The sequence below is a fragment of the Patella vulgata genome, chromosome 2 (genome assembly GCF_932274485.2).
Source record: "Patella vulgata chromosome 2, xgPatVulg1.2, whole genome shotgun sequence".
NCBI classification, from domain to species: Eukaryota; Metazoa; Mollusca; class Gastropoda; family Patellidae; genus Patella; species Patella vulgata.
In genome coordinates this window covers 30,023,210-30,145,105 of record NC_065880.2, presented here as the reverse complement: position 1 = coordinate 30,145,105, position 121,896 = coordinate 30,023,210, and the positions used below count along the sequence as shown (strand labels likewise).

General features: G+C 33.6%; 6 protein-coding genes and 3 long non-coding RNA genes across 11 annotated transcripts in view; 2 read left to right on the top strand and 7 right to left on the bottom strand.

Moving 5' to 3' along the window:
- Positions 1 to 302: 302 nt before the first annotated feature.
- On the bottom strand, positions 303 to 9,039 carry LOC126811448 (growth factor receptor-bound protein 2). The gene is made up of 5 exons (XM_050537086.2): positions 8,913 to 9,039; positions 4,956 to 5,053; positions 4,506 to 4,631; positions 3,623 to 3,791; positions 303 to 2,622 (listed from the first exon to the last, which is right to left on the bottom strand). The coding sequence occupies exons 1-5, from the start codon at positions 8,988 to 8,990 to the stop codon at positions 2,443 to 2,445; spliced, it is 651 nt and encodes a 216-aa protein (XP_050393043.1). The 5' UTR covers positions 8,991 to 9,039; the 3' UTR covers positions 303 to 2,442.
- A 6,516-nt stretch (positions 9,040 to 15,555) lies between these two features.
- LOC126811453 (uncharacterized) lies at positions 15,556 to 21,292 on the bottom strand. The gene is made up of 5 exons (XR_007675601.2): positions 21,132 to 21,292; positions 18,482 to 18,576; positions 16,627 to 16,770; positions 16,067 to 16,247; positions 15,556 to 15,696 (listed from the first exon to the last, which is right to left on the bottom strand). It is a non-coding gene; the product is annotated as an uncharacterized LOC126811453 (long non-coding RNA).
- Positions 21,293 to 22,166: 874 nt separating this feature from the next.
- LOC126811455 (uncharacterized) lies at positions 22,167 to 25,477 on the bottom strand. The gene is made up of 3 exons (XR_007675603.2): positions 24,911 to 25,477; positions 24,095 to 24,167; positions 22,167 to 23,857 (listed from the first exon to the last, which is right to left on the bottom strand). It is a non-coding gene; the product is annotated as an uncharacterized LOC126811455 (long non-coding RNA).
- A 64-nt stretch (positions 25,478 to 25,541) lies between these two features.
- Positions 25,542 to 40,696, bottom strand: LOC126811454 (uncharacterized). Its single transcript, XR_007675602.2, has 5 exons — positions 40,552 to 40,696; positions 35,483 to 35,577; positions 33,950 to 34,093; positions 32,860 to 33,043; positions 25,542 to 32,551 (listed from the first exon to the last, which is right to left on the bottom strand). It is a non-coding gene; the product is annotated as an uncharacterized LOC126811454 (long non-coding RNA).
- Positions 40,697 to 40,911: 215 nt separating this feature from the next.
- Positions 40,912 to 52,379, top strand: LOC126811447 (mitochondrial uncoupling protein 4). Its single transcript, XM_050537085.2, has 10 exons — positions 40,912 to 41,169; positions 41,517 to 41,642; positions 43,099 to 43,161; positions 43,811 to 43,895; positions 44,407 to 44,529; positions 46,416 to 46,528; positions 47,038 to 47,122; positions 48,257 to 48,346; positions 49,007 to 49,109; positions 49,461 to 52,379. The coding sequence occupies exons 1-10, from the start codon at positions 41,085 to 41,087 to the stop codon at positions 49,530 to 49,532; spliced, it is 945 nt and encodes a 314-aa protein (XP_050393042.2). The 5' UTR covers positions 40,912 to 41,084; the 3' UTR covers positions 49,533 to 52,379.
- A 424-nt stretch (positions 52,380 to 52,803) lies between these two features.
- Positions 52,804 to 61,726, top strand: LOC126811451 (protein chibby homolog 1). The gene is made up of 4 exons (XM_050537089.2): positions 52,804 to 52,869; positions 59,649 to 59,851; positions 60,318 to 60,436; positions 61,250 to 61,726. Exons 2-4 carry the CDS (start codon positions 59,665 to 59,667, stop codon positions 61,322 to 61,324), a joined length of 381 nt encoding a protein of 126 aa, XP_050393046.1. The 5' UTR covers positions 52,804 to 52,869; positions 59,649 to 59,664; the 3' UTR covers positions 61,325 to 61,726.
- A 71-nt stretch (positions 61,727 to 61,797) lies between these two features.
- Positions 61,798 to 90,567, bottom strand: LOC126811439 (DNA topoisomerase 3-alpha). Of its 2 annotated transcripts, none has more exons than XM_050537045.2 (30): positions 90,332 to 90,567; positions 87,926 to 88,059; positions 86,000 to 86,075; positions 84,719 to 84,827; positions 83,990 to 84,041; positions 83,365 to 83,456; positions 83,005 to 83,175; positions 82,679 to 82,724; positions 81,247 to 81,301; positions 80,601 to 80,675; positions 80,147 to 80,327; positions 79,930 to 80,036; positions 79,454 to 79,564; positions 78,877 to 78,951; positions 78,461 to 78,511; positions 77,991 to 78,069; positions 77,180 to 77,293; positions 76,424 to 76,493; positions 71,937 to 71,965; positions 71,109 to 71,167; positions 70,654 to 70,720; positions 70,052 to 70,239; positions 69,767 to 69,831; positions 67,849 to 67,928; positions 67,046 to 67,417; positions 66,144 to 66,264; positions 64,674 to 64,769; positions 63,920 to 64,038; positions 62,999 to 63,130; positions 61,798 to 62,720 (listed from the first exon to the last, which is right to left on the bottom strand). In XM_050537045.2, the coding sequence occupies exons 1-30, from the start codon at positions 90,497 to 90,499 to the stop codon at positions 62,689 to 62,691; spliced, it is 3,126 nt and encodes a 1,041-aa protein (XP_050393002.2). In that variant the 5' UTR covers positions 90,500 to 90,567; the 3' UTR covers positions 61,798 to 62,688. The 2 variants fall into 2 exon arrangements, with proteins under 2 accessions (XP_050393002.2, XP_050393003.2); XM_050537046.2 differs by having other exon boundaries at positions 90,374 to 90,567.
- Positions 90,568 to 93,895: 3,328 nt separating this feature from the next.
- Positions 93,896 to 96,521, bottom strand: LOC126811450 (histone H3.3A). The gene is made up of 3 exons (XM_050537088.1): positions 96,377 to 96,521; positions 95,174 to 95,463; positions 93,896 to 94,615 (listed from the first exon to the last, which is right to left on the bottom strand). The coding sequence occupies exons 2-3, from the start codon at positions 95,453 to 95,455 to the stop codon at positions 94,487 to 94,489; spliced, it is 411 nt and encodes a 136-aa protein (XP_050393045.1). The 5' UTR covers positions 95,456 to 95,463; positions 96,377 to 96,521; the 3' UTR covers positions 93,896 to 94,486.
- A 4,827-nt stretch (positions 96,522 to 101,348) lies between these two features.
- The window catches only part of LOC126811442 (RING finger protein unkempt), a 21,077-nt gene continuing 529 nt past the window's right edge, over positions 101,349 to 121,896 (bottom strand). Inside the window, exons 3-15 of one of the 2 annotated variants that reach the window (XM_050537048.2) lie at positions 119,013 to 119,299; positions 115,953 to 116,088; positions 115,222 to 115,339; positions 114,809 to 114,893; positions 114,119 to 114,246; positions 113,363 to 113,455; positions 112,308 to 112,481; positions 111,420 to 111,663; positions 109,914 to 110,170; positions 109,311 to 109,505; positions 106,679 to 106,774; positions 105,937 to 106,101; positions 101,349 to 105,008 (exon numbers count right to left, since the gene is read on the bottom strand). In XM_050537048.2, the coding sequence (XP_050393005.1) occupies positions 104,835 to 105,008; positions 105,937 to 106,101; positions 106,679 to 106,774; positions 109,311 to 109,505; positions 109,914 to 110,170; positions 111,420 to 111,663; positions 112,308 to 112,481; positions 113,363 to 113,455; positions 114,119 to 114,246; positions 114,809 to 114,893; positions 115,222 to 115,339; positions 115,953 to 116,088; positions 119,013 to 119,299 (2,152 nt within the window). In that variant the 3' untranslated portion in view covers positions 101,349 to 104,834. Of the gene's footprint in view, positions 105,009 to 105,936; positions 106,102 to 106,678; positions 106,775 to 109,310; positions 109,506 to 109,913; positions 110,171 to 111,419; positions 111,664 to 112,307; positions 112,482 to 113,362; positions 113,456 to 114,118; positions 114,247 to 114,808; positions 114,894 to 115,221; positions 115,340 to 115,952; positions 116,107 to 119,012; positions 119,300 to 121,896 lie in introns of both variants that reach the window. The other variant, XM_050537047.2, reaches the window with a different exon arrangement.

The window sequence follows — 121,896 nt, the reverse complement described above, 5'->3', positions numbered from 1 at the left end:
TCGTTTCACTAATTTAAATAATGCATATAAATTTCAGAAAGATCGGATGATAACTTTTGGCATTAGAGCGTTCACAAGGTTCAACAAAGTGAAACAAGTGCCATAACTCTAGACGTAATACACAGAAATTAAATAGGTGTCTTCATCTCACTAATTTAAACAACATATATCAATTTTAAAACAACTGGATGATAACTTTTGGTGGACGATGGACGGGGTCCACGGCAATATACGTCCAAATTTCAATGTGGGCTTCAATGTGGGCGTATAATAATGGAAGTATAATCAGTGATATATTTGAATTGATTTTACTATTTATTGGTAAGCAAAAGCTAAATATACATGTTGTAAAGCAACAGTGCCATACATAATAACTACAGTGAATAATATACAGTTGGAGTTTATTACTACATCACTACAAGTTAAGCAGATTTAAATATGATGGTAGGTTGCTTTAATATACCTAAATCATCATAATTTAATCTGATCCACCTACAGGCACTTTAAGTCATAAATATTACATAACATGGCTTCACAATAAGATGGCCGCTATATAGTAGCAATCAGGCAGTAGATGGTGTATATAATAATACTGATATCATATGTTATAATATATAATTTATACAACAAGATACATGTTAGGGCTGTTCCAATTAACAAGGAATGGGTAGAACAGATCTTGAAATGTAAGTCAACACCAATTGTGGGTGTATAAAAACTTCATTCTGTTAGTGTTGGATAAAGGGTTTTCAAAACATGTTTTGGATACAAATTTTGGGAAGAAAATGAATTGGTGGTATGGTTGTAAGTACATAAATCACATTGGTGCAAGGTTAAAAAAAAAATGGTGTACCCTTACATATTTTAAATGAAATAGCCCTAATGATAACACAACATTATTTACGACATACATGTAACATATTATTATGATAACTTTATCCTAATAAGACACCCAAGAGGGTGTTCATCTTGACGGAGTACATACATGTACAACATAAAATTCAACAACACAAAACTTAAATCAGTGAAGACATTAATCAACACAATACTTATAAAGATGAGGGATTTAATCCTGTGCTGATGAATTCTACGATTATTTACTCCAGCTCATCGAGTGACGTTGTAATTCTCCTACTATATAATAAGCCACTGTACAATTAAAGTGCCTGCAAGTTTAAAATGATCAAATGAGGTTATGTGTAGATTGTATTATTAAAAGGTATACAGAGGGAGAGTAATTAATTACAAAAGAGCTTTCACCACAACAAATATTGATCTAAGGACCTGCCGAATATATATAAGTTTATCTGTATTCTTATTATAATATACATATATATAGAGATAGGTAGAAAACAATGACTATACAAAAGAAATCAGTTCACTACAATACAAAAAACATCTCTTCAAATAAAAAATATACACGTTCATTAATTAAACTTAAAACTAAGTCAGGACATCCATGATTTAATCAAACTAAAATTAAGTTTCATTTTTTTTTTTATAAAATACTAAAAAAAAAGGGAGGGACTGGCTCACAGTCAACATGTAAAATAGAAACCTACCCTTTATCGAAGAAAATCACAATGACTGTTAAAAATGAAAAATTACATAAAATGTATTCAAGACTGTTCCATGTCAATTATTGAATTAATCAAAATGTCTTCACATTAAAAAAAAAAACAATTTAATTTGTATCTATTTTGATCTGTTATTGCTAGTTACAGTCATTTATTATGATTGCTTGATACTGAGTATTGTTATATCAACCCTGTCCAATGATCTATTTCTATAATTATGACATGATTTACTAAACTGGATTCGACCTGCGTTCGTTCATTGAGACCTACACCTATTGCAGCATCAACAGGAATTACCTCCCTTTAAGAGAGAATATAAATAATATACATGAGGTCACCTACGAGTTTTTTTGAGTTCAAACAGCTTCAACAAATATCTATTTGATTTATGGAACAATTCATTTGATATATACATTACAACACATTCATAATTCAAGTTATTCATATTGATACGATACTATCAGCTTAACGCATTCACACAACAGAGGAGGTTTACCATTTTTTTTACCATTTTTCTTTAGACTGGAAGATACAGAAAAGGAAGGATTGGGGTTTTTCTTTACAAGTATTGTCATGACAAGAAGATATATTTACCATTTTCGAGATAAGAATCACAGATTTTGTTACACAAATCATTGCTTGCTGCTCACATGTAATAAACAAATTAAACTAGAATTGTAACACATCAACAGCATAACTACTTGTAGCATTTCTTTTAAAATGCAGGGAAATTGGAAAAAAAAAACCAGAATCATTTCATCCACATGATGCAGTCAGTCGCACAAACAAAGGGAGATCATCCCTTCATCCTTGTTTCAATGACAAGTCCAATGAGTCTTTTATCAATCACAAGTAACAACCAAATTCAGGGTTCATAACCTTGTTTCACTTCAACATATGTTATAGGGAAGACACCAACTTGGGCATTGAGCTCTCCTTTCCACCAATTTTCATCGACCTTTTCTATCACTCGAATTATGTCACGTCTTTTAAAAGCTAATTCATCTTGACTCTGTGGCTCAAAATCAAACTTGGCCTCCACATACTGCAAAAAAAATAAATTGATAGATTTTAAACCCATTAAGAGGAAATTCCCTCATGACAACTTCTGGGAAATCGATCTACAGTTCCATGCAACACACTGCCCCATGAACTATGACGTCTGCTAAAAAGCTTAAACATAAAGTTTCATTTTATAAAACGAAAAAAAATGGAATTCACTGTGTTGAAAACAGAATTTCTCATTTTGGGAAATCATCACTATTACATAACGTCTACACATTTTTGTTTGTTGGTTGGTGCAGAAAACAGTCATTTAACCCCATTCTACATATCGTCAGTGAAGTGTCAAAAGGGTGTATCTCGGGGAAATTAGTCAAATACACTTTTTTGCATTTTTAAAATCTCCCAATTAATATGCACATTTCTTTCTAAGCTGTGTATCTCTATGTAAATTAGAACTATTCTGGGTATCATGTGTCCAAATGTTGTATCTTGATTTGTTGAAATTTTGAAATGCAAATGTTTTATTTCTTAATCTATAGAAATTCTTAGATACACCCTTTTTGACACTTTACCGACGATATACCATTAAAAGACCTGACTATTTCAGATTTGACATAAAGGTTTAATGAGAGATAAATATTAGTACAATCAAAATAAAAGTCATTATCATCCATAGTCTACAAAGTTACTCTACATATGTATGAAGTTAATAATGCAAAAAGAAAGGGAGAGAAATGGGGTTGAAAATAACATCTACCTAACAAATGCTTAATTCACGACTAGTAACATGGTGCAATTTTATTTCAATAATGAACTTGCAAGTAGGCGTCTTTAGTAGTGTTAGGAAACCTGAGAAAATCCACTAGGTTGAACAAACGACACTAGTCATCCTATCCCCTGCAGAGTACAGGCTGGGAATCAAAACAACGCTGCTCGACTGAATGAAAGATATTATGATCTAAAGTGTACACCATTCAGCCACACAAACTCCCTTATGGGGGAAGAAACCAAGGCACGAATGGAAATGTGCTTGTACTTACTGTAGGTTGTTGTACCATATCCGTAAGCGTTATATTTTGAGTTCTGCTAACAGATGATAATCTGTGATAATCAACCAATTCATTAATTGAATTAAATTTTACCACCCACAAAAAATAGTGACCATTGCCATCTCGTAAGACTTTAAAATGTTGCACACCATTATCAAATCTATCAAAAAGAAAATATAAACATTGATTAATCTTCCCAATGCATAAAATTCAGAAAGTAAATATGTCACCCTTTGGCTAAAGGAGACACATGGGTAAAAAAAAACCTTTTCCATCAATTTAAATACTGCATGTAAGGACCTTTAAATTGGTACATGCATGTGACCTTGTAAAATTGCTAAGATATTTAGCTTTGAAGTCAGAAGACAATAATATTTTCAGAAAATTAAATCTCAAATAGGGACTGTCAACACTTGCAAACTAAGACAGACACTTTTTTCAAAACCCACCGTCAAAAGAATTAGCTATGATGACCTACTGAATAATTTTTGTGAAAACAAATGTGATGATTCTCATCTAGAAATAAATATATCATTCATTATACCCTATATATACTATCTACACGTAACCACTTAGTTTAATGAATATATGTAAACTGAAAGCAAATATATATATGCTACTTTTTTCAAATTACAAGTCTGGTAGCAAACCAAATGTTATAGTCATCTCTATTTAAAGTAGTATATAAGATCTCCCTCTACAATTCTTTCTTTTCAGGCTTACCTCTTTTTGTAGACTGATTGAAAATATGGAAGCACAGAATATTGAATGAAAAGAAAATCCCCAAATTAATTAAAAAAGAAAATTTTGTGAAGTCTGTTTTTTATCTTACATATATTCAACAGTTTCAAAATTTAAAAAAAAAGCTACTTACTTAACAGATATAGAGAATTCTCCAGGAGCACTTTCACTGTCCCGAACTAAAAATGCCCCATCATGCTGGTCTGGTCCCATTAAAATTTCTTCAGCTTTCGCTCTGGAAATCTTTCCGTAAAACCATCTGTAAAAAATAAATAGTGTACATATCTCGAATGGGTTCCTTTTGACTACCAGCCAAAACAATGCCAGCCATTTGAGAAAATAAAAACTCATGAACTCTTGACTGATGAGTGTTTCAAAGTTTTGGGGACAACAAAATCTCTGTGTAAATCAAAAGTGAAACTACCGTACTTGAAACAATACCAACAAGTTTGGGAAAAAAAACCATCCCCAAAACTCTGACTTCCATTATGGAAGATCTGACAAAAAGGTTTGATTCAATATCTCATACTAATGTGCATAAAACTGTTTGAATTCGGTGAACTATAGCGTACAATGTACTTACGGCCTATTTGTAAACTGAATGTAATTATGGGGGATGTATCCTTCTTTTCCATTTATTTCCGCCTTAAACCAATTTTTATCATCTTTGGTACTGAGGATCTAAAAATAAATAATAATCATCAACAATTTAACTAAATATTAGCTTACATGTATGTACATGTAACACGTTATAAACAAATTTAAGCCAGCCTTATGACTTATAGACTAAAAGTAAATACTTTGCCGACTTTATTTAGGAACTGCTGCTACATTGTAGGCTACCTTTTACATGTTACCGGTACTTACTTGTTTTGCAGCTACCTACCTTCTTGTAAGTTTGTTTACATTATATCACTGCAGGTAGTGGGATGTACAAGTACAGTAATGTGGATCCATTCAACTGATTGAGCACTTTTATCTTGGTTTTGTGTGTAAGGCTGTTCTCCTGCACTTTCTATTTGAGAAGAACTTAAGCATGCCATGTTTTTCAATTATATGTATTATGTGTGACTGAATGCAATGCAAAGGGGATAGTTTTGTCCAGACTGCGATGTTTTAAATTCCAACTATCAAGGATCTTGTATGTTCAAATTGTTTGTCATCCCATCCAAAAACTAGACACACTATCCTCATCATCCTCACCGATACGATCCCCAACAAGTGGGAACCATGCTTGAATTATCTTGATGGTTCTTCCCCCCATTATTAGTATTACATTATAATATAAAAGTAATATGTGTTCGGACTGAGACTATATAGTTACAAGTAGTTGTTACATGTATGTTTGGTGTGGAGTATCAAAATGCATCATACATCATATTTTGGATACATACAGCTGTAGTTCAAATATTTCAATATCAGTCAGTTGACATCTCAAAGAACTTTTATCAAATCATAAAATTTGCACTAGGGATGGTTATGGTCTGAGAGAAATCTTTTTGTGTTTTTTTTATAGGAAAATAACCAATCAGAAACATTACTTTACCACAGCAACTGTAGCATTGGTAAATGAACTGGTAATGCTCATAAACATCACTGCAGGAATATTGGCATACAAGTTAGTAAAGTGTTTTTAATTTATTAAAGTACACGTGTGATGACGTAGTTTTAGCTTAAAGGTTAAATCTTCTAATCATTCATATTAAGTTGACAGGTACGGGAAGCTTATCATTTGAAAATATTTAAACATATGTAACTCAACAAAAATTAAATAAACTCATCATGTGATCACATCAAGAGTTTTAACTTTGTGACTCAGCTTATTATCTTAAGAAAGACAGACAAGCATATTTAATAATATTCTATTTTTACAGTTGTGAGCAACTTAAATTGATATTTTCTTCACAAAGGTTTGACTGTTAAACATTATGTGACAAGTTGATTGACTTCTTTATAAACAAGTAATAATCAGCTGTTTACAAATAAAACAAAATGTACCTGGTACTTTGATTTACGATACCATAGTGTTAGGTTGGGTTCATTGTTTATCAGTCAGCTTTTACAAACATTGAACAGATACAATCAATCTATTAAGATCCGTGCTTCAAAAGTCAATCAATCCATACACAAAAAGTATTGAAAAATTTTGTTTAGTTTTGGATCCATCATTTACATGTAGGTGTGTCATCCATCCACTCCACAAGAGTCATTGAGTCATGTGACGAGGAGAAAGGTCGCCTGTCCAACCTTGTGGGTTTTCTATGGGTCCACCGGTTTCCTCCACTGCTAAAGACCCCTACGCGCAAGTGAATTATTTAAATGTGGTATGCTAGTCACGAAATAACCTAATTAGTGTTGAGTGGACATTTCAACCCATCTCTCTCTCTACTAACAGATATAAATAATATACATGTATTCAGAATTCAATTTGGAAACTGTTGTAAGTAGTACACAATATCTATTACAGTTATTTTAACCTAAGTTGCCCTTGTATTGTGACAATCTAGTTCCATCCTTCATTTACCTATGTGGGCCCTATATTGTATTATGTGTAGGATGTCAGAATATATTTGATTTAAGTCCAATAGAAAAAAATATCCTTTATCATTTATGTTATTTATGACTCATTTCCTATTGTTATTTATGTAGGGCATGGCAGTTGTAATTTTTTTTTATCATCTTCATTTTAGTATAATTGAATAATAGAAGGAAAGATAGTCATTTTTAGTCAGTAGATACATGTATATGTTAACTTAATCTAACTAACTATTTCATCTGTGAATATAATATTACTACCACATGAATTACCCTGGCAAAAACTAAACTGTATTACAGTGTCTTTCAGTAGTAAGACTACTCTTTATTAATAAGAGAACACTGAAATGAAATTATGTTTAACGTCCTATTTTTCTGCACCAACTGAGATAATGAAGACAAACATATGTCACAAAGTGTTCTAAGAAATGGGAAATTTGCCAGGACAGTGGTTTTTTAAACCTATTCTTCACAGAACACAGAATAATCTTATATCATTTAGAATTACATGAAGATACCACAATTATGATATAATTCACGTTTTATTGTTGTTGAGCACATTTTTCACCCCTTGAATAGGTTGCAACTGCATGGCTGTGTTGCGCAGAGTCCGCTCTGTCCACGCAGATATGAAACTGGAGCACAGATTGTCAACTTTGCACTGATTAATCCTCAATGTTTCTAAAAATGAAAGAAGGGTGTCAGACTTTGTACAGTAATTGTAATGATTTTCAAATAATTTTCAAAATCGCTGAAAAATGAGTGTGTGTGCTAAGAATAACATTTAAATTCGAGTCCGCAGACAATCCTTGCTACATCAACTGATCATGTGACTGAATATCCAAAAATATTTGTTGTAATTACCGTAAATTTCAGTGTTATTTTTGTATAGTTGAAATAAATACATTTATAACAACCAGTTGACCGATTTTTAAATATTTGATCAAACTCACAGTTCAGGTCTAAGTGTTTCTGAATTCCGGTTAAGTGGACATAAATCCACACAGATACGTGTATACATGCGTATGTGCGATCCCAATTTTTTCAAAGGGCTGTTGGGCTGTGACGAAGCAACAATTTGGTCAGTTCCCACTAAAATATATTATTGTAAGCAACTCCACATAAATATAGCCTACTCTTAACAGATTTTGATTAAATCGATGGTTGTTTCAGAAAAAGTTTGAAACATTTAAAAAAAAAGCTAGGAGTAGGGATGAACCATTTTGAATCCTTGCTTCCTTTAATTTAAGTAAGGTAATCAATTGTGCGATCATACTTTTCTATCAGTATCACCATGCTCGTACTTGTACTGATGGTCGCAAAATTCATTAAAACGAATAAAACTAACGCAATGATCCATGGTGAATACCGAATAGGATTAGACAGATTATCATCGAAATACCATAGGCAGAGTTAACTCTGTATGCACAGATTAATTAGTAACATATATTATTAGACAGAGATTCATGCATGTACAGGCCGGGTTAATATGTCTGTGATTGTGAAGTGAAATCTGTGTTCAACATTTACATAAAACCCATCTTTTTGTCATTGATTTGTCTAAATTGAGACCTTATATAACATTATCTACTGGGCCTCTAGTAATGGATCCTTAAAGACCAAAATACATACATGTATTTAAGTTGAGATATTAAATACATGTAATATAAGGTCATAGAAATAGCTACGGATAAGCTTTAACCAGGAAGTAGACTTCATAATATTGTATAGATATTATACTTCTCATTATGCGCCGTTTCTATTACAAGGTAATAAAAAATAACAAATAATATACATCTATAAGCACACCTGAGTTTGTTGTCCAAGCCTGACAGTGGATAGACTAAAAAAGACTCAAGTTTGTTGTCATTTTTCGAAGGATTGACGGGTAGGCCTACGCTGTGGAAGGGCTTCATATATGGCTGTTTTACACAACAGGGTAACTAATTTGATGCACAATGATGGCCAAGACATAGATGATACAATATTCTAACTCAAAACTAACCTTCAGTACACTATTTTTCTTAAAACTTAGTTCATCTTCAGCAGTTGCATTAAAGTCGTGTTTACTAATGGCCTCCATCTTGAAAACTCTGGGGCATGCTGGGTAATGTTATCTCTCCGCGTCAGACAGTAAATATCTTTCCTAAAAATAAATGTTTGTCACGTTTAGTCGTTTTCAATTCAATATCGAAGTATTGATAGTGGTGTATATTAACACCATTGGTCCCAGGGGCTCGTTGGGCCCCACCTTAATATTTATTATTCTTTACTGGGTAATTATGTCGACAGACTGATAACTTAATTTAATAATTACTAGATAAACCAGTGGAGGCGGCCTAACTAAATATTTTAATTTATACTCATCATGATCATAGCTAGCTTTTTTTGGTCATATTGTTTTTCAATTTTATATGGTTCGTTCCCCTAGGAGTCGCCTGCCAAACTTCGAACTTCGTGGGTTTTCCCCGCCCCCGCCCCCACTAATATAAAAATAAACCCATATGACCAGGGCCCCACCTTAATTAAATATTTATTATTCTGTATACCTAAGTGGAGGCGGCCCAAACTCATTCATACTCATCAAAGCTATAGCTAATTTTGTTTTTTGGGTTTTTTTATTTTTTTATTTTATATGTTTCGTTCCCCTATAGAGTCGCCGGCCAAACTTCGAACTTCGCGTGGGTTTTCTCCGAACCTCCCCCCACTTATAAAAATAAACCCTTAGGACGCACTATCGAATTATCGAAATAGAAATGAACCAAATTCCCGAAATTCGCGTTTTTATATATGTTAAAAAAAAAACGAAAATAGAAGGTTCAAATTAAGTGTGTTATCATGATAAAAGGGGTAATTTAAATTTGGATTTTAATGTGCGTTAAATTTAGGGCCCATGAGGGCGAGGGGGCAGCTGGGACACTTGTCCATGATCCCACCCAGCAGTGCTGGACTGGGCCTAAGCCTATAAAGAAGAAAGAAAAAAGAAGAAAAAGAAAAGAGAAAAAAAGGTGAGGGGGGGGGGGAGAAAAGAAAGAAGGAAGGAAAGGACATGAGAAAGAAAAGATAGGAAAAAAATGACTGACAAACAACACAAAAAAAAGAAGTGTACTACAATGAAAGAACTGAGAACCATCACTTCCGGGTTTGGATTTCACTTTCAGTTTCAGTTTCGATTTCTGCCTGGAGACCAGGCAAAATAGTGTCATGGTAGACGTATTATATTATAATTTGCTTTATTTACATTGCGGAGAATAAAAGGTTTTTAAATTGTTTTCGACACTGAAAAGAATTCTCAGATTCATCTAATGATAGTGCTCTTAGGTCATTCTGTATCAGGAAATCAAAAATTTGCCTTCTTGCCCCCCCTTGGACGCTCGCGCGCCTTCGGCGCTTACTTGCGTGGGCCTTGGTCAATAACCTGACAGGTGGGCCTTTGGCCCATCAGTCCGGCACTGCCACCCAGTAAGCACCACAACATCTAGGACCTGTTTTTTCCACCTCCGCTCTATCAGAAACATTCGTCATTTCATATCGAAGGACGCAGCTCATATACGCTGGTTCTATCACTCGTTTTGTCAAGCTTAGACTTTTTTTTTTTTTTTTGACATGGCAATTATAGCTTGTTATCTGGAATATCCCACAAACTGCATGGTATCAAAACTCCAAACAGTTCGAAATACTGCAGCTCGAATCATCAGTCGCTTTACCCAGGAACTCGCATTATTACACCAGCACTCACAGAACTTCATTGGCTGCAAATTAATTTAAGTAATAGATTTTAAGATCTTGTGCCTTGCATGCATGGAGACGGACCTTCCTATCACCATATTGCCCTGGAGGTAATTAACCTACACTCCGTTCTCAACAGAGAGAGTGAGAGAAATGGGGTCTAACGTCCACTCGACACAAACTGTGCCTTGCATATATACTGAGCGCCATGGAAAACGCATCACTTAGTTTTTCGTATAACAAAATGATCCTGTAAACATATCTTATTTATTTTGCTTCTTATTGTGAACAATATTCAAATGGGAACACATCAATAACAACACATTTGTACACTTATGGATGTTTAGTCTGTAATCAAGGGTACGTAGCGCCTACAAAGTCAGAGGGGTCAAAACCAAAAGTACGACACAGATGTCAGTAGTGCGTGTGTCCTCCACGGGCCATCATCAAATGTGTAGGGCGGTCCGGTGATGAAATGTGAAGCCTCCCCACACCATTACATTCCCCCACCCCATCGATTCGTTTCGAAGACGCAGCAGTCTGCAAGCCGTTCCCCAAGACGTCTCCACACACGTTGACGGCCATCAGCGTGATAAAGATGAAAGCGACTCTCATCACTGAAGAGCACACTTTGCCAGTCTACTCTTCTCCATGTCTGGTGTCCTTGAGCCCATATCAAACGCCGCTGACGGTGATGATCCCTGAGGATAGCTCCAACATAAGGTCGTCGTGCACGGAGTCCTACTTCCCTTAGACGACGTCTTACGGTGTTGGCACTTACTGGTCCTTGTCTTCCGACGGAATCTGTCACGCAGATGAGTGACCCGGATGTAGCGGTCTTGAGCCTGGGTTGTAACGCGTTGTGGACCAGGACGTTGACGGTCACGTGTTGATCCAGTAACTCGAACACGTTCCACCAACCTTACAATAGTGGACTGATGACAATTGAAGTGTCTGGCAATAGCACGTGTAGACATGCCAGCCCTGGACATTCCCATGGCTTCATTCCGTTGATTTTCAGTAAGTCTCGGCATCTCTAGCTCGATTCCTTCACACGTCGAACAACAAATTACGACAGATTGACGTTTCACAGTTCATGTACTGCACATTAAGTTGAAAACATGCTTTTAAAGGGCTCACACACAATGCTGCACGTGAATATTGGGTTTTTCATGTGCATCTCGTGCAATTTCTTTTTGTACACACGGGCCGATATTTTTTGCATTTGGGAGCATTGTGTGAAACAATAGTTCATAGTATTGCATAATATTATACATACAAAACCACCTAGTAATAAAATATTTGGGAAAAAAAAGTGTTGCGTTTTCCATGGCGCTCAGTACAAGTGCTTACTTGGAAACGGACCTTCCTATCAGCATATTGTCCTGGGGCCTCTGTTTCAAGAAATTTTAACTAAGATGAAATCCAAATTTTAGTTATTTAATTGGATAATATTAGGTTGATTTTAGTGCTTAGCCAATCAAAATTGAAGTATTGGCGTCAGTCATTATCACATATATGATAGAACTGGTTAAATACATTCCAAATATAATTTTAACACCGAGAGCATTGCTACGATAGTCTATGCGTAGTGAAGGTTTTAAGAATCGGATGTGGCTAATAAAAGGAAAGACACGAGTTATCCTTCTATATAACTGAATGAAGTGACGAGTGATAGATAACAGATACACGGGCGAATTTCTGCTCACTAATAATTCCTTCGAAGACCAAAAGTTGTTATATGAGACTGTAAGGGGATATCTGACGATTCAATAAAGTAATTGAATGTCATTAGATAAGAGAACACGGGAAAAATAGAAATACATACGCTCACACCAGGGATCGAAACCACAACCGCAAGCCAGAAGTGACCGGCTACTTATATATATGAAAACCCTTAGATTAGATTTGAGCCTAAATTTCTAACAAATATTTGAATTGAAACAAAGCATCTATAAATATGTAATTTTCTCACTATAACAGTTATATGGCAAAATAAAATAGTTCGGTAAGGGAGTGGCAATTGTGATGAAGAGAACAACAAATCAAATGTAGTTTAATGCCTAAATGTTCGGTATCGACCGGGATAATGAAGATGTGCATACGCCATACATTATGCTATAACAGCGATGTTAGGGTTTGCTTTTTTTATTTCTAATTCGAGCCCTTAAGAGTTCTTTTACGTGCACGCCAACGTGTGCACGGGACCTCAGTTCTATGTCCCATGCGAATAACTAGACGCTGCCCATCACAGTACCCCTTCCTGCACTATTGACAAGGGAAAACAACACTGGGAAGTTTGGGAACCTGACTAGGTCAACAAGGGGATCAAACCCCGGACCTCCTGATTAGTGAGTCATGGACCAGGATCAAACCCCGGAACGCCCGGTAAGTGAGCCAGCCCCTTACTGAGACACCACGACTCCCTTGCACTGATGACACTTGCATGGAAAGCAAGAATACTGGCTGTGTACGCGCGCTACGGCCTACTCTTAAATCGAAATTCCAACTGTCAACGGTTCTTTTACATGCACACCAACGTGTACACATGACCTCGATTTCCTGTCCCATCTCAACGACTAGACGCTATCCTTGCCTTCCGAGAACTTTCTCGGCTAATACCGGGATCTAACATCGGACATCCTGGTTAGCGAGTCAGCGCCTTACTCACATAACCACTGCGGCTCCCCAGATCTGTTGATAACAACATAAAACAAAATAACTTGATAGATATTTGAATTAGTTTAAAATTACAGACGAGATTTATTTTACAAAATTACAGTAAATAGCAAATAGGTCCTACGACATTTCACACCAAATGGTATAAAAGTGGGTTAAAGGAGGCAAGTCGCTAACTCGATATCATCCACAGTCTTCGATAATGCAAACACGACTTATTGGTCAATTTAAAATCATCATTGGTGCTATTATCTTACCGTGAAAGATGTGCTTCTGGTATCCAATATTTAAGACAAAATGAACATTTTAAGATTGGCACAGGAATCGCGTGCCAGAATACTACCGGTGTAGACTGGAATAACCAGATGCCAAAGACTGCCATTCAATTTGGACTCTTGGCGTATTTCGCCGAAATAACGGTAAAAACAGTTTATATACATTCATAATAGATTATTATATTATTATGCTTTACGACAATTTAGATCCTTTAAGTATGTAAATCAAACCCCAACATATTACGATATACCCTATTTATCATACGCCTCGCAGTGTTTAGTTTGATTAGATCTAATCCCACTCAGACACTGCTGTAACGAAAGCAAATTTGTTTTCCAAATTATGACTGGTCAATAGTCCGATTAACAATCAATACCTAACTGCGTAACAATATCATTCGGATTTAAACAGAGCTCCAGATATGTTTACAATACGTTACGTCATGACTCACGAAATTTGTTACGTCCAATTAACCGGTGCATAAAAGAATATTGCAGAAAAAACTATTTGCGTGACAAACGAGCCTATCAAAACGGTTACAATTTAAACAATACTGCTTGGAGACGAATAATACTTTCGCCGTTTTTTATACGTTAAATCACTATCCATAGTTTTAAGGAAGACCCCAGAATAAAGGAAGGGCTGTCGTGTTGCTGTACTTAGGAGAGATTTGATTGAACAGGAAGAATAGACACACTCCCTCAAAAGCTCAAGAATCAGACGTCAATCCAGCAATGGCCAGAGATGGATTTCTTGGTCCATTGCTTCGGGAATATGCCTATTTATCTAATTTGAAAGTAGTCTACCGTTAGATTTGTTTAATAGTAATTGCATAAGTGCCTTGATAATCGCGGCAAGTAAATAGATTATTGAGACACATAAACAGAGGGGATTTTGGGGACTGCTGGCCAAACCCACATAGGAACTGGAAGTTTGAAATTCTTCGAAACAGTATCACTGCAGAGCTAGTGATGCTGTTCGTGTTAAGGGAAGAAGCTTAGATCTTTATACCGTTATTCGATTCGCAACTATAAGCACGCGGAAAGGAAGAACCAATTGTGAAACCCCATTGCCAAAGCAATTCTGTCAAATGGCAAGATCGACATTATGCTTACATTGCCAGGACTTGATAGATGTGATCTGGGAATACATAGTGGAATATGAACAATAATTAAAGCTCAAAAGTAACATATAGTTGAAAATTAAACAAAATAATTACAAATATTATTGATTTATAAATAAAATAAAAATAAGGGTATAAACTATTTTTTACATGTAGTAAAAGAAATACAAAAGTTAAAAAAAGAAACACAAACGTTTCAATATGCTAAGTCAAAATTTTTAAAGGAATATGTTAAAACAAATGTTTTAAGGGAATATTATGTTAGAACACATGGTTCAAAGAAATATTTTCAGTAAAATATTTTAAATGGAATATATTAAGTCAAATGTTTTAAAGGAATAATTTCGAATTTTAATACCTGGCATTATTATTTGTTATAATGTTAAAAGGAATATGTCATGTCAAATGTTTTAAAGGAATATTTTTGATTTTTAATGCGTAGCATTATTATTTATTTATTCATTTTTATTCATTCATTCATTTGACAACAGCATAATATATCTACTATAAAAATGTTATAAAATTATACATATAGATATTAAAGATGATAGTTCAATGCAAGTTTACAGACAAAATACATACACGCATCATAATTATAGGATATAAATAACATTCTAGCTAATAGTTAGGTCACAGGAACTATTTAACTATTAAACCTGATATATAATAAAGTTGTAAGTATATATTATTAGGCCAGAATAAAGTCAAAGATCACTGTTAATTTATTAGCACCAACACATCTTCTTTTCTCTAATTGATATCAATAGTTCAGTTTCCAAAAGTGTTCTTTGTTTTATTAATTGAAGCAAAATTATTGTTGGATTTTCACGTAATTTGATGGCACTACTCCAGTTCTGCCTTTGGAATCTTCTGCTCCAAGCCAATCAGGATCAGACTGGTCTGTTATAACCAACATGTCATGCGCTTTAAATGACAGTTCTTCGGGCTGAGTTGACTGAAAATTATACAGTGCTTTTGCCATCTGAAAAGAAATATTATTTTTTAATCTTTCAGTCTGGTTTACGTCCATGTTCGTAAGCGAGATTATTAAATAATAGCTCGCTCTCTAAACATTCATTAATATATTTTTATAAACACTTTAAATATCAGGACTCGTCTTTTTAAATCACCGGCGCTCGTGATACGTATTGAATTATATAGATAATAATAGGAAAATAACAACCTGTACACTACAAATTTCGGTATAATTATTAGCAGCTTTCTTGGCTAATGAACTTTCCCTTTTATTCCACTGACTAGTGGAAATCTCGATGAATGGAGAAATTACTCAGCCAGTGACCCAAAGCCTTACTCACTGAGCCACCGACTGCTTTTACTTTACTTTTACTTACAACTTGAGAGCTTTTGGATCCCATTTCTCTTAGAAACAACTCAGTGCTGGGTGATCTGGTTATTGTTTCGTGCTTGTGATTTTCAATTAGTTGGTTTATGGAACGAAAATGTTTTGACCACAGATAATATGACCCCGAAGAATCGTTTAATATTCTAAAATGCTGTACACAGCTTCCATTTCTGAAAAAGAAAAAAAACAAAAAAACATTTCTTATGCTGGACAATCGCCTTTCTCAACTCATGAAATAAATAGACTCCTCATGAAAATTGTCGGAAACTAGGCTTTTATTGACACATTAATTAGGATATAAGCTAAACACGATGCTGGTGATAATGTTGTTGATTAACAAATTCGTCAAAATGAAGGAATTTGAATCTATTGCTGGCCATTATAATATTGTGAAACGGAATCCCTTTATAAATCAGTCCGATAATGGTACATTTCCCTTCAGACGATAGAAAGCGAGCACATCCATTCAGTTTTGGAGAAACGTCGATTTTTCTATGGTTTGTGTTAGCCCCTCCCCCTCTCTCTCTCTGGATACTATAATAAACTTACTTGACTGACAGAGAGAAGCTTGTTGGATCATTTTCACTTTTTCTCACCAAGAAAGTACCATCAGTATGTTTCAATCTTCCAGAACTATCTTTTTCATTTAATATTTTTTCGGCATCACCTCGGCCTTTCTTCCCCACGAACCACCTTAAATAAAGAATCAATAACGCGTGTAATATGAAAACGTGATGGGGGGTACAATAAATTTGGGTGTAATTAAAAACTGTAAGTAGTGCTAATTAAGGGTAGCGTTTTTTTAAAAAAATGTAATAATATTTCCAAGGGTAACAAACTAAAAGAACTACACCTAACAAGTGTAACCGATATTCATGACTACTGAACACCTGAATAGATGTAATTGTGAGGTGTTTTTGATAAGCTACACCACTACCAGTGTTATACTTCATTTACACCAAAGGGTGTAACTATTATTGGGGGATAAATCCTAGAACAAAATCAATTTTACAGCGTTTATTGGGTTGCAAAAGTTTTATCGATATTCATGAATACTGAACTGAACACCAGGAAAGGTGTAATTGTAGCCGCTAAAAGGTGTTTGGGATGAGCTACCCTTCTACAAGCGTTTTATTACATTTACACCAACAGGTGTAATTATTTTAGGGAAACATTCCTCCGAATGACGTGTCAATTTTACACAGTATCTTGAGTAACGAATGTATTTATTTTGTGTACTCCAATTTGAGTGTTTTTTGTAAAATATGGTGTTAATTGCATTTTAGAGTGTTTACTCGTAACGAATATAAGTCTTTCAGAATATTATCATGTATAATAATCTCAATAATATTTCATAACGCCTCAAGTATAGATTATTTTAGCTTGTATACACTTAAAAGTGTAAATGTTCCAAAATATTACCATGTACAATATCTTAATTAGTTATTCTTCATTCAGGTGAGGGGCATAAATGAATAAACCACATTATTCAGCTAAGTTGTAAGGATGTCTAATTGCCCAATCTCACACAACAACTTTTGGTCTTCGAAGGAATTATTAGTGAGCAGATATTCGCCCGTATATCCGTTATCACTCGTCACATCAGTCAGTTATATAGAGAGATGACTCGTGTTTTCCTTTGGCGTTCGACACTTCCGATTCAGGAAAACTGTATTACTTAGCTATCGTAGCAATGATCTCTGTTAAAATTATATTTGGAATGTGTTTAACCAGCTTCATCACATATGTGATAATGACTGGCACCAATATTGTCCTTTAATGTCTTTGTAAAAAGAAGCGAAGTAGCCGACGGTCAATATGTAAACTTGGTTGGGCGAAACGCACTATTCTAATTATCACAGAGACCTATAGCCAATTTCAAGTTTTCTGATCTTAAAAGTCGTTGGCTTGAAATAAATATCCAACAAAACAAATTACACCCGCGTTGATGTAATAATTAAATGGAAGTGTAATTTACAAAACATCCTTGAGGGATAATGCTTCATCTACACCCACGGGTGTAAACTATTTAAGTGTAACATCAGGCAGGTTACACTACTGGAAGTGGCCACTATATTATATAGTTTCCACCTGAATTGGTGTAATGTTTTACACTAGTTGGGTGTTATCGGTTTACATCACTAAAGGCTAGGAGTTACCCCTATTTGGGTGGCAACTAGTTTCCACACGAATTGGTGTAAACAACCTTATTATTTTTAACAGTGTAGTATATACATCTTAACGACCGATCAGATAATTCAGATAGTACTTCAGAAAACTAAACAATTTCAAACGATTAAAGATTCAAGAAGGCAGTGACGTAAAATCAAAAGAAACTGATGCGTTTTTTGCTGCTGAGGGAGTAAAATGCAAAATTGAAAATGTGTGCGTGATTAATACGTACGGATGTGGGGCCATAGTTAAATATGATGCCGGAACTAAGCCTTCATGTCCGCCCTTTTCTGCTTTATACCAGTCAGGATCATCGGTATCTAATATCTGAAATGAATGAAATGAAATGGGGATTAACGTCCTACTTTTCCGCATCTACCGGACCATCAAGACGGACATACGCCATGCATGTGCTATCAGGTATATTTTGGTCCGGACTGCCATGTATGGTAAGGATACAGGACATATTTTTTATTTGCGTTCATCGGATATTTAATATCAGTTTTTGTTACAATACAATCTGATTATTTCGAAAACCAGCGTTTGCCAGGCAAGATACGCCCACATTTTGCAAGAGATGGATAGGGAACAAGCACAAAAAAAATGAAGCTATTTTTCGTACAATCAGGGGCCATATAATCCAGGAAGTTACGATCCTACATGCGCGAATATCGAAAGGAACCAAGATCTTTAGGTTATAAGCATGCATTTCAAGTTTCCTCAATGAGCGCATAAAAATGAAATACCAGATGTGATTTTAAAAATAAAATATGATTTATAAATGTGACGACATTTGAACTTGCGTCACGTTTTCCATCCATAAATTAACAATGCGTGACGCGGGGCTTTGCGTCTGACACATTTGACCAAGTACAGGTTGTTTCTTAGACTTACTGGTCTGCGTCAACATAAACATTCAGCAGATTACGGTTACTGTTCATGGGGTGCTTGTGAGGTCTTGTTTTCAATTCATAGAGTTCTTGATCAAGACCTCGTGCGTTCAACTAATTTGGTTTAGTTTTGTTCAGTAATCCATCAAATAGATCTTCTAAAGATCTTTATATCACTGACTTTGAAGAATGATATAGTTTTATCACAATGTATTAATGATATATACAGTGTATGTAGTGACACTTTAGATTTGCATATACAAATAAACGATTATCTCAGCTACAAGTCTACTAAAGTGTTTATATAATCCTATCATGGTAAGATTAAGTTGTATCATTTATACACAAACTATTTCATTTCGGCACGAAATAGTTCAATTATATTTTAATAACTCGCTTGCGAGTAGGGATCTTTAGCAGTGGGGGGAAACCGGGGGACAGGCGACAAGACTGAGTAATTGAACTGGAATATACAGGTCACAATTTTATGGAATACAATTACTGCTTATACTGGGCGATCAAGCAATCACGTGATTTCATGTCACGCGAAAATACAGGAAATCTGTTCGGTAATATAACATAAGATGTCAGTGTTCCACTCTTCACTATTTGTAACATAATTACTTATTTCCATGCAAACTGTGATGATATGTGTTGAAAGTTTTGCAATTGAACCTTATTTTACTTGCGCAAAGCCTCGAACAGTGTATCAAGAATGATCACGGTCTCAAATATTGCAGCTAAGTAGGGAAAAGACGAGGTCCGGGAGGTTGCCTCCCCCTGAACGTGAGAAAAGTTTTAAGTTTCGGTAAACCTTAATGGACTTTTGGGATGTGAACGCCTTGTTTTTTTTATCTTTTACAAAGTAGTGAGTAATTCTTTTCTGCATTTCTCCCACTATAGTGAAACGTTAAAAATGAACATGATCACGAACAACGATGGATATATAATTTTGTAACAAAAGAGTAATTACAAATAAATAAGCATATTATGCCTTAGAATTGATCATTTTATGGTTTTCTAGCGCATGGGTAAATGTTTTTAGCGTTTTTAGATTGTCAGTATTACTTGTTTGTTTCCGCAATCGTGTATGTATACACAGGTGGTTGTGAATGAACTATAATTATTACAAGATACCTATACAATATATAAAGGAATGATGCATCCCCTGTGATTTTACTAAATAAACATACTTATTTCACAAAACCTCGTAGTAAAAATAATTGTGATTATAACAAATGTAAGCTCAGACTTGTGCTTAAAACAGCGTATTTTTCTTTTCACGAAACGTTACACCACCACCCTGTGAAAAAATTGTCGACCATAAAAAACAAAAAACCTAGATACATGCAGTGTCCGTCAATTTTACAGCACCCCTGAAAACACTTCCTGCCCCCGTTGCTCTGAGCTAGTTATGGCCCTGTTCGGAAATTTTATAATAAATCTTTGTTAAACTGGTATTAGATCAGTTATTGTATTGGGTATGAGGACAATAGAGATAGTAGCCTACTTCATTATAGATTGTAGAAAAAGAGACAATCTACAGGCCCATTTAATCTTTAGCAAAGAGGGTGGGTAATTCGGTATGTGCCCCCACCCGCCCACCATCTCCCAGATCCTACAGCTATCGTTTTAAATGGGTGTATGTATTACACAGCGTATAGAAAATATACTCTGTTGAATCATAAACGGAAATGTGTCAACATTTTCTTACTCCGTAGGTTCGGATGTTAGAAGATCGATCCGCGGGGCTATTCGTATGGACTGATGGGTTTGTTTTGAGAAACACAGGGTCGAGAGATTAAGTTTCTTATCCAGGTCCCTATAATCTACGTATATAACATAATATATAACAAAATTAACTGTACGAAGTTTAAACAAGGAAGTTTATTAGACTGAGGAGGAACTTAAATATTTTGTTTGTATCTCCTTGAATATTCATATGTCCAATAAAATTTCCACATCAAATAAACACATTATAATCTTACAAACCTTTACTAGATCGCCCTTTTTACAGCTTAATTCATCACTGTTTGTCGGTTCAAACAAATATTTCATTGTTGCTTCCATGATGATCGTATGTGTCAAGAACTTGTGGATCTCCGATAAGTGCGTACACGCCGATTGGTTTACTAGTTATTAAAAGCTATAAATAGCAATGAATCTTATCCGGAGTTCCCGTTGTGTGGGTTGAATAGTACTGTTCAATGTTTAACAGATAACCGGGTACTTTAACTTACTTCTTGGTTTTAATTAAATTCCAATGTAATAATATGGTATAATAGTTATATAGTTGCACTGTTTACACAACGTAAACATTTCAGTAACAGGCTATAGTTTTAGCTTATGTTGTGTACTCCATACAAAGCTTAATACATGTACTTAGAAGTGCATATCAAATTTATTCTGCAATTTTTATTTATTCATACAGTGCTGCTTAATTTTGGGGCATTAACATCCTACTAATATATTTTCTATGAGTATATGGCCAATATGGACTAAAAAGAATGTAGCCCTTGCTATCGATCTGTATGCACAAACATATTTTTTAAAATATCTAACTCTCATTGCTCTTTTCTACATCCTTTTTTACAAAAAATATTTAATTTGGGCTGATACAAAAAGGAAGCTTTTGAAAACTGGTTGTGGGGTACAGATCTATATGTTGTGAAAAGATGCAGGACCATTAATTGTTGTTAAACCAAAAGGCAACAGTAAAATTTGAGGACTAACTTCTTGTAAGACATTACTTAAGGCATATATCATCTTATATAATTTGATGTATGTATTGTTCACATATATTTATTTATTTGGTGCATTCAGTGGTTCAGTACATCACAAATTTTGTGATCTTGCAGTCATTTATCTTATTGTGTGGGCTACTTTTAAAAAAAGAAAAAAGTGAACACAATGGGGCAAGAATAGGGCTTGTTCAACAAGGGGAGACAACCATCTCATTGTTCTAGGAGGCATGCATATAATTTTGTAACCCAGGTGGACTCAGACTAGCAATTACTTGCCCATTGACTTCAATGTTAAATGACTGTAACATCACAGGCTGTAGCTTTTTGCTCAACATTCCGTTGGTTCCAATCTTTATAGGCACAATGGGGACAACATTTGGCAATCTCCTCATCATAATTTTGTAGGGGGTTGACCATTTAGATTTTTTGCTACACGGATTTGAAGTTGACAGGGGTGAAAATCTCACTTCCGACACAATGATTGCTCTGCAGAAAGACACTTTACACCCCCTATCCCTCCGCTGTAATATCATCAGTATTACCCAAAACTGCTATGAAATTGCAAATTTGATCCCTTTTCTCCAATTCTAGACCAAAAAGTCAACCCAAAAATGCAGGAAGAGGGGAGAAAAAAATTAAGGGAAAAATTGTCTATTAATAACTCGCACTACATTCGTCCATCATGAAATAAGGGGAAATAATTACTAGTCTTAGTCCTATATACCTCACATGTTTCTGCAGTTTAAACAAATCTGTTGTTATCTAATAAACAAACATATATGCAATTCCCTGGCCAAAGAATATGAAAATCTATGCATTTTCAGATGAGCTGTGCGGCATTCTGCAAACACTATAATACATCAGAAAACTGCGGAATTTCAGACAGAAATTTAAAAGCACATGAATTTTGAATTAAACAGAACATTTTTATTTTTGAACATAAATGCATTCTGTAAAAAGATGAGATAAATTCAATATAAATCAAACACGAAAATACTTTAAAACAGTAATCATGATGCAATATTAGACTTTTTAACACTTTCATCGAAAACCACACAGTTTTTCTCTGTTAACGTAGTTTCAAGTGCCAAATTGTGGTCAAATCTAAAATGTTGAAACATGCAGTGCCTATCAATTTTAAAATATCTCCTATATAGCTGTATTTCCATAGGATAAGTAAGTTGAAATAATCTGATTATGTAACACTACAACAGCTTTTTCATCCCCACCCCCCAGTTTGGAATCTGATAATTTAAAAGCACATGAATTTTGAATTCCACAGAACATTTTTATTTTTGAACATAAATGCATTCTTCAAAAAGATGAGATGAATTCAATATAAATCAAACACGAAAATACTTTAAAACAGTAATCATGATGCAATATTAGACTTTTAACACTTTCATCGAAAACCACACAGTTTTTCTCTGTTAACATAGTTTCAAGTGCCAAATTGTGGTCAAATCTAAAATGTTGAAACATGCAGTGCCTATGAATTTCAAAATATCTCCTATCTAGCTGTATTTCCACAGGATAAGTAAGTTGAAATAATCTGATTATGTAACACTACAACAGTTTTTTCATCCCCACCCCCCATTATGGAATCCGATACATTGCTGACCAATCATAGGTCGCCCTGTTCACTCGGGCCTGTCAAATGATTTACAATGGCGATGGTGCCTACAACTTTCCTGACCAAGAGATATGCACAACCGTCGATCAACACACAAGCCATTAATGTTATCTTCCAATATGAGAGGCCATGATAAACACACGGGCGTCCTTTTCAAGCTCGGAAATTAAGTCATCACCAAAAAGCAAAGTTTACAGAGGTCCTCGGGGCTGGAACCCAAACTGATTACGATTTGCCCTCCACTTCCACCACAGGTGTCATAGAGATCAGGGATGAAATTGATATGCATCATCGTTCTCCTAAAGCCAGTCCAGGAAGACATCAGGTTTTGAGATGTAGACCTGAAATGTTAAATTTGGATGAGAATGAGAATTCTGGGGCGAATACTATCCAGGGAAACGGTCATTGACATCCAGAAAATGGTCAAAATGTGGAATTCTGTCATTCAGTTAAATGTCAAGGGGAGAAGACAGGCCTGTGCAGTACCAAATTTCCAGCCCATTACTATTAGTGAGCAGAAGTGTGGGGATCAGGTTGGATGTACTTCTTAAAGTGTATGAAATGCACATTTATCTCACCTGTTTTGCTTCTTTTTTTTTAATACTTGTGTTGAGGTCAATCATTCCACTCTATGAAACATTACCCTGGCACCTGAAATGATAGGAGGCTGGGGATAAATATGCAATAAAAAAACAGTGAGAAAATAAGAAAAAAATATGGTTTCAACTGGAAATAGAAATAAACCTCTTTATTTCTAGCGAACAGCCTGTCACTGGCCCTCCAAAAAGAAACCAGTTAACAGGCAGTAAAAAAGTAAACCTTGAGTGTCACATAAGTCTAAGCCAATCTCAAAGATAGATGCCATGTTTTGAGGTTTGGTCTAAATATTAAGGCCAACTGCATGTTTGGTCAAAAGTCACACAGGTGTGAATTTTGGAGTGTACATGTTAACATTTCATTGTATGATGTCAAAAACATGTTAGGTCTAAATGTTAAGGCCAACGGCAGACTTGGTTCAAGGTCGCAACATGTAAATAGGGTTAGGGCACATGATTTTTTGACACAATTGTGGGTTTGGGCTAGGGTCAGGACTAGGTCTTGGCTTAGGCCTAGGGTACATGCTTTTTGACAAGATTGTGGGTTAGGGTTAGGGTAAGGACTGGGTCTTGGGTTAGGGTCAGTCTTGTTTACATCTAGTGACTTTAGACCAAATCTGCAGTTGAGTTGGCCTTAATATTTAGACCTAACCATGTTTTGATATCATTGTGAACAAAATGTTACACATTTACAACCCAAAATTCACACTCAACCAACGGATACCCCCAATCATGGCTATTTTGATACCAAATAGTCAAAAAACTTACTGCTGGGCAATAAAAAAGCAGTATTCTTACCATTTCTGACACTTTCCATTCAAAACTTCAGGAAATAAGCCGTTGAAAAAATATCAACATCCCGAGTCGGCCATGCTTCTTTATATCATCAGGACTCAGACTAGCAATTACTTGCCCATTGACTTCAATGTTAAATGACTGTAACATCACAGGCTGTAGCTTTTTGCTCAACATTCCGTTGGTTCCAATCTTTATAGGCACAATGGGGACAACATTTGGCAATCTCCTCATCATAATTTTGTAGGGGGTTGACCATTTAGATTTTTTGCTACACGGATTTGAAGTTGACAGGGGTGAAAATCTCACTTCCGACACAATGATTGCTCTGCAGAAAGACACTTTACACCCCCTATCCCTCCGCTGTAATATCATCAGTATTACCCAAAACTGCTATGAAATTGCAAATTTGATCCCTTTTCTCCAATTCTAGACCAAAAAGTCAACCCAAAAATGCAGGAAGAGGGGAGAAAAAAATTAAGGGAAAAATTGTCTATTTATAACTCGCACTACATTCGTCCATCATGAAATAAGGGGAAATAATTACTAGTCTTAGTCCAGGTATGTATAATTTGCAACACTTTCTAAACAAATAAAATAAACAGATGGGCTTACAGTCAATAAAACAATTCAATATTTTTTTCCATAAAATATTTTATTTTTTGATGAAGCTATTAGCTAATTGTCTTGAGCTCTTAACATGCAATATCAGGCTTAAATGAACATACAATTTTTTTGTCATTAAATATGCTATGTCAATGTTCTCCTCTGAACAGTGGGCTCCTTCACACCTTTCGGAATTTTAAATTCCTGTTTATTTTCAACACAATACAACATACCGTTTAAATCTTAATATAGTATATGATAGAAAGACATGGAACAAATCATAATAATTCACTTGTTATATACTCTTCTAAAAAAGTAGGGGATATTCAGAAACAATACAAAAAATGCACTGCTGTTTTTATTAGAGGTAACCAGTGTATGTTAATAACAGGCCAATTACCTACACATGAACATAAACAGTTCATATTGGTGGCTAACCTGACGGCCCCATTTCACTCGCAAAGAGATACACTATCAAAAGTGAAAATGGACGTTTTTGATTTTTGTCTTAATAACGAGTAATTGATCCACCAATCCTCAGACATTCAGCAATTCGTCGTGGTATGCTCCTAATCAACCGTCCAATCATGATTTGGGGCAATCTGACCCACTCCTCTTGCAGTGCAACAGCCAATTCTTGCAGTGTTGTCGATTGACATTGACGAACATGTCTCCCGATCAAATTAAACGTAACACACTAAAGCAAAAATACGCTGAACAGTAAATCTTATGCAGGAACCGATAGGAAAGCAAACATGGATAGATAAACCAGCACCTGGCAGTTTTCATCAACCCTTCCATGAAGTGTCAAATTTGACAATGAACCCCTCCCACGTGTATGGCGCTATTGCTTGTCGCATGTGCAGCTCAGTGGTTCTGTTGGGGCGATGAGTTCTCCATCTGTGAACATACACTCAAAGCATGTCAAATGTCCATGACTATTTATCATATCGCAACCTGCATAAGTATTTGCATTTCAATATCCCCTACTTTTTTTGAAGAGTATATAATAAACAATACATTAATCATTCTTCACCAACAGAACATTGTTAAAAATAATTAAATATAACTATTTAACATTTAGTAGTTTCAAAGCAAAACCCCCAGTTTTCCCAGAAATGTTTCCATTATGTGTAGCCCATTTAGAATAACAACTGATCATATTATGAATAACAATAATATTGAATGTTTCATGATGCATGTAGATCTGTATTGAACAAATAAAGGCATATATACCTTTAGATGCCAAAAAGCTATTAAGGACTAAGTTAGCAGAATTAACTGCTACATGCAAGTAAATCATCACTTTTACTTATAAAACTGAGTATGTTACGCTACAATTTTCTTTACTAGGACTAATTGGTAACAAATACTGTCAAATTAAAATATAATATAAAACTTTATCAATTTATCTAACATTGTGAATTTCATCTTAAAGGTAAAGAAAAATAAAGGTCAACTGGGACTGTCTATGTGAAGAAGTAAAATAAAAAGAAAGAAATTGCCGTTCACCATCTTCACATTCAACTGATATCTCTTTAGCCATGGTGAAGTTATCTGAATGCAGGGTATTAGTAATAGGCAAAGCACACAAATGCCACCAATCACAATGTTACAAATTGAAGCATCAGGGTAACTAAAGCAATGAAGTTATGAACCCAACCTACTTTGATGTTATTTTAATTGGGATATTGGCTCAAATAGTACAAGAAAGTAAGCTAACACAGTGAATTTTTCTGATGTATGCAGGGTTGATATTATGAAACCATTTTAATGCATGCAACATAATAAATATTTAGCTTTTAAATTGCTTCCCACTAACAGTTTAGGTATTTAAAACTAAATCCTATTTCTAAAAATGATACAATCTATACTATTTGATATGACTCAACTAAAATATACTTAATCCACAAGGATTTGAATTAAGTAATATATTGACAAACAAACATAAATTCATCTATCTAAATCAAAAGTCTATTTTCTTAAAAAGAAAGAATCTAGAAGACACTACTAACAAAACTTTGATAGTGTAGTGAGCTGCAAAAAGAGAAAAACATTTAATTTTGAGCAATATAATTATTGAGATAGAAAATGATAAAATTATGTCAGAGGATTGAACTTAGGTGAAAAGACAAACATTGAATAAATGACATCGATACATGCATTTAAAAAATTCAGAATATTTATACCTTATTGAACATTCAAAAAAATATCTTAATACAACAGCACAGAAAAACCGTGTTAGCTGTGTGACACGAAACCCAGGTAGGGTTGCAAAGGTATCTGAATCTGTGATATGATATGCATTAAGATTCACAGTACCATGTAATAAGAGCTTGATTATCAAACTCAACTGAGCAACAGGAAAGTTAATTTTACATTTCTATCTCATTCTAAGGCAATACAAAAAAATATTCTGGTTCTCAGAAAATCCTTCCAAACAATTCTGATTCGGGAGGAGTCTTTGTATTTTTGTGTTTTAATTTTGCCAAAGGATCACTACTGGGCTAAATGACTTCTAATAAACATCACATTTCATGACACTAAATTTATCTCATCATGTTATTAATAACAAGTATCACTTCATTTTTAGATTCATTCAAATTTTGTATGATTTTTACTTCCTGTGACCCGAGCCATAATTAAATAGACTGTTTTTATGTTTTATTGTTTGAAATAAAAACGGGTGCTGGTTAATTTGAGAAGCAGAATTTTTTTTTTATATGGCCTTAATGTAAGATTTTATTTTATACATTATGCCATGGAACATAGTTGGTATTGTATGTGAGTTTATATTCAGCTATATGTATCAGGATGCATGATTATCCAAGAATCACTGCAACCTAGTATCAGGTGTTCCACAAAGAGTGAGCACATACTGCCACATACACAACATCACTTAAAATGAATTTTTGACATAGTATTAACAACTTTTTTTTTTATCAAAATACATGGTAAATAAAACTTGTATAATTATAAGTTTCTTCATAATAAATAGTACTCTTTTTATAAATCCTGTAGAAAGATTTATTATAAAATGTAAACTCTTTGGGTTGTATGCACCTCTCTTACTTTTGTGGATAAAGTATAATGTATGTTCAGCTACACCTAACAATACCGGTATACATATTCAAAACTTTACAAAGTTAAACTTTAGTCAAAGTAAAAGGTGTATACAACACAAAACATATACTCTACAATATTCTATTGTGTAAAAAATATCATTTTTACAAGCTACCTTTTCAAAATTTGTTTTATTTGTTATGATATACTAATACATTTTAAATGAACTATACAACAAGAGTCTTATTTACGAAAACCTGAACTAAGATATTCTAAGTGACCGGCTTTTACATTGGCTAAGAGTTCAAATTTGTACTTGGATTTTAACCCTCAACCTATGAAAAGAATGCATCCTTAAAGTAATGATTTTAGTTATGTTTTCAGGAACAAGGACCCAGATTTGAAAATATATATATGCACATGATTAGGAAATTACAAATTAAAACAAATATCTAATTAAGGGAGAATAAAATAACTTTATAGAGTCTAAAACCATACCTAATCCAGAGTACATGTAGTCTTAAATTGAATGGCCAAAAAGATATTAAAACCGTTGATACATAGGTTATGACCATTTTTAGCTTTAAATCAGTTTCTGTGAATGTCAACAACATCTGAAGTAGTATTTAAGCTGATAGATAGTAATTCTGAAAACTTTCCAAATAAACCAGAACATACAGGTTTTGAATTGGTTGATTGGATTGCAATAATTTGATCTTAAAAATATTTTTGACCATTAATCTAATTTGATACCAACTCATGGCAAATTTGACCATGTGGTTTACTGTCCTTCTAAAAAAAATAACATGATAAATTAATCCAATTTGATACCATGGCAAATTTGAATCAATGGACTAATTATACATGCATATATATATATAAACCTATATAACTAGATAACATATCCATTGCAAAGTGAAATGTGAAATGTCAAATGCAATAATATACATATCTGTTCTAAATTACGGTAAGTACATGTGAGCTTCCAGGATTTAAATGACAATCAACTCAAAGTCATTATTCAATCAGGATAAAATTCAGAGTGCAACAGATCTAGATATGGGACAAACAATTAGAACTGAGTAATAAAGTTGAATATAATGGATCAACCATGCAGTAATACATGCATTTGTGAAGTCTGTGCTACAATTAGTCCACAATATGTGATGTATAAATCACTTTATTTACAAAAACACCACAAAACGTCCAACAATGTATTATATTTACATAGAAATGGCTTCAAATGAAATTGTTAGAACTTTATCCATACACTGAAATTGGAAAACCAAAAGATTTGATACTTTGAGACCATCAATCTTTAGTTACGTATGTAAACAAACACAGCTGGAAAAACAGTTGTACAGTGTATTAAAAATTAAATGTCTCCTCCTCTCAATATGATTAAAATACAGATTTTAATTTCACATTTTTGTTTCTGTAGCACTATGTGCATGTCATAATTTGTTATAACATTGTGTCCATCTATTACAATTGATGAAATCAATCAAATTAATAATGTTTTATTTAGTTATCCTAAAATACAAAATTTATCTCTTAAGACCTCTATCCAGCGGCTAACTTCTAGAAGTGGTAGAACTAAAGGCATGTGGTTTTTATTGGTATCCATCAATAGGATTTACTCTAAATATACGAGCTCAAAATGTAACAACTCTGTTTGAGCCAGTTTGAGGGGTAGTGCAGTGGACATATCTCCTTATCTCCACCTCGTCTGGACCGCCATTAAACAAGACCAAACACACTTGCTACACAGTAGTAGACATATATATAGAAATGGTGATAACTATCACCTTATAAGTCAACTATTTATTTTTTTTCATCGAAAATAACACTAAATCATCTTTCTGATAATCAACATATTAGCGTAATACAATTTTCTAAGCAAACAAGCAATTAATGAGCTCTTTTCCAAACTCAATAAACACCATCCAAACCTTTTATTTTTGCAAACAATTCTCACATCGTGATGCCCTTGGCATTGTCGAAGGAAAATGTTATTTTCTGAACTTAATATGGCATGGTTATTATCTTGTTTTGTAAGAAAGCCCAACAAGTAGCCAACAAACAAACAACTATATACAAGTGAAATAAGATAAACAATCTATTTTTGTCTGAACATGAATGAATGAAGCTGTATTGCCACTTAATAGTTGCTATTTATAGTATTACTGTTAAGTTTCTGAAATATCGGTAGTACTAAATTTTCCTGTTCCTTTCTCCCATTACAGTGCCTGTATCCATTCACATAATCAGTACCTGACTTCAAAACATTTGGTCCCTTTTGGATGATAGACAGTTTATAACCAAGATATTTAAAGTCTTAGCGCATCATTTTTAGTGCTATAGGAATCACTTGCAAATTACAATATTGTAAAATATGTATCTCTAATAGGAATATCAGTCCAAAAATGGTTCAATTTCATTTAATATTTACAAAGTTATGATCAATTAAAATTTCATTGATCTATGGTGCTCGATGGTGCTATTGGTAGCAGAGAAACCTGATGGGCCTAGTTTAAATCTGACGGAATCCAAGCTAGAAGATTATCTAGCATTGATATTTTTATTTCTTAAGTTAAATAATCAACCTGAGTACATATTTATCGTGTATTAAGCCATGAGAAATTTGATAATTTAGCAAAAATGCAAATGACACATCAAGCCTTTAAATAGCATAATACTGCAACATAAATTCTAATCAGCAGTTGGGATTTTAGAAAAAGCCAATAATAATATGAAATCCTAATCAATTTTCATGTAATAATCAAATTAAATACATACCTTACATTTCATCAAAAACAATAAAACACTACTCAAGCCCATATCCTATTGGCGAGATTTTTTGTTCTTAAATAAAAGCAATCAATTAATCTCAATGATAAACTAACAAGCTACTAAAGTCACACTTCTAAAAATAATTTCAAATATCATTATCTAATATCATAAGCTAAAGTTTGTTAAACTTATAGAAAAAGCAAATTTCCATTTAACAACATAATTTACTATGTGATGGTGATTTCCTTATGCTAACCAATGTTCAAATACAAACAGATTTCTTTTTTGTTTAGTTAAAGGCAAAATCACAACAATGAGTAGAAAATTTCTCAAATGGGGATAGGTTTTCATAATACAAATCTAATCGTTGGTTGCTTAATTGTCCTTATATACATAACCTTGAGTAGAAAAGCACTTAAATTTTTCGTAATACAAATCTAAACGTTAGTAGCTCGCCCTTATAAATGAAACATTTGAAAGAATCAAACTGACACATTACTCTTACAAAAACGATGTTAATGATGCTTTACTTAAAATTTCAAAACTTCTAACTAAAAGCTTTTGAGAAGTGCAACTAGTTTTTGCTAAATTTAGTTATTTTCCCAAAGAAATAGAAAGCAAAATATTTTTGAAATAGATGTTCACGAAGAACTTAAATTTAAATTTGTATGGTCTAATTACTGAATGTTAATATTTAAATCCCAAAAATATTATTATTTGTAAGCATTTCTGATGTGTTTCAACTGATAAATTCAAAATTACTTGAATAAAACTTTAGCTTTAGATATGATCAATGCATACAGCCTCCAGAATAAGAAAAGAATTCAAAAACAAGTTTTCATGATTAGTTTACATTCAGTGCATATTAACTTAACAAGTAAAGAAACTGCGAACCAGCACAGATTACACTCATTAAACAAAGTTGATTAAAACTTGTTAATAATTCTACTTAAACTAATAGAATAGCCGTTTAAAGACAAATGTGGCAGACTGATGTCTATCTCCATTACATTATGTCAATTCAATCTTTACATAATTTGATGGTATGAATCCGGTCTTTCCATTTAACTCAGCTTTAAACCAATCCTGATCAGACTGATCTTGTATGACTAAAACATCACCTCTATTGAAAGAAAGTTCTTCAGGTCCACTGGCTGAAAATTCAAATAGTGCTTTCGCATGCTGAAACACAAGACAAAAAAAACTATTTTTAACATAGGCACATTTTGTCTGGAAAGCAGCGTTTTCACCTACTCTTCTTCAAATTCCATCTACATATATTATGGGTACTTTGTCCCTTTCAACAATTAGATAGCTCTTTCCTCGTCAGATTTGCTCTTCAAATATGGAAACCCCGCTTACAGAATATCCAACACATTGTTCTCAGTCAAACCCCATGCCAATATGCCAGGATTAAGCCTCAGATATTCTATTTCAGATTCTCATGGACTGCAAGAAGACGGATAAATGTTGAAATGTAGTGTACTTACCACTATTCGAGGAACTCCTGTATTCATATCTTTTAAAAGTAAATTCGTATGAGCGTTTCGAGAAACAGACTCTTTTTTATGATTCTGAACAAGTTCTGTCACAGAACGGAAAAGTTTTGTCCACAAATAATATGATCCCGAAGAGTTATTCAAAATTTTAAAATGTTGAACACTATTTCCTTGCCTGAAAAATATAAAAAATATATGGTTTTACATAGCTGAAAAGTTATGTGTTTCTGGTTACAATAAATCTTTAGCAAATATTAACATCTACATGTAGATAACAACATCAGTAACAGAGCTTCACTATAAAAAGTTGCCAGTCTGACAACTTTAGAAGTTTTTTGTTTTTTAAAAATACATTTGAACTGTTTTAACAGTTCAAAACAGTTAACTTAGCTGCATTTATTGTGTTCTATTGTTATATGTTTTTCACTCTCAAGACTGGCAAAACCTAAAATACCTCACTGCACAGCATTCAAAGTTCATCCATTATTCAGAAAATTCATCTTAAAGTCAGTACTGATATTATTTAGTTTTTGAAAATTTAGAGGCTCTACATCCTTTTCTATAAATGGATAAAGAGAGGGACCATGTTTGATTTAAATAAACCAGAAGTAATATAAATTAACTGTCCTTTATTAGACACATCAAACTTTAAATGTCCAAAATAAATCATTTAACACTTTTTCTTCTTGTGAAAATACAGGGGGGTTGGATGGCTGAATGGTTAGCGTATGCGCACTGTATCATAAAGTCTGTCATTGAGTCAACTGGCGTGGTTTCGAATCCCCGGTTGTACGTGACAAGGAGTAGGGTGACCTGTCCAACCTCGTGGGTTTTCTCCGGATACTCCGGTTTCCTCCCACTGCTAAAAACCCCTATGCGCAAGCGAATTATTGAAATAAAATTAACCCATATGTTAGTCCCGAAATGACCTGGTTTGTGTCGAGTGGACATTAAACCCCATTTGTCTCTCTCTGTGTACATACATTTTTTAAAAACAAATTTTAGATATGTGAGTCATAGGGGAGAGAGAGTTATTATGTGTAAATCAATAGTCTAGGTTTACAAAGTAGACTTTACTTACTTGACAGATAGGGAAAACCCTGAAGCATCTGATTCACTATTACGAACTAAAAATGCACCATCATCATGTTTATGTCGACCAGATTGATCTGTCTCTGATAATATTTGTTCAGCTTCACCTCTTGTAATTTTACCCAAATACCATCTGAAAAATGTGATAAAATATTACTACAAAAACCACCTACAAATCATTACATAAATATTATTAAATATCAGATACAACCTAAAACATGACAAGTATTAAATTATTAAATACCACCTAAAACTTTATGGATTTACAATATTTCGACAATTACACCACAATATTTATATATATTTTTATATATATACCAATTCCTTAAATCAGTTTCGCAAATTTATAGTCACTAAATAAGCGGTCATGTTGTACTTAATAAGCTATGACCATTTAACCATCAATAAATAATAGACTGCAAAATGGTTACGAATGTCGGCCATAACATCCAGGCACTTTTGAGTAAAAAATAGGTTTTGTTTTAGTTCGCTTAACCAGTCTAACAACCATTCTCCATCTGATTGACAGGCCGGCATAATCGAGACTACTTTTTTACGAAACATAAGAGAAAGCTGGAACAAGAAATTGAATTTAGAAACATGCACATTAGGTAACTCAAGAATTGTTTTAAGGACCTTGTAAAAATAAAATGAAACTACTGCTAGTATCATGTTCTTGCCTAACCTGAATGAAATGAAATGAAATGAAATAGGGTTTAACGTTATACTGTTCTGCACCTATAATGGGCTAATGAAGACGGGCATATGCCATACAGTGCGCTATGAGGGGAATTTTGCCCGGGCAGCGGCACTATCGCCTACTCTTATATCGAATTCCAACTGCCAAGGGATCTTTTATGTGCATTCCAATGTATACACGGGACCTCAGTTTTTCGTCTCATCCGAACTAACCTGAATGTTTCAGAGATATTATTTGTACTAAACCAAAAGTTGCCGCTCCTAATGGTATAGTTAATGAAAAAGTAATTTAAAAAATAAAACAAGTAATTTCTAAAGCTGCTGTAATAACCAAAAGCTAAATATTACTGCTATTCAGAACGTCAACAATTGATTTTTTACGGCTTTAAGAGTTGATAGATGTGTAGAGAATTTCACATGCGATAGCTATTTATACTCTTGCCACTAAAGTGTGCACATTCGCCGTGTCAAGCGCACTTTTCAGTAGGGAAAATTTTTGCTGCACGGGGCACTTAAGTATTTATATTACTACAATAAGTGAAAATATTATTATTAAATGAATCTACCAAGTCAAAAATCATGGCAATACGTAACACATGCTATTATCAAATACCACCAAGAAAAAAGATTTTAGTGACGATCATAGATGGTGTTTGTTTGTTTTGAACATATCCTGTCAGCAGTGGATTCCGAATATTAACAAATTCATCTTACTAAACTAATTGAACCATTTTAGAGATTCAACAATCACAATATTTAGTTAAGAAGGGAAGAAAATTTGATAAATGACCATGCAAGGCTAAAAGTGCAAAAAAATACATACTGGTGTGGTAACATAGTCAAATATGTAGATGGAACCATTCCTACTCTTCCATTTTTCTCTGCTTTAAACCAATCAGCATCATCCATATCTAGTACCTAAAATTACAAATAATGTTATTTAATAAATTAAAATAAAATGTCTATTACATCTGGAATCATTTCTAATTTGGTGAGTTTATAAATATGAATAACAGTTTTTGTTACACCTTTTGCATACCCTACTGTATCAAGCTTGTGTATACGATGACAGATTTAAAGGACAATATTGGTGCCAGTCATTATCACATATGTGATAGAACTGGTTAAACACGTTCCAAATATTATTTTTTCACAGAGATCATTGCAACGATAGATGAGTAATCAATGTTTCAACAATAGGAAGTGACGAACGCAAAAGGAAAACACGAGTTATTCCTCTATAAAACTGGCTGAAGTGACGCGTGATAACAGATACATGGGCGAATTTCTGCTCACTAAAAATTCGTTCGAAGATCAAAAGTTGTTATATGAGACTGTAAGAGTATATCTGACAATTCAAAAAAATAATTGAATGTCATTAGATAAGAGAACACGAGAAAAATAGAAACAGTCCGTACATTCACAGGTGTTTATTCATTGTATACTTATAAAAACATGGTAATGGTAATGCACAGACTTTTCTATTTTTCTTTCATGTTCTCTTATCTAGTGACAGTCAATTTTGTTTATGAATTGTCAGATATCCTTTCACAGTCCCATACAACAACTTTTGGTCTTCGAAGAAATTATTAACACCAGTCACTTCAGCCAGTTTTATAGAGGGATAACTCGTGTTTTCCTTTTGCGTTCGTCACTTCCTATTGTTGAAACATTGATTACTCATCTATCGTAGCAATGATCTCTGTGAAAAAATAATATTTGGAACGTGTTTAACCAGTTCCATCACATATGTGATAATGACTGGCACCAATATTGTCCTTTAAGAAATGTGTTTGACTCCTTCTCTGGCCTTATTAAACATCAGGGGGTGAATGGTTGTCACAGACTGTATTATCAGTTTTTTATCTTTCCAATTTTAACTGACCTAATGAACAATCTTAGAACAAAGCTATGGAAATGTCCGAATGAACAATCTGTATGGAAGGGTATCGCTGCCAATATTAGATGCTCTGCTAAAATGTCCTTTCAATTGATTTTATGTAAAAAGTACAATGTACAAAATCCTAATACTGGTAATGATAAAGTCAAAATACCTCTAAGGCCCAACTTAACCCTTGTCAGTGCATGTGTGGTCTCCGTGGACCCCATGCACATGTTTTATAATAACTACTGGGCACTGCTTTCTGAAATTTAGTGACTTTGTCTCCTAGTCCTATGCATTTTTACACGTAGCGAAGAGTTCGGTATTCATCTGCTTCCCAAGTGCAGAGTTCTGTTACATGCAAATCAGGCCCAACGCTTGAAGGGAACAAGGGGTCCAATCGGACCTCAAACTTACAACTCACAGTAGGGATTTTGCTAATGTGTTTGCTGCCTGATACCATATTGCGTATGCCAGAGTATTCTTTCTTTTAACATCTGCATGTTACAAATACCAAAAATTAAATGATGAATTCCAAATATTCAATGTTTTTTGTATCAAGCGTGAATTGCCATTTAACCTCTTTATCACATAGTACACAAAGTAGTAATTTTGTGAGAATTATTAAATCTTTTCCAAATGTCACTAAAATGTTTTTGTATAATAATTTAGTTGTTTTTCAGTTGTCAAATATGAATGCAAATAAAAACTAAACCGCTGCTTTTAATTCAAATATATCTGTACGTAAAAACTTTGAATTATAACTGGGGTCCATATGGACCCCTTGATACCTGTTATGTGATTCTCACAATGTGCACCGACAGGGGTTAAATGTTAAACGTCAAAGTAATGTGTCAAATGACAAATGTCTTATTGGAAAATGCTGATTTTTGAGGTGTCAACATTGAACATTTCTCCCATTACATTTTACATTTGTGCTCTGCTGCATCTCATTTGTCCTTCAAGCTTTCTGATAGCATCTTACCGGTTACAGCTGTATCTTTGATATTATGCAAATGTAGGATATCCTGTGACTTATTAACATAAACGACACCGAGATCAACCTGGCACACTATATAAGCCAGCGCTCACACAATAAGATAAATTGAAAGTATAGTCTATTTTTGATAGCGACACATTTTTTTTAAAGATAACGTGGATCTTTCTTTCTTTTATAAAACATGTAATCATGAATGTGCCAGGAAATAACTGATCGATTCAAAGAAACATAATTTCCAGTTATGTATCTATACTAATATTTGTGACTGTCATTTGTCTGTCTGTCTGTTTGTCTGTCTGTTCGGGGTTGGCGGCTACACTAGGTCTGCCCCGAGTCTGAAATTTGGGGTATAGGGGTAGCTCGGACAGGGGAGTAACAAAGTCCAGGTGGCGTTAGTCTACCACTTCCGATTTCGGGGTTATGACCCCCAAGCGAAGCCGGGCATTCTTCTAGTATAACATAAAACGATAACTGGAATTTCATATTAAGACCTGTATTTTGATATTTTAAAAACTTGCATCCTCCCCAAACACCGCAACCTCTCTTTGTTCATCTTAAAGAAAGGAATGACTATACATTTAATACTAATAGTATAGATATACAGATTTCTGGGTTAAGCGCTACACCTTTAGTTCACACTACCCTTGCAACTTTTTTTTTATGAAACTATGATATCTGGAATATTTTTACTTTAAATACACCTACCCCTCATCATTTAATAGAGATTCTTTCAACCCAACGTTTTTCAAGGTATGCAAATATGAATGTGCCAGAAAATTATTTACATATTTGAACATGCTTTTCAGTTATAGGTAACATGATATTTGGAATTTCGTATTAAGACCCGTATTTTAACATTGAATACCTCCCCTCCCCCCACTCACTCAGTCACTTAATACAGGTTAGTACCATCCAAATGATCTTTTCTCAAGTCATGATCGTAAATACGAATGTGCCAGACAATTATTTACAAAAAGAAATGAACGCTACTTTCAACGATATGTAACATGTAATTTGGAATTTCGTATCAGGACAAGTATTTTGATATTGCATCCCCAATCCCCCCCTCCCCATTACATTTCACGTTTTTCATTTAACTTTGCCCTTGGAGGTATTTTGACTTCATCATTACCGGTATTAGGACTTTGTATATTGTACTTTTTACATATAATCAATCGAAAAGACATTTTATAAGAGCATTTAATATTGGCAGCGATACCCTTCCATAAATCTGATCCAATACCTCTAAAATTTCACTTTGTCTCAATGAAAAGTACAATTTTGACTGACAATTTAGCCCAAACAATTGATCTTTAAAATTATTTTCATCATACATACATGTAGCTATATATCATGACCAACGGCAATGAACTATTGGTCATTTGCTCACTTTTCAATGATATATGTATGTATGTCATTCTTAGCCTTTGGGCAAAATTTGTTAAATACTCTTTACGAAAAATGAAAATGACCTTGTTAACTTTGTGCCTATCATACCTGTCAAATGATCAGTGAACTGTTGCTAATCCTAAGCCATTTTTCTAGTCTAATGCTTAGTTGTTTGGTTGGTATAAATGTGTTACAGCGATGGGGTCTATTTTGTTAATGAAATTGCGTATCACATAATTGTTTTCAATGTCAAACAATAAAGTACGGTTTTATTAGTTTTAATTCAGATAGCAAGAATATAATATAATTCATTATTTTATACAGTAATACAGCTTAAATCAGATAGCAAGAATATAATATAATTCATTATTTTATAACCCTCATAAAGATAACATATAGTCATTTGATTTAGTCAAAGTTTAAAACATGTTACTCTCCATAGGCATGGGGCAATACACAGAAAGAAAGCAACTAGGTTTAATGTTAACATTTACATAGCACAAACTAGATAATTCTGGGACTAACTCCTCATATAAGCATGGGATCAAAACCATGTTACTGGTATTTGTTAATTATTTCTGCCACATCCAACCTCGTGTAAAATCCTGCCCGACATTTTAAAACGGAATAGGTTTGATGCCTCAACTTCATGAAGGCGGGCTAAATATACTGTACAACAGCTGATCAAAACATGTGACTTAAAATTAAAGGTAGAGACCCTTTATGGTTCGCGCATGACTAATGCACTTTTCTTAAGTATTTCAACGTAGCTAAAAAAACGTTGAGATCTGTCAAACTTAATTACTTTAATAATGCATGTAACACCTTAAAAATAATTTAATTTTAAACTATTAGGACTAATTAAACAAACCCAAACCAATGTAGTGAAACAACTTTCGGTCATCTACGAATATTGTCAGTAAAGTTAATCAAGCTGTGTTTTTATCAAACATGGATATTTCATAATTCTGTACTTCTCACGTATTTTGATTGGCTTTTGTACAAGACATATACTTAGCCCTGCCTTCATGACATAAAGAAGTCAAACCTTTCCATTTTAAAATGTCGGGAAACACCAGCTATATCGCTTTCTATATAAAAGTTCAAAGAGGATTACAGTATAAATAAATGGTAGTTGAATTTCGCAGAAATGTAATAAATAACAATAATCAATCGTTGTTTTGAAGAAAAAAATTGAAATTTTTTCTGATTGTAGTACTATCTGATTAGCACCCTACTTTGCCAGGTGGAACTATCTAATAAATTGAGTCAATGAGTGTGTTAATTACTGTCACTCACTGTGTAGCCTACATTGTTGTTAGTCATGTAGGTAAGAGGACCAGGACGTTTGTGTGTAGAATATTTCCAATTGTGAGCATGTAGTAATGGGAAGTGGCATCAAAGAACTGCATCATTATCACCACAACTGAGTATTGGGCCTAGAATTGAGTAAAATTATAGGGCCTAGTCAAAACTGACAGATTTAATTACCCGTCCAGGTCATTAATCAGGAAGTTTGACATATTTGTTCCTAATCTTACAGCTGTTTCACCACTACTTTTACAATATCATATAAAAACATTATGTCGACTGTTTACAGAACTTTATAATATAAACAAACCTTTATGACATCATCTCTTTCCATGTCTAATTCATCACTTTGTGAGCCTTTAAAACTATACTTCGCCCTAGCCTCCATGATGGCTGTCTGTCGGTATCAATGCGCCCTCTGGTGGCATAAAATGACAGTTCACCATTATTATCAATGGACTACACAATATTAATCATTTCGTGAGGTACAACATATTAAATTCTATCAAAAAGCATAAATCAGCCCCATTTTCGTTAATATACCATGTCCAAATCGTACACTTTTTAGATGAAATTAACATAAACGTGGTCAGGTGTTTGAAAATGAATTACTCGGGCTTAACATGAATGCCAACAGAAACCGAACGCGAGTGTTTCACATCTAAATTATAGGAAGAAACCAATTGATAATGACCACGTGTTCGGTTCAAAGGGCTTTAATTCAGCTGATTCCCTTTGCAACTACATATATGATTTAGGGTTTACAACTGAACAAACATAAATGGCCCCGTTATATTGTACAACTGTATCTCATTACACTTTGACTGTAGCAGTAACGTGAAAATGGCAGTGACGGCAACGAAAAGACAAGATACTTTCTTGTTTAAATATACTTTATCGGCCACATCAGCAATTATTGCAGAAAGTGGTAAGTTATTGGTTACTAAGTTTGACCGGACGGTAGGATTAGTTTGTATTGGACAGTGACTCCCCCTGAAAAGTAATAAAAGTCTGTGTCAGGTTTGGTCTACATATTACCAATAATTGGTCTACATTTTATAAATGGGTCAATGAGAAAAAAACCTTAGCCCAGTCATACTCATAATGATAATCATCTTAGTTAAGACTAAGAGCCCATGCATCGAATAACTAAAGCAGTTAAAGTCCTTCCTAATGATGAGTGATATATTTGATATAGTAGCCTACCTGTACGGTAATTAACACAGACATAATAACCACATTTAATTCAAAATGTTTTATTTTTTTTTACTTCAGTAACATATCCATTAGACTTGACTAAGACACGACTACAGATACAGGGAGAGGCTGCACAACATAAAAGTCATGGTAAACCTACTAGTCAACCCTACAGGGGTATGATAAAAACAGCATTTGGAATAGGTAGGTTGTCTACACGTACAGCACCTATCTATCATATTATTGTGTGAGTCAACAGTGGCGCGGGATCACAGTCCTTCACGTTTAAGGCGCTTTCGCTCCTTCTCCTCTCGACGCATCTCGACTTTCATTTGTGGGAGTCATTAAAGACTCCTGCAAATTACCTAATTCGCTCTACTAAATAGTGAGATTAATTATAAACTACTTTCAGTTTCAAGCTATCGCTATCCATGATGATAATTCTGACGTTATCATATTCACCAAACATATTCACCAAATATTAAACAAGACTAAAGCATAAATACATTTTGGCTCTCCTTAATTCAAGAAAATGCATTTACGTGAGCTGTTTTCTCATTTTTGAAATTGGCAGGCGCTTTTTATGGCTCCCACATAATTTTATAAACGCGAAGGACTGGGATAAACCCAGTCGGCTTAGTTGGCGTTTATCGCATGGTTTGCCAACCCACATTTTTCTAACGATCTTTTTGATGTATAGGCTACTCATCTCATTTCATCACTGGTCAGTTGATACCTTGAGATTCACCACCTCACAATTGAATGTTTAAAATGGCAGGAATTACTTCCCATGCCATGATAATTGTCAACATGCTTCCTCACTACCCAAAAGGTTTCTGGTAGGTATATTCCAGCAGAAATACTAGAAAATGACTCTAGAATACAGCAATTTCCAAATGGTTTTGCCTAGCTACCTTAACCTAGAATTAAAAGTCTGCCAACCCACTTAAAATATAGGTCCTGCGCTACTTTGTGCAGAAAAAGTAGGATGTGTAATCAGGGTCACACGGCAAACACTTGTCTATGGTATGGAATTAACTAGATAACGTCGCCAATCCTGAGAAGGGAGTTTTTTTGAATATCTAAATTTGAGCGCCTGAATCCACGCTAAAATATATTTACATTGATTATTTACTGATTAATTAAGAAAACAACCAAACCATCAACAATAGATAATATCCCATCTTGAATTTGATTGGATTAATGAATAGACCTGTTCCTTGCCAGATTTAAAGAAAGCAAATGAAAATGAGGATTAATGTCCTACTGTTCTGTACAAACAGGATTAATGAAGATGGGCATATGCCTTACACTGTGTTATGAGGGAAATTCTGCCTGGACATCGATGCTATAATCTACTCTTATTTCGAATTCCAACTGTCAAGGGTTCTTTTACGTGCTTGTAAATGTGTACACAGGATTTTAGTTTTGCATTCCATCCAAACAACTAGGCCTGTTCCTTTGCGGGGAAACCACACATGATTAACTTTCTTTGCCAACATCTGAGACATCTTGATTAGCGACCAGCGTCTTATTCATTGAACCACTACAGCTCCCAAATAGACTTGAAGGAAGTATGATGCATGTATTTTGTTGTTTGATTATTTAAGTTTAACAGTTAAAGACAAATTACTTGATAACACATTTAATCTATTTTCAGCAAGTGAAGAAGGCTTCTTTAAGTTATGGCAGGGAGTTTCCCCAGCTCTGTATAGACATGTCTGTAAGATATACGTTAAGTTTTCTTTATGTTTTATAGTTACACATTTTATAGTTACAAACAGTTTCAAGTTTTGTGTAAAATTTTATTTTTTTGGTGGGGTGGGGTGGGTCAGGTGCAACTCCCACACTGTCGATTGCCAGTTGGAATTGTCACTCTATTGGGTTGTCAATAATAGGGCTATCTATTGTCTATTAATCAAGTAGTTGGACTTGACTAGGACATAAAATAGCCTGGCACCATTCCCACTTTCAATGCCTGTACAGACATTTTCATGCCCCTATCTATTTGTATAACATTTAATGGGGCAATGTCTGTACATAGATACATAGAAAGCAGTTCACTTAGAAAATTGATTATAATTTTTTTGATGTGTTAAGGGAGATAACTCTTTAAATAATTTTTAAACTGTGGTGGGGGGGGGGGGGTTGCTTTTGGGTTACCATAGACAAGTCACCCAGCCCTGCACTGTTATTGTGATGTCCTTAATGGATAAATATATATCTTCATGTGAATAATTGTTTCAGCAAAAAAACCCAAACAAAACAAACATATAATGAATTCATGAAGTGTTTTGATCAATTTGGATTTTTTCATCTATTTATTTATTTTTAAAAATCTGGTATTTGTCACCCTTGACTTCTACTTTCAGTTTATTCTGGGTGTCGTATGACATTTTATGAACTTCTCAGGGATAATGTTCTTGGCAAAAATAAGGATGGAACATTTCCATTGTGGTGAGTAAACATCCACCAGCACAAAAGTTTTTTGGCCCTTACCTCTTTGACATGACTCTTCAGTCTTCAGTCTACCCAAATCTCACATTCTGTTCGCTTTTATTAACAAGAACTAGTGTACTAGGGACCAGGAACTAAGTATACCATCATTGCATCCATCTTTGAATTGAGTCAATTCCCTGGCATTTAAGGTCATTGCTGGGAGCAAATTCTTTTGAACAAGATGGTCAGAAATAAGCTGTTGTACAGTCTGTTGCTCCATGCACTGGTACAGTGGAACTATTAACTGGGCAGTTCACTAACACTGTGAACATGATAGTGATGAATTAGTATAAGACCACAGTGGAATGGAAGAATGATGACATAGTGGAATTGAGCACCTGCGGCATGAATTGTTTTAGGTAATAACGCATAATATGTAATATACTAAGCTTTTAATTCGGGGCTTGATTTAAACTGGACTTTGTGCATAATCTTTCATTTTTGTTTACGTGCTGTGTCTATGCTTTAGGAAAGCCACCATAGCCAGTACAGTAGCCGGAGCAGGCGGTCAATTTGTTGCAAGTCCAACTGACCTTATAAAAGTTCAAATGCAAATGGAGGGTAAAAGAAGGTTGGAAGGAAAACCACCCAGGTATTAAATAAATTACTTAGTATAGGTTTTAAAATCACAGATTACTAAAATTTCATTTGATCAAAATTTTGTGTTAGGACATACCTATGATTCCATTTACTTGGCGCCCAAAATAGGGTCGATTGAAAAATTGGTCTTCCGGACCTGGGAAATGAGAAAAAAGGTTTAGGGTCAGCAATTTTGGCTTAAACAAAATAGGGGCAGTTGGGTAACTGTTAGAACGGGCATTTTTCTTTTGGGTCCTATTAGGTGGAAAAGGATTATTTTCTAAAATTCAAAATTTTGATACGCCCATATTTTCATGTGGACGTATATTGTCGTCGCCCCTGTCCTTCCGTCCCCAATTGTTCGTGGACACTCTACAGGTCACAATTCTTATCTGATTTTGATGAAACTTGAAATATAGGTTTATTTCCAAAAGATCTTGGTTGCTTTCGATATTGGCATGTATTGGATGGAAACTTCATGGATTATGGCCCCTGATTGTACGAAAATCACGTTTTTAGCTTGTGGACCCTAGAGAGGTCACAATTTTAATCCTATTTTGATGAAACTTGAAATGTAAGTTTATAACCCAAAGATCTTGGTTCCTGTCTATATTCATGTATATCAGACCGTAACTTCCTGAATTATTGCCCCTGATTGTACGAAAAATTGCGTTTTTAGCTTGTGGACCCTATAGAGGTCATAATTTTTATCCGATTTAAAAAAACGTTTTAATTATCACCATTACACCCTAAGGGTGGTTGAGTTCGAATTTTGTGAAAATCATCCCAAAACTGACAGACAAAATGGCCGCCCCTTGTTCTCAAATAGCGTAAAAATATGGTATATCAAGGTTGTGGACCCTCTAAGAGGTCACAATTTTCTTCTGATTTTGATGAAACTTAAAATGTAAGTTTATAACCCAAGATCTCGGTTCGTTTCGATATTCGTGCATTTCGGACCGTAACTTCCTGAATTATGGCTCCTGGTTGTACGAAAAATCGCGTTTTTATCTTGTGGACCCTATAGCGGTCATAATTTATATCATATTTAAAAAAACGTTTGAATATATCAGCGTTACACCCTAAGGATGGTTGAGTTCAAATTTCGTAAAAATCGGACCAAAACTGACAGACAAAATGGCTGCCCCTCGTACTCAATTAGCATAAAAATATGGTATATCAATGTTGTGGATCGTAACTTCCTGAATTATGGCCCTTGATTGAACAAAAAATCACGTTTTTAGCTTGTGGTCCCTGTAGAGGTCACAAATTTTATCTGATTTTAAAAAAATGTGTGAATATATCAACATTACACGCTAAGATCTTGGATCCTTTTGATAATCGCGGATACCCGAACATCCTGGATTATGGTCCCTGATTGTTCGAAAAATGGCATTTTTAGCTTGCAGATTCTCTAGAGGTCACAATTTTTTTTTTCTGATTTTAAAAATCGTTTAAATATTTCACCATGCCACCATTTTGAAGGTTGAATTCGAATTTCGGGAAAATCGAAATTATTGCCCAACAAAATGGCCGCTCTTTGTACGCAAATTGTGTAAAAGTATGCAATATGAAGGTTGTCGACAATCTAGAGGTCACAAATTTATCCAATTCTGATGAAACTTAAAACAGATCTTTATATCCCAAAGACGTCAGTCCCCTATGATATTTGTGCATTTCAGACCATAACTTTCTGGATTATTGCCCCTGATTGTACAAAAAATCCTGTTTGTTTTTAGCTTGTTCTCTATCCATCTCTTGCAAAATGTGGGCGTATCCTGCCTGGCAGCTGCTGGTTATGTCTAGAAAAAGTATACAATGTAATATCACTCTGTATTTTCATAGAGTTAAAAGCTTCTTAGATTTTATTCTATTTAATATTACTCTTTATTTTCATAGAGTTAAAAGTTCTCTGCATGCCTTAACAAGAATAGTAGCAGAAGGGGGAGTGAGGGGTTTATGGAGTGGCTGGGTACCAAATTGTCAGAGGGCTGCATTAGTTAATATGGGAGGTGTGTTAATTACTGTTACTCCCTCTTATAGTCCCCAAAATGGACAGAATTCACGTTATATATCACTGGATTCTTATTAAATAACAAATATTTATTCGATCGGTTGTAATTAATTTTAATGGTCATTAAGACCAATCATGTGGTTTTGACTAAAAGTATTGTCCAATTTGAAATTTTTTTTTAAGGGGTTTTAGTTTCAGGCCATTGAAAGTCTTTTAAACAAGCTGCACTATCTTTCGCGAATTCTTTTGATGGACTTTTTTAAAATCTGATTGAATCCATGTCAGGAAACTGATTTTCCATAAAATGCAATTGATGCAATTAGGCTTTAATTGTGACCAATATGTTCTAGTCTTGTCTTTGTTATTCACCTGAAATTCTAGTACCATTGCCTAGATCGGTATTGGGAGCCAGCATGGCTCAGTAAGTAGGACGTTAATCCCCATTTGATTTCATTTTGATCAATATTATAAATGTTATTCAAATTAAATTGTAATGTTATATTTCAGATTTAGTGACATATGATACTGTCAAGCATCAGTTGTTGGCACATACAAGTCTTAAAGATAATTATGTCACACATATGATATCAAGGTATTATTGATATTTTATTATTGGGTCAAACCATTTCTTCAGGATCTTGATAAATAAATACTCACTTGAATCACATGAAAGATGTTTAGTTTAAAATTTCAAAACTTAACCTGTTAAGCGTGACGTTTTTAAAACGTTAACTACCCCCTATTGTGTAATTGTGACGAAGAACTATGCACTATTGTCTAAGAATAGATTGGGCAAAATACCTCCAAGGCGTTATATTACGCCCTACACACAGTGAGTGGCAGTTGTCCAGGACGTAATATAATGTCCTACACATGCTGCGATCGTGGCAAATTATATTCTAAGAATAGGTTGGGAAAAATACCTCCAAGACATTAAATAACGTCCTACACACAGTGAGTGGCAGTTGTCCAGGACGTTATATAACGACCTACGCACTTAACGGGTTAAACTTTGGTAATAAAAGCCTTTGAACACCGTAACAAAGTATTTTTTCCGGATGAAATAAGAAAAAATATTTTAACAGATGTTTCCGAAGAACAGAAAATCAAATTGGTGTAGCTCAACTTTAATATTTTATAATAATAGTACTAGTAGTTGTCTTGGCTGTAATTTGGCATTGTAGTATGCTTATTGAGCATACCATTGGCTCATAAACTGGGATGTTTTGGCTTCTATTCTGATGTTGTCCAAAAAATTTCCTTGGAATTTTCCAGTCTGGTTTCTCCTTGGTCAGTGGTGCAGGATAGGGGGACTGGCAAGATAAGTGTGTAGTCATTCGAATGGAACCAAAAAATCCAGGAGTCCCATGTATAACATTGCCAGCTGGTTAAAGATCCATTAACAGTTGGAAATTAAAATAAGAGTAGGCTGTAGTGTCACTATTGGGCCAAAATATCCCTTATAGAGTGAATGCACTTTACTGCATGGTAGTTTCACAGTTGGTAGAGAAAGACATTAAAACCCATTTCATTTCAATTTGTTTAAGATCATAAAACAAAAATTGATGTGTTTCTTTACAACCATATGTAAGACAATGGCTATACCAACGATTATTTCCTTATATTTCTTTTGTCTTTTATCCTTTTTGCTCAGTTACAAGAATTATGAAATCTTACAAATTAACACAGGCTAAAAAAAATCCATTTTTCTGTCTCTTTTTTTCAGTGGTTGTTCTGGAATAATGGCAGCCCTTCTAGGTACACCAGCGGATGTGATTAAAACTAGAATAATGAATCAACCAACAAAAGATGGCAAGTAAGTTTCCTTTCGACAATCAGTTTGTGTCTTTTACACTAGAACATGGTCACCTGCGTCCATCAATGATAAATAAATTTGATGACAGGAAATTTGGTATGGAAAGATCCGTGGAGGAGCGAGAAATTTACAAAGGATAGAGCTTTGTTAACAAATGTAATCTCTCATAATTCTGCATTCTTCGTGAGAAGTCTTTCATTAGTTTCAATTGGAAACACTATCCTCAATCTCAAAAACCTACCCATAATTAACACATTTCATAAGTTGTTATGCTTGAACTGAAACACTTAATTTTGCGACATGACTTACAAAACCATCGCATATATTTTGGGGGTTACACTATGTGTTTTGGTAAATTTCCGGAGCATAACTTTTCAGAGGTTCTCAGCGGTCAATTGCAGCCGAAATTTCAAGAACATGACTTCAGAAATCAATCAATTGCTGCTGGAATTTCAAAAACATGATTTCTCAGATGTTCTAAGTAATCAATTGTAGCTGGAATTGCTGTAACATGACTTTTTGGATGTTCTAAGCAATCAATTGCCACTGGTGTTTCAGCTTGACTTCTCAGATGCTCTAAGCAATAAATTGCAGTTGACTTATGATTTATTTTCTATTTTTAATTGTGATGTAATTTTATAATATAATGATTTGTTTCAGGGGTTTATTATATCATGGGTCTGTAGATTGTCTCATCAAAACTATAAAACAAGAAGGATTTTTTGCTCTTTATAAAGGACTAATACCCATTTGGATACGAATGGTAATTATAATTCATACGTTTAACAGTTTGCATCTGCTCCAAAGGACTGCTTAAAGCTCTTGAATTTTATTTTGCTGGTTCTTGGGCATAATTTTAACTCTCAGATTTTCAGTCGAAATGACTTTTTGTGATGGCTCGCACCCCCCTTGAGATTAGAGATAGAGATATGTTAAAACTTTGTATCATTCCAAAGGACTGCTTATTTTATAAAGCCCCATAGTTTACTTTGTGGGTTCTTGGGAATAATTTGAAAGGGCATGCCTCTCCTTGATATTAAAGATGGAGATATATTAAAACGAAAAACTTTATTTTGGGATTTTTTTTTCACTTTTCGTAATATTTATATTGCAGGCTCCATGGTCATGTACTTTCTGGTTGTGTTATGAAAAGATACGGAAATATGCTGGGACGACCTCATTCTAAATAATCAGGCATGGTTAATATGGAAATATTATTTCCTATTCATAGAGGATATAATAAATATTTACATTTAATTAGTTCCAATAAATCTGATATTATGATTAATTGTAAGCACCCAGAATAATATTTGTATTGTTGTCATTGATTTCTACAGTGAACCGACATATTTAAAACATGATTAGGAGCCTGGAATCAACCAGAATGTCCCAAGTGGACCAAGGTGCATCTTCAGGACTTTTCAAGTCACATTTGTCAGGGCAGACCTGAAAATAATTAGTATCTGATAATTTGAATGTAATAAAGTTATCGATGAAGACACAGAAATAAGACAAGTCTTTGCCCGACAAATTGGCAGGCAGTAGGGTGGTAGTGCCTGTCAAAACCCAGATCTGTGCTATGTTTGTGACAAGTGCCTTATTTCCAGGATTGTAGAGGAGGCAGAGCTTGAAAAGCGAACAAGACAAGGAAAGTAAACTAACCCTTTTGTCACTGTCTAGGCAAAATTCTCCTCCTTAGCCTTGTACAACATATGACCATAGAAATAAAAACTGTATTAAAGTTACAATTTCATATTTTTAAGTTATATTTTTAAAATTTATTAAAATAAAGCCCTTAAATAGTTGGTATCTATAAACAGTCTACCTTCTTAAAGAATAATCCTATTAATCCTATAATTCACTATTGCCAGTGGAGAAATTGACAAAAATATCATTTTCAACTTCAAATTCAAACATTTGAAGATAGCTATTCCATGGTGGGGAATAGGAAAACAAAGGAGGTAATTGTGTTATTATTTCCGGTGTGAAGATTTTTAAGTGTGAGAAAGATAACCTATGATCGTATAATAGTGAGTTGACAACCTATTGAGCAAAAGACATAGAAATAGTTATGTTTTGACTTTCTTAGAAAATATGAAATTGTAACTTTAATCTCATAATGACCACTGTTCCTTTTCTTGTCAAATTCTCAAAACTAGAAGTGTTTAAATGAGTTGGATTAAACTGGTTTAGGCCAGCTTTCCATATATGCATTTCCATGTAAAGAGACAAATTTCTGAAACATTTGGGGAATCCTGACATCATAAGTGAGGATTTCTCTTTACAGCATGGAACCCAACATTGTTTACGTTCAGTCACCGCCTTTTTATAATTACACCATGTCCAAAAAAAACCTGCCATTTGCAAGCTGAGCGATTGATTGACTTAGTGGAAGAGAACCCATGTTTATATGTCAGAACATAGACACTGGTTTGGGCATGCATACTTCATCACATTTGTACATTTGCATTAGACCAACTTTTTGCCAGCTGAAACGTGTACATGGAAAGTGGGCCTAAGAATGATAGGGAAGTAATGATGATTTCATACAATATAAAATTTGATGATTGATTTCATTTAATCTGACTTTGAAATTTATTCATCATTTTTAGTTTATATATTATTTTGTTTGTAGACACAACTTAAAGAGTTGTAAATGTTTGAATTATATTAATTCATGGACTATGTGCTGTATTACCTCACTGAAATGTAAATATTGAAAAGAAAATACCTCAGTAAAGCCATTATCCAGGTTTTTTTTTGTGATAATGGTGAGTTTGTTACTGAAATGATTTTTATTGCATGTATTTAAAACATATACCAGTGAATAAAATGTACAAAATAGCTATAAATATTTTTTCTGTACAGACTTTACTAAATTATCATTTTAAATGTCCAATCTATAATGTTGAGAGTAGTGATATGTATGATTTGGCTAACCTTAATTCAAAATTTTTGTGTGGCTTCTGACAAACTACAGTAGAATTTGTACACAAAGGCATACCAGCAGGATATGCTTGGTACATCAAGGCAAGGATTCTGATGCATATTGGGTTATCAGTAGATCTCAGGTTTCCCTGTTCATCTGTGTCTTTGATTACCAGTTGCCAAAAAGTGGGATGTATGAGATTTCCTGGATATAAATTATTTTCCGCCTAGTGTTTTACATTATTTCATAAAATGCAACTACCAGACTTTTACTAACAAAAAGAGATAAATATTTGTCAATACAACTGTAAGATGAGCCTCAGGTGAGATATAAATCATTCTATCATTACCATTTACCGGTACACAGATTTTATACTGGTGACTTGTTAAACTTATTGATGTTATTGTTACAAATATAAGGTAAATTTATAATGTAAAATAAATATCTATGACTTCAGGGTAATATATGAATATAATTTGCTATATTAAGATGTTAATTGTTTGTTTAATGAATGAAATTACATATGGAAATGATTCTTAACCCTTTAGCACTTAGACCTCTCCACACCACTAGTCACGTGGCACAGCTTTTTGCACGCACAAACTAACGAATACAGAAACCTATTCGTATTTTTTAGGCAGTCTGAGGCAGTCTAAGAAACAGCAATTTTAGTGTGTCCATAACCTGTATTAGTTCATCACTTTTTAAAATATTCTTCAAGGAACCAGGGCATTCATTATATACATGTACCAGGTGATAAAGGGTTATATTGTATATATACCAGTGATTGTTAAATATAGTATATGTATGTTGGTCAGAGTTAAATATAGTATATGTATGTTGGTCAGTGTATGTCGATCATGACCCAATCATCCAAATAATTTGAAATTAGGGCCAATACAAAAGCTTTAATTGGATTCCTGCCCAAAAAATTTATGATACAATATTTTCCTAGCGTTTACTTTAGAAATATATTTTTAGCTATCTTACTTACATATTTTAATATTTATCATGATGTCATAAATTTTTTGTAGTGAACTGATTCACAGAGGAGATTAACTCATATTCTTGTTGATTAATATTTTGTTTATGAATTGTTGCTAATCTATGGGAAATTTTGATAATAATTGTATCTTGAAATAAATTTTCCTTTATATTGAAAAGTCTTTGATTCAAGTTTTTTTATGTTCTGTTTATGAATAATAATAATAATATGGTTATCAATGACAGTGGGTTAGGCCCTACATTTTTATTACAAAATATAAACTGTATTTCTCTCCCTTGGAGTAGAAAGAAGACTCTTTTTTTTTCTCTCTCAAATCCTAGTCTATACCGAGCCTGCTCAAATCATCGTATTTATACTTTTTTTAGTTGAAAACTGGACATATTATGCTTAATAAAATTTGTTACAAAGTTAAATTATATTCATTGATTTCATATGTAGGCCTAGTCAAGAAAGGCACTCGCTAAAACAGAATGAAATGAAAAGACATGATCGTAGTAGTCTCAATCAAATGACGGTTTCCAGAGTTATCTACCAGAGGGCGCTAATTGCGAGGTAAACAAGAAAATTGGAAAATTGTACAAGCCGCAGGTAAAAGTGTTATGTTTTTACTTATTCAGTTGCATAACATAATGTGATTGAAATCAATCTCAGAAAAGTAAATTGAAATTTAGAATGTTGAGAAATATATAGTTTCCGCAACTGTATCTTTTGTATACATAGATTTTATCTGTTGTAAACATAATGTGTGTTAGACATTTGAACGTGTTTGTTCCTGTTTTCAAAGTAAACTATTAGCCTATATCAAACAGAAGTAACCACAATCCATCAACTGGACACCAGTTTTCTTCACTTAAATTGAACAGCGTATTTTACATTGAATTTGAAAATTAAACAAAAAAATCCCTTAGTTTAGAGAAGAGAAGCCTCTTAAATTTAAAAAAAGAAAGGCACGGCATGATAGATAGGCCTAACTTTTCTTCTTTTTTTTTTTTCTTTTTTTTTTAAATTCCTAACTGAAGTGAGGGTTCGAGACACAATTACAATACTCTTGTTTTCTTTCTTCAAATTTACCTGTAAATTATACATAAACTCAGAGCCACGGTGTCTAAAAGACGCTGGCTCGCTAGCCTGGAGGTTGCGTGTTCGATCCCTGCATTGACCTGTGATTTTCCGGCGTGTTTTCCCCTTGTCAGTGGTGCAGGATGGAGGACCTGACAAGGACAGCTGTCTAGTTGATTGGATAGGATGAAAAACCGAGGACCTGTGTTGTGTATATTTTGCGTGCACGTAAAAGATTCCTTGGCAGTTGAAATTTGATATAAGAGTAGGCCATAGGACACTGCATGGCGTATGCCCATCTTCATTAGCCCAGTCGGAGCAGAACAGCAGGACGTTAAACCCCATTTCAATTTATTTCATGTTTTGTATACATTAACTTTATTTTTTGGATCATATTTATAGCTAGATAATTATGCTTCAGATCGAAGTAATTAATTTTATTTGTTACATAACATTATACTGACTTCCTATTTATGTGAAAATACAACTCGACTCTCATATAAATAATGTTTTTATTATTAATCCAAAACAATTATATGTTTATTTAACAATAAATAATTAATTACATGTTTATTTAACAATACCATAAGTAAGTGTCTAACAGTTTAATTGGCCTTAACTTCGATGTAGGGGCCTACAACTCAGATAATTAACTGCTATTACAATAACAAAGGAGGTGATCGAAACAGCCCGACCAGAAAATAGATTGGGATGAAACAGCCCGAGGTGAAATGGTGTTGTGAAAAAGATCAAATTTCAATTAGATTGCTGTGAGAATTGTATATCAGACGACTAAAAATGATAGTTTTGATTTATAAACCCATAGTAAGCTACAGTGCCATAGCAGTGTTGACAAACAATTAAACTGAAAGGGCACAAGACCATAATTCATAGAAAATGGAAGTTCCATCTGTTGGTAAAATATTAAAATTGCAATACTTGTACCAGTCCATAAATTTCTAATGAAGAGAAAACTTCGTAGTATTTTGGTGTTTGTAAGACATATTTTTTAGTAGGCCTAATTCACAATTAAGAGCTTATTGAAATTATGAAAGTGTGCTGCTCTCCCTTTTTTCGCGAGGTCGTCAAATGGTTGTGTTTCAACACTAATTAATTTTAAAATCTGAAATTCAAATTGTCACCTTAAATTTTAAATTGAAAATTACAAAGGTAGAGATTGTACCATTCAATAAACCATACAGCATTTATTTAGTGATGGATGCCATCTCTGCGGGTTAAAAATCATTATTAAGCTTTCATATTACATATGAAAGCTTATTGTTTCTGTTAAGATTATTATTGTTATTTTTTTTTTGTGTTTTGTCCACAAATCGGATTTCTCAGAATCTAACCATAGGATCGTTCTGAAACTTTTACCTATCCCCCCAAAAATTGGTGGTGGCTGTTGATTAAATATATTTTCAAAACGTTTTACGAATCCGAAATCACCGAATTTTACGAAGGAATGCATTTGACCTACAATGCTGTAACTCTGTGACTATTTGACCTATTTTACTAATTCTTTTTTCTTTGAGTATCTTGAAACATTTACTTCAAATCTGCAATTTCGGATTTTGGCATTTCGAAAATTCGTCGCTGTCATTTCGAACCGGAAGTTATTACCAATTTGACAACTTCTTTAATAGTTGTGCGATTTTCGTGAAATTTAGAATGTGAGTAGATCTTGCCAATGCGACTTCAATGATGTCCTTGGAAATTTTCTAAATTATCTCCCCTTGGTGAAATTAAGGATCAAAGTTTTCAAAAAAATCGTCGAAATATAGGTCAGAATGACCTAAAAAAAATATTTGATACTAGACAAGTAATTACTGATTCGTACACAAAATATGGAGTTTGTCGATCGAACCGGAAGTGCCACCATCTTTAAACGTGAAAAATCAAAAAGGCTTTTTTGCTATTTTACTTACAGACTCGGGCGTCATATTTTCGGAATCCTGGAAGGAATGTCTAAAAATCTATCGGATCAGAATTTTGATTTCGGTCACGTGATGGTCACCATTTTGAATTGAAAATGAAAAATAGAAGCAATTTGAAGGGCCGGGACTTTGGAACACAAGAACTCTCCTTCTAATTAAGCTAGAATGTTCAAACTTGGTGTAGGCGTTCACTAGGTCAATGTCATGATTGAGTTCAAAGATGAGCATTTTTTGCCTAGGGTAAGCAGAGATAAGCAAGCTGATTTGTTGATTCTTTAGGGCACGATGACATTGGTTATAATGAATGGAGGGCGATGAAACTCTTGTCAATCGAGAGGCTAATAGCTGGCCTGTTGTGTGAATCATTGTATCATTTTTTGAAAATGTCCGGGGTAGCCGAAAAAAGGAGATCGAAATCCAAAAAGTCGTATTTTTACGATTTGGGGCATTTTTAGAGGTCGTGTAAAGTAAAATAAAGCATGCATATACATATATTATTGATATTAAATATATCATATAAAAAACTAAACAATGAATCAGCTGTCATTGACAGATTTTATATTATAAGCATGGTCAGTGGAAGGTCAGCGTATTGTCTAACTTGAACTCACTGACTCCGTAACATTATTGTGGGTATGGTATAAGCTGAATTTGATGAGATGCACATATCTCGTATGACTATTTGGTACTTACAGTGTTAGACTTTGTCGTAACGTAAATCAAATTTACGCTGTATTATTCATTACCAAGGATTTAGAAAGGAACGAGAACAATTACTTACAAAATCTCGCTGGGATAAATTCCGTGAATGTGCCCATGAATGGCTAAAACTTGATGGGCGAGCGAAATGGATAGCTGAACAGGCGACTTCGGGTGATATAATCAAACAAGGAATTTATCGACGCGCCAAAAGATACTGGATTTCACCCAACATGCTACAGGCCTTTTACAGACAAATTCCGAATTGGGTCTGCCCGTAATCGTATAGATAAAGAAAAATTAAAATCCCCGGCTACAATCCAACCAGGGAATAGCGGGAGTGTAGACGATCTGGGACCTAGCTCTCCAAACAAATTACGCTCCTGAAGCAAAAAGAAAGAGTAAATCGGTGCTGCCTGTTGTGTGTATTATATGTAAAAAACGTGACAGATTTGTCACTGTTGGAGAAAATAGGAAGAAGGATGTATTAACACAGACTCAGACCCAAACAGGCTCAGGTAGGCCTAATGTTAATATTATGTTACTTACTAAATTTATAATTATTACTAATAAATATTAAATATATTCATCCTACAGTTTTTAATTATTGTGTTGTTGTTTTTGTTGTAAATGGAATCAGAAGTGCTACTGCAATCACTGTAAAATTGTTATGAAGCTAGCCATTAAAGCCCTTTACCCCATTTGTTGATTTGGCACAGTCATTGGTTAAAGTGTTGCACATTTGCTTGCACAAGGGATGAAACATAGAGAAGTTAACTTGTTTTTTATTTTCTTGGCCCACTTGTAGGTGCCTTGCTAAGACGATCTGTCTCTAGACCATTTCCGCTCACACAAAGGATCTGAACTAAACCGCATGCCAGAGTTGACCAGCCAGGTACATGTACATGTAGGCCTCAAAGTGACATTCCCTCCCCCTCCTTGAGCACAAACAACATTCAACGCTATATGGTGTATAATTTGTTTGCAAATTTGTTTGTAGGCCAACTGTTGAAAGCTGCTGAATTGAAAGAGGATGAAGATATTTTAAGGCATATCAGAGGGCAAGATTGTGTGGCCATTGAGGTCAGATATCACCAAAAATGTTATAGGCAATATACATGTACTGAATTTCTTAGACAGTTATCAGAAAGGTAAATATTTGTGATGTTTTTTTTATTTGTATTCTCCGCCTTCTTGCCACTGGTATTATTCAAATAAAACTGAACCATGGGTGAGTCCTGAAATTACTATGTTTTTGTCCAGTGGACGTTAAACCGCAATTCTCCTCTCTATCTCTCCTTGTACTGCTAATGCCTTCCTGTCTTCATTAGCTGGTTTCTGCATGAAAATAAGATGTTAACCCCTGTGTAAGTGTCTTTTTCCTCTGTTGTACGAAATTAATGAGAGTAAACCAAGCTCCAGAATTTTGTTTTAATTGTGTACATGTATATGTTTATTTATATTTTTCAGCAAAGATGACTAGCCCTCCGTCGAATATTAAACCACATACAATATATTCTGTGAAGATGTCATAAGAGAAATAATCATAAATGGCCAGCAAAGTTGTCTTGTACAGAGAGAGAGAGAGAGAAATGGGGTTTAACGTCCACTCAATACAAACTAGGTCATTTTGGGACTAACATACGGTTTCAATTTTATTTCAATAATTCGCTTGCGCGTATGGGCCTTTAGCAGTGAGAGGAAACCGGAGTGCCCGGAGGAAACCCGCGAGGTTGAGAAGACGCCTCTATCTCCATGCCACATACGCTCACACCTGGGATCAAAGCCACAGCCACAAGCCAGAGGTGACCGACCAGCTAGAGGTCGAAGCGCGGCACTCTAGGCCATCCCAACCCCCCTTTCTTGTACAGACCTGTGCATGTGTAGTCAATGTGAAAATGAAAAAAAAACTGTTAAAGAGACCGAATTTGATGTTAATACATTTAGTGACAGTGATGATGATAATGAAGATTAACTTTGATGACATTTGATGTGCAGAGTAACTGTTTAATTTTGATTTTCAATGATTGTTTCACTTTAATAAATAATTTCACAACTGTTCATCCTGTTTTCTAACCTTTCCCTTCATTCCAGCCCAGATACACAATTATTTTTTTTAACTTATATCTACATGTATGTTTGTAATTTGACCATTAATCATATCCGAAATAGTAGTTCACAGCTACATGTACAGTTGTAAAAATACTGTAGTGGCTAATTGAAAGGGAACATGTATGTGGGTTTAGAATGTTTATCTTAGTGGAAAAAAATCATGTGGTTCAATGCTTATAAAGTGCTACTGATCTCCATTATTTCAAAAGCATATCACTCAACTACTGTCAAACATATCCCCTGGCTAGAATATGCTACAAATCGACTCTAGCATGTTCCATACAAGCGATAATTTCTGAGCAAACATCCAACAACCAACCCTAACAGGCCCTTGAGATCCAACAAACAAAATAATTATTGGGCTTGTTTGCCCACACCTGGTCTTATGATTCATACAAGACCTGATAGTCTATCAATTACAGGCATTTGACAGAAAGGGAGATAATTCTTTTTTACCGTTAATGGATTTCCACAATTCTTTATTCACCCATGACATTTGTGTTTTGAGCATTTTTATTTACATCAAAATCTGTCCAATAAACTGTTCATTGCCAAGGATGAAGGCATGAGGTGTTTTACCAACTATTTAATTTTATGTCAACTTCAGAATTGTTAGTACACAAATAGCATTTATTTGACAATTTTGACGAATTTCATCTGGCCCTAAATCAATAAATTGCAAACATTTTGCTTGGAACTCCCAGATTTTGTCTTCCTGGCATCATAAGCTTTCCAAAAATGTATAGCTTTTCTTTTATGGAAGACCGTGTAGCGGAGTTGTGTTTCTAAGCTAGCTAGAAATTTTGGCTGCAGGCCTACACCTCCCAAGCTAAATTTCCCTCATGTCATCCTGTATAGCAAAGGCATATGCCTGTCTTAATTAACCCAGTACTAAACACAATTTACTTGTTTAATTTTTCCAGCATTTTTCAGGATAGCTGATGGGATGCGGGTCAAGTTATGCCACTTGTCTATTTAATTATTTACCAGTGAAAAATCGAATTAACTTCACCAAATTTTTACTCATTATAATGATTTTTTTTTTCTGTTCATATTATTTCTATGACATGTGACAGTGACTGTGAATATGAAAGCTTTAATATCTGCTTAGCAGATCTAGTTTAAATTATTTTTTTTATACGCCCACATGTGGTCGTATATTGTCGTCGCTCCTGTCCATCTGTCTGGCGATCCACAATTGCTTGTTCAGGTTCTAGAGGCTAAAGTTAATATCCGATTGACTTGAAATTTATACACAGTGTATAAGGTCATGAGACAGAGAATTCTATTCATTTTCAGATTTCCAATAATTACTGCCAGAGTTAAGGCCCTTGATCACTTGTGGACACTCTAGAGGGTAAAGATATAATTGTTTAAGGTCATGAGACAAACAATCAAAACAAATTCTAATGTTTTCAGATAATTACTTCATGTGTTATTACTTGTAATCAGATTTTCATGTGTTGTAAATATTCTCATTACTGACACTCATGGTTGACTTAGCTGCTGTGGGCATATGTTTCGTTGTCTGGCAACCAATCTTTTTGTTTTTCATTTTAGACACAAAGACTTAAAGATGCCTTTAAATCTATTTGGTAACAAATTTAGCCCAAAGAAAACTCCACCAAGAAGAGCACAATCATTATCAAATCTTCACTTAGATTCCACTGCATCCCAAGCTGAATTTGGACTAGACTGTAATAATGTGAAACTAAATCTTGGTGGTAATGAGGTTATGTTTGAAGATGGCATGTGGATACAAGGTAGCCCTCCATGTTATAATATATATTGCATTCTATAAAACAAGGAATTAATGTGAACAAAAAATTATTGTATAAAATGCAACCTACTTAAAGTCATTTTGATTGTCACCCCATCTTTCGAAGAAGGTTGAAGTATTGTGTTGATGAGACCATAACTTCATTTGGTTCCTTCGCCAACCATTGTGGTTGATATAATGGTGTAACTTTCAGATATTTTAACCAGACTGTAACTACTTAGCTTGGCTTAATAGAATGTTAAAATTAGAATACACCAGGTCACATTAATCTTACCATTCATTTCTAGCTATACTTTATCAATCTTACCATTCAGTTCTAACTTTACAGTATCAATCTTATCATTCATTTCTAGCTATACAGTACTTTATCAATCTTTTTCGTCCTTAGAAAGCTGTGTAATTTTATGATTATTGGTAATATATTCACATGTATTCATTTTCTTTACTAGAGAACACAAAAGGAGGAGGTGCTAGTCATTATGAAGTTACAAGATTACGCAAACAAAACCAGCAATTACTAGAAGAAAATAATTTACTTAAATTAAAAATGGATATACTTTTAGATATGGTAAGACAATATATTTCATTTCTTATGTTCCTTTGAACATTAATTGTATTTATAATAAACTCATTAAACAAATTAATAATTTGGAAATGCTTATTCCGAACCACAGTATTTGGGGTTAGGGGCTAGAACAACTTATTATTGGGAGACTGAATAATAAAAAGGTTTAGAGTTAGCTCAGTTATTGTCATACTTTACAATGCTTCAAAAACTATACAAGGGAAGTGTAATTCATACTGTAAATACATGATTTACGAGTACAAGGTAATCGTTATTTGTAAGCACTGTGATTATGAATAGAATTATCCCTAAATATTAAACAACATCCGGCACTATGCCTTCCATTGCTATTTCTTCAGCTTTTATTTTCTGGCATGTTGTGGCTGTGACACCTCTCTGGCTAGTAATAGGGGTGACCTTTAAATTTGTGTAGTCTAAGCTTATCTTGAAATTTCTCCTTAGATACGTTTTTGACAATAAATATTGTTTTGCTCTAGTTTGCATGTAGGTTATTTATTTTGGAAATATATCTCACTCAGAACTGCAGAGATTAGTGAGTAGTGGTTGTAAAATGTCTTAGACATACCAGACTGTGAGAGACGAAGTTCCAGGGTTAGATACATTTAAGACAATCAAATCTCTAAATGATCATATCAAGTGGTCTGTAGAGTGGGTGTGCATGCACACAATAACAGAAACAGAGAAGGAAACAACTACAGTAACAGATTATTTAATGTCTGATATTGATATCATTTCATTAATTTATCACCATTCAGAGATATTTTATTCAATTTTCCTGTACTTTTGTTTTTTCAGTTGGCAGAAACATCAGCAGTTTCTAATTTACATGATAATGAACTTAAGCAGCTTAGAAATAGACCAAATCGATAAAATAATAAATATCTAAATACTCCAGATTTTGTATTTAATAATGTCATGCCGTCCTGTAAACATAAGTCAGTAGTAAAAGTCCAGATGGTTATTTCCCTTGCTTGCTGTTTCAGCGATTCAAATCTTATTGTCAGGTGCCTACAGAATCAATTCTATTACGAAATTTGAAGAAAATAGTTAAACAAGACATCTAGGAAACTTTAACGATTTATTTTTAAATAAACATTTTAATTATTAACCATTTAATGTATCTTATATTCTCAGCATGAGTCTGTGACAGTACAAATCTTTTTTAATTATAAATTTGTTTTGTCTCTTTATTTATCATATGGTACAGTACCATATAGTTGTATATTTATGTAATGTTGAATATTTTTGTAAATAAATCATTTCACTTTTTAATATGCTTGTATGTTAAGGATTTTATAAATTTATGTGAACGGATATTGTCGTCGCCCCTGTCTGTCGGGTCCACATTTTGTTTGTGGACACTCTACAGGTCACAATTTTTATCCTATTTTGACGAAACTTGAAATATAATGTAGGTTTATATCAAATAGATCTTGGTTCCTATCGATATTGGCATGTATTGGATGGTAACTTCATGAATAATAGCCCCCAATTGTACGAACAATCGCGTTTTATATATACATGTATATAAGGCGCATGGTGTTTGTTGATTAATTTTGGTAAATGCAGAAAATTTATTACCAATAAATATACTGAAGCAAACAAAAATACTTTAAATTACACTTTTGTTTAATTATTGCTGTTTCACATGGCATGGTTTCAATTCTCAGCTTGTATGTGATGAGGGGTAGGGTTGTCCATCCAACCTTGTGGGTTTTCTCTTGGTCCTTGGGTTTACCTCCACTGTTAAAGACCCTTATGCACAGGCGAATAAATGAAACAATATGTTAGTTTCTGTCGAGTGGATGTTAAACCCCATTTCACTCACTATTTATCACCAATTATTTTACATGCCAATTCATTCATGAAACTTCCCTCCAAATTAGAAAAGTAGCCTACTATATTATCTTGCTATGAAATGAGTGTTCTACAGGTATTTTCCCTTATTTATTTAATACTGGACACCGGTTTCTTGGGGGTGAACCTTTGCAGTATGAAATGCAGGTTTCTTAGCAAATGATTTAATTCATATAAATTTTAACATTTATGACAAATTGAGTATATCTCAATTGAATTTTAGTGAAATAAACAAAGAAATCAACAGGTTTGTGTCCTTTGAAAAATAAAAAACAATATTTGATTTTAAATATTCTATTATTTCATAGAACACAAACACAACTCCATGTTATAAATAGATATAGCATTCACTCTAAAAACAACCATACATTCAACAATCATCTCTGTGGGCATGTCTTCCTTGTATGACCTGAAATTATAAATAATAATACACACAATAATATTTTACACTAATTACCAAATTTTACTTAAAGTCGCTGACCATCATCTATATTTTTGGACATACCTAATTTTTCATGGCTCAAATTGATTTGTCAACATTTCTGCTTAACCTAAACACAAAATTCTCATTATCAAACTTAAACATCCAGGTAGCGTTGTAATGAAGCTCCTAGTCTGAGGCCTGAACAAAATTATATATTAGCTCAGATATAGGATAAACAAGTTTCCATTTTTAAGAGAACATACCTTCAACATGACATATTCCACATTTTCTTTTCTTGACACCACCACCACCATCTGTTTGAGGACCAGCCCCACCTTGTCTTTTATAACCCATCTGATTATTCCCAGCTCCACCACCATTTCCTCTTCCCATTCCTGTAAAATAATACATCTTATATTTCACAAGAATAGAACACTGGGAAGAAAATGTGGGACCTCAAGTCAAGTCTCAAGTAATTGCACATCAAGTCTGAGTTGAGTCATAAGTTGCTGACTTTAGTACTAAGGCGAGTCCAATCCCATGTCCTGTTCAAGTTGCCAGTTCATAAAATAAATCAGCAATTCATGGCAGTAAGGCGACTCTAGTCTTGGCTCTTTCAAGTGGTAAGTCGTCACAACTGCCGACCCAAGTTCCCACACATCTCCATAGCGATTGTTAAAATATATCAACAACAAATAAATATGTTTGTAGTTGTAGTTTGTTTAATATCATACAGTAAATTAATTGGGTTGTGAGTGTATCTACAAGGTGGTGATTGCGTCAGTCAATTGGTAAAGGCACTATACTGTCCTGAGTCTGAATTCTAGAGTAGGATGAGAAGAATATTTTTCAAAGCCAGGCTCCCACCTGCCATGTAGTGCCTACTGGGCTAACAAGTAAAGTTTTGGCTAGTTGTTGGGATGGTATGAAAAACCAAGATACACCCATGTACACATTGGCCGCAGATACGTAAAAGAGCCCTTGACAGTTGAAATTTGATGAAGAGTAGGTGGAATTGCCGCTGTGTTAGTCTCATAAGGGCTGATGTGTTGATGTGACATTAAAACTCCATTCAATTCCATCTACAGGAAACAGGACAAGGGAAAGATTTGGGCCATTCGAGCATCTAAAGAAAAACAGAGTACGGGGCAGGGCATAATAAGATGATATTCTATAGAAATTACCTCCCCCTGCATCAGAAGGTTGATCTCCCCACTGAAAAAATCCACAGGATTCAACTCTAGGTTTTGAACAACCATAAAATGGCCGCCCCTTGTTAGGACCATCTTTTTGTACTGTTAAACTACAATAAAATCAATTAAATATTATAAAGAAGAATTCTACTATGTATAGTAAAAGTCAAATAAATTACAGTATTAATATCTGGTTCTCAGACAATCCTTTAAAAACAATCTGATGGGTGAGGAAGGTTTTATTTATTGTATTTGATCTATACGTTTGTTGTTTATTGCTTGCAGTGTCTGTGTGGTTTGTGTGTCCCATTGTCCACAGAATAGTCCAATGGGTTTTGTTTTCGTTAGTGTGGTCAAAGGGTTGTGTGGCTCGATGACTTATCACAAACATCCCATTTCAATCATTTACATTTCCACGGATGAAATCACAGATTTGTAATTCAAATGCCCATGTTGCTCCTTTCATCTTTTTCTATGGAGTATTATCAGAACTAGAGATGCAGGGAACAATGAACTTGAAAGATCTTAAAAATTAAACAGATGAAACGATGAGCCAATTTAAGCCTACTTGATACTTTCAGATTCAACCGAAACGTTTAATAGAGTTACCCACCCTTTAACAAAGGAAAAAAGAAATTACTTTTCTCATTTTTAAAAAAAATAATAAAAACATATCATGTGGCCCTAAGCACCAGAATTGTGTTTCTATGACTTAATCAATGAACTATTGGCAAACAAATAATACCTTTTAGCTGGTAAACCACATGGACATTGAATATTATCACCCAATGAATTATTCCACTGATTGGCTTGTGGTGGTCTGTTATTATAGTTATCTTGTCTATAAATATAAACAAACAATTATATATTTATATGTAATACAACTACATGCACATATATAATGAAATATACTAAGACCCAATGAAAGGAAGTGTTGGAGAGATATAATAAGTCTGAAATGTGATTTTTGGCTTCACAAGATAATCAACAACAACCCACTGAGGTCAGAACAACTTACAGTAAAGTGTTAACAAAAGGGGTGAAAATCAATAGTCAGTATCTTGTGTGTCCACTACTGTCCTCCCTTAGCAGCTACACACGTCATGCAATGTTGCTGTAATGATTATTTAACAATTAAACATACATTATGCAAGAGCTAAATCTGTCTATTGCAGGTCTTTCTTTAGGCCTGAAATGTTATCTAAATTATTAATTAGACATTAATTAACTTATTCAGAAAATAATCAACTCTAGATGGCATCGCTAGCCTGCGATCTTAAGTGGATTGTGAGCCGATTTACTGCATAACTTTCCTTCTCGATTAAACGATTAAATAGATAATCGAGACTATGCTGTTTATCGTACTGACTTTAGTAATGATGACCGAGACTAGGCAGAAATTTCATTCACTTAGTTTTCGGTTCATAGTGGTTCAATTTGAATGAAATTTTCAGCAAATTGCCTTTACGTTATCTAGTTTTTAACTATTATAGTGAGAACTGCCAACTCGTTATTGAATCTCCCATAATGTATCTTTAAGTAAGAAAATTAAATTAAAATATCTATGGTAAATAATCTCCAGACTGGTCAGATTAAAAATAGGTCCATCAAAGATTTTATCAAAGATGATAGTGGCACTGGTTTGATATATTGTTTGCAGGGCATGCCAAATTTTGCAAAGTTTTCTATTCATACTGAACGAAATTGGACAATTTTGGATCGAAATTCTTTTAATGGATTCAACTTTCACAATATTCTGTTTAAAAGGTATTTAGTAATTAAACACATTAAAATAAACACAACAGTTCTATATATATAAAACAATTAGTACTGTATTTTTATACTGTTTAAACAGCATTTGAGTAATGGTTAAAATACACACAACAGTTCTATGGAAAACAATAATTGGCCTCTTGTCATTTTTAAGCACAATACTGATACAGTCAGAAATAATGAAAACATACAGTATATATAAAGTCGTTATTTCTGACTGTATCAGTATTACTATTGTGCTTGAGAATCATTGTAGAAACCTAGCTCCAATTAAAATACAGTAATTGTTGTCCATCAAACTGATGTGCACTATGCACAATATCGTTTGCAAGGTATTCCACATCCAAGGAAATATACCAATATTCATAGTTAAGTGTATAGCATAAATATGTTCAATGTACATATATTGCCTTACTGACTGTACAGTGAACAGTAATCTCACCTGTTAACTGTATAATTGTTATTATTAGTTGTATTACTGACTGTTGTTGTGTTTTCATCTGCCCACAGAAAGAAATTACAACCAGTACCAGTTGGTTTACTACATTTATAGAACTGACGACCTGTTCAAACATTTCAACATTACATATAACATTGGTAATGGATAGCATATTCATACACACTTTTTGTAACAAGAGTAATAAGGAAAACATTTTGTGCATACCTTTTAGGCCACATAAAACCACAACGCTACACACAACTTTAAATATAATCTGTTCAAAACTGTAGTCTCTATCATGTTCAAAAGCCAACTTTTGATAGAGGGACATGGCTGACAGTATAATATTGTCACACTAAAATCTGGGCGTATAAAAATGTCCCCATAAGCTGTTTTATTTGACAATACAGTTTTATCTTGAATCAATTTTAAGTTTACATTTGTACAAATATCTTGGGCACATACCATTATCACAGCAACAAAGTTTGCATATTAAATATTATAAGATTTTTCTGCACTCTGATAACTAAAAACTATAGAGAACATGGTAAATCATATCATTCCTCAACTTCTCAAGCAATGGTTACCAGATTTTATTAACTCTTTTAACCAAATAGAAATTATGGTTAAATGTTTTTCATTGGTGTACCAATCAAACATTCAAATTATTTTTGCAGATGTTTGATGTGTCCAATTAAAACAATCATAGAAATAATTATGACTATGAGCTAGTATTGCTAGTATGTTGATATAGGAAATTGTTATTTTGGGTATGTTCCTGTAAAAAAAAAGATTGCTTGCAAAAGACAAAGTTGTCACTTAAAGGCCCTTTATAGGCCACTTTTACAAATGAAAAAGATTTGTAAGAATCTTGTGCAGTAGATTATAAGTATTAAAATAAATACCTTGATTTGGTCCATCTTTTCTAACAGTAAGTAAAATACCATCATCACCACAATTACACACAATAGCTGAACCATGTCCACCATCACTATTACCACTATTCATATTATTCTGTTGTGATAAATGCAATGCAGGACGTGAATTACCTCCCCTATTCGCAACTGCTTGAGTTGTGTAGTTTTTATTGCCATTATTGCTATTTGATCTATTGAATGTGGTATTTCTGGTAATAGAGTTATTTTGTGATTGTGAATTATTAGTTCGTGTGCTGTTAAAACTAGAATTATTACTTCTTGTACTATTAAAACTATTATAACCACTATCTGGTATACCATTCTGACTTCGTATTGATGTATTCACATTCACTGGATTAGCTAAAAAGAAACAAAATTCACCATAGAAATATTCTGTTAGCAAAGAGTTATTTTAAAATTATTTAGTATCATTGTTACAGACAATTTAAAACTGTAGTGGATGATACTTGGATTGAACTGTTTGTTTGGTTACAATCTAATTAATATTAGATTACAATTTTGAGCATCCCTGTTTTCTGACAGTTGATGCTCTATTTATACCCACCAATCATACTTCATATTGGTAAAACCAATCAGAATCATTCTAAAATTCTCTTTATTCTCTCCATACAGCAACCCTGTATCCAGAAGTTGCTTTCAATAAATGAACCCTGGTTTCAAAGAAAACATGTAAGATGAAAATTCAGCAGCCGTAGATCCAAAATAAACGAAAACTTAACTAACATCTGTCTTTTAATTAGACTGACTCGGCCTATATATATATATTATACCTTGAGTTGGTGCTCTTGTTCTTTGTATATTTAAAACTTCTGATATCATCTCATCACAACCACCAATACATATTAAACTACTAAAAATAGAACAATTGATGAAGTTAATAAAACAGTGATTTAATTATACAAAATAAACTATATAGATCTTTACCTGGTTATCATGTCTGACAGAAAAACTATACCAGTGAAGGGAACGGTACAAAATTCTTTAAAAAAATTTATAAGTAAACAAGCCAACAAACTCTTCTTATCTTTTGTCTTATAGAACCAGCGGCTGCCAGGCAGGATACGCCCACATTTTCGAGAGATGGATAGAGAACAAGCTAAAAAGAAAGTGATTTTTCCTACAATCAAGGGCCATAATTCAGGAAATTACAATTCGATATGTGCAAATATCGAAAGGAACCGAGATCTTTGGGTTATAAACTTACATTTCAAGTTTCAACAAAATCGGATAAAAATTGTGACCTCTATAGGGTCCACAACCTTGATATACCATATTTTTACACTATTTGAGAGCGAGGGGTGGCCATTTTGTCTGTCAGTTTTGGGCCGATTTTCACGAAATTCAAACTCAGCCGTCCTTAGGGTGTAACGGTGATATAATAATACGGTTTTTTAAATTGGATAAAAATTATGACCTCTATAGGGGCTTAGGGTGTAACAGTGATATAATAATACGTTTTTTTAAATCAGATAAAAATTATGACCTCTATAGGGTCCATAAGCTAAAAATTTGATTTTTCGTACAATCAGGGGCCATAATTCAGGAAGTTACGGTCCGATATGCGCGAATATCGGCAGGAACCACGATCTTTGGGTTATAAACTTACATTTCAAGTTTCAACAAAATCGGATAAAAATTGTGACCTCTATAGGGTCCACAACCTTGATATACCATATTTTTACACTATTTGAAAACGAGGGGCGGACATTTTGTCTGTCAGTTTTGGGCCAATTTTCACGAAATTCAAACTCCTTAGGGTGTAACGGTGATATAATAATACGGTTTTTTAAATTGGATAAAAATTATGACCTCTATAGGGGCTACAAGCTAAAAACAAAATTTTTTGTACAATCAGGGGCCATAATTCAAGAAGTTACGTTCCGATATGCGCGAATATCGAAAGGAACCGAGATCTTTGGGTTATAAGCATACATTTCAAGTTTAAACCAAATCGGATAAAAATTGTGACCTCTACAGTGTTCCCAAGCTAAAAACATGATTTTTCGTACAATCAGGGGCCATAATCCATGAAGTTACAGTCCGATACATGCCAATATCGAAAGGAACCAAGATCTTAGGGTGATAAACCTATATTTCAAGTTTCATTGAAATTGGTTAAAAATTGTGACCTGTAGACTGTTCACAAACAATTGTGGATGGACGGACGTCCAGACGCACGGACAGGGGCGACGACAATATACTAAATGCCATTGAAACAAGGTATTCAGACTACACATTAAAATGATATAGCAGGTATTTTATATTGGTTAGCAAAAGAATTAATGAGTGTAAAATTGACACTAACTCTGCCAGCCAAGTTTGAAAATAAATTGAATCTGTTGTTACGCTTGTCATATGGTGGAATTACCTCCACACCCACAAATTGCTGAGGAACATGGGCTTCAACTGGGATACAGACAAAAACATATTATTTTGATGAGCTGTACTTGGTGGCTCAGTGAGTAAGGTGCTGGATCACCAACCGAGAGGTCACAGCTTCATTCCCGGTGTTGGCAGAGAAAATTCCTCTGGATTTTTCCGGCATGGTTTCCCTAGTCAGGGGTGCAGGACAAAGGGCACGGTAAGGAAAAATCCTAGTTTTTCCAAACATCAGAAGTGGGATTTATAGTGAATGTATAATATTTCTTATGGTATAGAGTGTTATATGAATTCATTAATATTACTTACTCTGGTTCTATCATGGGTGGAACTGATCCTCGTTTAAATTTAAATTTCATCTTGTTGATTTGACACTGAAAACATACACAAATACTGACATTGTCTATATATATGTGCGTAAAAATAAATTACAAAGAAATCTGCCACTTTCGGCTTCTGTATACTAAAGCCTTGATTTTTTTTCTCCTAATATAAGCTATAAGGCTCAATGTAAAAAAAAATGCTTACATGTACTAAGTGTAAAAGGGTTATAAAGGAAAATTAACCTAAGTGAAAACTTTATTTATCACCCACCCTGTCACATATTTCATCAACAACATTTGCTTCTAGCACAAAATCTGGCAGCCATATTGCATTTCTACAGTCTGGATATCCCATACATCCAATATAAAAACCTTTTCCATCTTTCTTGGTTTTAAGTACCATATCTTGGTTACAATTAGGACATGTTTTTACTCTTGGTTGTATTTCAGGCATTGGAGCTGAAAGAATGAGTATTTCTTATCAATGTAAATAGAAGAAAATAATACACATAAAAATATGTACAACACGTGAAAGTAACATCAAAAAGATCTTGAGTATAAATGAATCTGTATGAATAGATCATGTTTATGAATTTAATAATGAAATGAAATGGGGTTTAACGTCCTACTGTTTTGCTCCTAAACTTGGCTAATGAAGACGGGCATATGCTATACAGTGTGCTATGAGGGAAATTTTGCCCGGGCAGCGGTGCTACGGCCTACTCTTATATCGAATTCCAACTGTCAAGGGATCTTTTACGTGCACGCCATATGTACACGGGACCTCGGTTTTTCGTCCCATCCGAATGACTAGACAGCTGTCCTTGTCAGGCCCTCCAATTTAATTATGAGGAATTAAAATTTAAATAATACCTTGTGCTGCAGTAAAAGGTCTTGCTTCTCCTAAATACTGAGCAAGGGCTTCATCTAGTCTTGCTGCCTTTAAAATAATATAATGCACACATATAATGGATACCTCTTAAATTTTTCTAAACAAAATTTGAATCTTCGGCAATACAAACACATACTTTGCGTGAAGTCTAAAATCCTCTCACTCACTTAACAGTGTTTTCATCAAACCGCACCAAGTTATCTATCGGAACTAGTTTCAAAATGTCACCCTAGTCGAACACTACGATACACGAATCAAAACTTAGTTTGTGTCTATTAAAAACACATGTGTTTAGAGAAATTATGATACATAAAAACTGCCATAGCACATAAACCATAACGTTATTGGACTTTTTGTAGTACTATGAACATACTTATGGAGTTTAGAATGTTAAGTTATTATTATTATATTATTATAATTCTCTGGTTTTACTTACCTGCTCACATGCCTGAATAAAAACCTGTTTATATTTCTGTATTTGTTCTTGTAAGGCAACTGAAACAAATGAAGAGAAGAGAAATTAATTATTTAACGTCTACACACTTAAACTATGATCACAAAGGAACTACATATCATCCAATCTTATTTCAATTGTGCGTTAGGGTCTTTAGCAGTGGGAGGAAACTGAAGGACCTGGAAGAAATCCCCGAGGTTGGACAGGCAACCCTACTCCTTGTCATGTACAAGCTGAGAAAATGAAACCATGCAACTTGACTCCACAGCAGACCTTATGATCTAAAGAGCATGCGTTAAACATTCGGCCATCACATCCCTCCAACAAATCACGAACAAATCGCAATATGAAAGAGATGAATTCCAACTTATTAGTGATCTACCAGAAAATAATTAATCAATTTCAAAATGACTCTATGATTTTTTGAAAAAACAAATGAAATGGGATTTACTGTTTCATCAAACACAATTCTTCTATCATTTAGAGACAAACATAGAATGGTAATTTTTTCTTTCTATCGTTACATGAGTAATGCAAGGTAGGAGAATATCATAGCACAGCAATTAACGCTTCCCCATACTCTTGTTCAATTTCCAACTGTCTAGGATTATTTTACATGAACAAACAATTTGTCTCATCCAAATGACTCGGCAAACTTTCCTTGTTAGTGAAGGCTGGGCTACAAAAATCTTGAAGGTTCTACTTGGCTGAATCCAAGTCAAAAGGACAGTGTCCTGATCGCTTGACTACCACAAGCCTTTTGTCTTAAAAATAAAGATAAACAAAGAAACTAATAAAAACATCCCTTACTATTTTTGTCTTTTCTACCATCACAAATCCTGGAATGAATTGATATTTGATTTACAAGATATAAGATGTATCTATGTATTATTTTTACTTACGAAACAAAATTAGCATTTGCTTTATTTTGTGACTAAAGATAGAAATGAAATTAAATGGGTTTAACGTCCTACTGTTGACTAAAGATAGCTCAAACAATCTGATTAAAATGCAGATCTATATTGTAGCACTATTGTCGTTGCGACATTGTTTTTAAATTTAATATTTTTGGCAAGTTAGTAATTTCAAACATATTCACATATATAGTGTGCACTAAATCAACTTAGTCTGTAATTGACATATTATTACATAAAAAGAGCTCTTAAACCAAAACAGGTGTCACAATTTACCACCAGAATTACACTTGAGTGGAATTATTCTAATTGCATCATTTGACTTAAAGTAACCAATCATATTGTTAATTGCACAGGTTCAGGGTCATGAACAGGCTTCCTGTGCATGATAAACATGGTTGCTATATAAGATATCTATTTGAACCTTTCAAGACAGGCTTCTATTAGGTTCCAGAGAGCTTACATCTGAGTTCCTAGACAGTCGCGAGGCTGGCTAGGGTAGAGAAATGGTTTTAGCTAGTATTGCTATCTATTATGCTTGTATACCTGTATTCAGCTATATATATATATAAAATATGTAGAAGCAAGAAACTGTAAGAAGTAAATACACAACGTGAAGCAGAAGTAAAGACAGCTAGAGACAAATTCTAGACGATCACAAGGCTACAGAAATATGTAGTAAGAAAAGATGCATGGGTTCTACGTAGGATGTGGCGACCGGTTCCCTTAATCTGCTACAAAAGACCTATGGTGCTACATATTCGATTTGGTGCCGTAACGCAGTTTCGAACTTTAGGGTAAGCAGCAAATTTGGAAGAATACATATTCGATTTGGTGCACGTGACTACGAGATCGAGTAACCTGGAAGAAGATTAGAAGAAAATAGAGTATGCATCACACGTTGGATGTGGGAAGTTCTCCCGACATATTTTCTACATCTAATCAGTGACTGCATAGCACTGCATAGTCTTACATATTCGATTTGGTGCCGTGCTAAAGTTTCGACCTTTGGGGTAAGAAGTCACTTTAGAAGACAAATACATATTTGAAGACGTTAAGAAGAAAACCTGTACAATCCAGCAACAGAAAAAGTCTGGTGGAAAAAATCTGGTGGAGATATTCGAAAAATTGGGTAAATACATTTTGTTTGGAAAATTAAATGTGTTAAATTTGTTTAAAGACCAAATAATATTAATTTAAAGTTAAAATCTGATAAGAAACTAAATATTTAAAATTTAACTGTATAGAGATAAAATTACAGTCATTCATAAGTTTTGATTGATAGGTATATTAAACAATATAATATCACTGGTTAGGTGTGTATATTGCCAGGTTAACATGACCTGTAGTAAATTTGAGTAAAATTTAAGTTAAAGTGAGGGTCTTTAGGGAGTAGGTTTTAAAAATAATAATGATAAGGAAACGGAATAGGGAATAAAGTAAGGAACTAATGTTGTCTTCGGATCGCAGTTAGAACGACGGCAGAGCTAAGGATGAAATTTGTGAGTGATTAACTCTAGTTTCCTAGTTGGCCGTGGTTTCTACTGAGATTCGTTAATTTGTGTTTTTTCGTATATGTGTGGTTAATTAGCTATATAATTTTGAGGCCCTTAGTCCAGGCCTAAGAGTTGTTGTAATTTAACTTTTGATTAAAAAGTTAGGTTATGTTAAAAATCCCATATGGTTCATCTAGGGATGTTGGTTATAGTTTTCCTGGGGAAAAACTAAAATTATTGGCTCGTTAAATTGTGAGATTATCGCAAAGTCATTAATACGAGTTTTATAGGAGGTTAAAGTTAAGAATTCGACACGGTAGATTTTGTCCGTATATAATTTTATGTAATTAAATTTTTGCTTAGAAACGTAATATTAACGTTTAATATATACTGCTAATTGCTTTAAGCTGTCTACATGTACACGAGATGATTAGAATGTGTAATTTGACATTAGGTCAGATTATTATAAACAATAGGTTCTAACATTGTGTTAAATTTGACGTGTGTGAAAGTCACAATATATAGGATATAGTAAACTGTATGTGTATAGACTAATAATCCTGCGGATGAAAGTGCACTCATTCACTTGGGGCATGGTTATAAATTAAATGAAATGGGCTTTCACGTCATACTGTAGGATAAAATGGAATGTCATTCATATACTGGCCATATTTGATTGACATTCTCGATAGTGTTATGTCATACTAATGTTGGAATAAGCTAAAGATCCGGTTTGTTTTAGACATTCAGTGGTGTACGATAACAATATAGTTGTTTTGGTTGGCATGTAAAAAAAGGAAATAGTAGTCAAAACAGAAATTAGAATTGTATAGTGATTAGGTCGAAAGGTCACATTACTGACGGTGAAATATAAAATAACAATGTAGGAATTCTAAAACAGAAACGGAAATTATAAAACATAAACGTAAATTATAAAACATAAACGTAATTATAAAATTGTCCATTACCGGTACTTATCGAGTTAGGTCATGAGGTCAAAGTTAGTTTGAAATTTATAATTAAAGGGACACATCAAAGTTTATTAATAATTAAATAAAGTTTAATTTTAATTAAAAGTAAGATTTACTAATAATTTTTCGAAATAATAATGTTAGACTAATAAATAGCAAAATAAAGTTTTACTAATTTAGGAATAGTTAGTTCTTGGTCTGATGGCAATGACATGTTTGATTGACGGATAAAATTGTACAACCCAATCATACTTAGAAGAAAAAAAAGAAAGTTTCAACTTGATACCATGGTAGCTGAAACAGACCAATACAAATCCAAGAAGAAGAAATGGTTTACCAGTTTACCAAATTGACATTTCCCGAGACAGAATTTAAAGCGAAACCTGAACTTTATAAATATTTCGTGTTGTGTTATAGTGTTTTGAAATTAGGACACTTGAAGATTTTAAAAAGACAATTTGTGTTTTCTGTATTTAGGCTTAGTGAATTTTCATAGGATTTTACAGTGATGAACTTTTTAGAGAACTTTTGCATGCAACTTTTGACTTTTGATTTTTGATTGTTTGTGTTTTTCTTTCATAGCTTGGTTTTATAGTATAGTAATCATTTATATTTGCCTGATGCGTGAATAATTAGTTAGAATATCTATATTTTATATATATTCTTAAAGGGGGAAGAATTGTAGCACTATCGTCATTGCGACATTGTTTTTAAATTTATAGACAAGGAATAGAGAAATAAGATGCCTTTATATTTCATTAATTAATATCTTTGGCAAGTTAGTAATTTCAAACATATTCACATATATAGTGTGCACTAAATCAACTTAGTCTGTAATTGACATATTGTTACATAAAAAGAGCTCTTAAACCAAAACAGGTGTCACAATTTACCACCAGAATTACACGTGAGTGGAATTATTCTAATTGCATCATTTGACTTAAAGTAACCAATCATATCGTTAATTGCACAGGTTCAAGGCCATGAACAGGCTTCCTGTGCATGATAAACGTGGTTGCTATATAAGATATCTATTTGAACCTTTCAAGACAGGCTTCTATTAGGTTCCAGAGAGCTTACATCTGAGTTCCTAGACAGCCGCGAGGCTGGCTAGGGTAGAGAAATGGTTTTAGCTAGTATTGTTATCTATTATGCTTGTAATTGTATACCTGTATTCAGCTATATATATATATAAAATATGTAGAAGCAAACTGTCGCATTGTTATTCCTGGTAAGACAAACGTCTTAAGAAACTGTAAGAAGTAAATACACAACGTGAAGCAGAAGTAAAGACAGCTAGAGACAAATTCTAGACGATCACAAGGCTACAGAAATATGTAGTAAGAAAAGATGCATGGGTTCTACGTAGGATGTGGCGACCGGTTCCCTTAATCCGCTCTCCACGTCAGACAAAAGACCTATGGTGCTACAATATTTCATTGTGATGGCCTCAACTACATGAAGATCAGACCGGTTGTAGTGGGAGGTCACATCAGGGGGTTATAGGAATGGTTTTTCACACTATGACATCCGACATTTGATTAACCAATCAGTGTTGATGTTTCCCGTGGGTATTTGGAAATACAACTTTTGCTTTGACTTCACAGCAAATGTCTACCCACAGTTCTGTGCACTGCACGACAAGAATTCGCAGCAACAGAATGTTTCATTGGCTACTCCCTGACATCAACCAAAACACGGGTTATATAACAGAAATTTAGAACTATAAAAAGCAAAACAAAAGAGGATTTGCGTTTTAATCAGATTGATAGCTCAAATTAGTTATTTAGAGTTTTGCTATCAAACCAAGAAATACATTACATATTCACCCCAAAAGACTATCTTATTCTTACAGAATAAATAGCACCTAATATAATGTTCAAGATATTCTACATAAAATATGTTCTGGTACTTACAGTTTGAGATCATTCTCTAAGTTTGCACGTAGATTAGGTTTAGACATTTCATACCCCATCGAATCATAACCTGTATAAAGACAATAAAATACAGATTACAGGATAGGATCCAATACGTTTAATTCTAACACAATGAAATGGGGTTTAATGTCCTATTTTCTGCACCGACAGGTCTAATGAAGACAGGCAAACAACATGCAGTGTGCAAGGAGGTGCTGGGGCTACAGCCTACTCTTATTTCGAATTCCAACTGTCAAGGGTTCTTTTACTTGCAAGCCAATGTGTACATAGGGCCTCAGTTTTTTGTTCCATCCGAATGACTATACACTGTTCCTTGTCAGGATCTAAACGACCAATAAAATAATAATATAAGTAAAAAAAAACTAGTGACAGTGTAATCAATTTCTTGTTACTTCATTCTTTTTCTAATAGGGTTGGCTAATGTAGCACATATTTTCAAGTGGAGAGTGAGGGGTGGAGAAAGGAAGGGCAGCAGAGAGAGGGTCAGTTGCTAATATACATACATATATCTCAATATAATCTTAATAAAGTATTTCATACAGTAATGGGCATGACTCAATTGTGATAGGGTTTTGCTCACAAAGATTTAAGTGTCCATATTGATGACAGATGATATTGTTTTTTCAAAATTTATATCATATAATTGAGGATTAGGTATTTCTAAAATAAAATAGCAGTACATGCTTTTCCTGTTGCTGATACACTTGTAATATCTGACTGCTAGACAAGAATTACCTTCAACAAGTCCCATGCCTAAATGTCCTGGCACAAATTTACCATCTGGCCTTAAACCAACATAAGATCGACTTTTAATAGTTTCTATATGTTCAGCATGTGTAGCATCAGTACCTATAAAAAGACATTTTCTTAAGTGTTTAAGGTATCAACATTGATCTTAATATCCTTCAATAAATTTTCACAAAAGTATGCAGGTCAATAAAAATTAATGTGCTTCAACGCCACAAACTGGTTAATGAAGATAGTCATAAATCATGCAGTGCACTAATAGTATACGGTAAATTTTTGCCTGTAGAGCAGTGTTTACGGTCAGGCCAACGTGCCCACGGGTGGACCTTGATTATTCATCCCATCTAAGATAGTTATCTACGCCAGGTCCTATGTCCTTTACCACTGACAATGGGAAACCAATTTGGAAGATTCCACTGAACTTTCTTGACCAACACCAGAATCGAACCTGGCTCCTTCATGACAACAGAATTTATAATGATCTTATTTATCAATATGTGACTCGCTACAGCAAAATGAGTCAGAAGTTGTAAGTCATTGTTTTTTTAAGATATGAACAGAAATGTTGAAATATGCTAAACATATCAATGTTAATGATATAACATTAAAGATAAAACTTTAAAAAGCAAATTCAAAAAAAAATTATGTTTATAATATATTTTTATTTGTATTGTAAAACAATGACTTTCAACTTCCATTTCATTTTGCTGTCACAGGTCACATACAATCAAAATATCTTTCTGACATGAGTAAATTATTACTGAAGAAGTAAATCAGTACCAAAATTATTTAAACTTACCAATGCCATGTTTATCCATTAAAGCTATAAGGTCAGCTTCAGTAAGTAATGGTGGTGCTGCAGTTTCACCACTGATCAACTAAAACAGAACAAAATATCAACAATATTACTCATTTCAATCACAATTGGTCATCTTTTTACAGATTGAAAGACATAAATAATATTCAAATTTTAAACAATGTAAATATTGAATATTTCAGTTCCTGGAAGAAAATTGAGGAAAGTGATATATCAATACCAGTACATCCCTGAACTAACCGAACCTACGTTTCCTTGGATCGCCTCAAACCTGCGAGATGACAGTGATATGGTGGTTTGAATGGATGAAGGAGCTAACTGAGGTCATAAATCAATCGGTTAAAGAAATCTCCTCTAAATTCTGTAGTTCTTGGGGAAATTCAATTTAAAGACCTAGAAAAAATATCAGAAGTAACATTCTCATAATTATTTTCTAATAAAGTTTAAATTACCTCAATTGATGATGGTTCAAATTTATCACCAATATTATATACTGGAATTTCCTATAAAATAAACATTTAAACTGAGAGAGAGAAATCGGGTTTAATGGTCACTCAAAACAAATCACTGGTATGTCATTTCAGGACTAACATTTCAATAATTCGCTTACATACAGGGGTCTTTGGCAATGGGAAGAGACTGGAGGACCTAGAGAAAACCCCACAAGGAAATCCTACTCCTTGTCACATACAAGCTGGGAATCGAAATTACACCAGTTACTCAATAACAGACCTTATGATCTAAAGCGTACATGTTAGACCACTCAGCCACCCCAATTACAAAAGGCCATTGAAACAGAGGACAATAAACCTTGATTACCATCATTGATTGATGATCTTATATGTAAGTATCTTAAATATTTAATTACCTTTGCATTCCATTTTTCATATGGATAAACTTCTAAATAATTCTTAGCTATTATCATGAGTCCCGATGCAGTAAACTAAAATTAGATAATATATAATTAATTTTTATATGGTAAAATTTGAAACCAAGATACATCTGGCCAAAATCTTTGAGAATTGCATTCATCTTTACAAATGTTCTTGAAAAAGACAATTTTTGCCACTCAGTTGGCAATATAAATGCTTGGCTGAAATAACGATATTTAATTTATTAAAACATAATGAATATTATTTTTAAATACTTTTAAAAAGAGAGAGAATGAAATGGGTTTTTTAAAAAAGAGAGAAAGAAATGGGGTTTCACGTTAACTCGACATAATCTAGGTTACTAACAGGCGATCCTCTTCTTTGTCACATCCAAGTAGAGATCAAAAACAATGCTAAGGGCAGATTTTATGATCTAAAGTTCATGCATTAAACCATTCAGCTAACAAACCCCAAATGCTTTAAGGAAAAAACACCTAAAAATAATAGTATATTTGTATGTGTAATATACTGTGAACAAACATCAATATCATTTACTTCTTCCTATCCATTTACCTTTTCGTCTGCTATTTCAATATCAACCGTTGTTTCAAAGCCTTGCGCATCTTGAGAAACACAAGCCAGAAAATGACGCACTATGAATTCATACACTTTCTGTTCATTTCCCTGAAAAAATTATTACATTGTAAAATTATATTATGATAGTTATCCTGGAGTACAGTTACATGTACCAGTAAAAATATATTTTACCTGTAAAGAAGCTGTATATCTAATGTTTTATCTATATTATTATTATTATTATTATTGAATGTTATCTGTAAAGTAGCTGTATATTGAATGTTTTACCTGTAAAGTAGCTGCCTATTAAATGTTATAACTGTAAAATAGCTGTATATTGAATGTTTTACCTGTCAAATAGCTGTATATTAAATTTATACCTGTAAAATAGCTGTATATTGGATGTTTTACCTGTCAGGTAGTTGTATATTGAATGTTTTACCTGTAAAGTAGATGTATATTGAATGTTTTACCTGTAATGTAGCTGTATATTTTATGGGGTGTATCGGTGGATGAGCATTATCTGTTTTTTTACCATTTCTAGGATTTGGTCCATTCTGTAATATCCCCTCAGCAAATGCTACAAAGATGATAATCTAAATGTCAAACTAACACAGAATAAATTATGTTGAGTCATGTTCAATGAAGAGTATATAAAATTCAATATATAGTAGTATATAGTTCACCTACCTCCCCAATTAGGATCTCTAGTTTGATCTTCAACAAGAGCTGTCAAATTCAGTTCTTTAGGAAATATATTAGTTTCTGTACGTGGATAGCTAATAAAACCATTAGTGTACAGTTTCTCGGCTATCTTCATTGTCTCTTTGGCATTTATTCGCAATTTTCTTGAAGCAAGCTTTTCCATTTCCTGTAAGAAACACATAATATAAGCTTATGGTGATAATAAATTGAGCAGAAAGTTGTGGCTATAGAAATTATATATAATTACAATACTGATCCATCAAAGGAATCATGATTCATTTAATGCCAGATAAAATGAAAAGGTCAAGAAGTATATAGGCCATTAATTGTATCAAAACTAAGTAACAAACAAATAATCACTATAATAAACATGAAGAGGTTCAAGTTTTTAATTAATTTTTGCACCATGATAAAAAAAAAAAAAGACTTGGCTACTTACGACTGTATCTAAAGCTTGTGGTCTCCATTTACTTTTACTTTTACTTCTGACATCAACAACAGTTGCTATAGGTAACTACAATAATAGTCAAAAATACCTATTTAGGTGAGGAAATTAATAAGTTTATGAGTAACATATTCATTTCTTTCTATTCAATGCAGAGAAGGAAAGTTTTAAAAGACTTCAACATAAACTTTTAAAAAATCAGCCCAATGAATAGTTTTTGTGCCTGACAACAAGTGGAAATTGGGAGGTTTTTCATAGGCCGGGGGTGACAGTGTAGGCTGTAGGTCTAGAATGTCATACATTGGCCGAGAAGAACAAGAGGGGACTGAAAAGGAAAGTGTGTCTAGTCGATCAGATGGTATGGGGTTTAACATTTCATATACATAATACCGCATTCATTTTGAGACTAACAAATGGTAATTTTATCTAAGCAATGCAAGTGCGAGAAGTTTGCCATGGCAGCAGCATTTCTGTCTACTAATCTTTTAATCAAACACTATGCTAATGTGTACTCTGGTGGACCTTGGTTTTTAATCCCCATTCTATCTTTTCAGCCCACACCAGGATTTGCATCCTGGACATGCTGCAAAATCAATCATGTGATATCTCTTATTTATCAAAGATAAAAAGATTATTTTACCTCTGTGCATTGTTCATATAGGACTAGACATGCTAAATGATTGAAGAGACGATTTCTGAAATTTAGATAAGAATAATTTAAACTTGCAATGTTTACTATACTAGACATGTTTCATTAATTAACCAATTCTACTGTAAGCTTACATCACTATATAATTGACAGATCTGATCATCATGAAATTAAAGCCACCAATTGTCATTGGAGAAATTTTGAATCCCTCGCAAACTATGTTATTGTAAAACAAATATAAATCCAGAAATGGTTCAATTTCGTTCAGTATTTACAAAGATATGATGATGTGAAAATTTCTCAACATTCAGCTTTCTCTGGATTAGATATACACATCTCTTCATAAAATTTTAAATAGTCTTCTTTAAAAAATATTTTTATTCAGGATATCTGAATCGGATTGGGAAAAAGACTTAGCATACATAAAACACCTCTCCCTAAATAATATATATATAAGCTTACATAATATTAATACAAATGAACAAAGGGGTGTATATACATGGTTAATTTTAAATAGTCAATCTAGGTACATTTTAGCGAAGACAGAGCAGTGCCAAAATTAGCTATTGTCCAAAAACTTCAAATGACAGTTAGCAACTTTAATTCTTGGTGCCAGCAACCATATCAAATAATTTGAGATCACATTAAATTAAAAGCACAATATCATTTCAATATCATAATATCGAATAATAACTTCTATGTACTGAACTCTAAAATATGAGCACTTAATAATTTGTTAATTAGTGCATTGTTACCCGTTTGTATATATAGCGGCTATATATACAAACGGGTAACAATGCACTAATTAACAAATTAGTAAGTGCTCATAGAAGTTATTATTATAGCCTTCTGTAACATGTTTGATTGTATCATTTCTTGATAAAGATGAGGGTATCCTCATTCAAATGTTGCAGAATAAACCTAGTAATCTTATCCATAAAGCTGTCTATTCTTATATATTGTTTTTACTAAATGCCCTTTAAAGATACATTATGGGAGATAAGATAATGTGATGGCAGTTCTCGCTATAATAGTTAAAAACTAAATAGTGTAAAGGTAATTTGCTGAAAATTTCAGTCAAATTGATCCACTATGAGCCGAGAAAGAAGCGGGTGAAATTTTGGCATAGTCTCGGTCATCATTACTAAAATCATTAATATAAACAGCTTAGTCTCGATTATCCACTTTTTTTTATTTAATTATCAACGGTCGTTAGCGGCATAAAGGAATCTAATCCAGCCAACATCGAAGGCTAGCCTTGACATCGAGAGTTTATTATGGTCTGGATAAGTTGATTAATGTCTAATTGATAATTTAGATAACATTTCAGGCCTAAAGAAAGACTTGTAATAAGCAGATTTTGCTCTTGCATAATGCATGTTTAAAGATATTTAAGACAAGTAAACTACGTATACAACCTCACCTTTTCCAACTAAAATCAGCTTTTATTTCATCATTCAAATGAGTAACTATAAAAAATTGAACCAGTAGAATAAGTAACACATAAGTCTAAAATTCATATTACTCTGAACACAATGTTTGTTAAGGCTCAGATAAACATAACTTATCATATAAGATATCATGGGTCAAACTTTCAAAGAGATACATTATATTTTATCAATGGTTATAATATAGGTGTCATGGAAAATGCCATGGTGTACATACTATTATAAAACTATATACTGTTTATTTTTAAAATATACACAGCCAACAATTTTGGGGTTCTTTTGTTTTATTAGTGGTTCATACCTTTTATTTTCCAAAATGGTTCTGGAATAAAGGCCTCTACTTGTTTATATCTTTCTACAACAAAACCTAATGTAGGAAACTGACAACTTCCATAACTTATCAACTGATCACTTAATACATCTGGAAAAACTTTCTGTAATCGAAGTGTCTGAAATCTAGTGAATGCAGCTCCTTTAAAAAAAAAAAAAAAAAAAAAAAAGCAGCTATATTTTTTGATGAAGACCTGGCTAATAGAGACAGGCATAAACCATGCAGAGGGAAATCTCTAAATATGAAACAGCACTTGAATAAGACATTTGAAAGTAAAAGTACCTTACATTGTTGTTGAATTAAACAGAAAATAAAGGCTAACATATCTACCTATTCTAAGATCAAGCTCTGAACGAACATCAACAGCGTCGCTAACATTTTTATCTGGTGGCCCTAGATTCTGAATGGCACGATTAATAGCACTAAAAAATAAAGCACAAAACTTGAACATCAAAATTAAGTTAAGCAACAAAGCATCTATTTAAACATTGAATAATTATGTGATCATGATAGATATCAATGTTTCGAAATACGTGTGCCTACTATTTTTAAAGAGTTGTAATAAATCGCTATCGAGTTGGTACCAGTCTCTAAAAGTTAATCGATCTGTCTGAAACACACACATAGACATGAGTATAGTTAGTGCCACTCTAAATGAATATTTAGATAAGTAAATTGATATTTGAAGTTTCTGTCAAGCAACATTTTTCATAATCAATGTTTCTGGTCATATAGCATGACATCTAAGGACTCAATAACAACACTATATAGATAATTACACAGTGAAATGTCCTTAAAACATTTCAAAACAAGTTCCAAGCTTCTATCTTGGATACTATTATAGCATGATTCTTTTTAAGCTTAAACTTAAATTCTCCATTTCCAAGATAACCAACAAAACAAATTCCCCCAAACCGCTGAAACTCAGTGTAAGTCATATTCTTGTATTACTTACTGTGGAGTTATTTCAGAAAATCTTGCCCTGTACACTTGAATAGAAGGTTTAGCTACAAAATAAACATACAGCAGTAAATTGTTGTGAATTTTATATGTAACTGAGGTATATCACATACAGCAATAAATTTTGTATTAATTTTACATATGATATACAGGTAAATATCAACCCTATAGTCAATTAATAAAATTTCAAATAAATTACCTATAATTCCTACAAATTAATAAAAAAAATCTGTCATGAATTCTTACATTCAGAGTGGTCACCAGAAATTATAGTTGATCGCCACAGCTTCCAACAGCGTCAAACAGAGGCATTTGTGGCTATTACGTATATATAAATGTAATGATCTAGTGTCAGTGCTCAAGTGAAATCCCGCCCTTACATTAGGTAATAAAAGAAATGAAATTAAATGGGGTTTAATGTCCTACTATTCTGCTCCGAACTGGGCTAATGAAGAGGGACATACGCCATACAGTGTGCTATGAGGGAAATTTTGCCCGGACAGCGGCACTACAGCCTACTCTTATATCGAATTCGTCCCATCCGAACGACTAGACAGCTGTACTTGTCAGACCCTCCGTCCTGTCGCACTGACAAGGGGGAACCACGCCGGAAAATCTGGATGAACTTTCTCAGCCAATGCAGGGATCGAAACTCCGACCTCCATGCTAGGGAGCCAGCGTCTTACCCACTTAGCCACCGTGACCCCCTAGTTAATAAACAAACCTTCTTTACAGACTTGTATAACTTCATATCCAATATTTTCTCCTTCTCTATCACAATCTGTCCATATAATCAAATATTTACAACCTTTTACTTCTCTTTCCAACGTACGCTACAAAATATAATATATACGCTACAAAGTATAATACACACCTGATTAGTCCTACTTTCTAATATACGCTACAAAGTATAATGCACCTCATTATCCAACTTTTTTTAATACCGCTGAACATAACCATCTTCTATGCATATCACTTCTAACAAGAAAATAAACTATTTTTATGCAATGCCATGTTCAAAAAAGGGGGTAAAATTGAGCTTGTGCCAGTGTCTTACAGATTGTCAGTATATTCATGTATTTTCTTGCTGTTTTTTAACGCTTGTATCTAAACTAATCTTACTATATATAATATTCCATTTGCAAAGCATGGATCACTTTTTTCTATAAATATCTGAAATTATTATTCTTTTGTTTTTAGCAAATCTATATAAAATGCCTTGGCTGGTGGCAACCCTCGTCAGCTTTATCATCAAGAATGCAATAACGCTGTTGGCATGCAGTTTCCAATCTGGATTATCAAGATTTCCAAAATGTTAGTCTGATTAAAATCTATATTTCGTTTCATCTTTTTATACTTTCGATTAAGTTCTGACTGGTCATACAAGCGTCTTTTGACCCTAAGATGTTAGTTATTTTATTAATCAATCAGTGTTTGTGTTTTAAGTGTGTATTTGTAGATACTACTTTTGCTTTGATTTGTTGTCTATCACGGTGAATGGCTACCCATAATTCCTCATGCTAGACAACAAAAACTTGACTCAACACATAATTGATTGGCACATCAACCAGAATAAAGTTTATTTAATAAATGATCCTAGTATAGTTAAGACAAGTAAAACAGAATTATGAACTATAAAAAAAAAAAAAACTAAATAGGATCTGTATTTTAATCAGATTTCCAAAATGTCAGTGAAAGTTATATTTTTAAGAAATGAGACAAGTAGAATGTAAATTAAATTAACCCAAGGCTCACCTAATCATCAAAATCTAAGCACTGGCCTAATTAGTACAAAGCATTTTTTTTACAAACCTCTGCTGCATTTCGAGAAAACCACTATACAGATTTAGTGCTCATAACTTGAAATGAATTTTATCCCAGTGTTCGATTGCAATAAGTGTCTGATATTTTGCATAAAATCAAATTTGAAAATTATTTTTGTACTGATGTATTGTACTCTCTCCTGGCTTGAGACTTTGATAAAATAAATCTGATCTTATTTTACCTTTATATCAATGAAATTATCTGGACAGTGTTTTGTAACTGGAATATCAAATAATTGAACAGGATTACATGAATACCTGAAAAAATAATCAAAAAAACAAACTAAATGTAGTTGATTTTGAACATATCAATATCAATAATAATTTAATTATTAAATTCTAAGCACAGATTTCATAATCCTTAGACTGGAGTAAGGTATGGTAAACTTCTCAAAGTCTTGATGGATCATTTTAGCGCTATACTATAAAAAAACCTCTTGCAATCTACAATGTTGTGAAAGTTTAATCTGTAATCATGTTAATTGAAATTTCATTGGATTTATGCTGCTTGCGATTAACAAGATGAAGCCATCTTTTATTTGAAGCGGAGAAACATGATGGGTGCTGGGAGATAATCTAGTATTGTTATTTTTGATTTCTTAATTTAATGTTAAATCTGAGTACATATTTCGATTGGATAAGCCATCAGAAATTTGAATTTTTAGCGGTAATTCAAATGACACATCAAGCCTCTTTAAAATTTCTAAAAAATATGTGGTTCAACTCATAAATTGGAAGTTAAAGGACTATCTCGATTTGAACAGAGTCTCAAAAATAAAAGTCTGAGTACGTATGAAATTTAAGGGAAAAAATATAGAGGAATGGTGTATTTACCTTGTCTCAAAATTTCAACTCAAAATATTGAGTAGTTTGGACGAGAACGACAAAAATATTTATCCGGACACGTAACCCTTTTAAGATTATTGTAAACAGTTTTTACAAATTTTTAAACAAAGATTGGATATTAAACGAATGTGAAAGAAATTAGTGCTAGATACACAACATTAAATGATACCTGGGTTACAGTGTTATTTAATTACGTATTTGATATTCATGTCCATGAATCGCATGCATTTTTCATGCCAAAATCTAACCTTAGTTACTACGCTTGTAGTTGGCATGGAACCGTACATGGTATTAAGATTCCTAGCGTTGATTGGCTGAGAAATGAGGGCGATCTATTGTTATGCAAAGTCATCGGAAAATTCCATATTCGCTGTGAATTTCAAAAGGAGTTACGATAATAGTTGTTCTTTGTGTATAGAAATGGTTATTATTATTATAGCTAATAATGAATATATAGACTGACACCATTTGGGCATTTGTATTTCTGTACTTATAGAGAATAGTTTGGGATATCAAGTATTATGGGGTTATCCAAATTACAGGTAAATGCGCTAATTGCTTGGATCGTCTTCATTTGCCACGTGGCCCATTTAAACAAAGGCAGCTTAAATGGATCTTTGGTGGAAGTGGACGTAAAACCTCATAAACGAACGAACCAATTCACTCTAAAAATATTCCAATCACAAATGTCTAATCTATAACAATGCAAGACGATAATTCGGTGATTATGATTAGGCCAGTCATACATGTATGTTAATTGGACCATGAATAAACACTTGTCAACTGGTGGTATGTATAGGCAATCTGACCTATATTTTGTTGATTTTTTTTAAAACTTTGATCCTTAATTTCTCCTAGGGGAGATAATTTATAAAATTTCTAATGACATCTTTCAAGTCGCATTAGGAAGATCTACTTATTCCAAATTTCATGAGTATCGTGCAAATATTAAAGAAGATCACAAGTTGGTATCAACTTAACTTCCGGGACGAAATCACAGCGATGAATTTTCGAAATTTGAAAATCTGAAATTGCAGGTAAAAATGAATTCGTCAAGGTACTCAAAATTTCAGAAAGATTCCATGGTTAGATTCTGAGATATAAGGTTTGTGGGAAAATAAACAAAAAAAAAAATAATTATAATAATATCCTTAACAAAAATAATAAGCTTTCAAATGAAATATGAAACCTTAATTAACATTTTGGGCAAATGTTTTGTGAGGTTTCGTTTATGTGAGAATATGTATGATACCGTAACTTACCATTTTTTATATTGTCCTACAAAATCAAGGCCTAATAAATGACCAGAAACAGATGTCATACTCATCTGGCAATTCTGACGGAACACATTATAGTCAAATTCATAGATTTTGTTGAACTTTGAAAAACCTTCTCTCTGTAAATATAAAAAAACCATAAGACTTAATAGATGTATGGTAGTCGTACTGAGGTTACTGGATACGTGAAGGTGCTATATCCCATCTCTACCAGTTCCTGTGACTTCATGTGACTTCTTGATATGAGTGGATCATGAGTGGTGATTGGCTAATGAATTCTACATTCGGGCGTATGCTTCGGAACGGTGAAGCGGACACACTAGGCGAATATATCAAACATTGTTTGATTTCGGGTGAATCATTCGGACGTATATATCAAACATTGTTTAATCATTCGGCCAAAAAGTTCAGCTAGTCCCTAGTGTGTCCACAGCATTAAGACTCAGGGATGATAAGCTGTCCTAATTATTGAATTACTGAAATAAGATCGTACCATATAAAATGAATTAGTTGTGTTGAGTGGATGTAAACTATCTCTCCCCCCCACACCCCTACACACAAACACATATCACCCTTTGAAAACATTTCAAAAGGCATGCACCACAAATCCCATTCTCTTGACACCATTTTTTAATGGAACTCCCCACTACAAGGATGGATCGAAGATTCTGTGCCCCCTCGTCTCAGGTATATATATAAGACCTGAGAAATGTAAGTTAGTGAACAGGTGTAGTCAATGAATCACTAAGTAAGTGAGACCTAGGTCCAGTAGGTAGCACGTCATTTCGGTCCCGCAGCATTTTTCGGACTTAACACAAATGTGTTTCGGACTTACTTGGCAACTTTTCGGACTCGGTCTGGCGATGTTTCGGACTCAGTGAAAGTTGAAAGACTGTGTGTATATATTAGTAATAGCTGTTTTTTCTTTCGTTTTAGGTGATGCTGAAGACAGATCATTCACAATAATAAAGAAATAAAGCTGTTGTTTTGTTGTTATTACAGATTTAAACCTCCAAGACATTAAATATGATATTATGGAAAGGTTGTTTTAATTTAATTATTTACACTTAAAGGGTTGAAAATTGGTAAAAACACAAAATAAAAAAGTCCTTGTGTATCAAAAATTCACCTTAAAACACACCTATAAAATCGGTGTCATGAGAAGAGAGGGCGGATCATCTTCTCCCTTTGTCATAATTAAAAACAAGTCAAAACAAGAGGTCCAGCTGACTGATGTTTCGTGCCATCAGTGCGGATAGAAAAAAAAACTGTGGAGAAAAAGAATCTGTTTGCTTTATGTGGAAAAGCTGAGATGATGTAAGTCCAAAATGACGCAGCGGACCGAAATGACAGAATCAACCAGTAAGGGTCACGACAGGAGTGATGGCCAGTCAGTCACAAGTGTTTTAGTGGATCTGACACATATATATGGCCATATCATATATGGAATAATTTTAATTGAATCAGATTCATGTAGCCTACAATTGGCTATTGCATAGGCTATGCTTAAAGTATATTCCATTTTCAAATACATGGTCATTTTATGTGCTCTCCGTCTTTTAAAGTCTGTAACACATCCATCCATAATTCATAATATCATGTATAATGAGACTAGAAGATAAACAAAAGCAACAATAATAACAGCATAGATAGGTGATGAAACAGCCCAAGACTTAAATATGCATTATGCAAGAGCCAAATCTGCCTATTACAGGTCTTTCTTTAGGCCTGAAATGTTTTCTAAAGTATTAATTAGACATTAATTAACTGATCCGGGCCTTAATCAACTCTCGATGGCATCAGATTTCTCCGATATTAAATAGATTAAAATGGTTCAACGATGGTTCATCTACTTTCGAACTATTATAGCAAGAATGGCTAGTTCTTTATCTAAATCTTACATAATGTATCTTTAAAGTTACATTATAGGAGATTAGATAACATGTTGGCAGTTCTCACTATAATAGTTAAAAACTAGATAATGATAATGTAAGGGCAATTTGCTGAAAATTTCATTCAATTTGATCCACTATGAACCGAGAACTAAGCGGTTGAAATTTCTGCCAAGCCTCGATCATCATTAAAGTCAGTACGATAAACAGCATAGTCTCGATTATCCATTTAATTGTTAAATCGTGAAGGAAAGTTATGCAGGAAAATCGGCTCATAATCCACTAAAAATCGCAGGCTAGCATAATCATCTAGAGTTGATTATGGTCTGGTATAGGTTAATTAATGTCTAATAATTAATAATTTAGATAACATTTTAGTCCTAAAGAAAGACCTGCAAGAGACAGATTTAGCTCTTGCATAATGTATGTTTAACTAGACTTTTCGTGTGGACGAGTTTGCTTGAGGATGAGTTAAGTGGCATTCGGTAAAACGACCCACCACCACTGCTATCTTGCCGGAAAAAATGTGAAGTAAAAATACTTTTCGATAGCCTCCTCTGGACATAACTTCAGCAATACATTTAGCAGCATCATTCTTTTCCGCTACATTCAGTACTCGAACCATTGTTGGAATATTGCTGTAGAATCTGACACAAATTTTAAGCATGACATGTGATAAATAAGTACATTATTATTTTATTGACTTTCGACATCTTTTACTTTCATTTAGCGCCATTTTAGGGTGAAGGTCATTAGCCAACTTCCACTTCCGCTTATATAATAACAAACCAACATGTAAAGTTGAAACCAGCCAGAGGTCGTTCATATATTTCGGCGTAGTTTAACCACAGTATCCTACACACTGCGTTGATTATGACCAGTTTAAACCAAATAATCTTGAAAATTCCCCATAGATGTACTGCAGTTAGAGGATTTTTTTTTCGTGACAGAAGCTGTTTGAACCAGATTCAGAGGTTGGTGTTGTGGGCGATTTATTTTATATTCCTAATAGTAATAATAAATATATTCTGCTTCTTGCCATATTTTGAGTCAAGTTTTTTTAACACAAAATATAACGTTATCAGTTACTATGGTTTATAACAAGACAAGGTCAATATTTACTAAGAATTGAGAAAACAACAGGATAAATCATGAATTGGACCTTCTAATCTATTATATGACTATTGTCCATGGAATGAATTATTGATATTTTTTAGTCCTGCGACTTGTGGAATATGTCCAGCCTTGTTCTTCGAGTCCCTTGTTACAAATGGCGCTGAAACACATTATGATACATTCCAGTTTTATAACTATATAACAAAGATAGTTTCCAATAAGACAAATGTTTCACGTCAGATTTTTAACCAAAACTGTGCTTGTTTTAGACCTTGGATGCCATGGCAAAACAGGAAATGTTGTTTAATCTTACTGTAATGAATTTGGATTGATAATTCGTCGCAAACATTAAAATAGCTAAATGTCTTTGATTAAGAAATTCAAAAGTAATGTTTTCAATTTAATTGGATTTTATGTGTTGAATTTGTTTTATTTCTTGGATTTTTTGTATGTCTGTAGTAATAGTAATATAGTAGTATAGATAAAAGCTAATAATTTGATAATGTGTTCCAGAGATTGTCAAAAGAAACCTTTCGAAAAACATAAATATGATGACTAATGGTGTTTGCATGGGCGTAGGGGCTGGATGACTGTTAGGGGGGCAGAAGTCGAAATGCCCCCCAAAATTTGGGTTAGCCCCCAAACAAAATGGGAAAATTTGATGAACGCAAACGCCTGTGAATACAGTGACTTCAATGTGGTCTAAATAAGCCTAATTTTAGGTAGCTGACTCGAATTCCAATCAACCAATCAATCATTTACAGTTCACATAAATGGGTCTGTCGGGGAAAAATGCGTTTTCCTGCTATTCCAACCCTTGAATACAGCAACTTCAATGTGGTCCAATATAGCTAACATTAGGTGGCTAACCTGAATCCCAAACAAACAACCAATCGTCGCAGGGTATTGGGTCAACTCCAAAGTTGTCCTATGGTTTTGTAACACGTCACTCAATGCCGACCTGAATTCCAACCATTCAATCAGAGTGTTGCAGCTGCATTCTCAAATAATAATCGCTGCCCGAAAATGTCGCACAAAGTAGAGTGACTCCAGACAAAATGTTTTAATCCATAGTCAATTCAGTACAAATTTGTGGTATTCAAATTAAAAGAAAAGTAAAAATTGTGTTTTATGAGATTTGGGACACTTTCAACTTGGGCTTTATCTTAATAGACATGAAAATTTTCAACAATGTGTCACCACATCACACAAAACCAATCAGCATATACATCCAATGAAATTGACAGTTTTATTAATCAATTTTTAAAGTCTAAATGTTGTTCTTTATTGGAAGTAGACGCAAATCATTGACTTCTATCTAGTAATTACATTATAAACGATTTTGTAATGAAATGTATTGATCTCTCCTTTTTATATTATTTTTTTAGGGTAAGGTGGCATGTAAATAACAGACTATATTCTGCAAACCAAACAGCTAAAGATCCAATTAAATTTACCTCAAGTAAAGCTGCTACATGGTCTTCAGCTGATAGTTTTGGACCTCCTCCAAAACAAATTCCTGATATACAGGCCTATTCTGTAATTTTTAGTGTGGTTTCTCTCTTAATATACTTTGCTTTTCTTCGAGAAGAAAATGATTTGGACATTGAATTGGAATCAACTTTACTGGAAAGATTTCCAGGTTATGAGGAAGATGAATTACAGAAAGCTATTTCAGTTGGTGAAGGAAGCAAACAAGATGTATCAAAATTAAAAGCAAGATTAGCTGAAATAGAGCGGACAAGGAAATCTTAGATTGGATTCATCTCCTTGACCTATTATTGATTGGATGGATAGATTTTGAAAGTGGATGTGGAAAGAACAGCTTTATGGTCCATATTATATTAAAACACATTGTCCCACCCACACTTGTGTCAGATTTGTTCCTACATGTGTAAACATTGGAAAAGTAGTGAGAATCAAGACTTGATGTATATTAGAGCAGGTTATCCAGTTACCTGTAACTAATCTAGTACAGACTATCAAGAATTATTAACCCAGTCAGTGCAGGAAATGAAATGAGGTTTAACATCCTACTGTTGTGCTCCAACTGAGCAGTAAAGTAGGACTAAGCCCCATTTTGTTTCGAATGGAATTGAAGTGAAAAAATTTATGAAAAAAGGAAAACATTTTGGACCAAAGAATTTGATCATTTAGTTCTTCAGCAAAACTGATGTACATTATTATCAATTCAATTTATAAGATACCCAACATTGAGATACTATTTCGATCCTGCCAGGGTGAAGTGTACATGCACTGGTTCAGCATTGTATTTTACTGTAAAAATTATCACTGTCCAATGTTAGAACAATAAAAATAATTAAATATGGTTGCTTACGAAATCCCATGTGATTTGATAATTTGGTCTGTGACTTTGATAATGTGACTTTTCAGGGAATCCAGTATCTTTTCTAACAAGGTTGTGTATCACTACTTCACATCTATACTCTGACATAATGACTCATGAAATACCCTGACCCCATTGTAGTGCCGATATTCTGCCCCCAAAATATAAGACCCCTAAACCAAGATAACCACGTTTTCTTAATTTGTTTTACTTGGTACTTTTAACAAAAACTTAGTCTGTTATTGATCTGTATAAAATGGTCCACTTGGAAAAGTTTGTCGGTGCACATTATTGGGGGTACTAAGATGGCTGAAAAATCTATATTTTAATGAATTAACAGCCACCAAGCCCATTGAATTTATAAAATATCCAGTCACTAAACAATTGTGCATTTCAATGGTCACGAATTTTCAGAGGTGTGTTGAAATTCACACGTTGCCAGAATGTCAGTAATCATTCAAAATTTCACTGTCACGGAAAGTGATGCAACTTCAACTGAAATGTTCTATTACCCATGTGCCATCTGTAGGTTGATCATCCAGACACTTTTTTTATGATGTGGACAACTGACCAAGACCCACGAAGAAAATAAAATACAAATGGGTTAGCATTCATTTTATTAATTCTAAGCCAAATCAATATTCACTGATATGTGATCTTTCCAAAAAGTATAAACTCCACATACAAATTTATTAAAAAAATTCTTCAAGGATTATCTACCAAAATAAATGTATGGATGATGGCTGCCAATAGTAAATGTGCTAAAGTTGATGATGGGAGAAAACAGAATTTTATGTTGTTTCAAATGTTCACAACTACAGGCATAGGAGATCAAGTCAACAACAATACAAATGCTAATTTGAATATTATATGTATTTGACAAATGAGATGATATATTTACAGATGAGCTAAAATGATTACACAAGGACAATAACATAATACCTAAATATTTATTACTGATAGATGGTACAAATAAAAATATGACATGTTCTAATCTGTTAAAAGAGCTTGAATTGAGAGATAAGAATTGAAGGAAATAACTTAGGCTTGTTCAGTTCACGGACATATCACAAACTCTACATGTTCTGTGATGAAATAAAAAAAATGTTCACACCATCTATTATGAAATTTGTAAAATCACATTCAAAAACGATGTTTTTTGATGTTAAATGAAATATGAAATAGTCATTTTTATGCACGTTCTCCTCGAATACGTCTGGCCAACTGAATATCCTTGGGCATAATAGTAACTCTCTTGGCGTGGATAGCACACAAGTTGGTATCTTCAAAAAGTCCAACTAGGTAAGCTTCACTGGCTTCCTAAAAATACAGAAATAATAAATACATTAGTTTTTCAAACACTACATCAAATCACTTGAATTCTATTTCAATAATTTGCCTGCGCGTAGGGGTCTTTAGCAGTGGGAGGAAAACCGGATGACCCGGAGAAAACCCATGAGGTTGGAAAATCACTTGAAAGTTCAAATATTACAAATTCTATGGTCATCAACCAATAAATGACCCAAATACAATGCCATTAATTGATTCATACATTAGATTAGGAAAATACAAACCAATTAATGTATTGGCCAAAATGCACAAACAAAATCAAAATACAGTAAACTACGCACAAGTCTGATTCAATCAAAGGCACATTTCATTGTCATGTACATGCAGATAACTTCTGTTTTGTCACCATCTTTGAAAAATGTCAAATTTTCCAAGAAAAATGCCGGAATTAGATCAAATGGACCTATTCAGGAAATCTAACTTGCTCGCAGAAATTATAACATGCAGGGTCAAAACAATTTAATCAGAGTTGAACAAAGATCCGACTTGTGCGAGGTTTACTGTATGTAATATCAATTAATCATTTACCTGTAAAGCACCAATAGCTGCACTCTGAAAACGCAAGTCTGTCTTAAAATCCTGAGCAATTTCTCTAACTAAACGTTGGAAGGGTAATTTTCTGATCAGTAACTCAGTTGATTTTTGGTATCTTCGGATTTCTCTCAGAGCAACAGTACCTGGTCTGTATCTGTGAGGTTTCTTTACACCACCGGTTGATGGGGCACTTTTTCTGGCAGCTTTGGTAGCCAGCTGTTTTCTTGGAGCCTTACCTCCAGTGGATTTACGGGCGGTCTGTTTTGTACGGGCCATTGTTTTACCTAAAAAAATAATAAAAAGACTGGGATAAAATATTTAATCATTTATTAGATCTACTTTGATTAATCAATTATGAGAGACACCACTATTTTGACTATTATTTACAAGCAGATATGAAGACAACTGAGGAGTGAGGACTATTAATTATATTTATAGGGTGACTAGTTTAATTTCAGCAGATATTCAACAAAATAATTAGGCTACGACTGCATCCATTTCCTTATCCCAATGCGTACATAAGCTTACTTCATGTTATATGTAAACAATCTTTGTTCTAACCACCTAATCTGCCATTAATTTTCCGAAAAAAAAATAAACCGGATGAACTACAACTACTATAAATAATTAATCTTAACTTGATTTGGCCTAACACGTGACCTATTTGTTAGGAGAGAATGGATTTGTTTATGTTAGATCAACAAGACTATAATACTTTAAATACTTATATAACTATTAGTCCCACATCAAGAGATTTCGTAAAAATCTTGATCTTATTCTTTTATCTGAGCATCCATGTGTGACCGGGGCATAACCTGTGGTCGATCTAAAAATAGTAACATGAATAACGGTCCTTTCCATCACAATACGTGGGTTTTTACCCCATAATACTAGGAAATTATTAATCTAGGGCAACAAAATTGACAAAGAGAATTATCGAACATTGTGACCAAGACGTATTAGATCTATAATCATAAAATTGTTGTCCAATGGAAGAAGAAAACCGCGCCAACACTTTATTTTCTGATGACAAAGTGCCGTCTTAAAAACATTCAGCCGCCATTATTGATAAAACACGGCTAGAAATCGGGCATAAAAACAGCAGAGAAGGGGTAAACCATCCCGATAAGGATTTTATTTTATATTAACTAATTCATTTTATGGTTTATATCAACATAATATAAAACAAACACTCACTCTAAGTCGATCTTCTATAGTTTCTGTCAGTCTGAGGTAGAACTATTTGCAATTTGCCGCACAATTCGCAACGAACTCTGGTAATGACATGAATTTTGACTGTCTGAGGTAGTCATTGGTTGTAAGAGCCACAAAGATCAAGGCAGCGATTGGTTATTCAAGGTATGATTTTATTGGTCAGACAAATCACTGGTTGAGTAATCCGATTGGTTGAGATATTAGGCTTTTCATTGGCTTATTCTCGATCCTATTTTTCCCGAATTTGTACAGTGACTAGAGAATTGACTTGGTTGAGAAAGATTCGAATGATCACACAATGGTACATTCACTTCACTCACACTGTGTTGATTAAAAATGCAAAATCAAGATATAGGTAATTAGATCTGCAGGTATAAAAATAAAATACTTGGAAAATGGTCAAAATATAATAACACACATCGAAGGGGGAGCTGGAGGTGCCCATAGCCATATAATTATATGATAAGGTGAAAGGGATAGGTCGTAGCGGTGGAAATTGGATCAAAATGAAGACTATACTATAGTGGGGGGGGGGGGGATAGTTCCTCCCGATGCATGATCAGCTGTAATTAGTCTATTCAGTTGATTAGATTCTCATCATTTGTGGAAATGTTTAGAAAACATGCTCAGCTAGATTCAGTCGATGAGATTCTCGAGATCCTCGTTTAATAGTAATACATACTATATAGGCCTAATAATATTGTGGGAATGTTTTGACGTTATAATTATAGGCTACTTACTTGGTGGGGTGGGGCGGGGGCTCAAGCTACTAAAATTCTGTGGGTGAAATAGCTTTATTTTACGTCCGCTTCCACCGAGTGATATCGCAGACAAGCCACGTAGGCCTACTGCTGGTTAGAGCTAAATGGCAAGGTCAGCTCAATTTTTCGTCACCGGTCACGAGATGTAATTCACAGGGCTATGGCGCTAATGACCTAACCCTGGACCTAGCCCCAATGCTTCCTTAACCTATAATCTCGCCAACAATCACATGCCCTTCTTACCTTATTTTCATCTCAGCAACCTTGACAAAAATTAAGTTAGCCTTAACAAATAGATTTAGTCAGCCAACCCACCCTTCCTGGAAATACTTTAAATGCAAAATGGGATCCCTGTAACAGTAGGCTAACCTAGATCGGTAAAATGTAGCCCAACACACATCCGAAAATGTAAATAAGCCTATAACTTCTACGATTAAAACACACCATAATGCATGCAGACAAGGCAATATATGTTGTTTTTTTTGTTTTTTTTGAAATTACACTACAGGCTATAGGCCTACTAGGTCTCATCTTAATAGAATTTGTAATTTCCAGTAATGAAAAGCAGAATCAATGTTAAGTGGCGATATTAAGAAAAATCAAATCAGCTGAAACTGATATTCTAGTCTATACAAAATGTAGTTTAAAATCGATATGAATTTATATAGCGCGCGCTCTAAATTTAATCGTAAGTATTGCACAATACATATGAAATTCCAAAAATATTGTTTATATGGCATTTTTCTAGTTCGACCAGGAGCCGAACTGGACAAACATCGGACTATCATGTTACTAAAAATAATGCTTATGGAATAAGGGTGTGTTTGTTGAAGCAAATCGAAATTTTAAAAAAAAAGCGACGCGCGACGCAAAATTCGAGTAGCCCGTCGCTTTATTAATGTTCAGCTATGGAGAAAAAAAGCGACGTCGTCTTTTTAACACGACGTCGCCCTATTTATAAAGCGACGCGTCACCCTTTGCGTAAATACTGATATTCTAGCCTATACAAAATGTAGTTTAAAATCGATATGAATTTATATAGCGCGCGCTCTAAATTTAATCGTAAGTATTGCACAATACATATGAAATTCCAAAAATATTTTTTATGTGGCATATTTCTAGTTACTATCATGTTACTAAAAATAATGCTTATGGAATAAGGGTGTGTTTGTTGAAGCAAATCGAAATTTTTTTTTAAAAAAAAGCGACGCAAAATTCGTGTAGCCCGTCGCTATATTAATGTTAATAAAGAAAAAAGGCGACGTCGACTTTTTAACACGACCTCGCCCTCTTTATAAAGCGACGCGTCGACCTTTGCGTCGCGCGTTGTTTTTCAAAATTATTAATAGATTGACTTCGCTTAGGGAGACTTCGTTATTTTACATTTTTAATTTAATGTAAATACAATAATTGAAACTTTTGCCCTTGGGTGTTACATAGGCTTGTGAGAACCCTGCTCGTAGCTGACTATCGTTCCCTATATTTCATTCAATGATATATACTCTAGGTTAAAAGGGTTGCTAATATATTTCTGTAGGATATCCCCACAAATATATATTCTCGTATTAATTCTGTCTGTAAAAATGTCAAGGAATGCTCTTCCTCCGACATAGTCAATAGCCAAATATAATAGAGTTTGATGGGGTGGGGTCGGGGACTAAAATGCGCGTATTCATGTTTGTTATGTAAATGCCGTTATAAATATCATTACGACTTTATGAAAGTACAAAATATTTTAGGCCGTACAAAGTATAATAATATTTTGTGATAATATAAAATTGAAGGGTGGGTTTGTTGGAGCGAGATTGTTAAGGCAAGCAGATTCGGATACAGTACAGTCAACCACGCCCATGATGTTTATATCAATTATCCTATTTTTAGATATTTTTTTCAGTCCTGTATCAAAATATGTGAGACAAGGCATAAATTAACAAAGAAATTTAATGTTTCTAAAAATAAAGGTTATTTAACAAACAAAAAAATAAAAATAAAAATTACTGTCAATAGCTTTATTTCGATGAACGGACGGCTCGATGAACTATACTGATTTTATTGAGCGCTTTAAGCTCAATATTCTTGGTAAATAGGGAATAACTTCTGTTAATAAATGTGAATGTACATGACCAAAGGACACTTGCATACAAATATACTATCAATTTTAATATGGACAGGATAATGTAGGCCTGTATATCCGAGTAATATCAAAATATAATGGAGATTATTTGAGGTGACTTTATTCCATTCATGTTGGTAATTACGTCGTAGACTATAATGTCGTTATGTTATATAGGCTGTCTTCGGATGTTAAACCTCATTTCATTTAATTTCTTTAATGTTGCATTATATATATTTGCGATTTCTTGCTCCGCACATTGGGTAAAAATATTGCTCGAGTAATAAATGACTACGGGATACATTTGGGTGCAAAATTCGGGATTCACCATAATTGATTAAATTACGTTTCCATTGTGCAATGCCTGGGTCCAAATTTACAGCACACGTCATGGTCAATACATTCAAATCGATACGATTTCGGTTGACTGTGTTCAGTTCGCCTTATTTTAACTAAAATATAACCCTTTATAAAACTGTTGTTGTTATAATGTATTAAATACACCAATAAGAAACTATGTGCATGTTTTTGTGTTTATGGATCAAAGATGGTTCTCATAAACAATGATTGAAAGTTGAGTAAATTCTTAACTTAAAGATGGATCCGAACTGGACAAACATGCCTCACGTCATTGTGTTACTAAAAATAATGCTTATGGAATACGGGCGTGTTTGTTTGAGCGAATGGGAATTCCGTGAATATTTTAAAATAAGTGCGGCTACAAATTTTATTTCTAATTTAATTCTTCAATGAAAACTCTCCAACTTTAAAGATTGTTAAGGCAAGCAGATTCGGATACAACACAATCAACCACGTCAATGTTGTTTTACTTTACCCGCGCAAATTTCGCGGTTCATCATAAATACCATGACCTTGTAATCAGATTATCCATTCCAGACTTCGCAACTGTAAAAGTGCTCTAAATTTCCATAGATTTTTAATGCATATTTCTGATAATCCGACATGTAAATGTGGTCATATCCAAGAAGACAGCGATCACTATTTTCTCCATTGCCCCAACTATATGCAACTCAGTGTAACACAACATTAAAATACCCGCCCACTTAAATCCAAACACTCAAAAGCTTTCCTTTATGGGGATCCCAACGAAAGTATCTCGTTCAACGAAGTCATTTTTAGTCAAGTTTACAAGTATTTTAAACTAACTAAACGCTTTGAATAAATAAGAATTAGTAGGCGATGGTGAGTAATGATAAATGACGGTGATGCTGATGACTTATTTATTTATTTGTGTATGTAAATATGCAATATATACTTGTACATTATGTACATTTTAGTAATTGTATTGATATGTATAATTTACATGGAGAGGAATTTATATAAGCTTTGGCTTGTTTTCTAATCCATTACAAGAGTGATGTAAATATTCGTTATGTACTTGAATAAAAAATATTGTTTAAACCAAATGTTCCCAACCTGTTGTGCAATAGGCCTACCAGTAACTGGGTCCAAATTGTTCTGATTTTCGATTCTTTAAGATTTTTGTAAAAATGATAAAATATGAAAATAAAGATATTTGATTTTTTGGGGGTGAAAGTATATCTAATTATTATATAGCTTTAAAATTATCGATCCCAAACTTTATGGGTAAAAATTTCAAAATTGTTTTCTCATTAGTTCTGAGCAGAAATTCTTTTATCTGTGGGACTGACAATAATTAGATTTTGAAAGTGCAATAAACTGTTTACAGTAATTTGCCTCACTTTTGGGTGTCAAATGTAAGTCTATGTGAGCCTACAAAGGAAATGAAATGAGGTTTAACGTCCCATTTTTCTGCACAATGAAGACAGGTTGCCCAGACTGCGCGGCTATGGCCTACTCTTTTACGCGCATGCCAAATTGTACACTGGACTTCATTTTTTTTGTACCATTCCAATGACTAGACACTGTCCTTGGGCCTAAATAGGCATATAGGTAATAACTTTCTGGACAGATGTCTTTCTCCTACCTATATATTTTCCAACAATTTCTGGAATCAAGTGTTTGTTGCTTGTCCAAATATTGCATGGAGTACTTCACTCCTTGAGAACACATTATTCAAATAAAAACAAACACAGAATGTAATGATGATCTTTTTTTTTGTCAAGGTTTTTTGTATTTTAAAAGAGTGTAGGAATTGACAAAACCCAGTTTAGTCATCCAATTTGTACATTTTTACTTTTATGTTTTTATTTTATCACAAATAGTAAGTAAGACTGTACTACACTACAATACAGTACACAGTAATTCACTTTACGTATATACATTTAAATACATCCCATAACAACACCTTGTTATCTACTATCCATTGTATTGTTCTTTAACAAAGTCCCCCAAAATTAAGAAAAAAACTATTGTCTTAACTACACCCAGAAAAAACACCCAATTTGAAATCTTTTAATTACATGTATAAAACTAGATTATATAATAATAACCTAAGGGGTTTTCAAAGAACAAAGGGTGTACTGTTTTAATGTCTACTTCAGGGGTGATGAAATGTACATTGTATATTAATCTTACTTCTAAAGAACTTTTAGAAAATGACTAGCACTTAATACTGATGACAAATCTGATTGGTTAAATGGCTAAAGCTTTTGTTTGTTGGACATCCTTGGTTCATTTCATTTAGTAATGTTTAAAGAACTAGGAAGAACTTTTTAAATATTGGAAAATGAAAAACAAAATTCTACAAAACATCCTATTTAAGCTGTAACCAAAATAAATTAGATTTGAACTCTATTTTAATGTATACACAAATACAGATCTCACAAAATGTAGAGGCAGACGAAATAGCAAAAGGTTAAAATAGAAATAACAGAGTGATTGAGGCATAGACGTGGGGGAAAAAAAAGAAGAATGGACAGGAATAAAGTTTCTTGAAGAATAATTATATGACCAGCATATACATATAGAACATAGATATATAATATGTACAGATTATAAGATTGGCAAGTAAATATAAAAATATTGTTGAATGGTCAAAGGTGAAATCAAGCATTAGGCCATACCAATTTGAATTTCTGTTTTGGGAACACCTATTAACAATTTTGCTTCCTATTTCTTGGGGTAAAAAAATCATTTAAAAACCAAAAGAACTCATTTAGATCCAAAAATTTGAGTGTTGAAATTTTAACAAAAAATTGGATACGCATCTCAAATGGCTATTTATTGATCAAGTCCCAAAGAACTAAAATTAAATTGGTTTGGCCTGACTAATAGTTACTTGAAGATTGATAGAACAATGTTTTTAGTAATTTCAGACAGCTTCAAACTGTGCACATCTAGTTGTTTGTTATTCAAACTAGACTGGAGTTCCAAGACTGTAGATGTCTAAAACACCTGTTAACAATTAGCACTGTGGACAGTTTATCACCCAATCCTACTGATTAAATTTTCAATTGACAAACAATCCCTTTATGATAAATTCAATACTTGTTAATTTTATTATCCATGTTGGGCTTTAAATAAATAAAATCCTCTGTGTGTTTCTCAACAATAATAATAGACATTTTTGATAATAAAAGATATTAGCAATTTTGTTACACTTGTTCACAGAGTCTGACTCATAGTAAATGAAGCCTATACTTGTGTAATTATAAATTTTACTAGCGCTTATAATTTTACATAAAATGGTAGTTTGGAAGCTAATATAATGGGATTTTCCTATATTCTTGGAGGTTCGATACAAATTAGCGACTGGTATAATTTTAAATTATTGAAATACTATAGCACACTCTGTATACTTTTTCAATATATTTATCTGTGTATGGACAAAACATAAGTAAATACATTTTAAATTCCTTTTCCACTTCCTTGAAATTTTCCAAAACCCTTCTCTTTAGATTTACAAAATGAAATAAGCTTGTCAAAACCTGCCTTATTTAGACATCCCAACTGACAAGCTTGTTTCATTGCCAATCTTCAGTAACTCAAAGAGCACAGATAAATGGAAAATATTTTGCAGTGTTCAATATGGTGTCTAGAATATGTTCAGTATTTTCTAGCTGCACCGGGTCTACAAAATATACACAAGAACACTGGTAAGACTTTTTTTTTAATCAAAACATTAATAAACTAAAGAAAGGCCCATTTCTAGTTAAATATCACACACAAAAGGTTTGCTACAGGTATATAAATCTTATAATAATAATAATAAAAAGAATCCAATGACGTCATATTCAGTTTTGGAAAACTAACGGGCACCAAAACCTATAAAACATATTCAATATCCAATTCAAAATATGTGTTTTTCAACAAAATATTAAAATCGTCCTGTATGAATGTAAAGACTGGTGTAATTAAGAAATTGGATTCTACAAAAACCTTATGAAGAACGGGATGGCTTGCTGAATTATTATTGCACAAACTTTATTTGTCTAAAACAAAAAGATTGCAAGTTAAAATCATTGAAAACCAATGTAAACTTTAAATGGTAATAATTTAAGTTGAAAGTGATGTTAGACCATTTAAGATCAATCTTGGTAATTGCAACATTTTTAGATGATTTAATCTAGAAATGGGCTTTCATTAAAATAGTCTTTAAGCTTTAACTAGGATATAGACTGATAAATTAAAACGTGCTAATTCACACAATTTTGAACCGCTTTCTTACAAAATGTTTATGTAAATGTCTGAAAGTACTAACTAAATCATTAATTAGATCTGAATAAATAGGCATTAACTAGTGAACTAAACTTATATACACATGCAATTAATGTCTAGAAGACTGAAAAACAAGACACTAAAAATATTTTCCTATTTTCTGAAAAAAAACTTTAAGAACGTGAACTTCGAAAAACAATTGCCTCTTGTTAATATACTAACTCTGTGTGCTTGCTAGCAAAACCCCTAAAATACTTCTCAGAAGGGTAGGATTTAGGTGGGTCAGACAATTCCTTCATATGTTTTATTTCCAATAGAAGTATAATGAATTTCAAAACTTATTTTATGATTTAAACGATATATGGTCACAGTGCTATTATAATGAGAGACAATAGGTTTCTAATAATGTTAAAGACTAAGATAAAGAAACTTGTATAGTATTCAATTCAGTGAGTATTAGCACAATTTATAATATAAGAATTTTGTCTAAAATGTTGCCTCATTTCAGAGTGTTAACAATAACATCTTAAATAACTTAATATAAAATTACCGGTAATTATTGTATTCAGAATTCAGCCAAAATTTTTGTCAACTTATTTCATTGAATAATAAATTAAACATCAATAGCACTTGGCTCTATATTATATATGACAGCAGAATGAAATGATAATGTGTAATATATTCATCACAAATTTTGACAAAAATAACTTACTGATTTCTTCCAGTAATAACATTAACAAAAAAGAAAAGAAAAAAATTACCATCTTAATTTTCTTCATAAACGAATGAAAAATTTCCAATATACTAGCATTTTGTAAGTTTTAACAAAAGCGATGGTGAAAATAGCACTCTGAAAATGGGTAAATACTACCTTGAAAAAAATTAATTTCTTAATTAATAATAAAATATAGTAATTCTAATTTATTTAATAATTGCTAAGTAGATGAACTAAACAAATTCTTCATTAGCAATTAAAGTTAACCGATGCTGTCTGTATTTTCACTTGACAAAAAGGACATTCTCGTGTTCTCTGTGCACACGTTTCACACATTACACGATGATTACAGGGTAATACAGCTATTGTTCTATTTTTTTCTTGACACACTAAGCACTTTGATGATGTATGGTGGCTTATAATCTGAAAAAAAAAAAAAAAATAAGTTTAATAATAGTTATACTTGTTCTCTTTTCAAATGGGGGAGAGAGAGAAATGGGGTTTAACTTAACCTTTAAGGTCCACTTGAGACAAATAGGTCATTTCGGCACTAACATGGTTCACTTTTATTTCAATAATTCCATTGCACGTAGCGGTTTTTGGCTGTGGGATGAAACCGGAGGACCTGGAGAGAAAACCCACCCGGTTGTGGACCCTCGACCCTACTTCTTGTCACGTACAAGCTGAGAATCAAAACCTTGCCACTTGACTCAATGACAGACCTCGTGATCTTATGCACATGCGTTTAACGATTCGGCCAAACAACACCTCCTCTTCAAATGGACTTATTCGCAACAACCAATCGTCAATGATTCTATTGTCTTTATTAAGAAAATATTCTGATAATTTCATTATCAAAGTATTTTTCTAGAAATATCCAGCGTTTAAAGTCGTGGAAAACAACTATCATTTGTCATGCATTTGTCGACTTTTTGTCACATCTGAATGATTAGATATTGGTCTTTGCCAGACCTTCCATCCTGCCCAACTGACAAGGGGAAATCACACAAAACTACAGTCCCTGGCTGCCCAAAACTACTGCTCTATTTAGCACCTGACTGCCTAAAACCACTGCCCCCTTTTAGCAACTGACTGCTCAAAACTACTGCTCCCTTTAGCACCTGACTGCCCGAGTCATGTGAATAGCTATGAATTATTTAAGGACCGTAAGGGAGCAGCAGTATTTAGCAGTTTTGAAAATGGACTACAGACTCGATGTAAAAAAGATCACTTCTCTCTAATTTTTTCAGAGAACTTTGTTAGTTAATATTAAGTGCTAGATGTTTAACAAAAGCCCAGATAATAGTATGAAATGTTGCGTAAATGTTTTAATAGTCAACAGTTATCATACCTTATCTACACGTTCTAAATCTAGTTGTAATTGCTGTCGTATCTGACGTAATTGGGCTACATTAGATAATGTATCTATTTCACTAGATTTAGATAAACATCTAAAATATGGTCCACCTTTAACTCTGTCTATTTCTTGTTTTAACCTCTGAGCTTGTATAACAGCCTAAAAACACAGAAAACAATTTGTTGATTAATATTGATTTCAAACGACTTTATCAAACTTGGAGAAATTCTTATAAATTTAAGGATGTGCGGTATGAAGTATAACATCAAATCACTCTCTATATTCTGAACTTGACAGTCATTATAAAACATCTTAATTTAATAAACATTATCCTTAGCCGTCGAAGATAATAAGCAGAAATGGTTGATAGAATTCTCCAATGGGATCAAGGGAGTTAACTCCTGATCAGAAATTACTGACGATTCTTCAATATGATCAAGAGCATTAACTCTTGCTGCAGAAAATACTAAAATTTGTTAGAGAGAAATGTGGTTTAAAGTCCACTTGACACTAAGACGGTTATTTCAGGAACAACATAAGGTTCAATTTTATTTCAATGATTTGCTTGTGCGTAGTAGAGGTCTTTAGCAGTATGAGGAAACCCGAGGACCTGGAGAAATCACACAAGGTTGTACAGACCCTACTCCTTGTCCAACCCCCCGAAACTGCATTGGCTATAAAGTCTTGCAGACATTACAAATGCATATTATAACTTATTTACATTTTTTCTACTTACTTCATCTCTTTGTTTAATAGCATATAATTTATCTTCTTCTGCCTGTTTCGTTTTTGCATGTGACTCCTCTGCAGCTTTTTTCCATGCATCACATGCCTGCAATAAAAAAAATAAAATGTCAAAGCTGAAAACAATAATGGCCTTCATTAGAGTGGGAGCTGCTATCAATAAGAAAGAAATATGTTGCCAGCAAATGAAACATTGTTATTTGGATACACGTAACAGACTTATTAATGGCCACTATTGGAAACAATGGAAATGGAAGTGACCAAGACAGAAAGAATGTCCCACACTTCACAGTGTGACATCATTGAGGCAACTTGACTCAAGTTACTTTATGCTAACAGTGAGGCTAGGTCCCCCACTGCAATCCCAAAATAAATAGATGACACATATTAATTAATTGCACATTTATCTTATTGAAAGGTATCAAGCAATCAAACTGATTATCTATACTTAGTCCAAGGCTGGGGACATTAATTACGGGTATATACATGTAGATCCTATTTTACATACATCCACAATCCCTGAAGATTGATGCATTGTGAATCTTGAGGTAGCATTTACATAGATAGGTTACTTGACAATGAAACAAGAATGCAATTATGACCATCAGAAATAATTAGATACTGTAGTAAAGCATAAAAACTTTGCGTGAAAATACAAGTGATGATGACTGTTCAAGTTTGAAGATATCAATTAGCAATTATCGGAAATAATTAGATACTGTAAAGCAGCAAAATACCAGTGATGACAACTGTTCACAATAATCATGTAATGCTTAAATAACAAAATCTTTATACTTTAAAACATCACAAATTTCTAGTGACGCAGAAGATGACACCTGTTCCTAAAATATTCACAAATTTCTACCAAGTGAGCCAGGAAAAAACTGGTCACATTATTTCTATTAATTACGTCTTTCTTGTAAATATTTTTTTCATTTTGTTGAGTTAAGTCTGTACCATTACAGTGCAGTGGACGCTTTTTGTTAGTGTGTTTTGTCCACAGGTTTGCTCTTGCACTGACTAATATTTAGCAGTAATCAACAACAAAAAAATTGCTAAAAATTCCAATTTTCTGAATGATGTACATGTATATGGCCAAACCGTTCTAATCTACTTAAAATCAGAGCCATCCAATGGCATCAAGATTATGGTCTTGTCATGTTAATAAATGTCTAATCAATAATTTACAATATCATTTAAGGCCCAGGGGGTCACGGTGGCTAAGTGGGTAAGACGCTGGCTTGCTAGCCTGGAGGTCAGATGTTCGATCCCTGCATTGGCCGAGAAAGTTCATCCAGATTTTCCGGTGTGGTTCCCCCTTGTCAGTGATGCAGGACGGAGGGCCCGACAAGGACAGCTGTCTAGTCGTTCAGATGGGACTAAAAACCGAGGTGCCATGTACACATTGGCATGCACGTAAAAGATCCCTTGACAGTTGGGATTCTATATAAGAGTATGCCTGATTAGTCCAGTTTGGAGCAGAACAGTAGGACATTAAACCACATTCCATTTCATTTCAATTTAAGGCCGAAAGAAAGATCAACCCCATTCCATTTCATTTCATTTTAAGGCCGAAAGAAAGATCTACAATTGGCATATTTAGCTTTTACATAATGCCTGTTTAAGTATACAGGTAGAATGGTATATTTACACAAATCATTTAAGACAGGAAATGAGGTTTGATACCATATAATATATCTGGACATACATAAAGCATGTGCACCTCAATATGTGCATCTGCTATGTGGTGCAGATTATTAAAATAAATTAGCCTGTAGCTAAGGCCAATGTCATTAAATGCACAGTGCCTTGTTTTAGCTCGATATCTAACTACGTGTATTTCAATATCACAGATTGTTTGGTCAAATGCCTGAAAATATGCCTCATTATGTCAGAAATATTGAGCCTTAAATCAGAATGGGAAATATAACATCTTCTTCCAAGATATATTTTAAACATATAGGGAAATACTGAAATACATCAAGATCTCGGGTGTGAAGAAAATAGCATGGTAGGATTGACAGAAATCGGTTTAACATCTACTCAACACAAAACCCCCTCAGAACTACAGGAGGGTAACCTGACATAAACTGTATCATTCTTTGCTTGATAAAGAGGGGAGAACCCTTGTCGAAATGTCACCAGAAATAAATATTTTAAGTAACTTGTATTCCATATAATTGTGTCATGTGTTACTCTCATTGAGTTTGTAAATGCCACTTTAAACAATGTATCCAACTAAGCAGAGTTATCATTGTCAGCATCTGAGAACAGGGTAAGGCTTATCGTCATGTTTCTGGCGAACTGACGAACTGATATATTCAAGTATATATTTAAGAAGTATGCGTTTGAAATTCGCGTTCCGTTGTTATCTCTGTAGCCATCAAATAATAACATTTATGTAAATGACGTTCGGTGTCCTGATGTATATGTATGAAATATTAAATCACAAATGAATGTTATTATTATTTGATGTCCACAGATATAACAACAGAACGCAAATTTCAAACACATAATTCTTAATACTTAAATATATCAGATTCATCCGTTCGCCAGAAAAGCGACGTTATGTCTATGCCTCCCCTCTGGTGCACTTGATCATTAAAATTGAATGAAATACTCACTGTTCTATATACACCTTCTAAATCTTTAGTTTTAGAATCTTTTATCCTTAACATTTCTCCACCATGATTATTATTCGTATATCCATAATTCATAGGGGATTGAGGTCCTGTACTACGAGGTGACATAGAGTTCATTTCACTATAAGAATTGGGATATTTACTACTACTAGGATGTCCAAGAAATGGACTTGATAACTGAAATTAAAAAGAAAACAACACTTATAAAGATTCTTAACTCTTAATTGACTCATAAGCATAACATTACCCATATCAACAAAAGTCAACATTACGATGAGCCGAATGTAGCGGCTCGTGCGTAATGAGAGTTACTTCCCTTACCATTTTTTTAACGTGATAGAAGTAATTAATAAATTAATTTTGATATGCTTATTCTGATATTTATGAAAATGGAATTATCGGTACATGTTGTGACAATACCAGTATATGGAAATCACAATTATATACATGAATTTGATAGGAAGTATCTAAATTAGAGCACTTCAATAGTAATTTGTGACATACAATTCATATTTATGAAAATGGCACCATATATAGGAATATATCACTATATATGAAAACATAACAATAAAGAAGTATATTTACTTGTTCATCTTTCTGTAATTGATGTAAAGGTACCATTGAATGTGCGAAACTACCAAACGGTGACGGGGGAGACTGGGAGAGACTGCCTACACTACCTCTTTGCTGTACTTTATTAGGAGGAATACCTATAGGTCCTGATATTGATGACGAACCGAGACAACCTGATGCTGATAGTCCACAACTTATAGAACTACTCACAGAATTATTATCATTGTCAAATTCAAAATCATCCAAGCTAATATCATCTAAAGCTTTACCTAAAAATAAGAAGAACACAACAATAAAATATTTGAAGAATAAAGATAACAAGTAGTTGCCATGCAAAACATGCCCACAGTTTGCAAGAGATGGATAGAGAAGAAGCTAAAAAAGCTATTTTTCCTATTTTTCGGAGATCTCTGGGATATAAACAAATTTTTAAAGTTTCATCAAAAGTGGATAAAAATTGTGACCTAATCCAGGGAGTTACGGTCGGATAAGTGCCAATTGGATATTAACTTTAGCCTCTAGAGCATCAACAAGATATTTCAAAGAGATCAAGGGCCATAACTCTGGCAGTAACTATCAGAAATTGCTGAAAAACACTAGGATTCTTCGTCTCATGACCTTAAACACTTTGTATAGAAGTCAAACGGATATTAACTTTAGCATCTAGAGCGTCCACAAGATTTTTCAAAGTGATCATGGGTAATTATCTGAAATCGCTGCAAATCAATAAGATTCTTCGTCTCATGATCTTAAACACTGTGTATAAATTTAAAGTCAATCAGATATTAACTTTAGCCTCTAGCAATTGTGGATGCGGGACGGACCGACGAGCGGGGACGATGAAAAAATATGACCACATTTCAATGTGGGCGTATAAAAATCAATAAGAATTGTGACCCCTCAAGTGTCCACAATCTAAAAGCGTTATTTTTTTCGTACAATCAGGGGTCATAATCAATGAAGTTACGGTCTCATATATACCAATATCGAAAGGAACCAAGATCTTTAAGATATAAACCTATACTTCAAGTAAGCTCTCCAGCCAGTCAATTTCACTGTCAGTCAGTCAAGACTGACACAAGCGCCCTAGACTCGCCCTGAACATCAAATGGAAGTTATGCTAGTTAATCATGCTTTTTAACAACACCCAAAGTTTGCTTATTACAAATTAATTCATCTGGACAACTTCAAAAACATAAAATCAGGAAATGTATGACAAGGGGCCTTTTTCATGAAATCCTAAACTGAAATATTTTAAGAATGCGGTCTCTTCATTAGATAAAATTTGTATTACCAGGTAGGATTTTTACTCTCAGACAACGAAAATACTGAATTCTTAAACTGTTCTATAGGTGTATTTTATGATCACATTAATAGGTTTTGGAAAAATAATGGTATTTTCTGTAATTTTCTGTTTCAAATGCCAGATTCCACGTTTTTATTGGAAAATCGTCACCATTGGTTCTAGTTCAAAGTTTTCATGAATAAAGTCAACCATATAGTATTATAATAACTCACCAATAACTGATTCAACTGTATCACCTGGGGGATAAAATGCTGGAGCTAGAGCAGACATCAAAGAACCTGTTGCTACTGTTCCTGTCTGACTACATGTAACTGATGACGTATTAAAGGCACTTGGTACAGTATTACTCACATTCATATTATGTAATAGTATCAAATTTTGTTTCCGTTTATTTTTTTCATTAGCATCTATTGATAGATCACTATCTATAGCTTGAAGCTGTTTCCGTAATAATCCCTGATAAACAATATATAAAAAATAATCATTAATAACACAGAAAATATTATTGAGAGTTGTCAAATAATCAAATACTCTTTTTAAACATCTAATCCAAATCATCTTGGACATCGCATTTCATATAACTTACTGTCAGTTTTCCAAGCTGTTAAAAATCGCAGGCCATGACCAACTCTGCCAGTGGGTTTGCTTTGAAAAAATTATCTTAAGTCGCCATCAAAAAAACATGGGAATGTTTCTTTTGTAGGTAATAGGAGCATTTAAAAGTCACTATAAACTGATCGAGGGCAACAACCAATGAAGTAATGATCAGAAATAGTTCAAATTCAATAATCTTCTAGTTCTTGCTGGCGCTAACATAAACAAGACGTACTGAAATTCAACTAATAACTTTAGCTGTTCTGAGTTACCGAAAAAAAATTAAAATTAATAAGCTTTTTCATCTCAAGAACAGAAATAATGTTTATAAATTTCAAGTCAATCAGATGATAACTTAGAGGTATTGCAAACATCTGGTTTTGCATTAAACAGATAGAAAGAATGTCGGGCGCAAAATTCATATCAAAAACTGCAAAAACTATACTTTAAAATGACCAAAGCAATTTTCATTACAATAGCGCAGCAGTTGATGGATAAAATCTAACCTGATAGTCATCCCGTTCACTGCCTGGTGCTTTTAAATATTGTGTCCATGGCATACCAACATCTGAACTAATACTGCTTGAAACACTACTAGATCGACCTTTACCTATAGGTTCTGGTAACGGACTACTATTCGAATGATTTATACCTATATAATTATTACCATTACCTAAACTCTGAAAGAGATAGAAAGAAATTGTGTTTAATGTCATTTAGCTGTGGGGCACGCAAAATAGTCCTACAATACGGAAATCTCTTCAGTTTGAGGCTGTCTAAGAAACAGCAGTTTCAGACTGTTTTTGTCTGTTCATGGATGTACCACTTTTCTTTAATTTTCTTCAAGGAACTGGGGTAGTCAATATTTACATGTACCAAGACATACTAAAGGTTTAATGATAAAATGAAATGTTGAATTTGATCAGATATTATGTCCTAAATGTATTCCATACATTTCTAAACAATAACAAATTTAATAATTTTGTAAGGTGGAATCGAGATATAATTTTTTTTTTGCTTCTTCATATACATGTAACATTAGATAAATGGTACATGTATTAACACTTGACATTTTTACCAAATCAAAGTGGTTATTTTTCTAGTTACATCTTTCGTAGTTCAATAGATTCAATGTAATTTTTTATTTATTTAAAAAAAAAAACCAAGACAAAAAAATAGATTTGAAATTGTGTAAAGTTAACTATATGTGGTATTGTATATTAGGCCATACAGAAAAATTATATTCTGGTTCTCTGACAATTCATCAAAAAAATCTGATGCGGAAGAGAAGTTATAATTTTTAATTGATGACAATGGGTCAGTTTTGGGGTGCCATTTTGATTGCCAATAACATCTATCAGGATTGTGTACTTGATAATTGAGCCTACTAGTCACTTTCCAATACGACCAGAAATGTTTAATAACATTACCTCTCTTTACCAAAGGAAATATGAACTTGCAGTAATCAACAACAATGTTTCTATACGACCATATTTATGAGACACAGCACTACCTGAGAAACAGATTTTAATATTAAATATGGCCTTACTATGATACTTACTGAACTAGTACTATTTGTCCTTTCTTTACCTATAGGATCAGGTAACCTTACATTACTACTTATCACATGTTTACCATTCTGATCTGTATATAACTGAAATCAAATCAAATGTGGTTAAATTTACTGTACAAACCAGACTCATGATGTCAGGAGATCCTGAGCTTGTTGCCATGGTGTACAAATACCTATCGTCTTGCAGTGTGCTATGGGGGAACTTGTGTCTGAACAGCAGCACTAAGGCCTACTCTTATTTTCATTTCCAGTCTGATATACACATGACCTTGCTTTTTCATACAATCTAAACTATTAGCTGATTTTCCTTTTCAGACCCTTCCTTCTACAACACTGACACAGGAAAAAAAAGCCTGAAGCTCTTTCTCTGCCAGTACTGAGCAGATTGAACCTCCTGGTTAGTGAGCCAGTGCCATACTAACCCGGCCACTTTCGGTTCCCTGTATATAACTACAATAATATTCACATTGCTGATATTGTCTGCCAGATCTCTGTATGGTGATGGAAGACATTAACGTATTTCACACATTGTTACAACTATAAATTATATAAATAATAAATCTTAAAGGGTAATTGGGTACAGCAATAGCAATATAGTACCAGACTTCAAACTAACTTTACACTGGACACAATCATATATATTGTAAATAGTGTTTATTTCTGTTTAATACCCCTACAAAATAAGTAAAAATATTTACAGAGAATTGTGTCCATAGATATCAAAGGTCAATTTGATAGTATTACCTTTTTTGCATTGAGCTTGCTTTCACCATTATCAGAGCCACTACCCGAGTTAGGCAAGGCATTAGTTAGAAATGCTGCTAAAGAATTATCACTAGAAGGGGCTACATCCCTTTCAGATGTCATTTCCTCTGTAATCGAAACAATATCTTAGAATTAGATATATATTTACGAAAATGAAATGAAATTGGGTTTAACCTCCCACTGGTCTGAAGATGGGAGTTACCAATGAGGGAAATTTTGATTAGACAGCGATGCTACTGCCTACTCTTATTACAAATTCCAACTGTTAAGGGTTCTTTTACATGCACGACAATGTGTACACAGGACCTTAGTTTATTGTCACATCCAAATAACAATGTGGTGTCCCTTGAAAGGCCTTCACTCCTCCACAAATGACAAAGGGGAACCACACCACAGAATGACAAGACAAATATATTTAAGAGAAATAGACCTCCTAACTGACATCATCCAAATATTGATCATTTTCAACTATGAATTCTGAATTCATACCATTGTGGGTTTTTTTCTAGATTCCAATATTTTGAGTGCAACAAATTACATTGACACAAAAATGCCCAAATAACAAGAGTTCTTCCCCTTTATGAAGAGAAAATGTTGAGAAAGTATTTAATGTGTATTGCTGACAGATTCTTCAGTAGTTCAATTAACATAAATAGAAGAAAAACTTACGTTCTACATGAGCAAATGCACAAAATGGCCCCCTCGGACAATAACCACTCTGAACCATATCATTACATTTAGTTGATTTATATATCTGCAATTAAAAGAAAGGTATAAACGAAGAATAATATTAATTAAAAAGAAAGACATTTCCATACATCTGTATCAGCTGCAGATTATTACAAGTCTAAATTAAAATTAAGAAAAAGTTGCCGGACACCAAAATAATGTAATATAAGCAGTTCAAGCAGTCCATCAAAGTGTTACAAATGGAGAGTAACTCCAGACCTAAAAGTGTCAACAATGTTTTTCAAAACAATCAAGGGAACTACCTTTGGAAATAGTAATCATAAATTGTTAACTGTGTTCACAGTGATCAGTTTATTTTAAGTAGAATCTTATCAACCATGTATTTTACTTACTTCTGTATGAAATTGTTGTTCAGTTCTAGTATGACAATATGCACAGTTATCATTATTTTCACATAAAGACGGATCTCCCCACTCATCACCATGTTTAACATTCGGACAAGGAGTAGACCTATAACATAACGAAATTGATCATCTTGTAATTAATTACTGCTAGGATGAGTCACAATGTTCTAGCAGCATGTAATAAATAGAAAGGAATGTAAACGTCAAATAACCACATTTAGCTTTCAAGGGTAATAATTGATATATTGTTAGCCTATTATAATTTGTCTTTTGTGAAGAGTACTTAGTGTGATCTAAAAATTATACATTTAACTTTTAATTTGATATTACATATGGCTTAGTGCCGTCAGGTCACTAACCAGGAGGTCCTAGGTTCGATCATAGTGCAAGCTGAGAAACATGCTCAGTGTTTTCCAGTCTGCTCTCCTCTTGTCACAGGCGTAGCACGGAGGGTCTGGCAAGGAAAAGTATCTAGTCAGTCAGATAGTATGAAAAAATGAGGTATACCCTTGCCTAGTGGCATGTAAAAGATCCCCCAACAGTTGGAAATATGCCTGTCATTATCAAACCAAATGGTACAGAAACGTAAAACGTCTGGTGAGCAGATTTGCTCTGGACAACAACACATACATGTAACATTACGTAACAGATTGTCCAATACACACTTCAACTTCTTTCATATAATCATCTGTTAAAATGATAATAAATAATTACTGTACCTATATTTATTATTTTTAGGAGATCTACGCCTATCTCTCGTATTATGATACTGCGGACATGCATAGCCCTGTCGACATAATCTTGGTGGCCTTTTACATGGTTCAGTTTTATAATAATGTAATACATAATTTGTATCTGAAAAAGAAAAGAAATCTATCTTTTAATTGAAAATAGCTGCATAAATTCCACTTGTTAAATGTATGACATTAAACTTTTTTGAAAGTAACAGATTTGTATTTTTGTGAAAGGTCAACCCACACATTCACACTACTAACAATCTAGGTAAAATCTCATAATGTTTCCTGTACATGGATATTGGGGTTATTGTACCAACGAAAACATTTAAGGAGATTTATTGTTCCTACATAATTTTTCGGATTTTACTGCTGAATAATATCTGGCATTATACACACACTATTGATATGGCATGGTGCTTATAAAAGGCTCTCCTAAGAAATTTTAGCTATAGCTCTCCTTTTATTTCAAGCACTACACAGACTTTTATGTAATTGGTGATGTGATAGTCTGGTTAACTCAGTCTTCTATATCTTAGACTGGTATGCATAAAAATTGATAATTAACTAGACATTCACACAATTAACCAGTCTATGTTCAATAGCTCAGACAGAATTCAACTAGCAAATGAGGGTACCGGTAAATTCAATTGTAAATTTACTAACGTTACAATGCACACACAAACTCTGAAGAGGCAATAGCCGTATGCTATCACTGCAGAAATTCCAATGAGTGCTCTTCTCTTTTCAAATATATATAATACAGAAAGATGTCACATTTAATAACATTAACCATAAAAGCATTTTTATACATGTTTATGAGTGAAACCCGTGAGATGGGACATTTTCACCACATTGTGTGACTTCTGATTGTCAATACAAGATGAATCAGTCTATTTGAAATAATTACACATGACAACATGCGGAGTTTATTCAATAGTAAAGGTCAATTTATCTATTTAAAAGTTATGATAATCATATTCTAGAAGTTCAGATAACTTATTTTAAGTTGTCACAAAACAAAACATACAACCAAAATTTCAATAAGTTTGAATTTTTTTTTTTACCATGTTTCAATGTGGGAGTATAAAAATGTAAACTTTGATTACAGTTATGATAAGGGCAATAACTCAAATTTATATTTTCTGAAAAGCAATTCTGAATCTCTGATACTGTTTATCCATACATGTGTAACTGCTAGTATACTGGCAGTCAACCGAAACAATCCCAAAAAGAGTTCACCATAAAAATCTGAATTCTATGATCCAAAGAGCTACCGTACATATACATGTACCGTACATGTATTTTACAAGGTTTCGTGAAATAATAGATATGTGACTCTGATAGTAGGAGGGTTCATGACTTTTAATCTTTGTAAGTTAATGAATATTCCACATCCATACTGAAAATCAAAAGGCTATGTCTATGACTTGAACACCGGTTTGTTTACATTCATTCATAAGAAATTTAGAAGAAAATTATGGATGTTACAAGGGATGATCTTTTTATTCGTGGGTATGAATATTTTATTGTAGTAGCAACCGAAAATAACACAAAATCTAGTGGTGTGTGTTTTAAAATTGTTAATTGCTCAGATTGTTCATACATGACAGTAGGCACATCAGCACTAATTTAACACAATAAAATATGTTGTTGTCGTTGTTTATTACAATTTCAACCTCTATTACATTATACACGATATTATGGACTGGTTGATTTAATTAAGATTATTTACATTTGAAGAAGGCACAAAAAAAGGTAAAACCATCAAAATCTCACAGTGTTCAAATTTACTGTCCTGAGAAGAGTGGGCTGGTCATCTAAATTAAGTTTTATCCAATAAATATACATAGTTGTTTATTTACATGTAGGTGCCTTCAATTATCTATATAAACATGCTGATTGGTGCATCAATTTAGTAATCAATATTATAATTGGATTATTAATGTCTATTCAACTATCTCAAACTTGTGTTTATACACAGGACGCATTCCTATGGGATACAATTACTGATTATTACAGTAAAATTTGGACTTGGCTTCTACTGTCTTTATCAAGCAAAGATACTGTTTATTTAAACTTGACAGCTACATAATAACTTCAATTTCTTTATTTGCACATTACGTCCATTAAGGAATCCAAATTTGGGATAATAATTGATAACATGAAGTGTAATTTCTTTTCTTCTTTTCTGAAACTATTTTCCATTGTGAGGCAATATAAATGAAACCTCTTTTTAACCAAGCCTACCATAATGTTACATTTATGTTGATTGGTTTAACAATATTTCTTTATTTCAAATATTACATCATATTTGCACAATAGTACAAGAGGATTTGACAACAAGCTGAAGGTTATGCTGAATTGTTTCCTGCTGCCTAAAGTAGAATAAATAAGTAATATTTACCCAAATTAAAGGAGCTAAATCGCTAATATTTGGGACCTAGAAATTGACACAAGTGGGTCGCAACTCATATAATACTGTAATATGAATGTATATAAACTGATTTACATTCAACCGTTTCCGTTTTTACTCTAATTTCAAATCAGTTACTGTATGTTCCATGAAATAAGCCAGCAGTGTCAATCAAGTGCAAATTCCTAGCGTCTGGTTATTCCAGTCTACATACGCCGTTTAGTTTGCTGCAATATGTCTAGCCTCGTTCCTCTAGTCTCTTGCTAGAACTGGGGCTGAAATGCATTATGGTACACGATTTGTGTACCAATGGTAAAATATTTATTTTGTCTTAAATATTGGATATCAGAAGCCCACCATTTTCCGGTAAGATCACAGCATCAATGTTGTTTTAAATTGACAAATAATTCGTGTTTTAAATGTTGAAGATTTTGGATGATACTGAGTTAGAGACTTAGCTCCTTTAAGGAAGAAATACATGTTCCTTTCCAAAAGGAAGAAACAGTTTGGCTTGAAAGTTTCAGGTTGTAGGGCGTTGGTAAAAATAAGTTTGTAACTTAAGTAACCTAAATATCAAAACTTGATATAAACTTTTCTGATTGAGAAAATCATACATTTAAGTAACTTACCATTCCATTTAGGATCTTCAGCTAAAATTTGTTCCTTTTCTAAGCTACTAGGTGAACTTGAGAGGGTTGTAACTTTTTCTAGGTCTATTTGATCAACAGTTTTAAGTTCATGTATATCATATACTGGCGGGCGTAAATCGGCTGCACCGTGTGCAAATGCACAATGTGGTCCATTTTTAGCACAATGTCCTCTAGGATCAGTTTCATATACACAGGTACCAGTTTTATAGTATCGTAAATGATATCTTCTTTCTGTATCACCTGCTGTCCTATGTAGATATGGACAACTAAAAAACAAAACACAACCAAGAGTAAAAGAAAAGAAAATGGTCAAGTAATAATCCCCTAATTATTGAAAACAAACATAACATGGTTGTTCTAAATCCCCAATAGTCATGGTATTATTTACTTTTCTTAAATTTATGTAATATCTTGATTACATCAAGTCAGCTAGATTTAAATTGATTGCTGACAACTAGGAAAGAAATTACTGTCTGAGTCTTGGTAAATTTTAAACAGATTTCTTCGATTATGAACGAACTACTTAACTTTGGTTATTATAAACTTACCTGTGTGTTTGTAATCAACTCCCGTTCGATAAAATCCATTGCACAACTAATTATCACAATGATGAAAACAAGTTCTCTCTTGAAAAATTGAAATATCACAAACTTTTCCCAGAGAAAAATACCAATATGGAAAATGGTTACGTCACTCTGCGGAGGATATCATTTCGTATTAGGGGTGACAGCATAGGAAATTCAAGTACAATTACGACAAGAATCCATGACCACTCGGACCAAAGACCACCCGGTTCAAGACCAGTCGGACCAACTGATAGACCACTCAGCCCAAACAAATAGACTACTCGGACCATACAAAAAGACTATTCGGACCCAACAGAAAGACGACTCGGACCAATAATATAGTGTTGTTTTAATAAATTGATAATTGCGTTTGTTTTAATATGATTACTCGAACCAATAATAAAGTGTTATTTTAATAAATTGATAATTGTGTTTATTTTAATATGACTACTCGAACCAATAATAAAGTGTTATTTGAATAAATTGCTAATTGTGTGTGTTTTAATATGACTACTCGAACTAATAATAACGTGTTGTTTGAATAAATTGATAATTGTATCCCAAATTGCAAAATATCGAGAACCACACTTGTAGTCACGTTTAAAAAGGTGCATATTATAAACGTCCGGTCTTCGTATTATTATGGGCTGTTTATATTAACGCATCAAGGGCGGATAACTTGAAAACGTGTTCCCCCCCCCCATATATTAATCGAGAATTAATGTTCCGCTTCTTACGGGGTCATACGGGCTTAGCAGCATTATATACCCACCCTGGCACCCAATAGGCACGTTGAGGGCTGTCGCAACACGCTTAAAGATGTTACTGAAGCGGTTATTATTCGATCGAAAGAATGCGTATAAAATTAAAAATACACTCAGAGAATTCGGAGGTAAGCTTCATGATCCTTGATAAATTATTTATAACAGAAAGAAGATAGGATATTTATAGTTTATATATGACTTTATTTTTACGACTATCCGTGCAATCAGTGATAATTTAATTGTGGAGAAAATTTGATAGACTGGCGATCAATGGTTTCCATATAAATCTCCTATGTAATTGCCTTCAATTGATATTTTTCGTCGCCCAAACCCATAGACGATCAAAATGATCGCGCTGTCAAACTATCTTTCAATGTTAACCAACCCCCGCAACAGGTATATTGGATTCGACCAATACGTCACGAAGACATTGTCGACATTGACTCTGTCGAAATTACAAGTCAATTTTCAAATTTTTCAAGAGAGAACTTGTTTTCATCGTTGTGATAATTAGTTGTGCAATGGATTTTATCGAACGGGAGTTGATTACAAACACACAGGTAAGTTTATAATAACCAAAGTTAAGTAGTTTGTTCATAATCGAAGAAATCTGTTTAAAATTTACGATGGTTCACACAGTAAATAAAATTTTTGTACATGAAATCTAGTAAATATTACATCTTTTAGTTTTTACAATTTATTCATACAATTTGTCATCTTTTTATTTAACATACATATTAATGTTTATTTTGTAAATTTAAATTAATGTTAAAAAAAAAATCTAATCTCAACTAAAGTACCCAATACACTCATATTCAATTCCAAGGCCCTTTCAGAATAAATGGAGATTGTACCATCATAAGGTCAAGGTTGCGGATTGACCCAAATAATAATTACAGCTGATATAAATAACACAAAAGAGAATCCGAAAAAAATCAGTATAAACCTCTTGGGCAGCAACAAAATTATGGCTACAGCTCCATATTTTATTTTGCTATCTAAATCCAAATCAACTAACAGGTAACACACAGTACAAATGTATAAATGATAACAAAAGCGGGAACTATTTCTGTACTTGACACTGACAGCCGTGTACCAACACTAACAATGTGCTGAATGCATGGGGGCTGTCATAATACAGCAACAAAAACACGGGATAATCCAATCTAACTGTAACAGGTCTAGCCGTTGTCATCACGCAACTCTTTCTAAAAACCGAGATTACTACTAAACCAATTCGTTCAAATACTCAAACAATCACAGGCGACAAACGCGCAGTTAGAAATATGTTTACATTTGTACTACTTTGTTGCGATCTAAAATAGAACAAGATGGCCGCCATTTTTGTTTACAACATGTCAAAATAACTTGCAGACATTTTTCTATCTTGCTGACTAGAAATCCACGAGTTGTGTTCACTGTGTTTCACACTGTTACATCGTCAGCCATTCAGTTACGGTCAAAAGGCATATATTCTTAGAAAATATAACTTTCTCAAAGAGAAAAATAGCAATGGTATCTCCGTATGGTCAT

Coding starts and splice junctions, on each gene's coding strand:
- LOC126811450 (XM_050537088.1), bottom strand. CDS start 95,455: ATGGCCCGTACAAAACAGACCGCCCGTAAATCCACTGGAGGTAAGGCT. Junction 94,616..95,173: donor CAGCTATTGGTGCTTTACAG/GTAAATGATTAA, acceptor CTGTATTTTTAG/GAAGCCAGTGAAGCTTACCT.
- LOC126811448 (XM_050537086.2), bottom strand. CDS start 8,990: ATGGAGGCCATTAGTAAACACGACTTTAATGCAACTGCTGAAGATGAA. Junction 4,632..4,955: donor ATTCAGTTTACAAATAGGCC/GTAAGTACATTG, acceptor TATTTTTTACAG/ATGGTTTTACGGAAAGATTT. Junction 2,623..3,622: donor ATATGGTACAACAACCTACA/GTAAGTACAAGC, acceptor TTTTTTTTGCAG/TATGTGGAGGCCAAGTTTGA.
- LOC126811447 (XM_050537085.2), top strand. CDS start 41,085: ATGGCAGTGACGGCAACGAAAAGACAAGATACTTTCTTGTTTAAATAT. Junction 44,530..46,415: donor TTGGAAGGAAAACCACCCAG/GTATTAAATAAA, acceptor TTATTTTCATAG/AGTTAAAAGTTCTCTGCATG. Junction 46,529..47,037: donor TGCATTAGTTAATATGGGAG/GTGTGTTAATTA, acceptor GTTATATTTCAG/ATTTAGTGACATATGATACT.
- LOC126811439 (XM_050537045.2), bottom strand. CDS start 90,499: ATGCTTAAAATTTGTGTCAGATTCTACAGCAATATTCCAACAATGGTT. Junction 84,042..84,718: donor TATACAAGTCTGTAAAGAAG/GTTTGTTTATTA, acceptor TTTATTTTGTAG/CTAAACCTTCTATTCAAGTG. Junction 80,676..81,246: donor TATATGAACAATGCACAGAG/GTAAAATAATCT, acceptor CTATTATTGTAG/TTACCTATAGCAACTGTTGT.
- LOC126811451 (XM_050537089.2), top strand. CDS start 59,665: ATGCCTTTAAATCTATTTGGTAACAAATTTAGCCCAAAGAAAACTCCA. Junction 59,852..60,317: donor AGATGGCATGTGGATACAAG/GTAGCCCTCCAT, acceptor TTTCTTTACTAG/AGAACACAAAAGGAGGAGGT. Junction 60,437..61,249: donor TGGATATACTTTTAGATATG/GTAAGACAATAT, acceptor TTGTTTTTTCAG/TTGGCAGAAACATCAGCAGT.